The sequence below is a fragment of the Cyanistes caeruleus genome, chromosome 33 (genome assembly GCF_971803275.1).
Source record: "Cyanistes caeruleus chromosome 33, bCyaCae1.hap1.1, whole genome shotgun sequence".
Lineage (NCBI taxonomy): Eukaryota > Metazoa > Chordata > Aves > Passeriformes > Paridae > Cyanistes > Cyanistes caeruleus.
Window position 1 is genome coordinate 401,601 of NC_141734.1, and position 138,815 is coordinate 540,415.

General features: G+C 40.9%; 5 protein-coding genes across 16 annotated transcripts in view; 4 read left to right on the plus strand and 1 right to left on the minus strand.

Moving 5' to 3' along the window:
* The first annotated feature begins 2,265 nt into the window (after nt 1-2,265).
* On the plus strand, nt 2,266-49,794 carry LOC111922321 (large neutral amino acids transporter small subunit 2-like). 2 transcript variants are annotated; one of them, XM_086870665.1, is made up of 11 exons: nt 2,266-3,682; nt 9,131-9,335; nt 14,146-14,297; nt 23,720-23,845; nt 34,654-34,807; nt 36,483-36,606; nt 38,011-38,114; nt 40,777-40,873; nt 44,860-45,009; nt 47,863-48,058; nt 49,304-49,794. In XM_086870665.1, exons 1-11 carry the CDS (start codon nt 3,583-3,585, stop codon nt 49,429-49,431), a joined length of 1,536 nt encoding a protein of 511 aa, XP_086726791.1. In that variant the 5' UTR covers nt 2,266-3,582; the 3' UTR covers nt 49,432-49,794. The 2 variants fall into 2 exon arrangements, with proteins under 2 accessions (XP_086726791.1, XP_086726792.1); XM_086870666.1 differs by lacking the exons at nt 38,011-38,114; nt 40,777-40,873.
* Nucleotides 49,795-49,848: 54 nt separating this feature from the next.
* Nucleotides 49,849-85,404, plus strand: ACIN1 (apoptotic chromatin condensation inducer 1). Its single transcript, XM_086870664.1, has 17 exons — nt 49,849-50,785; nt 52,483-52,548; nt 54,329-54,425; nt 56,911-56,984; nt 58,422-59,039; nt 60,468-60,508; nt 64,806-64,857; nt 70,414-70,453; nt 72,737-72,858; nt 73,431-73,676; nt 74,321-74,546; nt 75,435-75,586; nt 77,482-77,589; nt 79,555-79,662; nt 81,551-81,944; nt 83,555-83,655; nt 85,075-85,404. Exons 1-17 carry the CDS (start codon nt 50,648-50,650, stop codon nt 85,339-85,341), a joined length of 2,850 nt encoding a protein of 949 aa, XP_086726790.1. The 5' UTR covers nt 49,849-50,647; the 3' UTR covers nt 85,342-85,404.
* Nucleotides 85,405-87,474: 2,070 nt separating this feature from the next.
* NGDN (neuroguidin) lies at nt 87,475-98,439 on the plus strand. Of its 5 annotated transcripts, none has more exons than XR_015281358.1 (10): nt 87,475-88,224; nt 88,304-88,375; nt 89,410-89,577; nt 91,397-91,481; nt 91,592-91,644; nt 92,299-92,413; nt 93,995-94,656; nt 96,097-96,226; nt 97,722-97,788; nt 98,382-98,439. XR_015281358.1 is itself a non-coding variant. In XM_086870828.1 (10 exons), the coding sequence occupies exons 1-10, from the start codon at nt 88,177-88,179 to the stop codon at nt 98,399-98,401; spliced, it is 912 nt and encodes a 303-aa protein (XP_086726954.1). In that variant the 5' UTR covers nt 87,984-88,176; the 3' UTR covers nt 98,402-98,439. The 5 variants fall into 5 exon arrangements, 2 of the variants coding, with proteins under 2 accessions (XP_086726954.1, XP_086726955.1); XR_015281359.1 differs by having other exon boundaries at nt 87,479-88,224; nt 89,437-89,577; XM_086870828.1 differs by having other exon boundaries at nt 87,984-88,224; nt 94,503-94,656.
* Nucleotides 98,440-107,146: 8,707 nt separating this feature from the next.
* On the minus strand, nt 107,147-124,484 carry PSMB5 (proteasome 20S subunit beta 5). 3 transcript variants are annotated; one of them, XM_086870835.1, is made up of 4 exons: nt 124,204-124,484; nt 120,455-120,761; nt 116,453-116,685; nt 107,147-107,254 (listed from the first exon to the last, which is right to left on the minus strand). In XM_086870835.1, the coding sequence occupies exons 1-4, from the start codon at nt 124,423-124,425 to the stop codon at nt 107,165-107,167; spliced, it is 852 nt and encodes a 283-aa protein (XP_086726961.1). In that variant the 5' UTR covers nt 124,426-124,484; the 3' UTR covers nt 107,147-107,164. The 3 variants fall into 3 exon arrangements, with proteins under 3 accessions (XP_086726961.1, XP_086726964.1, XP_086726963.1); XM_086870838.1 differs by lacking the exon at nt 107,147-107,254 and adding an exon at nt 113,296-113,403 and having other exon boundaries at nt 124,204-124,467; XM_086870837.1 differs by lacking the exon at nt 107,147-107,254 and having other exon boundaries at nt 116,356-116,685; nt 124,204-124,467.
* A 422-nt stretch (nt 124,485-124,906) lies between these two features.
* Nucleotides 124,907-138,815, plus strand: part of LOC147647809 (dehydrogenase/reductase SDR family member 4-like) — a 15,939-nt gene continuing 2,030 nt past the window's right edge. Inside the window, exons 1-9 of one of the 5 annotated variants that reach the window (XM_086870842.1) lie at nt 126,105-126,302; nt 126,418-126,601; nt 127,287-127,504; nt 130,067-130,184; nt 131,213-131,272; nt 132,692-132,793; nt 134,672-134,742; nt 135,694-135,745; nt 136,491-136,625. In XM_086870842.1, coding sequence (XP_086726968.1) covers nt 127,383-127,504; nt 130,067-130,184; nt 131,213-131,272; nt 132,692-132,793; nt 134,672-134,742; nt 135,694-135,745; nt 136,491-136,625 — 660 coding nt within the window. In that variant the 5' untranslated portion in view covers nt 126,105-126,302; nt 126,418-126,601; nt 127,287-127,382. Of the gene's footprint in view, nt 125,041-126,104; nt 126,694-126,843; nt 127,098-127,286; nt 127,505-130,066; nt 130,185-131,212; nt 131,273-132,691; nt 132,794-134,671; nt 134,743-135,693; nt 135,746-136,490; nt 136,626-138,815 lie in introns of those variants that run through there. The other 4 variants (XM_086870843.1, XM_086870841.1, XM_086870840.1 and 1 more) reach the window with 4 other exon arrangements.

Genomic DNA, 138,815 nt, shown 5'->3' on the forward strand with positions numbered 1-138,815 from the left:
TTGCGGTGGGGGAAGGGAGAGGGGGAAGCGTGAGGGGAGAGGGGGCGTGGCCTAAAAGGGGGCGGGGTTGGGGGAGAGGGAGTGGTTTAATCCCTTTTATGGGCATTGAGAGGCGTGGCCTCGCCTTTTAAGGAAGAAAGGGGCGTGGTTTATGTGTGGGCGGGGTTTGAGGAAAGCGGTGGTCAAGGGAGGGGGCGTGGCTAGAGGTTGATTGACGGGGGAAACGGCGTCGCGAGCGGAGGGGGCGGAGACTGCGCTGAGGGGGAGAAAAAAGGCGGGAAAGCGACGAGGCGGGAAAACGTGAGGGGGGCGGAAAAAAAAAATGGGGATTTGGGTGAAAAAATGGGAATTTCGGTTAAAAAACCGGGGATTTGTGGGGAAAAATGGGAAATTCTGAGGGGAAAAATGGGAATTTGGGTGGAAAAATGGGAATTCGGGTAAAAAACCGGGGAATTTTGAGGGGAAAAATGGGAAATTCTGAGGGGAAAAAGGGGAGGATTTCGGTGAAAATGAGGGAATTTTGGTTAAAAACGGGGAATTTGGGTTAAAAACGGGGAATTTTGAGGGGAAAAAAGGGAAATTTGGGTGAAAAACCGGCGAGTTTTGAGGGGAAAAATGGGAATTTTGAGGGGGGGGAAAAAGGGAAATTTGGGTTAAAAATGGAATTTTGGCGAACAAAAGGGAATTTTGAGAAGAAAAAGGGGGAATTTGGGTTTAAAAAAAAAGTGAAATTTGGGTGAAAAAAGCGGGAATTGGAGGCTCCGGGAGGGATTTTGGGGGAATTTTGGGAGATTTGAGGAATCCGTGAGGGAATTTTGGGGTTTTTTTGAGGAAAATTCGGGATTTCCTGAGGGGATTTTTGATTTTTCTGAGGGAAATTTGGGAGATTTTGGGGTTTTCTGAGGGATTTTGGAAATTTAGGGGGAGTTTTGAGCATTTTTGGGCACTTTTAGGGAATTTCAGGTGGTTTTGGAAAGTTTCTTTATTTTCTTTTTGTTCCCTTTCTTTTTCTTCTTTTTTTTGGGCCCTTTTCCCTTTTCTTCTGATTTTTCTCTTTTTCACTCTTTTTTGCTTTTTTCTCCTTTTTTCCCCTCAAAAAATCCCTTTTTTAAAACTCTTTTTTTTTCCCTTTTTCCCCTCATTTCCCCCCCTTTTCCCCCATTTTTTCCCCAATTTTTCCCATTTTTTATTCCCATTTTTTCCCCCTTTTTTTTCTTATTCTTTCCCCCATTTTTTCCCCAATTTTCCCCCTTTTAATTCCCATTTTTATTCCCATTTTCCCCTCAATTTTCCCCCCTTTTATTCCCATTTTTCTCCCTTTTTATTCCCATTTTCCCCCCAATTTTCCCCCATTTTTTCCCCATTTTCCCCATTATTTTTTCCATTATTTTTCCCCTTTTTATTCCCATTTTTTCCCCATTTTTCCCCTCATTTTTCCCCCTTTTTATTCCCATTTTTCCCCCTTTTTTCCCCATTTTCCCCTCAATTTTTCCCCATTTTCCCCAATTTTTCCCATTTTTTTCCCCTTTTTTTCCCCATTTTTCTCCTCATTTTCTTCCAATTTTTCCTCATTTTTCCCCAATTTTCCCCCATTTTTCCCCCCAATTATTCCTCAATTTTTCCCCATTTTTTCCCCAATTTTCCCCGATTTTCCCCCCTTTTATTCCCATTTTCCCCCAATTTTTCCCCAATTTTTTCCCATTTTTCCCCCATTTTTCCCCTCATTTTTCCCCCTTTTTATTCCCAATTTTCCCCCTTTTTTCCCCATTTTCCCCTCAATTTTTCCCATTTTTTCCCCATTTTTTTCCCATTTTCTTCCCAATTTTTCCTCAATTTTTCCCCTTTTTTTTCCCATTTTTTCCCCCATTTTCCCCGATTTTCCCCCCTTTTATTCCCATTTTTTCCCCCGTTTTTTCTTCATTTTCCCCCTCTTTATTTCAAATTTTTCCCCATTTTTTTCCCCATTTTTTCCCCAATTTTTTCCCCATTTTTCCCCTCATTTTTCCCTCTTTTTTCCCCATTTTTCCCCATTTTTTCCCCATTATTTTTAACATTTTCCCCCTATTTTTTTCCCCTTTTTTCCCCCTTTTTATTCCAATTTTTCCCCATTTTTTCCCCAATTTCCCCCCAATTTTTCCCCAATTTTTCCCCCATTTTTTTTTCCCATTTTCCCCTCATTTTCCCCCATTTTTTTCCCCATTTTCCCCTCATTTTCCCCATTTTCCCCCCTCCCCCTCCCCTCCCCTCCCCCTTCCTCCTCCTCCTCCTCCCGGCCCCGCCCCCCGAGGCCGAAGGTCACCCCCAAGGATCCCGGGATCAATTCCCGCCTCCTTTGCCCCGAAAATCCCCCTTTTCCACCCAAAAAATTCCCCTTTTTCCACCCTTTTGGCCCCAAAAAAATTCCATTTTTTTAACCCTTTCTTTCCCTTTTTCCTCCCTTTTTTTTCCCATTTTTTTCCCGGTTTTTTCTCTTTTTTTTCCCCTTTTTTTCCCATTTTTTTCTCCTTTTTTTCCCCATTTTTTATCCTTTTTTTCTCCTTTTTTTCCCTCATAAAAATTCCCTTTTTTTAACTTTTTCTTTCCCTTTTTTCCCCTTTTTTTTCCCATTTTTTTTTCCCATTTTTTTCCCTTTTTTTTCCCGTTTTTTCCCGTTTTTTTCCCATTTTTTTCTCCTTTTTTTCCCCATTTTTTTCTCCTTTTTTCTCCTTTTTTCCTCAAAAAAATTCCCTTTTTTTAACCCTTTCTTTCCCTTTTTTCCCATTTTTTTTCCCGTTTTTTTTCCCCTTTTTTTCCCATTTTTTTCCCCGTTTTTTTCTCTTTTTTTCCCATTTTTTTCTCCTTTTTTTCCCCAATTTTTCTCCTTTTTTCTCCTTTTCTCCCTCAAAAAAAATCCCTTTTTTTAACCCTTTCTTTCCCCATTTTCCCCGTTTTTTTTCCCGTTTTTTTCTCTTTTTTTTCCCGTTTTTTCCCCATTTTCCCCCCATTTTTTTCCCGTTTTTTTCTCCTTTTTTCTCCTTTTTTCCCTCAAAAAAATCCCCTTTTTTTAACCCTTTCTTTCCCTTTTTTCCCAATTTTTTCCCCAATTTTTTCCCCTTTTTTCCCCATTTTTTCCCCATTTTTCCCCCTTTTTTCCCTCTAAAAAACCCAAATTTTTCCCTTTTTTTTCCCCTTTTTTTTCCCCTTTTTCCCAATTTTTTCCCATTTTTTTCTCTTTTTTCCCTCTAAAAAAATACAAATTTTTCCCATTTTTTTCCCCTTTTTTCCCCATTTTTTCCCAATTTTTTCCCCATTTTTCCCCATTTTTTCTCTCAAAAAAATCCAATTTTTTCCCCCTTTTTTCCCCTTTTTTCCCCTCTAAAAACCCCAAATTTCCCCCTTTTTTTTTTCCCCTTTTTTTTCCCCTTTTTCCCCCATTTTTCCCCAATTTTTTCCCTCTAAAAAATCCAATTTTTTCCCCATTTTTTCCTCTTTCTTCTCTCAAAAAAATCCAATTTTTTCCCCATTTTTCCCCATTTTTTTCCCTCTAAAAAACCCAAATTTCCCCCTTTTTTTTTCCCCTTTTTTCCCCATTTTTCCCCAAAAATGAAACCCCGCCCCCAAGCCTCGGAAAACGCGGGAAAAGAGGAAGGAGTCGCCCTAAAAAAGGAGATCGGGCTCCTCAGCGCATGCGCCATCATCGTGGGTGAGTCCGAGCCCCAAAAACCCCCAAAAACCCCAAAATCCCCGAATTTCCCATCCCCAAAAACCCCCAAAAACAAAAAAACTCCCGCCAAAAATTCCCGCCAAAAACTCCCGCCAAAAATTCCCGCCAAAAATCCGGGTTTTAAAGGGATTTTTTTCAACTTTTTTTTCCTTTCTTGTCGTCCCTCGGGAACCCCCCAAATGCGGGATTTTGGGGTTTTTACCTTAAAAAAAATGGGAAAAATAAATTTGGGGTGAAAAAATGGAATTTTGGGATTTTTGGGAATTTTTTTGGATTTTTTTGGGATTTTTTTGGGATTTTTTTGGGATTTTTTTGGGGTCAAGAAATGAAAAAATTCCCAAATTTTTCGTCCCTCGGGAACCCCCCAAATGCGGGATTTTGGGGTTTTTACCTTAAAAAAAAATGGGAAAAATAAATTTGGGGTGAAAAAATCAAATTTTGGGATTTTTGGGATTTTTTTGGGATTTTTTTGGGATTTTTTTGGGGTCAGAAAATGAAAAAATTCCCAAATTTTTCGTCCCTCGGGACCCCCCCAAATGCGGGATTTTGGGGTTTTTACCCTAAAAAAAAATGGGGAAAATAAATTTGGGGTGAAAAAATGGAATTTTGGGATTTTTGGGAATTTTTTGGAATTTTTTTGGGATTTTTTTGGGATTTTTTTGGGGTAAAAAAATGAAAAAATTCCCAAAATTTTCGTCCCTTGGGAACCCCCAAATGTGGAATTTTGGGCTTTTTACCTTAAAAAAAAATGGGAAAAATAAATTTGGGGTGAAAAATTGGAATTTTGGGATTTTTGGGAATTTTTTTGGATTTTTTTGGGATTTTTTTGGGGTTAAAAAATGAAAAAATTTCCAAATTTTCGTCCCTCGGGAACCCCCCAAATGCGGGATTTTGGGGTTTTTACCCCCCAAAAAATAAGAAAAATAAATTTGGGTTGAAAAATTGGAATTTTGGGATTTTTGGGAATTTTTTGGGATTTTTTTGGGATTTTTTTGGGATTTTTTGGGGTGAAAAAATGAAAAAAATCCCAAATTTTCGTCCCTCGGGAACCCCCCAAATGTGGAATTTTGGGGTTTTTACCCCCAAAAAAATAAGAAAAATAAATTTGGGTTGAAAAATTGGAATTTTGGGATTTTTGGGAATTTTTTGGGAATTTTTGGGATTTTTTTGGGGTAAAAAAATGAAAAAAATCCCAAATTTTTCGTCCCTCGGGAACCCCCCAAATGCGGGATTTTGGGGTTTTTACCTTAAAAAAAAATTGGGAAAAATAAATTTGGGGTGAAAAAATCAAATTTTGGGATTTTTGGGATTTTTTGGGATTTTTTTGGGGTAAAAAAATGAAAAAAATCCCAAATTTTTCGACCCTTGGGATCCCCCCAAATGTGGAATTTTGGGGTTTTTACCCTAAAAAAAAATGGGAAAAATAAATTTGGGGTGAAAAAATCAAATTTTGGGATTTTTGGGATTTTTTGGGATTTTTTTGGGATTATTTTGGGATTTTTTTTAAATTTTTTTGGGATTTTTTTGGGGTCAGAAAATGAAAAAATCCCAAATTTTTCGTCCCTCGGGATCCCCCTCCCCTCCCCCACCCTCCCAAAATTCCCGGATTTTGCCCCAAATTCCAGCCAGGATTAATTCGGATTTTTTTTAACCCCAAAAACCCCAAAATTTTCCTCAAAAATCCCGATTTTTTCCCCAAAAACTCCCCTAAAAATTCCCAATTTTTTCTCCCAAAAATCCCCAATTTTTTCCCAAAAAATTCCCAAAAAACCCCAAAATTTTCCCTAAAAAATCCCAAATTTTCTCCTAAAAATCCCCATTTTTTCCCTAAAAAATCCGAAATTTTCTTCTAAAAAAATCCAAATTTTTTCCCTAAAAATCCCCAAAAACCCCCAAAATTTTCCCTAAAAAATCCCCAAATTTTCTCCTTAAAAATCCCAATTTTTTCCCTAAAAATTCCCATTTTATTTCTCCTAAAAATCCCACTTTTTTTCCCCAAAAATCCCAATTTTTTTTCAGAAAAATCTCAAAAAAATCCCAATTTTTCCCCAAAAAATCCCCTAAAAATCCCCAATTTTTTCCCTAAAAAATCCCCAATTTTCTCCTAAAAACCCCAATTTTTTTCCCCAAAAATCTCCAAAAATCCCCGTTTTTTTTTCCCAAAAATCCCAAATTTTCTCCTAAAAAAATTCCAAATTTTCTCCTAAAAAATCCCAATTTTTTCCCTAAAAACCCCAAATTTTTTTCCTCAAAAGCCCAAAAAATCCAAATTTTCTCCTAAAAAATCCCATTTTTTTTCTCCTAAAAAATCCCAAATTTTCTCAAAAAAAATCCCAATTTTTTCCCTAAAAAACCCCATTTTTTTCCTCAAAAATCTCCAAAAATCCCCAATTTTTTTCCTAAAAAATCCCCAATTTTCTCCTAAAAAAACCAATTTTTTTCCCCAAAAACTTCCCTAAAAATTCCCAATTTTTTCCCAAAAAATCTCCAAAAATCCCCAATTTTTTTCCCTAAAAAATCCCCATTTTTTTCTCCTAAAAATCCCATTTTTTTTCCCCAAAAATCCCCAAAAATCCCAAATTTTCTCCTAAAAATTCCCAATTTTTTTCTCCTAAAAATCCCCAATTTTTTCACAAAAAATCCCCCAAAAATCCCCAATTTTTTCCCTAAAAATCCCAAATTTTCTCCTAAAAATCCCCAATTTTCTCCTAAAAAATCCAAATTTTCTCCTAAAAAATCTCCATTTTTTTCCTCCTAAAAATCCCAATTTTTTTCCAAAAAAATCCCCAAAAAACCCCAAAATTTTCCCTAAAAAATCCCAAATTTTTTCCAAAAAAATCCCCAAAAATCCCCAATTTTTTTTCCCAAAAATCCCAAATTTTCTCCTAAAAATCCTCAATTTTTTCCCAAAAAAATCCCCAAAAATCCCATTTTTTCCCCCAAAACCCCCAAACCTGCTGATTTTTCCCCTTTCCCCCCCGTTTCCCCTCAGGTAACATCATCGGCTCGGGCCCCGCGGCCAAAACCCCCAAAAATCCCCAATTTCAACCCAAAACCCCCAAAAATCCCCAATTTCCTCCTAAAAAATCTCATTTTTTCTCCAAAAAATCTCAAAAAAATCCCCATTTTTTCCCCAAAAAATCCCCAAAAATCCCCAATTTTTTTTCCTAAAAATCCCAAATTTTTTCCAAAAAAATCCCCAAAAATCCCCAAATTTCCTCCTAAAAATCCCAATTTTTTCCCCAAAAATCCCAAAATTTCTACGTAAAAAATCCTAAATTTTCTCCTAAAAATCCCCAAATTTTTTTCCCTAAAAATCCCCAAAAATCCCCAAATTTTCTCCTAAAAATCCCCATTTTTTTCCTCCTAAAAATCAAAATTTTCCCCTAAAAATCCCCAAATTTTTTCCCCAAAAGCACCTAAAAATCCCAAATTTTCTCCTAAAAAATCCAAATTTTCTCCTAAAAAATCTCCATTTTTTTCTCCTAAAAATCCCCAATTTTTTTCCTCCTAAAAATCCCAAATTTTTTCCAAAAAAATCCCCAAAAATCCCCAATTTTTTTTCCCAAAAATCCCAAATTTTCTCTTAAAAATCCTCAATTTTTTCCCTAAAAATCCCCAATTTTTACCCAAAAAATCTCCAAAAATCCCCATTTTTTTCCTCCTAAAAATCCCAAATTTTTTCCAAAAAAATCCCAAATTTTCTACGTAAAAAATCCTAAATTTTCTCCTAAAAATCCCCAAATTTTTTCCAAAAAAATCCCCAAATTTCCTCCAAAAAATCCCAAATTTTTTCCTAAAAATCCCCAATTTTTCCCCAAAAAAATCCCCAAAAATCCGATTTTTCTCCTAAAAAATCCCAATTTTTTCCCCTAAAAATCCCAATTCTTTCCCCAAAAAATCTCCAAAAATCCCCGTTTTTTTTCTCCTAAAAATCCCAAATTTTCTCCTAAAAATCCTCAATTTTTTCCCTAAAAATCCCCAAAAATCCCAAATTTATTCCTAAAAAATCGAAATTTTCTCCTAAAAAATCCAAATTTCCTCCTAAAAAAACCCCAAGTTTTCCCCTAAAAATCCCCAATTTTTTCCCCAAAAAATCTCCAAAAATCCCCAATTTTTTTTCCCAAAAATCCCAAATTTTCTCCTAAAAATCCTCAATTTTTTCCCTAAAAATCCCCAATTTTTACCCAAAAAATCTCCAAAAATCCCCAAATTTCCTCCTAAAAATCCCAAATTTTCTGCTAAAAAATCCCATTTTTTTCTCCTAAAAATTCCCAATTTTTTTCCCTAAAAAATCCCAAATTTCCTCCTAAAAAATCCAAATTTTCTCCTAAAAATCCCCAATTTTTCTCCCTAAAATCCCATTTTTTTCCCCAAAAACTCCCCTAAAAATCCCCATTTTTTTCACTAAAAATCCCCAATTTTTTCCAAAAAAATCCCCAAAAATCCAATTTTTCTCCTAAAAAATCCCAATTTTTTCCCAAAAATCCCAATTTTTTCCCAAAAATCCCATTTTTTCCCCCAAAACCCCCAAACCTGCTGATTTTTCCCGTTTCCCCCCCGTTTCCCCTCAGGTAACATCATCGGCTCGGGCATTTTCGTGGCTCCCCGCGGCCAAAACCCCCAAAATTCCCAATTTCCTCCTAAAAATCCCAAATTTTCTCCTAAAAAATCCAATTTTTTTCCCTAAAATCCCATTTTTTTTCCCCAAAAACTCCCCTAAAAGTCCCCAATTTTTTTCCCTAAAAAATCCCGAATTTTCTCCTAAAAATCCCAAATTTTTCCCCAAAAAATCCCCAAAAATCCAATTTTTCTCCTAAAAAATCCCAATTTTTTCCCAAACCTGCTGATTTTTCCCCTTTCCCCCCCGTTTCCCCGCAGGTAACATCATCGGCTCGGGCCCCGCGGCCAAAACCCCCAAAAATCCCAAATTTCCTCCTAAAAAATCCCATTTTTTTCCCCAAAAAATCTCAAAAAAATCCCCAATTTTTTTCCCACAAAATCCCCATTTTTTTCTCCTAAAAATCCCCAAATTTTTTCCAAAAAAATACCCAAAAATCCCCAATTTTTTTTCCCAAAAATCCCAAATTTTCTCCTTAAAAATCCCAAATTTTTTCCTAAAAAATCCCAAATTTTTTCCTAAAAAATCTCAAATTTTCTCCTAAAAATCCCCAATTTTTACCAAAAAAATCCCCAAAAATCCCCAAATTTCCTCCTAAAAATCCCAAATTTTCTACGTAAAAAATCCTAAATTTTCTCCTAAAAATCCCCGATTTTTTCCCCAAAAAATCCCCAAAAATCGAAATTTTCTCCTAAAAAATCCCAAATTTTTTCCAAAAAAATCCCCCAAAATCCAATTTTTCTCTTAAAAAATCCCAATTTTTCCCCAAACTCCTAAAATCCCCTTTCCCCCCCGTTTCCCCTCAGGTAACATCATCGGCTCGGGCATTTTCGTGGCTCCCCGCGGCGTCCTGGCGCACGCCGGCGCCGTGGGGCCGTCGCTGATGGTCTGGGCGCTGTCGGGGGCGGTGACGGCGGCCGGGGCTCTCTGCTACGCCGAGCTGGGCGTGGCCCTGCCCCGCCCCGGCGGCGACTACGCCTACGTCAGCCACGCCTTCGGGCCCCTGCTGGGGTGAGTGGGGAGACCCCGGGGGGCCTGGGATGGGGGGGGTTTCCCGCCGTTTTTTTGAGGTTCCCCGCCGTTTTCTGGAGGTTTCCCGCCATCTTCTGTTCGTTTCCCGCCAATTTTTGGAGGTTTCCCGCCATTTTTGGAGGTTTCCCGCCACTTTTGGAGGTTTCCCGCCACTTTAGGGAGGTTTCCCGCCAATTTTTTGCTGTTTTCCCGCCATTTTTGGAGGTTTCCCCCCGTTTTCTGTTCGTTTCCCGCCGCTTTAGGGAAGTTTCCCGCCAATTTTTGGAGGTTTCCCGCCACTTTAGGGAGGTTTCCCGCCAACTTTTTGCTGTTTTCCCGCCATTTTTGGAGGTTCCCCGCCGTTTTTGGTGGTTTCCCGCCGTTTTCTGTTCGTTTCCCGCCACTTTAGGGAAGTTTCCCGCCAATTTTTGCTGGTTTCCCGCCATTTTTGGAGGTTTCCCGCCGCTTTCTGTTCGTTTCCTGCCACTTTAGGGAGGTTTCCCGCCATTTTTGGAGGTTTCCCGCCATTTTCTGTTTGTTTCCCGCCATTTTTGGAGGTTTCCCGCCGTTTTCTGTTCGTTTCCCGCCACTTCAGGGAGGTTGCTTCCCCGCTTCTGTGGGTTTCCCGCCATTTTTGGAGCTTTCCCGCCATTTTCAGGTGGCTTCCCGCCGCCTTGCGTCAGGTTCCCGCCATTTTCTGGTTGTTTCCCGCCATTTTTAGTCGTTTCTCGCCGTTTTTGGAAGGTTTTCGCCCTTTTCTGGGGGTTTCCCGCCACTTTAGGGAGGTTTCCCGCCATTTTCTGTTTGTTTCCCGCCATTTCGAGCGGTTTTCTGCCACTTTGGGGAGGTTTCCCGCCATTTTTAGAGGTTTGCCGCCATTTTGTGTCGGTTTCCCGCCAGTTTGTGTCAGGTTCCCGCCATTTTGAGGGTCTTCCCGCCATTTTTGGGCTGTTTCCCAACACTTGTGTCGGGTTCCCGCCATTTTCCTGTGGTTTCCCGCCATTTTCTCTCAGTTTCCCGCCATTTTGTGTCAGTTTCCCGCCATTTTCTGTTGGTTTCCCGCCATTTTGTGGAACTTTCCCGCCATTAATTTAATTTAATTTAATAATTCACCCACATTTTTTAATGGTTTTTTTTTTTATAATAATTTTTTTTAAATAATTTTTTTTAATTGAATTTTTAATTGAATTCTAATTGAATTTAAATTGAATTTAAATTGGGATTTTAAATTGAATTTAAATTGAATATAAATTGGGATTTTAAATTGGAATTATAAATTGATTTTAAATTGAATTTAAATCGAATTTAAACTGAATTTTAAATTGAATATAAATTGAATTTAAATTGATTTAAAATCGAATATAAACTGAATTTTAATTGGGATTTTAATTAGGATTTTAAATTGAATTTAAATTGAATATAAATTGAATTTTAATTGAATATAAATTGAATTTTAATTCAAATTTAAATTGAATTTTAATTCGAATTTAAATTGAATTTTAATTGGGATTTTTAAATGAATTCAAATTCAATATAAATTGAATATAAATTGAATTTAAACTGAATTTTAAATTGAATATAAAATGAATTTTAATTTGAATTTAAATTGAATATAAATTGAATTTTAATCCAATTTTTAATGCAATTTAAATTGGAATTTCCCCCAAAATTCCCATTTTTCCCCCGTTTTTTTCCCCCATCCCCTCCCCCACCCCCGGAACCTCCCGGAACCTTCCGGAATTCCGTTTTTTTTCCCGTTTTTTCCCGTTTTCTCCCCAGTTTCCTGCGCCTCTGGATCTCGGTGCTGGTGATTTACCCGACCCCTCTTAATCTAATCTAATCTAATTTAATTTATCAAAATAATCTTATTTAATTTAATTTAATCTAATTTATTAATTTAATTTAATTTAATTTAATTTAATAATTCACCCATATTTTTTACTGGATTTTTTTTTCTAATAATTTTTTTAAATAATTTTTTTTAATTGAATTTTTAATTGAATTCTAATTGAATTTAAATTGAATTTAAATTGAATTTAAATTGGGATTTTAAATTGGGATTTTAAATTGAATATAAATTGGATTTTAATTGGAATTTAAATTGAATTTAAATTGGGATTTTAAAATGAATTTAAATTGAATTTAAACTGAATTTAAATTGAATATAAATTGAATATTAATTGAATTTAAATTGAATTTAAATTGAATTTTAAATTGAATATAAATTGAATTTAAATTGATTTTAAATCGAATATAAATTGAATTTTAATTGGGATTTTAATTAGGATTTTAAATTGAATTTAAATTGAATATAAATTGAATATAAATTGAATTTTAATTGGGATTTTAATTAGGATTTTAAATTGAATTTAAATTGAATATAAATCGAATTTTAATTGAATATAAATTGAATCTTAATTCGAATTTAGTTTGAATTTTAATTGGGATTTTAAATTGAATTTTAATTGAATATAAATTGAATTTTAATTCGAATTTAAATCGAATTTTAATCGGAATTTTCCCTATAATTTCCCCCAAAATTCCCATTTTTTTCCCCCCGTTCCAGAACCTTCCGGAACCTCCCGGAACCTTCCGGAATTCCGGTTTTTTCCCGTTTTTTCCCGTTTTCTCCCCAGTTTCCTGCGCCTCTGGATCTCGGTGCTGGTGATTTACCCGACCCCTCTTAATCTGATTTAATTTAATTTAATTTAATTTAATTTAATTTAATTTAATTTAATTTAATTTATTAATATAATTTAATTTAATTTAATTCAATTTAATTTAATTTAATTTAATTTAATTTAATTTAATTTAATTTAATCTAATTCAGTGTAATTTAATTTATTTGAATTTAATAATAAACCCTTATTTTTTAATGTTTTTTAATAATAATTTTAAATAATATTTTAAATAATAATTTTTAACAATAATCTTTAATAATAATTTTTAATAACAATTTTTAATAATAATTTTTTAATGGGATTTTTTTTAATAATAATTTTTTTTAATATTTTTTTTAATGGGAATTTTTTTTTCCCCCTGGATCTTTAAAATGGAATTTTAAATTGAATTAAAATTGAATTTAAATTGGGATTTTTAAATGAATATAAATTGAATATAAATTGAATTTTTATTGAATATAAATTGAATTATAATTCGAATTTAAATTGAATTTTAATTGGGATTTTAAAATGAATTTTAAATTGAATATAAATTGAATTTTAATTGAATATAAATTGAATTTTAAATTGAATTTTAATGCAATTTTAAATGGAATTTTCCCTATAATTTCCCCCAAAATTCCCATTTTTTTTCCCCCCGTTCCAGAACCTTCCGGAACCTCCCGGAACCTTCCGGAATTCCGTTTTTTTCCCGTTTTCTCCCGTTTTTTCCCGTTTTCTCCCCAGTTTCCTGCGCCTCTGGATCTCGGTGCTGGTGATTTACCCGACCCCTCTGAATCTGATTTAATTTAATCTAATTTATTAATATAATCTTATTTAATTTAATTTAATCTAATTTATTAATTTAATTTAATTTAATTTAATTTAATTTAATAATTCACCCATATTTTTTACTGGATTTTTTTTTTTAATAATTTTTTTAAATAATTTTTTTTAATTGAATTTTTAATTGAATTTTAAATATAAATTGAATTTTAATTCGAATATAAATTCGAATTTAAATTGAATTTTAATTGGGATTTTAAATAGAATATAAATTGAATATAAATTGAATTTTTATTGAATATAAATTGAATTATAATTCGAATTTAAATTGAATTTTAATTGGGATTTTAAAATGAATTTTAAATTGAATATAAATTGAATTTTAATTGAATATAAATTGAATTTTAAATTGAATTTTAATGCAATTTTAATTAGAATTTTCCCTATAATTTCCCCCAAAATTCCCATTTTTTTCCCCCCGTTCCAGAACCTTCCGGAACCTCCCGGAACCTTCCGGAATTCCGGTTTTTTCCCGTTTTTTCCCGTTTTCTCCCCAGTTTCCTGCGCCTCTGGATCTCGGTGCTGGTGATTTACCCGACCCCTCTGAATCTCATTTAATTTAATCTAATTTATTAATATAATCTTATTTAATTTAATTTAATCTAATTTATTAATTTAATTTAATTTAATTTAATAATTCACCCATATTTTTTACTGGATTTTTTTTTTAATAATTTTTTTTGAATAATTTTTTTAAATTGAATTTTTAATTGAATTCTAATTGAATTTAAATTGAATTTAAATTGGGATTTTAAATTGAATATAAATTGGATTTTAATTGGAATTTAAATTGAATTTAAATTGAATTTAAATTGGGATTTTAAATTGGGATTTTAAATTGAATATAAATTGGATTTTAATTGGAATTTAAATTGAATTTAAATTGGGATTTTAAAATGAATTTAAATTGAATTTAAACTGAATTTAAATTGAATATAAATTGAATATTAATTGAATTTAAATTGAATTTAAATTGAATTTTAAATTGAATATAAATTGAATTTAAATTGATTTAAAATCAAATATAAATTGAATTTTAATTGGGATTTTAATTAGGATTTTAAATTGAATTTAAATTGAATATAAATTGAATTTTAATTGAATATAAATTGAATTTTAATTGAATTTTAATTCGAATTTAAATCGAATTTTAATCGGAATTTTCCCTATAATTTCCCCAAAATTCCCATTTTTCCCCCGTTTTTTCCCCCGTTTTTTTCCCCCTTCCCCTCCCCCACCCCCGGAACCTCCCGGAACCTTCCGGAATTCCGTTTTTTTCCCGTTTTTTCCCGTTTTCTCCCCAGTTTCCTGCGCCTCTGGATCTCGGTGCTGGTGATTTACCCGACCAACCAGGCCGTCATCGCCCTCACCTTCGCCAGCTACGTCCTGCAGCCGCTCTTCCCCTCCTGCCGCCCTCCCGACAGCGCCCAGAGGCTGCTGGCCGCCGCCTGCCTGCGTGAGTCACAGGGAATTCCCGAAAATTCCCAAAATTCCCGGAATTCCCGAAAAAAATCCGGGGAAAAACGGTGAAAAAATGGCGAAAAACGGGCAAAAAATGGCGAAAATGGACCAAAATTGACCAAATTTGACTCAAATGGACCCAAATTGACCCGAATTTAAGTGGGATTCAGCTGAGATCCCAACATTCCCAAAATTCCCAGAATTCCTGAAAAAAATTGGGAAAAAATGGGGAAAAAATGGTGAAATACGGGCAAAAAATGGCAAAACGGTAAAAAAATGACAAAAATGGACCAAAATGACCCAAAATTGACCCAAATTGACCCAAATTTGAGTGGGATTCAGCTGAGATCCCAGAATTCCCAAAATTCCCAAAATTCCAGAAAAAAATTGGGAGAAAATGGGAAAAATTGTGAAAAAATAGTGAAAAATGAGCAAAATTGACCAAAATTGACCCAAAATGGATCCAAAATGACCCAAAATGGATCCAAATTTGGTCTAAATTTAAGTGGGATTCAGCTGAGATCCCAGAATTCCCAAAAATCCCAGAATTCCCAAAAAAAATTGGGTGGAAATGGGAAAAATGGTGAAAAAATGGTGAAAAATGAGCGAAATTGACCAAAATTGACCCAAAATGGATCCAGAATGACCCAAAATGACCCAAAATGGACCCAAATTTAAGTGGGATTCAGCTGAGATCCCAGAATTCCCAAAAATCCGAAAATTCCAGGAAAAATTTGGGAGAAAATGGGGAAAATGGTGAAAAAATGGTGAAAATTGATCAAAATTGACCCAAAACGACCCAAAACGGCCCCAAACCGGCTCCTCTTCCCCTCCTGCCGCCCTCCCGACAGCGCCCAGAGGCTGCTGGCCGCCGCCTGCCTGCGTGAGTCACAGGGAATTCCCGGAATTCCCAAAATTCCCGAAAAAATTTGGGGAAAAACGGGGAAAAAACGGCGAAAAACGGGCAAAAAATGGCAAAAAACGGGGAAAAAATGGGGAAATTTGACTCAAAATGACCCAAAATGGATCCAAATTTGGTCTAAATTTAAGTGGGATTCAGCTGAGATCCCAGAATTCCAAAAATTCCTGGAATTCCCGAAAAAAATTGGGAGAAAATGGGAAAATGGTGAAAAATGGTCAAAAAATGAGCGAAATTGACCAAAATTGACCCAAAATTGATCCAGAATGACCCAAAATGATCCAAAATTGACCCAAATTTGACTGGGATTCAGCTGAGATCCCAACATTCCCAAAATTCCTGGAATTCCCCCCAAAAAATTGGGAAAAAATGGGAAAAATGGTGAAAATTGATCAAAATTGACCCAAAACGACCCAAAACGGCCCCAAATCGGCTCCTCTGCCCCTCCTGCCGCCCTCCCGACAGCGCCCAGAGGCTGCTGGCCGCCGCCTGCCTGCGTGAGTCACAGGGAATTCCCGAAATTCCCGGAATTCCCGAAAAAATTTGGGGAAAAACGGGGAAAAAACGGCGAAAAACGGGCAAAAAATGGCAAAAAACGGGGAAAAAATGAGAGAAATTGACCCAAAGTTGACTCAAATGGACCCAAATTTGGTCCAAATTTGAGGGGAATTCATCTGAGTTCCAAGAATTCCCAAAATTCCCAAAATTCCCAAAAAAAATTGGGAGAAAATGGGAAAAATTGTGAAAAAATGGTGAAAAATGGGCAAAATTGACCAAAATTGACCAAAATTGACCCAAAATGACCCGAAATTGACCAAAATGGACCCAAATTTGACTGGGATTCATCTCAGATCCCAGAATTCCCAAAATTCCCAAAATTCCCAAAAAAAATTGGGTGGAAATGGGAAAAACGGTGAAAATATGGCGAAAAACGGTAAAAAAATGAGCGAAATTGACCAAAATTGACCCAAAATGGATCCAAAATGACCCAAAATGGACCCAAATTTAAGTGGGATTCATCTGAGATCCCAACATTCCCAAAATTCCCAAAATTCCCCAAAGAAATTGGGAAAAAATGGGAAAAATGGTGAAAAAATGGTGAAAAACTGTAAAAAAATGGCGAAAATGGACCAAAATTGACCCAAAATGATCCAAAATGACACAAATTGACCCAAATGGACCCAAAATTGACCCAAATTTAAGTGGGATTCAGCTGAGATCCCAGAATTCCCAAAAATCCCAGAATTCCCAAAAAAATCTGGAAAAAAATGGGGAAAATGGTGAAAATTGATCAAAATTGACCCAAAACGACCCAAAACGGCCCCAAATCGGCTCCTCTTCCCCTCCTGCCGCCCTCCCGACAGCGCCCAGAGGCTGCTGGCCGCCGCCTGCCTGCGTGAGTCACAGGGAATTCCCGAAATTCCCAAAATTCCCGGAATTCCCGAAAAAATTTGGGGAAAAACGGGGAAAAAACGGCGAAAAACGGGCAAAAAATGGCAAAAAACGGGGAAAAAATGGGGAAATTTGACTCAAAATGACCCAAAATGGATCCAAATTTGGTCTAAATTTAAGTGGGATTCAGCTGAGATCCCAACATTCCCAGAATTCCCAAAATTCCCGAAAAAAATTGGGAAAAAATTGGGAAAATGGTGAAAAAATGGTGAAATACGGGCAAAAAATGGCAAAAATGGACCAAAATTGACCCAAATGGACCCAAATTTGGTCCAAATTTGAGGGGAATTCATCTCAGTTCCCAGAATTCCCAAAATTCCCAAAATTCCCAAAATTCCCCAAAAAAATTGTGTGGAAATGGGAAAAATTGTGAAAAAATTGTGAAAAACGGTAAAAAAATGGCGAAAAACGGGGAAAAAATGAGAAAAATTGACCAAAATTGACCTAAAATGATGCAAAATTGACCCAAAATGCACCCAAATTTAAGTGGGATTCATCTGAGATCCCAGAATTCCCAAAATTCCCAAAATTCCCCCCAAAAAATTGGGTGGAAATGGGAAAATGGTGAAAAAATGGCAAAAAATGGGCAAAAAATTGTGAAAATTGACCAAAATTGACCAAATTTGACCCAAAATTGACCCAAAATGGACCCAAATTTAAGTGGGATTCAGCTGAGATCCCAGAATTCCCAAAAATCTGAAAATTCCTGGAAAAATTTGGGAGAAAATGGGAAAAATTGTGAAAAAACGGTGAAAAACGGTAAAAGAATGACGAAAATGGACCCAAAATTGACCAAATTTGACTCAAAATGACCCCAAATGGACCCAAATTTAAGTGGGATTCAGCTGAGATCCCAACATTCCCAAAATTCCCAAAATTCCCGGAACTCCCGAAAAAATCCGGGGAGAAACAGTGAAAAAATGGTGAAAAATGGTAAAAAAATGAGCAAAAATGACCAAAATTGACCTAAAATGATGCAAAATTGACCCAAATTGACCCAAATTTGAGTGGGATTCAGCTGAGATCCCAACATTCCCAAAATTCCCAAAATTCCCCCAAAAAATTGGGAGAAAATGGGAAAAACGGGGAAAAAATGGTGAAAAATGGTCAAAAAATGAGCAAAATTGACCAAATTTGACCCAAAATGACCCAAAATGACCCAAAATTGACCCAAAATTGACCCAAATTTGACTGGGATTCATCTGAGATCCCAACATTCCCAAAATTCCTGGAATTCCCAAAAAAATCTGGAAAAAAATGGGGAAAATGGTGAAAATTGATCAAAATTGACCCAAAACGACCCAAAACGGCCCCAAATCGGCTCCTCTTCCCCTCCTGCCGCCCTCCCGACAGCGCCCAGAGGCTGCTGGCCGCCGCCTGCCTGCGTGAGTCACAGGGAATTCCCAAAAATTCCCAAAATTCCCGGAATTCCCAAAAAAATCCGGGGAAAAACGGTGAAAAAACGGCGAAAAACGGGCAAAAAATGGCGAAAAACGGGGAAAAAATGAGAGAAATTGACCCAAAGTTGACTCAAATGGACCCAAATTTGGTCCAAATTTGAGGGGAATTCATCTCAGTTCCCAGAATTCCCAAAATTCCCAAAATTCCCAAAATTCCCAAAAAAAATTGGGTGGAAATGGGAAAAATGGTGAAAAAATGGTGAGAAATGGTAAAAAAATGATAAAAATGGACCAAAAATGACTCAAAATTGACCCAAAATGGACCCAAAATTGACCCAAATTTAAGTGGGATTCAGCTGAGATCCCAGAATTCCCAAAAATCCCAGAATTCCCGAAAAAATTTGGGGAAAAACGGTGAAAAAACGGCGAAAAACGGGCAAAAAATGGCAAAAACGGTGGAAAATGGACCAAATTTGACTCAAAATGACCCAAAATGGATCCAGATTTGGTCTAAATTTAAGTGGGATTCAGCTGAGATCCCAGAATTCCCAAAAATCCCGGAATTCCTGAAAAAAATTGGGAAAAAATTGGAAAAATGGTGAAAAAATGGCAAAAAATGGGCAAAAAATGGTGAAAATGGACCAAAATTGACCCAAAATGGATCCAGAATGACCCAAATTGACCCAAAATGGACCCAAATTTGACTGGGATTCATCTGAGATCCCAGAATTCCCAAAATTCCAGGAATTCCCAAAAAAATCCAGGGAAAAATGGGAAAAACGGTGAAAAAATGATTAAAAATGACCAAAATTGACCAAATTTGACCCAAATTGACCCAAAATGACCCAAAATTGATCCAAAATGGACCCAAATTTAAGTGGGATTCATCTGAGATCCCAACGTTCCCAAAATTCCAGGAATTCCCCAAAAAAATTGGGAGAAAATGGGGAAAACGGTGAAAAAATGGCAAAAAATGACCAAAATTGACCAAAATTGAACAAAATTGACCAAAAATTGACCCAAATTGACCCAAAATTGACCCAAATTTGACTGGGATTCACCTCATTTCCAAGAATTCCCAAAATTCCCAAAATTCCTGGAAAATCCAGAAAAAAAAATGAGGAAAAAATGACCCAAAATGGCTCCGAATTGACCCAAAAATAACTCCAAAAATTCCCTTTTTTTGCCCTAAAAATTCCATTTTTTCACCTAAAAATCCCAAATTTTTTTCCCAAAATCCCCAATTTTTTCCCCAATTTTTTGAGTCCATTTTCCCCCTAAAATTCCCATTTTTTTTCCAAAAAAAACCCTAAAAGAATTCATTTTTTGCCCTAAAAACTTCATTTTTTTTGCTAAAAATCCCATTTTTTCACCTAAAAATCCCATTTTTTTCCCCAAAAATCCCAGTTTTTTTTTTCCCAAAATCTTCATTTTTTCCCCAATTTTTTAATCCATTTTTCCCTAAAAAATCCCAATTTTTTGCTCTAAAAATCCCATTTTTAACCCTAAAAATTCCATTTTTTCACCTAAAAATCCCATTTTTTCACCTAAAAATCCCCAATTTTTTCCCCAAAATCCCAAATTTTTTTTCCCAAAATCCCCAAATTTTCCCCCAATTTTTTGAGTCCATCTTCCCCTTAAAAATCCCATTTTTCCCCCAAAAAAATGCCATAAAAAATCCATTTTTTGCTCTAAAAACTTCATTTTTTCACCTAAAAACTTCATTTTTTTTGCTAAAAACTCCATTTTTTTTCCCGAATTTTCCCAAAATCCGGGTTTTTCACCCCAGTTTTGCTGACGTGGGTGAACTGCGGCAGCGCCCGCTGGGCCCCTCCCAAACCTCATTTCCACCCCCAAAAAAATCCCGTTTTTCACCCCAAAAATGCTCCAAAAATTCCATTTTTTTAACCCTAAAAATCCCAAATTTTCCCCCAAAAATCCCAAATTTTTTTTCCCAAAAATCCTCAAATTTTTCCCCAATTTTTTGAGTCCATTTTCCCCCAAAATCCCATTTTTTCTCCCAAAAAATCCCTTAAAAATGCCATTTTTTATTCTAAAAATTCCATTTTTTGCCCTAAAATCTCCATTTTTTCACCTAAAAATCCCATTTTTTCACCTAAAAATCCCCAATTTTTTCCCAAAATCCTCAAATTTTTCCCCAATTTTTTGAGTCCATTTTCCCCCCAAAATTCCCATTTTTTCCCAAAAAAATGCCATAAAAAATCCATTTTTTGCCCTAAAAACTCCATTTTTTCACCTAAAAACTTCATTTTTTTTGCTAAAAACTCCATTTTTTTTCCCCAATTTTCCCAAAATCCGGGTTTTTCGCCCCAGTTTTGCTGACGTGGGTGAACTGCGGCAGCGCCCGCTGGGCCCCTCCCAAACCTCATTTCCATCCCCAAAAAAATCCCATTTTTCACCCCAAAAATGCTCCAAAAATTCCATTTTTTCACCTAAAAATCCCAAATTTTTTCCCAAAAATCCCAGATTTTTTCCCAAAAATCCTCAAATTTTTCCCCAAATTTTTGAGTCCATTTTCCCCCCAAAATTCCCTTTTTTCTCCAAAATAATCCCTGAAAAATGCCATTTTTTATTCTAAAAATTCCATTTTTTCACCTAAAAACTCCATTTTTTCACCTAAAAATCCCATTTTTTTTGCTAAAAATCCCCAATTTTTTCCCAAAATCCTCAAATTTTTACCCAATTTTTTGAGTCCATTTTCCCCCCAAAATTCCCATTTTTTCCCAAAAAAATGCCATAAAAAATCCATTTTTTCACCTAAAAACTTCATTTTTTTTGCTAAAAATTTCATTTTTTTTCCCCAATTTTCCCAAAATCCGGGTTTTTCACCCCAGTTTTGCTGACGTGGGTGAACTGCGGCAGCGCCCGCTGGGCCCCTCCCAAACCTCATTTCCACCCCCAAAAAAATCCCGTTTTTCACCCCAAAAATGCTCCAAAAATTCCATTTTTTAACCCTAAAAATCCCAAATTTTTTCCCAAAAATCCCAAATTTTTTTCCCAAAATCTTCATTTTATTCCCCAATTTTTTAATCCATTTTTCCCCTAAAAAATCCCAATTTCTTGCTCTAAAAATCCCATTTTTTGCCCTAAAAATTCCATTTTTTCACCTAAAAATCTCATTTTTTCACCTAAAAATCCCAAATTTTTTCCCAAAAATCCCAGATTTTTTTCCCAAAATCCTCAAATTTTTCCCCAATTTTTTGAGTCCATTTTCCCCCTAAAAAATCAAATTATTCCCCCAAAAAAAGCCGTAAAAAATCCATTTTTTCACCTAAAAACTTCATTTTTTTTGCTAAAAACTCCATTTTTTTTCCCGAATTTTCCCAAAATCCGGGTTTTTCACCCCAGTTTTGCTGACGTGGGTGAACTGCGGCAGCGCCCGCTGGGCCCCTCCCAAACCTCATTTCCACCCCCAAAAAAATCCCGTTTTTCACCCCAAAAATGCTCCAAAAATTCCATTTTTTAACCCTAAAAATCCCATTTTTTGTGCTAAAAATCCCAGATTTTTTTTCCCAAAATCCCCAATTTTTTCCCCAATTTTTTAATCCATTTTTCCCCTAAAAAATCCCAATTTTTTGCTCTAAAAATCCCATTTTTTGCCCTAAAAATTCCATTTTTTCACCTAAAAATTTCATTTTTTCACCTAAAAATCCCATTTTTTCACCTAAAAATCCCAAATTTTTTCCCAAAAATCCCCAATTTTTTCCCAAAATCCCCAAATTTTTCCCCAATTTTTTGAGTCCATTTTCCCCTTAAAAATCCCATTTTTTCCCCAAAAAAACCCTTAAAAATCCCAATTTTTGCTCTAAAAAATCCATTTTTTCACCTAAAAATCTCATTTTTTTTGCTAAAAATCCCAAATTTTTTTTCCCAAAATCCCCAAATTTTCCCCCAATTTTTTGAGTCCATCTTCCCCTTAAAAATCCCATTTTTCCCCCCAAAAAAGCAGTAAAAAATCCATTTTTTGCCCTAAAAACTCCATTTTTTCACCTAAAAACTTCATTTTTTTTGCTAAAAACTCCATTTTTTTTCCCGAATTTTCCCAAAATTTGGGTTTTTCACCCCAGTTTTGCTGACGTGGGTGAACTGCGGCAGCGCCCGCTGGGCCCCTCCCAAACCTCATTTCCACCCCCCAAAAAAATCCCGTTTTTCACCCCAAAAATGCTCCAAAAATTCCATTTTTTAACCCTAAAAATCCCAAATTTTTTCCCCAAAAATCCCCAATTTTTTCCCAAAATCCTCAAATTTTTCCCCAATTTTTTGAGTCCATTTTCCCCTAAAAATCCCATTTTTTCTCCCAAAAAATCCCTTAAAAATGCCATTTTTTATTCTAAAAATTCCATTTTTTGCCCTAAAAATTCCATTTTTTCACCTAAAAATCCCAATTTTTTTCCCAAAATCCCCAATTTTTTTCCCAAAAATCCCAAATTTTTACCCAATTTTTTGAGTCCATTTTCCCCTTAAAAATCCCATTTTTTCCCAAAAAAATGCCATAAAAAATCCATTTTTTGCCCTAAAAACTCCATTTTTTCACCTAAAAATCCCCAATTTTTTCCCAAAATCCCAGATTTTTTTCCCAAAAATCCTCAAATTTTTCCCCATTTTTTTGAGTCCATTTTCCCCTTAAAAATCCCATTTTTTCCCCAAAAAACCCCTTAAAAATCCCAATTTTTGCCCTAAAAAATCCATTTTTTCACCTAAAAACTTCATTTTTTCACCTAAAAACTTCATTTTTTTTGCTAAAAATCCCAAATTTTTTTCCCAAAATCCCCATTTTTTCCCCAATTTTTAGAGTCCATTTTCCCCCTAAAAAATCAAATTATTCCCCCAAAAAAAGCCGTAAAAAATCCATTTTTTGCCCTAAAAACTTCATTTTTTTTGCTAAAAACTCCATTTTTTTTCCCGAATTTTCCCAAAATTTGGGTTTTTGGCCCCAGTTTTGCTGACGTGGGTGAACTGCGGCAGCGCCCGCTGGGCCCCTCCCAAACCTCATTTCCACCCCCAAAAAAATCCCGTTTTTCACCCCAAAAATGCTCCAAAAATTCCATTTTTTAACCCTAAAAATCCCATTTTTTGTGCTAAAAATCCCAAATTTTTTTCCCAAAATCCCCAAATTTTTCCCCAATTTTTTGAGTCCATTTTCCCCCCAAAATTCCCTTTTTTCTCCAAAATAATCTTTGAAAAATGCCATTTTTTATTCTAAAAATTCCATTTTTTCACCTAAAAACTCCATTTTTTCACCTAAAAATCCCCAAATTTTTTCCCCAAAATCCCCAATTTTTTCCCCAATTTTTCGAGTCCATTTTCCCCCTAAAAAATCCAATTATTTCCCAAAAAATGCCTTAAAAACTACATTTTTTGCCCCAAAAACTCCATTTTTTCACCTAAAAATCCCCAATTTTTTCCCAAAATCCCAGATTTTTTCCCCAAAATCCCCAAATTTTTCCCCAATTTTTTCCCTTTTCTCCCCTCCCACTTTAGGACCTTTTTCCCCCTAAAAAATCAAATTATTCCCCAAAAAAAAGCCGTAAAAAATCCATTTTTTCACCTAAAAACTTCATTTTTTTTGCTAAAAACTCCATTTTTTTTCCCCAATTTTCCCAAAATCCGGGTTTTTCACCCCAGTTTTGCTGACGTGGGTGAACTGCGGCAGCGCCCGCTGGGCCACGCGGGTGCAGGACGCCTTCACCGCGGGGAAGCTGCTGGCGCTGGCGCTGATCGTGGGCGCCGGGGCCGTGCTGATGGGCAGAGGTGAGAAATGGGCCGGAAAAACGGGAATTTGGGCAAAAACGGGGAAAATGGGGGGAAAACGGGGATTTTGGGGGGAAAAACGGGGATTTTGGGGAAAAAAACCCGGGGGAAAAGGGGGGAGGAATGGGGAGGAATGGGGAGGAAAGGGTTAAAAATGGGGAAAAAATTGGGGGAAAAATGGGAAAAAATTGGAACAAAAATTGGGGAAAAATCAGAAAAAATTGAGAAAAAATGGGAAAAAAATGGGAAAAAATGGGGAAAAAATTGGAGAAAAATTGGGGAAAAAATGGGGAAAAAATGGAATAAAAATGGGATAAAAATGGGGAAAAATTGGGGAAAAAATGGGAAAAAATGGCGAAAAAAATGGGGAAAAATGGGAAAAAAATGGGGAAAAAATGGGGAAAAAATTGGGGAAAAAATGGAAAAAATTGGAGAAAAATTGGAGAAAAATTGGGGAAAAAATGGGAAAAATGGGGAAAAAAATGGAATAAAAATGGGGAAAAAAATGGGGAAAAAATGGGAAAAAATGGGAAAAATTGGGGAAAAAATGGGGAAAAAATGGTAAAAAATGGTAAAAAAATGGGGAAAAATGGGAAAAAAATGGGGAAAAAATGGGGAAAAATGGATTAAAAATGGGAAAAAAATTGGAGAAAAATTGGGGAAAAAATGGGAAAAATTGGGGAAAAATGGAGAAAAAATTGGGGAAAAAATTGGGGAAAAATGGGAAAAAATGAGGGAAAAAATTGGGGAAAAAATGGAAAAAAATGGAAAAAAATTGGGAAAAAATTGGAAGAAAAATGGGGAAAAAATGGGTAAAAAATTGGGGAAAAATGGGAAAAAATGGGGAAAAATTGGGGAAAAAGTGAGGAAAAAATGGAATAAAAATGGGAAAAAAATTGGGGAAAAAATGGTAAAAAAATGATAAAAAATGGTAAAAAATGGTAAAAAATGGGAAAAAAATGGGGAAAAAATGGGGCAAAATTGTGATAAAAAGTGTGAATTTGGGGATTTGTGGATTTTGGGGATTTTGGGGGATTTGGGGGATTTTGGGGATTTGGGGCCACGCGGGTGCAGGACGCCTTCACCGCGGGGAAGCTGCTGGCGCTGGCGCTGATCGTGGGCGCCGGGGCCGTGCTGATGGGCAGAGGTGAGAAATGGGCCGGAAAAACGGGAATTTGGGCAAAAACGGGGAAAATGGGGGAAAAACGGGGATTTTGGGGGGAAAAACGGGGATTTTGGGGAAAAAAAGCCGGGGAAAAAGGGGGGAGGAATGGGGGAGAAATGGGGAGGAAAGGGTTAAAAATGGGGAAAAAAAATTGGGGGAAAAATGGGGAAAAAAGGGGAAAAAATTGGGGGAAAAATGGGGGAAAATGGGGAAAAAATGGAATAAAAATGGGGAAAAAATGGAAAAAAAAAGATAAAAAATGGTAAAAAAATGGAACAAAAATGGGGAAAAAATAGGTAAAAAAGTGATAAAAAATGGTAAAAAATGGTAAAAAAATGGGAAAAAAAATGGGGACAAAATTGGGGAAAAAATGGGGAAAAAAAATGGAAAAAAATGATAAAATCCGAAAAAAACCTGAAAAAAATCCGAAAAAATTCGAAAAAAATTCAAAAAAAATCCAAAAAAAATCCAAAAAAAATCCCAAAAAAATCAGAAAAAAATCCGAAAAAAATCCAATAAAAAAGGGAAAAATTCCCCAAATTTTCCCAAAATTTCCTGATTTTTCCCCGATGCAGGTGAGCACTTCTGGCTCCGCCCCTCGCAGGCCTTCACCTTCTGGGCGGGGCCGGGGGCGGGGCCTCTGTTCCTGGCTTGGGAAAATCCCCAAAATAAATCCCAAAAAATCCCCAAAAAATCCCAAAAAATCCCAAAAAAATCCCCAAAAAATCTCCAAAAAATCTGAAAAAAATTCAGAAAAAAATCCCCCAAAAATCTGAAAAAAATCCAAAAAAATTCGGAAAAAAAATCCCAAAAAAGTCCCCAAAAAAATCAGAAAAAAATCTAAAAAAAGGTGAAAAATTCCCCCAAAAATGTGGAAAAAAATCCGAAAAAAATCAGAAAAAAATTCGAAAAAAATCCGAAAAAAATCAGAAAAAATTTGAGAAAAATTCGAAAAAAATCCAAAAAAAATCCAAAGAATTCCCAAAAAAATCCCCCAAAAATTTCCAAAAAATCCAAAAAAATATCCGAAAAAATTCGAAAAAAATCAGAAAAAAATCAGAAAAAAATCAGAAAAAAATTTAAAAAAAATCAAAAAAAATATTAAAAAAATCCAAAAAATTACCAAAAAAATCCCCAAAAATTCCCCAAAAAATCCCCAAAAATCTGGAAAAAAAACCTGAAAAAAACCCCAAAAAATCCCCAAAAAATCCCCAAAAAATCTCCAAAAAATCAAAAAAAAATCCGAAAAAAATCCGAAAAAAATTCGAAAAAAATCCAAAAAAAATCCAAAAAAAATCAGAAAAAATTCCCCAAAATTCCCCAAAATTCCCGAATTTTTCCCCAAATTTCCCTTTCCAGGTGAGCACTTTTGGCTCCGCCCCTCGCAGGCCTTCACCTTCTGGGCGGGGCCGGGGGCGGGGCCTCTGTTCCTGGCCTGGGAAAATACACAAAATAAATCCCAAAAAATCCCCAAAAAATCCCCAAAAAATCCCCAAAAAATCTGAAAAAATTCCAAAAAAATCGGAAAAAAATCAGAAAAAAATCCCGGAAAAATCAGAAAAAATTCCCAAAAATTTCCAAAAAATTCCCCCAAAAATCCCCAAAAAATCCCCAAAAAATCTGAAAAAAACCCCGAAAAAATTCAGAAAAAAACCCGAAAAAAATCTAAAAAAAATAAAAAAAAAAAGTGAAAAAAATTAAAAAAAAAATCAGAAAAAATCCGAAAAAAATCAGAAAAAAACCGAAAAAAAATCAAAAAAAATTCCAAAAAAATTCCCAAAAAATCCGAAAAAAATTCGAAAAAAATCCCAAAAATTCCCCAAAAAATCCCCAAAAAATCTCAAAAAACCCCCAAAAATTTCCCAAAAAATTCCTCAAAAAATCACAAAAAATCCCCAAAAAATCTCAAAAACCCCCAAAAATTTCCCAAAAAATTCCTCAAAAAATCACAAAAAATCCCCAAAAAATCTCGAAAAAATCCGAAAAAACCCCGAAAAAAATCCAAAAAAAATCTAAAAAAAATCCAAAAAAAATCAGAAAAAATTCCCCAAATTTTCCCAAAATTTCCTGATTTTTCCCCAATCCAGGTGAGCACTTTTGGCTCCGCCCCTCGCAGGCCTTCACCTTCTGGGCGGGGCCGGGGGCGGGGCCTCTGTTCCTGGCCTGGGAAAATCCCCAAAATAAATCCCCAAAAAATCCCAAAAAAATCCCAAAAAAATCTGGAAAAATTCCAAAAAAATCCCAAAAAATCCCCAAAAAAATCCCAAAAAATCTGAAAAAAAATCCCAAAAAATCCCCAAAATAAATCCCAAAAAATCACGAAAAATCAAAAAAAAAATCCCAAAATAAATCCCAAAAAATCCCCAAAAAAAAAATCAAAAAAAAATCCGAAAAAAATCCGAAAAAAATCAGAAAAAAACCGAAAAAAAACCAAAAAAAATTCCAAAAAATCCCCCAAAAATCCCCAAAAAATCTCAAAAAAATCTCAAAAAATTCCCAAAAAATTCCTCAAAAAATCCCAAAAAATTCCCAAAAATTCCCCCCAAAATCTGGGAAAAAACCCGAAAAAAATCCGAAAAAATTCGAAAAAAATCCCAAAAAAATCCGAAAAAAAATCCAAAAAAATCCCCCAAAAATCAGAAAAAAATCCGAAAAAAATCCGAAAAAAATCCCAAAAATTCCCCAAATTTTCCCAAAATTCCCTGATTTTTCCCCGATGCAGGTGAGCACTTTTGGCTCCGCCCCTCGCAGGCCTTCACCTTCTGGGCGGGGCCGGGGGCGGGGCCTCTGTTCCTGGCTTGGGAAAATCCCCAAAATAAATCCCAAAAAATCCCCAAAAAATCCCAAAAAATCCCAAAATAAATCCCAAAAAATCTCCAAAAAATCTGAAAAAAATTCAGAAAAAAATCCCCCAAAAATCCGAAAAAAATCCAAAAAAATTCGGAAAAAAAATCCCAAAAAAGTCCCCAAAAAAATCAGAAAAAAATCTAAAAAAAGGTGAAAAATTCCCCCAAAAATGTGGAAAAAAATCCGAAAAAAATCCGAAAAAATTTGAGAAAAATTTGAAAAAAATCCAAAAAAAATCCAAAGAATTCCCAAAAAAATCCCCCAAAAATTTCCAAAAAATCCAAAAAAATATCCGAAAAAATTCGAAAAAAATCAGAAAAAAATCAGAAAAAAATCAGAAAAAAATTTAAAAAAAATCGAAAAAAAATATTAAAAAAATCCAAAAAATTACCAAAAAAATCCCAAAAAATTCCCCAAAAAATCCCCAAAAATCTGGAAAAAAAACCTGAAAAAAGTCCCAAAAAAATCCCAAAAAAACCCCAAAAAATCACAAAAAATCTGGAAAAAAACCCGAAAAAAATCCAAAAAAATTCGAAAAAAATAAAAAAAAAAATCTAAAAAAAATCCGAAAAAAATCCCAAAAATTCCCCAAATTTTCCCAAAATTCCCTGATTTTTCCCCGATGCAGGTGAGCACTTTTGGCTCCGCCCCTCGCAGGCCTTCACCTTCTGGGCGGGGCCGGGGGCGGGGCCTCTGTTCCTGGCCTGGGAAAATCCCCAAAATAAATCCCAAAATAAATCCAAAAAAATCCCAAAAAATCCCAAAAAATCTGAAAAAAATTCCAAAAAAATCCCAAAAAATCCCCAAAAAAATCCCAAAAAATCTGAAAAAAAATCCCAAAAAATCCCCAAAATAAATCCCAAAAAATCACGAAAAATCAAAAAAAATCCCAAAATAAATCCCAAAAAATCCCCAAAAAAATCCCCAAAAAATCCGAAAAAAATCCGAAAAAAATCAGAAAAAAACCGAAAAAAAACCAAAAAAAATTCCAAAAAATCCCCCCAAAATCCCCAAAAAATCTCAAAAAAATCTCAAAAAATTCCCAAAAAATTCCTCAAAAAATCCCAAAAAAACCCCAAAAATTCCCAAAAATTCCCCCCAAAATCTGGAAAAAAACCCGAAAAAAATCCGAAAAAAATTCGAAAAAAATCCCAAAAAAATCCGAAAAAAAATCCAAAAAAATCCCCAAAAAATCAGAAAAAAATCAGAAAAAAATCCAAAAAAAATGGGAAAAATTCCCCAAATTTTCCCAAAATTTCCTGATTTTTCCCCGATGCAGGTGAGCACTTTTGGCTCCGCCCCTCGCAGGCCTTCACCTTCTGGGCGGGGCCGGGGGCGGGGCCTCTGTTCCTGGCGTGGGAAAATCCCCAAAATAAATCCCAAAAAATCCCCAAAAAATCCCAAAAAATCCCAAAAAATCCCAAAAAGTCCCCAAAAATCTCAAAAAAAATCTAAAAAAAATCCTAAAAAAATTCTGAAAAAAATCCCAAAAAATGCCAAAAAATCTTAAAAAAATCCCCAAAAAATTCCCAAAAAACCTGAAAAAAACCCCTTAAAAAACCCTAAAAAAATCCAAAAAAAATCCAAAAAAATCGGAAAAAAATCAGAAAAAAATCCCGGAAAAATCAGAAAAAAATCCCCAAAATTCACAAAAATTTTCCCAAAAAATCCCCAAAAAATCCCAAAAAAATCTGAAAAAACCCCGAAAAAAACCCAAAAAAAATCCAAAAAAATCTTAAAAAACCCGAAAAAAAATCAAAAAAAATTCCAAAAAAATTCCCAAAAAATCCCCCAAAAATTCGAAAAAATTCCCAAAAATTCCTCAAAAAATCCCCAAAAAATCCCCCAAAAATCCCAAAAAATTCCCAAAAAATTCCTCAAAAAATCACAAAAAAATCCCCAAAAAATCTCGAAAAAAATCCGAAAAAACCCCGAAAAAAATCCAAAAAAATTCGAAAAAAATCCAAAAACAATCTAAAAAAAATCCGAAAAAAATCCCAAAAATTCCCCAAATTTTCCCAAAATTCCCTGATTTTTCCCCGATGCAGGTGAGCACTTTTGGCTCCGCCCCTCGCAGGCCTTCACCTTCTGGGCGGGGCCGGGGGCGGGGCCTCTGTTCCTGGCGTGGGAAAATCCCCAAAATAAATCCCAAAAAATCCCAAAAAATCCCCAAAATAAATCCGCAAAATAAATCCCAAAAAATCCCAAAAAAATTGCCAAAAAAAGTGAAAAAAACCCCTAAAAAATCCTAAAAAAATCTGAAAAAAATCCGAAAAAATTCCAAAAAAATGGGGAAAAAAATCAGAAAAAAATCCCGGAAAAATCAGAAAAAAATCCCCAAAATTCCCAAAAAACTTCCCAAAAAATCCCCAAAAAATCTGAAAAAAAACCCGAAAAAAATCCGAAAAAAACCGCAAAAAAATCCTAAAAAAATAGAAAAAAAAATCGAAAACAATCAAAAAAAAATAGGAAAAAATCCGAAAAAAATCCGAAAAAACCCGAAAAAAACCCCCAAAAAATTCCAAAAAAAATCCCAAAAAATCCCCAAAAAATTCGAAAAAAATCCCAAAAATTCCCCAAAAATCCCCCCAAAATTCCCGAAAAATCCGAAAAAAACCCCGAAAAAAATCCGAAGAAAATTTGAAAAAAATCCAAAAAAAATCAGAAAAAAATCCAAAAAAAATCAGAAAAAATTCCCAAAAATTCCCCAAAATTCCCGAATTTTTCCCCAAATTTCCCTTTCCAGGTGAGCACTTTTGGCTCCGCCCCTCGCAGGCCTTCACCTTCTGGGCGGGGCCGGGGGCGGGGCCTCTGTTCCTGGCCTGGGAAAATCCCCAAAATAAATCCCAAAAAAATCCCAAAAAATCCCAAAAAATCTGAAAAAAATTCCAAAAAAATCCCAAAAAATCCCCCAAAAAATCCCAAAAAATCTGAAAAAAAATCCCAAAAAATCCCCAAAATAAATCCCAAAAAATCCCGAAAAATCAAAAAAAATCCCAAAATAAATCCCAAAAAATCCCCAAAAAAATCCCCAAAAAATCCGAAAAAAATCCGAAAAAAATCAGAAAAAAACCGAAAAAAAACCAAAAAAAATTCCAAAAAATCCCCCAAAAATTCCTCAAAAAATCTCAAAAAAATCTCAAAAAATTCCCAAAAAATTCCTCAAAAAATCCCAAAAAAACCCCAAAAATTCCCAAAAATTCCCCCCAAAATCTGGAAAAAAACCCGAAAAAAATCCGAAAAAATTCGAAAAAAATCCCAAAAAAATCCGAAAAAAAATCCAAAAAAATCCCCAAAAAATCAGAAAAAAATCAGAAAAAAATCCGAAAAAAATCCCAAAAATTCCCCAAATTTTCCCAAAATTCCCTGATTTTTCCCCGATGCAGGTGAGCACTTTTGGCTCCGCCCCTCGCAGGCCTTCACCTTCTGGGCGGGGCCGGGGGCGGGGCCTCTGTTCCTGGCCTGGGAAAATCCCCAAAATAAATCCCAAAAAATCCCCAAAAAATCCCAAAAAAATCCCCAAAAAATCCCCAAAAAATCTGAAAAAAACCCCAAAAAAATCCGAAAAAAATCCGAAAAAAAAATCGAAAAAAATCCTAAAAAAATCGGAAAAAATCTGAAAAAAACCCAAAAAAAATTAAAAAAAAAATCCCAAAAAATCCGAAAAAAATTCGGAAAAAATCCCAAAAATTCCCCCAAAAATCCCCAAAAAATTCCCAAAAAATCCCCAAAAAATCCCTGAAAAATCCCCAAAAAATCAAAAAAAAATCCGAAAAAAATCTGAAAAAATTCGAAAAAAATCCCCCCAAAAATCCGAAAAAAATCCAAAAAAAATCTGAAAAAAATCCCAAAAATTCCCCCAAAAATCCCCCAAAAAATCCCAAAAAATTCCCCTGAAATTTCCAAAAAATCCCCAAAAAATCCCCCAAAAATCCCAAAAAATTCCTCAAAAAATCCCAAAAAATCCCCCAAAAATCTGGAAAAAAACCCGAAAAAAATCCGAAAAAATTCGAAAAAAATTCGAAAAAAATCCAAAATAAATCCAATAAAAATCCAAAGAAAATGGGAAAAATTCCCCAAAATTTCCCAAAATTTCCTGATTTTTCCCCAATCCAGGTGAGCACTTTTGGCTCCGCCCCTCGCAGGCCTTCACCTTCTGGGCGGGGCCGGGGGCGGGGCCTCTGTTCCTGGCTTGGGAAAATCCCCAAAATAAATCCCAAAAAATCCCAAAAAAATCCCCAAAAAATCCCAAAAAATCCCGAAAAATCTGAAAAAAATTCCAAAAAAATCCCAAAAAATCCCCCAAAAAATCCCAAAAAATCTGAAAAAAAATCCCAAAAAATCCCCAAAATAAATCCCAAAAAATCCCGAAAAATCAAAAAAAATCCCAAAATAAATCCCAAAAAATCCCCAAAAAAATCCCCAAAAAATCCGAAAAAAATCAGAAAAAAATCAGAAAAAACCCGAAAAAAACCCCAAAAAAATTCCAAAAAATCCCCCCAAAATCCCCAAAAAATCTCAAAAAAATCTCAAAAAATTCCCAAAAAATTCCTCAAAAAATCCCAAAAAAACCCCAAAAATTCCCAAAAATTCCCCCCAAAATCTGGAAAAAAACCCGAAAAAAATCCGAAAAAATTCGAAAAAAATCCCCAAAAAATCCGAAAAAAAATCCAAAAAAATCCCCAAAAAATCAGAAAAAAATCAGAAAAAAATCCAAAAAAAATCCCAAAAATTCCCCAAAATTTCCCAAAATTTCCTGATTTTTCCCCGATGCAGGTGAGCACTTTTGGCTCCGCCCCTCGCAGGCCTTCACCTTCTGGGCGGGGCCGGGGGCGGGGCCTCTGTTCCTGGCTTGGGAAAATCCCCAAAATAAATCCCAAAAAAATCCCAAAAAAATCCCAAAAAAATCTGGAAAAAACCCCAAAAAATCCCCAAAAAATCAGAAAAAAAAATCGAAAAAAATCCTAAAAAAATCGGAAAAAATCTGAAAAAAACCCAAAAAAAATTCAAAAAAAAATCCCAAAAAATCCGAAAAAAATTCGGAAAAAATCCCAAAAATTCCCCCAAAAATCCCCAAAAAATTCCCAAAAAATCCCCAAAAAATCCCTGAAAAATCCCCAAAAAATCAAAAAAAAATCCGAAAAAAATCTGAAAAAATTCGAAAAAAATCCCCCCAAAAATCCGAAAAAAATCCAAAAAAAATCTGAAAAAAATCCCAAAAATTCCCCCAAAAATCCCCCAAAAAATCCCAAAAAATTCCCCTGAAATTTCCAAAAAATCCCCAAAAAATCCCCCAAAAATCCCAAAAAATTCCTCAAAAAATCCCAAAAAATCCCCCAAAAATCTGGAAAAAAACCCGAAAAAAATCCGAAAAAATTCGAAAAAAATTCGAAAAAAATCCAAAATAAATCCAATAAAAATCCAAAGAAAATGGGAAAAATTCCCCAAAATTTCCCAAAATTTCCTGATTTTTCCCCAATCCAGGTGAGCACTTTTGGCTCCGCCCCTCGCAGGCCTTCACCTTCTGGGCGGGGCCGGGGGCGGGGCCTCTGTTCCTGGCTTGGGAAAATCCCCAAAATAAATCCCAAAAAATCCCAAAAAAATCCCCAAAAAATCCCAAAAAATCCCGAAAAATCTGAAAAAAATTCCAAAAAAATCCCAAAAAATCCCCCAAAAAATCCCAAAAAATCTGAAAAAAAATCCCAAAAAATCCCCAAAATAAATCCCAAAAAATCCCGAAAAATCAAAAAAAATCCCAAAATAAATCCCAAAAAATCCCCAAAAAAATCCCCAAAAAATCCGAAAAAAATCAGAAAAAAATCAGAAAAAACCCGAAAAAAACCCCAAAAAAATTCCAAAAAATCCCCCCAAAATCCCCAAAAAATCTCAAAAAAATCTCAAAAAATTCCCAAAAAATTCCTCAAAAAATCCCAAAAAAACCCCAAAAATTCCCAAAAATTCCCCCCAAAATCTGGAAAAAAACCCGAAAAAAATCCGAAAAAATTCGAAAAAAATCCCCAAAAAATCCGAAAAAAAATCCAAAAAAATCCCCAAAAAATCAGAAAAAAATCAGAAAAAAATCCAAAAAAAATCCCAAAAATTCCCCAAAATTTCCCAAAATTTCCTGATTTTTCCCCGATGCAGGTGAGCACTTTTGGCTCCGCCCCTCGCAGGCCTTCACCTTCTGGGCGGGGCCGGGGGCGGGGCCTCTGTTCCTGGCTTGGGAAAATCCCCAAAATAAATCCCAAAAAAATCCCAAAAAAATCCCAAAAAAATCTGGAAAAAACCCCAAAAAATCCCCAAAAAATCAGAAAAAAAAATCGAAAAAAATCCTAAAAAAATCGGAAAAAATCTGAAAAAAACCCAAAAAAAATTCAAAAAAAAATCCCAAAAAATCCGAAAAAAATTCGGAAAAAATCCCCAAAATTCCCCCAAAAATCCCCAAAAAATCCCCAAAAATTCCCAAAAAATTCCCAAAAAATCCCCAAAAAATCCCTGAAAAATCCCCAAAAAATAAAAAAAAAATCCCCAAAAAATCCCAAAAAAATCCCAAAAAATTCCCCTGAAATTTCCAAAAAATCCCCAAAAAATCCCCCAAAAATCCCCCAAAATTCCCAAAAAATTCCTCAAAAAATCCCAAAAAATCCCCAAAAAATCTGGAAAAAAACCCGAAAAAAATCCGAAAAAATTCGAAAAAAATTCGAAAAAAATCCAAAAAAAATCCAATAAAAATTCAAAAAAAATGGGAAAAATTCCCCAAATTTTCCCAAAATTCCGGAATTTTTCCCCAATCCAGGTGAGCACTTTTGGCTCCGCCCCTCGCAGGCCTTCACCTTCTGGGCGGGGCCGGGGGCGGGGCCTCTGTTCCTGGCGTGTCTCCAGGGCTCCTTCGCCTACGGGGGCTGGAATTTCCTCAATTACGTCACCGAGGAGCTGCGGGAGCCCCAGAGGTGAGAAATGGGGCGAAAAACGGGGATTTTGGGAAAAATGGGGAAAATGGGGGAAAATGGGGAAAAAATGGGGATTTTTGGATTAAAAATGGAGATTTTGGGGAAAAATGGGGGAAAAATGGGGAAAAATGGAATAAAAATGAGGAAAAAATGAGGAAAAAATGGAATAAAAATGGGAAAAAAATAGGGAAAAAATGGGGGAAAAATGGGGGAAAAATGGGGGAAAAATGGGGGAAAAATGGGGGAAAAATGGGAAAAATTGGGGAAAATGGGGGAAAAAATGGGAAAAATGGGGGAAAATTGGGGAAAAATTGGGGAAAAAATGGAGAAAAAATGAAGAAAAAAATGGAGAAAAAATGAGGAAAAAATTGAATAAAAATGAGGAAAAAATGGGGGAAAAATGGAATAAAAATGGGAAAAAATTGGGAAAAATGGGAAAAAAATAGGGAAAAAATGGGGGGAAAATGGGGAAAAATTGGGGAAAAATTGGGGAAAAAATGGTAAAAAATGAGGAAAAAATGGAATAAAAATGGGGAAAAAACTGGGGGAAAAATGGGGAAAAAATGGGGAAAAATGGGGGAAAATGGGGAATAAATGGGGATTTTTGATATAAAAATAGGGATTTTTGGGTTAAAAATGGAGATTTTTGGGATGAAATTTGGAGTTTGGGGCGAAAAACGGGGATTTTGGGAAAAAACGGGGGAAAATGTGGAAAAATGGGGGAAAAATGGGGAAAAAAATGGGGATTTTTGATATAAAAATGGAGATTTTGGTTAAAAATAGGGAAAACTGGGAAAAAATGGGGAAAAAAGGGTTAAAAACGGGGATTATTAGGAATTTTGGGGTTAAAAATGGGAATTTTGGGTGATTTTGGTGGATTTTGGGTCACCTGGGCTGGTTTTGGGTGGATTTTGGGGTTTTTTGGGTCGATTTTTTTGCTTTTTGGGTGAATTTTGGGTTATTTTGGGTCAATTTTGGGGGTTTTTGGGTCGTTTTTCCTGAGTTTTGGGTCATTTTGGGTCATTTTAAGTGGATTTAGGGGCTTTTTGGGTCGATTTTTTTGCTTTTTGGGTCAATTTTGGGGTTTTTGGGGTCATTTTTCCTAAATCTTGGGTCATTTTGGGTCGATTTTGGGTCATTTTGGGTCATTTTGGGTCATTTTGGGTAATTTTGGGTGATTTTGGGTCACCTGGGCTGGTTTTGGGGTGAATTCCTGGGGATTTTGGGGTGGATTTTTCACATTTTTGGGTCAATTTTGGGGCTTTTTGTGTCCATTTTGGGGTTTTTTGGGTCATTTTTCCCAAATTTTGGGTCATTTTTGGTGGATTTTGGGTCACCTGGGCTGGTTTTGGGTGGATTTTGGGGTTTTTTGGGTCCATTTTGGTGATTTTTGGGTCGATTTTGGTGCTTTTTGGGTCATTTTTCCTGAATTTTGGGTCATTTTGGGTCAGTTTGGGTGGATTTTGGGGCTTTTTGGGTCGAATTTTTTGCTTTTTGGGTCAATTTTGGGGCTTTTTGTGTCAATTTTGGGGTTTTTAGGTCGATTTTGGTGCTTTTTGGGTGCATTCTAGCCATTTTTGGGTCGATTTTGGTGCTTTTTGTGTCGTTTCTGGGGTTCCCGGGGTGGTTCTCCCCGATTTTGGGTCGATTTTGGGTCGATTTGGGTGGATTTCAGGAATTTGCCGCTGGCCATCTCCATCTCGCTGCCGCTGGTCACCTTCCTGTACGTGGCGGCCAACGTGGCGTACCTGGCGGCCATGAGCCCGCAGGAGATCCTGCAGAGCGACGCCGTGGCCGTGGTGAGCCCGCCCGGGGCCGGGATTTGGGGCGAAAAGCAAAAAATTTGGGAAAAAACGGTGAAAAAATGGTGAAAATCGGTGAAAAAATGACCAAAATAGGGCAAAAAATGTGGATTTTGGAGGGAAATGGGGATTTTGGGGTTAAAAATGGGGATTTTGGGTGTTTTGGGGTTTCCTGGATTGGAAATTGGGGTGAAAAGGCAAAAATTTGGGAAAAAACGGTGAAAAAATGGTGAAAATCGGTGGAAAAATGAGGAAAATAGGGCAAAAAATGTGGATTTTGGCGGGAAAATGGGGATTTTGGGGTTAAAAATGGGGATTTTGGGCACACCAGAGGGAGAAAATGGGGAAAAATGGGGGAAAATGGTGAAAATTTGGGAAAAAACGGTGAAAAAATGGTGAAAATCGGAGAAAAAATGAGGAAAATAGGGCAAAAAATGGGGAAATTAGAGCTAAAAATGTGGATTTTTGAAGGAAATGGGGATTTTGGGGTTAAAAATGAGGATTTTGGGGTGAAATTTGGGGATTTGGGGTGAAAATGGGGGATTTTGGTTAAAAATGGTGAAAATTTGGGAAAAAACGGTGAAAATTTGGTGAAAATCGGTGGAAAAATGAGGAAAATAGGGCAAAAAATGTGAATTTTGGAGGGAAATGGGGATTTTGGGGTTAAAAATGGGGATTTTGGGAAAATTCTGGGGAAAATTCGGGAATTTGGGAAAAACTCTTAAAATTTGGGAAAAAAATAGGGAAAAATGATAAAAATTGAGGGAAAAATTGAAATATTTGTGCTAAAAAAGTGAATTTTTTGAGTAAAAAAAGCCAAATTTTGGGGTTAAAAATGGGAATTTTGGGTAAAAAAATTGGGATTTTGGGAAAATTTTGGGAAATCTCGGAAATTTGGGAAAAAAAAGGGAAAAAAATGATAAAAATCAAGGGAAAAATTCAAATATTTGTGATAAAAATGTGAATTTTTAGGGAAAAAAGCCAAATTTTGGGGTAAAAAACTGGGAATTTTGGGTAAAAAAATTGGGATTTTGGGAAAACTTTGGGAAATCCCAGAAATTTGGGAAAAAATGATAAAAATCGAGGGAAAAATTGAAATATTTGTGCTAAAAAAGTGAATTTTTGGGGAAAAAAGCCAAATTTTGGGGTAAAAAATGGGAATTTTGGGTAAAAAAATTGGGAATTTGGGAAAACTCTGGGAATTCTTGGAAATTTGGGGAAGAAAAGGGAAAAAATGATAAAAATTGAGGGAAAAATCCAAATATTTGTGCTAAAAAAGTGAATTTTAGGGGAAAAAAAGCCAAATTTTGGGTTAAAAACCGGGGATTTGGGTAAAAACTCCCGGAATTTCTCGTTCCCGCCGGGAATTCCGGGATTTTTCCCCGTTTTTCCCCTCTCCAGACGTTCGGGGAGAAGGTTCTGGGCCCCATGGCCTGGGTGATGCCGTTCGCCGTCGCCCTCTCCACCTTCGGCGGCGTCAACGGTTCCCTCTTCACCTGCTCCAGGTAAAACCCAAAAATCCCCAAAATTCCCCAAAATTCCCCAAAAATCCCCAAAATTCCCCAAAATCCCCAAAATCCCCAATTTTTTCCCCATTTTTTTCTGATTTTTCCCCAATTTTTTCCATTTTTTCCCAATTTTTTACCATTTTTTCCCATTTTTTCCGATTTTTTCCCCATTTTTTCCCCATTTTTTTCCCATTTTTCCCCATTTTTTCCCATTTTTTCCAATTTTTCCCCGATTTTTTCCCATTTTTTTCTGATTTTTCCCCATTTTTTCCCCAATTTTTTTTCCCATTTTTTACCCATTTTTTACCCATTTTTTCTCATTTTTTCCCTATTTTTTCTGATTTTTCCCCAATTTTTCCCCATTTTTTCCCCAATTTTTCCCAATTTTTTCTGATTTTTCCCCATTTTTCTCCCCATTTTTTTCTGATTTTTTCCCATTTTTTTCCCATTTTTTTCCCAATTTTCCCCATTTTTCCCCCTAATTTTTTTCCTATTTTTATTCCATTTTTTCCCCCATTTTCCCCCATTTTTTCCCCAGTTTTTTTCCCGTTTTTTTTCCCAATTTTTTCCCATTTTTCCCAATTTTTTGTCGTTTTTATTCCAATTTTTTCCCCTCCCCCACCCCCTCTTCACCTGCTCCAGGTAAAACCCAAAATCCCCAAAATTCCCCAAAATCCCCAAATTTTTCACATTTTTTTCCCGATTTTTTATGATTTTTTCTTATTTTTTCCCCAATTTTTCCCCAGTTTTTTCCCATTTTTTCCGATTTTTTCCCATTTTTTCCCCATTTTTTCCCCATTTCCCCAAAATCCCCCATATCCCCCCAAAAATCCCAAAATTTCCCAATTTTCCCCCCAAAATCCCAAAATCTTTCAATTTTACCCTAAAATTCCCCAATTTTACCCCAAAATTCCCACCAAAATCCCAAAAATCTCCCCCAAAACCCCAAAATTCACCAATTTTACCCCAAAATTCCCCTCAAAATTCCCCCAAAATCCCAAAAATCCCAAAATTCCCCAATTTTACCCCAAATTTCCCCCAAAATTCCCAATTTTACCCCAAAATTCCCCCTAAAATCCCAATTTTCCCCAAAAACCCCAAAATCCCCCAATTTCACCCCAAAATCCCCCAATTTCACCCCAAAATCCCCCAATTTTACCCCAAAATCCCCCAATTTTCCCCCAAAATTCCCCAATTTTCCCCCAAAATCCCCCAATTTTACCCCAAAATTCGCCAATTTTATCAAAAAGCCCCAAAATTCCCCAATTCTCCCCTAAAAATTCCCCAAAATTCCCCCCAAAATCCCAATTTTACCCCAAAAAACCCCAAAATCCCCCAATTTTACCCCAAAATTCCCCAATTTTACCCCAAAATCCCCCAATTTTACCCCAAAAACCCCAAAATCCCCCAATTTCACCCCAAAATCCCCAATTTTACCCCAAAAATTCCCTATTTTACCCCAAAATCCCCAAAACCCCAAAATTCCCAATTTTACTCCAAAATTACCTCAAAAATCCCAATTTTTCCCCAAAAAACCCCAAAATCCCCCAATTTTACCCCAAAAATTCCCAATTTTACCCCAAAATTCCCCCAGAATTCCCCAAAATTCCTGAAAAATTCCCAATTTTCCCCAAAAACCCCAAAATCCCCCAATTTCACCCCAAAATCCCCAATTTTACCCCAAAAATTCCCTATTTTACCCCAAAATCCCCAAAACCCCAAAATTCCAAATTTTACTCCAAAATTACCTCAAAAATCCCAATTTTTCCCCAAAAAACCCCAAAATCCCCCAATTTTACCCCAAAAATTCCCAATTTTACCCCAAAATTCCCCCAGAATTCCCCAAAATTCCTGAAAAATTCCCAATTTTACCCCAAAAACCCCAAAATTCCCAATTTTACCCCAAAATTCCTGAAAAATCCCAATTTTCCCCCCCAAAAACCCGAAAATTCCCAATTTTCCCCCAAAATTCCCAATTTTACCCCAAAATTCCCCCTAAAATCCCAATTTTCCCCAAAAAACCCCAAAATCCCCCAATTTCACCCCAAAATCCCCCAATTTTCCCCCAAAATTCCCCAATTTTCCCCCAAAATCCCCCAATTTTACCCCAAAAATCCCCAATTTTACCCCAAAATCCCCCAATTTTTCCCCAAAATTCCCCCTAAAATCCCAATTTTTCCCCCAAAAACCCCAAAATCCCCCAATTTCACCCCAAAATTCCCCAAATTTTTCCCCAAAATTCCCCCTAAAATTCCCAATTTTTCCCCAAAATTTCTTCAAAAATCCCAATTTTACCCCAAAAACCCCCAATTTTACCCCAAAATCCCCCAATTTTCCCCCAAAATCCCCCAATTTTTCCCCAAAATTCCCCCTAAAATCCAAATTTTTCCCCAAAAACCCCAAAATCCCCCAATTTCACCCCAAAATTCCCCAAATTTTTCCCCAAAATTCCCCCTAAAATCCGAATTTTTCCCCAAAAACCCCAAAATCCCCCAATTTCACCCCAAATTTCCCCGTTTCCCCCCCTCACTTTCCCGCCCTTCCCTTTTCTTTTTCCCACGACGTCACCCGATGACGTCACCGCGGCGATGACGTCACCCGGCCACGCCCCCCGGCGATGACGTCACCCGGCCACGCCCCCCGGCGATGACGTCACCAGGCTGTTCTACGCCGGCGCCAGGGAGGGGCAGCTGCCGGCGCTGCTGGCCATGATCCACCTGCGGCGCCGCACGCCCGTCCCCGCCCTGCTGCTGACGGTGGGGCCGAAACGGGGTGAAAAAACGGGATTTTGGGAAAAAAGGGGAAAAAAAAATGGGGAAAATCGGTGAAAATTTGGGGAAAAACGGTGAAAAAATGGGGAAAATAGAGCGAAAAATGGGGAAAATAGAGCGAAAAATGGGTTAAGAAAGGGTTAAAAATGGGGAGGAAAGGGTTAAAAATGAAGAAAAATGGGGATTTGAGGTGAAAAACGGGATTTTGGGAAAAAAATGGGATTTGGGAAAAAATTTGGGGAAAAACGGTGAAAAAATGGGGAAAATTGGAGGAAAAATGGGGAAAATAGAGCGAAAAATGGGGAAAAAATGGGATAAAAGGGGTTAAAAATGGGGAGGAAAGGGTTAAAAATGGGGGTTTGGGGTGAGAAACGGGGATTTGGGGTGAAAAACCGGGATTTTGGGACAAAAAAATGGGATTTGGGGAAAAAAAAATGGGGAAAATCGGTGAAAAAATGGGGAAAATAGAGCGAAAAATGGGAGAGTTATGGCGAAAAATGGGAGAGAAAGGGGTTAGGAAAGGGTTAAAAATGGGGAGGAAAGGGTTAAAAATGGAAATTTGGGGGAAAACCCGGGATTTTGGGAAAAAGGGGGAAAAATGGGGAAAAACGGTGAAAAAATGGGGAAAATAGAGCGAAAAATGGGGAAAAACGGGGTTAAGAAAGGGTTAAAAATGGGGAGGAAAGGGTTAAAAATGGGGAGGAAAGGGTTAAAAATGGGGAGGAAAGGGTTAAAAATGGGGGTTTGGGGTGAGAAACGGGGATTTTGGGAAAAATGGAGAAAATTTGGGGAAAATCGGTGAAAAAATGGGGAAAATAGAGCGAAAAATGGGGAAAAATGGGGTTAAAATCGGGGAGGAAAGGGTTAAAAATGGGGGTTTGGGGTGAGAAACGGGGATTTTGGGACAAAAAAATGGGATTTTGGGAAAAAAAATGGGGAAAAACGGTGAAAATTTGGGGAAAATCGGATAAAAAATGGGGGAGAAATGGGGAAAAATGGGTTAAAAATGGGGGTTTGGGGTGAGAAACGGGGATTTTGGGAAAAAAGGGGATTTGGGGAAAAAAGGGTGAAAATTTGGGGAAAAACGGCGGAAATTTGGGGAAAAACGGCGGAAAAATGGGGAAAATTGAGCCAAAAATGGGGAAAAACGGGGTTAGGAAAGGGTTAAAAATGGGGATTTTGGGGTGAAAAACGGGGATTTTGGGACGAAAATTGGGATTTGGGGAAAAAACGGTGAAAATTTGGGGAAAATCGGTGAAAAAATGGGGAAAATCGAGCGAAAAATGGGGGGAAAAGAAAGGGTTAAAAATGGCGGGAGAAAGGGCGGTGACGTCACTGGGCCACGCCCCCCCAGCCGGTCACGTGACGATGACGTCACCCTCCTCCCCGGGCTGATCCACCTGCGGCGCCGCACGCCCGTCCCCGCCCTGCTGCTGACGGTGGGAGAGGGGGTTTGGGGTGAAAAAACGGGATTTTGGGAAAAAGGGGAAAAAAAATGGGGAAAAACGGTGAAAAAATGGGGGAGAAATGGGGTTAAAAACGGGGAGGAAAGGGTTAAAAATGAGAAAGAAAGGGTTAAAAATGGGGAGGAAAGGGTTAAAAATGGGGAGGAAAGGGTTAAAAATGGGGATTTGGGGTGAAAAACGGGATTTTGGGAAAAAAAATGGGATTTGGGAAAAAATTTGGGGAAAAACGGTGAAAAAATGGGGAAAATTGGAGGAAAAATGGGGAAAATAGAGCGAAAAATGGGGAAAAATGGGGTTAAAATCGGGGAGGAAAGGGTTAAAAATGCGGGTTTGGGGTGAAAAACCGGGATTTTGGGACAAAAAAATGGGATTTTGGGAAAAATTTGGGGAAAAACGGTGAAAAAATGGGGAAAATCGGAGGAAAAATGGGGAAAATAGAGCGAAAAATGGGGAAAAAATGGGATAAAAGGGGTTAAAAATGGGGAGGAAAGGGTTAAAAATGGGGGTTTGGGGTGAAAAACGGGGATTTGGGGTGAAAAACGGGGATTTTGGGACAAAAAAATGGGATTTGGGGAAAAAAAAATGGGGAAAAACGGTGAAAAAATGGGGAAAATAGAGCAAAAAATGGGAGAGTTATGGCAAAAAATGGGAGAGAAAGGGGTTAGGAAAGGGTTAAAAATGGGGAGGAAAGGGTTAAAAATGGGGGTTTGGGGGGAAAAACCGGGATTTTGGGAAAAAAGGGGAAAAAGTGGGGAAAAACGGTGAAAAAATGGGGAAAATAGAGCAAAAAATGGGAGAGTTATGGCGAAAAATGGGGAAAAATGGGGTTAAAATCGGGGAGGAAAGGGTTAAAAATGGGGGTTTGGGGTGAAAAACCGGGATTTTGGGAAAAAGGGGGAAAAAAATGGGGAAAACCGGTGAAAATTTGGGGAAAATCGGCGAAAAAATGGGGAAAATCGAGCGAAAAAAGGGTTAAGAAAGGGTTAAAAATGGGGAGGAAAGGGTTAAAAATGGGGGTTTGGGGTGAAAAATGGGGATTTTGGGAAAAAATGGGATTTGGGGAAAAAACGGAAAAAATGGTGAAAAAATGGGGAAAATCGGTGGAAAAATGGGGAAAATAGAGCAAAAAATGGGGAAAAATGGGGAAAATGGGGAGGAAAGGGTTAAAAATGGGGATTTGAGGTGAAAAACCAGGATTTTGGGAAAAAGGGGAAAAAATGGGGAAAAACGGTGAAAATTTGGGGAAAATAGAGCGAAAAATGGGGAAAAATGGGGTTAAAAACGGGGAAGAAAGGGTTAAAAATGGGGGTTTGGGGTGAGAAACGGGGATTTTGGGAAAAAATGGGATTTGGGGAAAAAACGGTGAAAATTTGGGGAAAAACGGCGGAAATTTGGGGAAAAACGGTGGAAAAATGGGGAAAATTGAGCGAAAAATGGGGAAAAAGGGGTTAGGAAAGGGTTAAAAATGGGGATTTTGGGAGAAAAATTGGGATTTGGGGAAAAAACGGTGAAAATTTGGGGAAAATCGGTGAAAAAATGGGGAAAATCGAGCGAAAAATGGGGGGAAAGAAAGGGTTAAAAATGAGTTTAAAAAGGGGAATTTTGGGGTTAAATTTGGGAATTTTGGGGTGAAAAGGGAGAAATTGGGAGAAAAATGGAATTGGGGAAAATGGGAAAAATGGGAAAATAATGGGGAAAAAATGGGGAAAAAATTGGGGAAAAAATGGGGAAAAAATGGGGAAAAAATGGGAAAAATTTGGGGAAAAAATTGGAAAAAAATGGGAAAAATGGGAAAAAAATGGGGAAAATAGGGAAAAATGGGGAAAAAATGGGGAAAAATGGGGGAAAAATGGGAAAAATGGGGAAAAATGGGGGAAAAATGGGGAGAAATGGGAAGAAAGTGGTGAAAAAATGGGGAAAAAAGAAGAGAAAATGGGAAAAATGGGGAAAAATTGGGAAAAAAATGGGAAAAATGGGGAAAAATGGGGAAAAAATTGGGAAAAATGGGAAAAGTGGGGGAAAAATGGGGAAAAATGAGGAAAAATGGGGAAAAATGGGGAAAAAAGTGGGAAAAATGAGGAAAAAATGAGGAAAAATGGGGAAAAAAGTGGGAAAAATGAGGAAAAAATGAGGAAAAATGGGGAAAAAAGTGGGAAAAATAGGGAAAAAAAGGGAAAAATGGGGAGAAATGGGAAAAAATAGGGAAAAATGGGAAAAAATGGGAAAATTTGGAAAAAATGGGGAAAAATGGGAAAAAAATGGGAAAAATGGGGAGAAAAGTGGGGAAAAATGGGGAAAAATTGGGAAAAAAAGGGAAAAAACCCCGAAACGTGAAGAATCCCAAAAATCCGTGAAAAACCCCAAAAAAACCCCGCGAAAATCATACAAAAAATGGGGGGAAAAAAGAAAAAAACCCCAATTTTGGGCTTTGTTAGGGCGGGGGAGGGGCGTTTCCGGAAGTGGGCGTGGCCTGAGCGGAGGCCCCGCCCCCCCGGGTGTCCGCAGTGCGCGTCCACGCTGCTGATGCTGGTGACGGGCGATATTTACACGCTGATTAATTACGTGGGCTTCGTTAATTACACGTGGTACGGCGTCACCGTGGCCGGGCTGCTGGTGCTGCGGCGGCGGGAGCCGGAGCTGCCCCGCCCCATCAAGGTGAGACACGCCCACTTCCGGGCATAAACCACGCCCACTTCCGGTCACAAACCACACCCACTTCCGGTCATAAGCCACGCCCACTTCCGGGAAAGAAACCACACCCGCTTCCGGGGAGAAACGCCCACTTCCGGTCATAAACCACACCCACTTTCGGTGGAAAGCCACGCCCATTTCCGGACTGAACAGGCCCATTTCCGGTCTTAAACCACACCCACTTCCGGGGAGAAACGCCCACTTCCGGTCATAAACCACAACCACTTCCGGTGGGAAGCCACGCCCACTTCCGGTCATAAACCACACCCACTTCCGATGGGAAGCCACGCCCATTTCCTGTCTTAAACCACGCCCACTTCCGGGGAAAAACCCACTCACATCCGTTGGGAAGCCACGCCCACTCACGGTTTAAACGAACCCATTTCTGGTCATAAACCACGCCCACTTCCGGTCATAAAACACGCCCACTTCTTCTCTAAGCGCAGTTGCTTCCGGACATAAGCCACGCCCACTTCCGGTCACAAACCACGGCCATTTCCAGACCAAATGGACCCACTTTCGGTCATAAACCACGCCCACTTCTGGGCCAAACACGCCCACTTTCGGTCTTAAACCACGCCCATTTCCGGTCACAAACCACGCCCACTTCTGGTCTAAGCGCAGCCGTTTCCGGCCATAGACCACGCCCACTTCCGGTCATAAACCACGCCCACTTCTGGTCTAAGCGCAGCTGCTTCCGGCCGTAGACCACGCCCACTCCCGGTCATAAACCACGCCCACTTCCGGTCATAAACCACACCCACTTCTGGTCTAAGCGCAGCCGCTTCCGGCCATAGACCACGCCCACTCCCGGTCATAAACCACGCCCACTTCTGGGCCAAACACGCCCACTTTTGGTCTTAAGCCACGCTCACTTTTGGTGTAAATGGGTCCAACCCTGGTCATAAACCACGCCCACTTCCGGTCTTAAACCACGCCCACTTCCGGTCTAAAGGTGCTTATTTGTGGTCATGAACTCCGCCCACTTCCGGACATAAACCCCGCCCACTTCCGTGTGTAAACCACGCCCACTTCGGGTCGAAACGCATTTATTTCTGGTCATAAGCCACGCCCACTTCCGGTCATAACCCCCGCCCACTTCCGGTCACAAACCCCGCCCCCTTGTGGATTCCCATGCTCCAAAAACTTCAATTTTTGACCTCAAAACCTCAAGTTTTCACCTAAAAATCCCAAATTTTCACCCAAAAACCCCAAATTTTTCATGAATCGCCCCAAACTCATCCTAAAATCTAAATTTTTGAGCAAAAAACCCCAAATTTTGGTAAAAAACCCCAATTTTTTACTAAAAAATCACATTTTTTGCCTTAAAAATCGCATTTTTTTCCCTAAAAATCCCAATTTTTGCCCCAAAACCTCGGGATTTCCACCCAAAATTTGGGGAATTTTTTGAATTTTATCTTTTGGGAAAAAAACCCAAATTTTTCTGCAAAAAATCCCGAATTTTTGGGGTAAAAATCCTCAATTTTGGGTCTCCTGTAGGTGGCGCCTCCTTGTGGATTCCCACGCTCCAAAAACCTCAATTTTTGACCTAAAAACCTCAAATTTTCACCTAAAAATCCCTAATTTTTTGCAAAACTCTCCAGATCCCACCTAAAATCCCAATTTTTGGAGAAAAATCCCCACTTTTTTGGCAAAAAAATGGAATTTTTGGGGTAAAAATCGACAATTTTTGGTCTTCTGTCAGTGGTGCCTCCACACTCCAAAAACCTCAATTTTTGACCTAAAACCCCCAAATTTTCACCCAAAACCCCCAAATTTTTCAGGAATTGCCCCAAACTCATCCCAAAATCCCAATTTTTGGGGAAAAATCCCCAATTTTTTACTAAAAAATGTCATTTTTTGCCTTAAAAATCGCATTTTTCGCCTTAAAAATCCCATTTTTTGCCTTAAAAATGTCATTTTTTTCCCTAAAAATCCCAATTTTTGCCCCAAAACCTCGGGATTTTCACCCAAAATTTCAGGAATTTTTGGGAATTTTGTCTTTTGAGAAAAACCTCAATTTTTCCCAGAAAACCCTGAATTTTTGGGGTAAAAATCCTCAGTTTTGGGTCTCATGCAAGTGGCGTCTCCACGCTTAAAAAAACCTCAATTTTTGACCTAAAAACCTCAAATTTTCACCTAAAAACCCCAAATTTTCACCCAAAAACCCCAAATTTTTTATAAATCGCCCCAAACTCATCCCAAAATCCAAATTTTTGGGGAATAATCCCCAAATTTTGGTAAAAAACCCCAATTTTTTACTTAAAAAATATCAATTTTTGCCCTAAAAATCGCATTTTTTGCCTTAAAAACCCCAATTTTTTTCCTAAAAATCCCAATTTTTGCCCCAAAACCTCGGGATTTCCACCCAAAATTTGGGGAATTTTTTCAATTTTATTTTTTAGGAAAAAAACCCCAATTTTTCACAAAAAACCTTGAATTTTGGGCTAAAAATTGATGATTTTGGGGCTCATGCAGTTGGCGCCCCCTTGTGGATTCCCACGCTCCAAAAACCTCAATTTTTGACCTAAAAACTCCAAATTTTCACCCAAAATTCCCAAATTCTTTCCTAAACTCCTCAAACTCATCCCAAAATCCAAATTTTTGGGGAAAAATCCCAAATTTTTACTTAAAAGTCACATTTTTTGCCTTAAAATTGTCATTTATTTCCCCTAAAAATGGCAATTTTTGCCTTAAAAACCCCAATTTTTTTCCTAAAAATCCCAATTTTTGCCCCAAAACCTCGGGATTTCCACCCAAAACTTGGGAATTTTGGGGAAATTTTGGGGAATTTTGGGGAATTCCGTGTTTCCCCAGGTGCCCCTGGTGCTGCCGGCGCTGTTCCTGCTCTTCTGGGCGGGGCTCCTGCTCTTCTCCCTGTGGGCGGAGCCTGTGGTGTGCGGGGTGGGCGTGGCCATCACCGCCACCGGGGCGCCCGTCTATTGGCTGTGCCTGCGGAGGGGGCGGGGCCAGCGCGGGACACGCCCCCTGCAGGGGATGAGGAGGAGGATGGGTGAGGAGGGGGAGGGGTTAAAGAATGGGGGAGGGGTCGGGGGGAATTTGGGGAATTTTGGGGAAATTTGGGGATTTTGGGGAAAATTTGGGAATTTTGGGGATTCTTGGGAATTCTGGGGAAAATTTGGGAATTTTGGGGATTTTTGGGAATTTTTGGGGAAATTTGGGATTTTTGGGGATTTTCGGGAAAATTTGGGATTTTGGGGGGAAATTTTGGGATTTTGGGGATTTTTGGGAATTCTGGGGAAAATTTCGGAATTTTTTGGGGAAATTTGGGAAATTTTGGGGGAAAATTTGGGAATTTTGGGGTAAAAATTGAGAAATTTTGGGGATTTTGGGGGGAAATTTGGGATTTTTGGGGATTTTTGGGATTTTTGGGGAAAATTTGGGGATTTTTGGGGAAAAATTCAGAAATTTTGGGGATTTTTGGGAATTTTTGGGGGAAAATTTGGGAATTTTGGGGATTTTGGGGGAAATTTGGGGATTTTTGGGAATTTTGGGGATTTTGGGGAATTTTTGGAGTACAATTTGTGATTTTTGGGGGAAATTTGGGGATTTTGGGAAATTTTGGAGGAAATTTGGGAAGTTTTAGGGGAAAAATTGAGAAATTTGGGGGTTTTTGGGAGAAATTTGGGATTTTTGGGGGAAATGTGGGATTTTTGGGAAAATTCGGGAATTTTGGGGGAAATTTGGGAATTTTGGGGGGAAATTTTGGGAATTTTGGGGGAATTTGGAAAAAAATTGGGGGATTTTGGGGAATTTGGGATAATTTTGGGTTTATTTTGGGGTAATTTCAGGATTATTTTGGGGTAAATTTTGGGGTAAATTCGGGATCATTTGGGGTTTATTTTGGGATAATTTCGGGATAATTTTGGGGTAAATTTTGGATAATTTGGGGTTTATTTTGGGATAATTTTGGGGTTTTTTTGGGATAAATTCGGGATAATTTTGGGGTAAATTCGCGATAATTTTGGGTTTATTTTGGGTTAAATTTTGGGGTAAATTCGGGATCATTTGGGGTTTATTTTGGGATAATTTTGAGATAATTTTGGGGTAAATTCGGGATAATTTGGGGTTTATTTTGGGTTAAATTTTGGGGTAAATTCGGGATCATTTGGGGTTCATTTTGGGATAATTTTGAGATAATTTTGGGGTAAATTCAGGATAATTTGGGGTTTATTTTGGGATAATTTTGGGGTAAATTCGGGATAATTTGGGTGGTTTTTTTCCCCTCCCCCCGCAGCCTCCTGGAGCCGTTTCTGGCAGCGCCTGCTGCTCGTGGTGTACCCGGGTGGGGGAGGGGCCCCTCAGAGCCCCTCCCCCACCCCCGAACCCCCCCTCAAACCCCCCGAGCCCCTCCCCCAACCCTAAACCCCGCCCCCACCCGAAAAAACCCCGCCCAAAAAGGGGCGGGGCATCGGAAACACCGCCTTAATGGTTTTATGACGTCACAGGGGCAGAGCCGGCTCCGCCCCTTTTCCCCCTTAAGGAAAAAGGGGGCGCGGCCTCGGTGTGGGCGGGGCTTGCTGTCAATCAAACCCCGCTGGCCAATGAAAAAATTAAAAATAAAATAATAAAAAAAAAAATAAATGAAGCGTAAATTACAAATAAAAAATAAAATAAAAATTTTAATTTAAAAGAATGAACAGGAGCTAAATAAAAAATTAAATATAAAAAGTGTAAATAAAAAAAATTATAAATAAAAATGAAGAGAAATAAACGAGATAAAATTTTTCACGTGGCTTTTCCTTTTTTATTTCATTTTCAAACGTTTCGTTTTAATTTTTCCCGAAATCCCGAAGATTCTCCCTCTAATTTTCCGAGGTTTTGACGGAAAATCGCGAATTTTTTCCACCGAAAATCGCGAATTATTTATTTTTTCACGAAAAACTCCGATTTTTAACCCAAAACCGCGATTTTTTGGGGCTGTTTTCCCCGAAAACCGCCACTTTTCCCACAGAAAATCGCGATTTTTTCCCCACAGAAAACCAATTTTTTTCCCTTAAAAATCGCGATTTTTTCACTAAAAACCGCCAAATTTTCACTTTAAACTCCGATTTTTAACCCAAAACCGCGATTTTTTGGGCTGTTTTTCCTGAAAAACGCGACTTTCCCCACTGAAAATCCCGATTTTTTCCCCACAGAAAATCCCCATTTTCCCAACGAAAACCACCAATTTTTCCCCCCAAAACCTCGATTTTTCCCCAAAACCCGCGATTTTCCCCCAAAAAAACCTCACTTTTTCCCTTTCCCCCACAAACCCTCCCACTTTTACCTCAAGAACCGCGAGTTTTTAGCCCGAAATCCCCCAAATTTTCACTTTTTCCCCTCATTTTACCGGAGTTTTACCGGAAACCTCCGAACTCTCCACAGAAATTCCCGCCTTTGCCGCCCCCCCCACTCCGGAAACACCCGAAGAGCGCCGGAAACACCCGAAGAGCGCCAGAACCTCGCGAACGCCGCCGGAAACACCCGAAGAGCACCGGTAACAACCGAACGTTGCCGGAAATACCCGAAGCTCCCTTGCGGAAGTTGCCGAAGAGCCGGAAGCGTCCGAAAGGCGCAGCGCAAGCGGCGCCACACCAAGATGGCGGACGGGGAGGAGGTGACTCTGGACGGGCGGCCGCTCCATCTGCTGCGCGTCGCCGACCTCAAAGCGGCCCTGGAGCAGCGAGGCCTCGCCAAGAGCGGCCAGAAGAGCGCCCTGATCAAGCGGCTGCGAGGGGTGAGAGGAAGAAGGGGGGGAACGGGGTAGAAATGGCGGCGGCGCTGAGGGGGAGGCCGCCGTGAGGGGAAGGGAGGATGGAAAGGAGGGGTGGGGGGGGGCGGGAAAATGGCGGCGCATGCGCGGGATGGGTGAGGGGGGTTCTCCCCCTCAGGGTTTTCCCGCCAACGCGTGAGGGGGGGGAAAAAGGCGGGAAGGTAAACAGAGACCCCCCGACCCCCCCCTCCCCCCAGAAATCGAGCTGAGGTTTGGGGTGAAAAAAGGAGATTTTGGGTCGGTGGTGAAGGGAGGTTTGAGGTGAGAGGGGAGGGTTTGGAGCGGAGGGGGCTGTTGGGGTTAAAAGAAAAGGTTTTGTGCGGGGATTTGGGGTAAAAGTGGCGGTTTGGGAGGTTGAGGTAAAGCTTGAGGCGGTTCGGGTTTAAAAGTGCGGGTTTTGGGGTTTTTGTGAGGGGATTTGAGGTGAAAATCCCAGTTTTTGTGAGTTCGGGGGAAAGTGTGGCGCGATTTGGGTTTAAAGGTCCGGGATTGAGGTTTTTGTGAGGGGATTTGGGGTAAAAGTTGCAGTTTTTGTGAGTTTGAAGGGGATTCTGAGGTGATTTGGGTTTAAAACTCCGGTTTTGAGGTTTTTGTGAGGGGATTTGGGGTAAAAGTCGCTTTTTTGTGAGTTTGAAGGGGATTCTGAGGTGATTTGGGTTAAAAACTCCGGTTTTGAGGTTTTTGTGAGGGAATTTGAGGTAAAAGTTGCTGTTTTTGTGAGTTTGAAGGGGATTCTGAGGTGATTTGGGTTTAAAACTCCGGTTTTGAGGTTTTTGTGAGGGGATTTGAGGTAAAAGTTGCAGTTTTTGTGAGTTTGAAGGGAATCCTGAGGGGATTTGGGTTTAAAACTCCGGTTTTGAGGTTTTTGTGAGGGGATTTGAGGTAAAAGTCGCTGTTTTTGTGAGTTTGAAGGGGATTCTGAGGTGATTTGGGTTAAAAACTCCGGTTTTGAGGTTTTTGTGAGGGGTTTTGGGGTGAAAATCCCGATTTTTGTGAGTTTGAGGAGAAATCGGAGGGGATTTGAGGTAAAATCCGCGGGTTTTGTGACTTTGAAGGAAACTGAGGGGATTTGGGTTTAAAATCCCGATTTTGAGGAGTTTTTGAGGAGATTTGGGGTAAAAATCCGGGTTTTGATGACTTTGAGTAGAAATCAGAGGAAATTTGAGGCGAAAGTCGCGGTTTTGAAGTTTTTTTGAGGGGATTTGGGGTAAAAGTCTCGGTTTTTGTGACTTTCTAGGAAATTCTGAGGGGATTTGGGTTTAAAACTCCACTTTTGAGATTTTTGTGAGGTAATTTGGGGTAAAAATCGCGGTTTTGACCAATTCCGGTGAAATAAATTTTAAAATTCGAGTTTTAAATCCCAACTTTGTGAGTTTTTTGATGGTATTTGGGGCGAAAAAATTGGATTTTTGGGGCGAAAAAAATTGGATTTTTGGGGCGAAAAAATTGGATTTTTAGGGCGAAAAAATTGGATTTTTGGGGTGAAAAAATTTGTTTTTTGGGGCTTTTTTTGAGGGGTTTTGGGTCGGGAATTTTGGATTTTGGGGTGAATTCCGGGGATTTTGGGGCTGGAAATTGAGGGAAAAAGGAATCGATGGGATTTGGGATTGGAGATTTTTTGGTTTTTGACTGAAATTTGTGTGATTTGCCCCAAAATTCAGGCGCTGATGTTGGAGAACCTCCAGAAGCACTCGAGCCCCCACCCGACCTTTCAGCCCAATTCCCAGGTGAGAATTGCCCAAAATCGCCCGAATTTCACCCAAAACTCACCCATTTCACAAAAACCTTCATGGAATTGATCAAAATCCCCTCAAATCGCCTCAAAAAATCCCCAAAAATTCAAAATTCTCCCCAAAATTTCACCCAAATTCACACGAAATCTTCATGGAATTGACCAAAATCCCCTCGAATCGCCCCAAAAAATCCCCAAAATTCCAAAAAAATCACGAATTTTTCGGGAAAAATCCCAGGAATTTGGGAATTTGGGATTTTTGGGATCTGGGGGTGGAAAAGCTTCACCCAGAGCCCCCAAAATCCCTGAAAAATTCCCAAAAATCAGCAAGAAATGGGAAAAAAATGGGGAAAAAATTCCCAAAAATCAGCAAAAAATGGGAAAAAAAATGGGAAAAATAATTTCCAAAAATCTCCAAAAAAATGGAAAAAAATGGGAAAAAAAATTCACAAAAATCAGCAAAAAATGGGGAAAAATTCCCAAAAATCACCAAAAAAAGGGAAGAAAATGGGAAAAAAAATGGGGAAAAAATGGGAAAAAAAAGGGAAAAAAATTCCCAAAAATGATCAAAAAATGGGAAAAAATGGGAAAAAAAATTTGGAAAAATCAGCAAAAAATGGGAAAAATGTGGGAAAAAAATCCCCAAAAAAAAGGGAAAAAAATGGGAATAATAATTCCCAAAAAAGACCAAAAAAAAGGGGGAAAAAATCCCAAAAATCACCAAAAATAAGGGAAAAATGTGGGGAAAAGAATTCCCAAAAATCACCAAAAAATGGGAAAAAAAATGGGAAAAAAAAGGAAAAAATTCCCAAAAATCAAAAAAAAGGGAAAAAAAATGGGAAAAATGAATCCCAAAAAAAACCAAAAAGTGGGGAAAAATTTTTCCAAAAATCACCAAAAAATGGGAAAAATGTGGGGAAAATAATTCTCAAAAATCACCAAAAAAAGGGAAAAAAAAAGGGAAAAAATTCCCAAAAATCAGCAAAAAATGGGAAAAAAATGGGAAAAAATTCCCAAAAATTCGGAAACAATCCCAGATTTTTGGGAATTCCCAATTTTTGGGATCTGGGGGTGGAACAGCTTCAATTAATCCCTAAAAACCTTTAAAAAATCTCCAAAAAATCATAAAAAATCACAAAAAAATAGGAAAAAAATGGGGAAAAAAATGGAAAAAAAATGGGGAAAAAATTCCCAAAAATCCCAAAATGATCCCAAATTTTTGGGAATTCCCAATTTTTGGGATCTGGGGGTGGAACAGCTTCAATTAATCCCTAAAAAATCCCTAAAAAATCCCTAAAAAATCATCAAAAATCACCAAAAAAATCAGAAAAAAAATGGGAAAAAAATCGAAAAAAATGGGAAAAAATTCCCAAAAATTCGGAAACAGCCCCAGATTTTTGGGAATTCCCAATTTTTGGGATTTTGGGGTGGAACAGCTTCAAATAATCCCTAAAAACCTTTAAAAAATCTCTAAAAAATCATAAAAAATCACAAAAAAATGGGAAAAAAATGAAAAAAAATGGGGAAAAAATTCCCAAAAATCCCAAAATGATCCCAAATTTTTGGGAATTCCCAATTTTTGGGATTTGGGGGTGGAGCAGCTTCATTTAATCCCAAAAAACCTTTAAAAAATCCCTAAAAAATCATAAAAAATCACAAAAAAATCACAAAAAAATGGGAAAAAAATCGAAAAAAATGGGAAAAAAATGGGAAAAATTTCCCAAAATCCTGGATTGGATCCCAAATTTTTTGGGAATTGCTGGATTTTTTGGCAGATGGGCGAGGCCATGGGGCAGAACAGCATCATCAAGCAGTACCTGGAGAAGCAGCAGGAGCTGCTGCAGCAGGGCCGGGACCCTCCGGAGCCTCGAGGTGAGAAAAGCCCCAAAATTCCCAAAAATTCCCGGAAAAAACACGGAAAAAATTCCCAAAAATTCACAAAAATTCCCAAAAAAAACCCGGAAAAAATTCACAAAAATTCACAAAAATTCCCCAAAAAATTCCCAAAAATTCCCCAAAAAACCCCGGAAAAAATTCCCAAAAATTCCCAAAAAATTCCCCCCAAAAAACCCGGAAAAAATTCCCAAAAGTTCCCAAAAAAACCCGGGAAAAAATTCCCAAAATTTCCAAAAAAATTCCCCAAAAAAACCCGGAAAAAATTCCCAACAATTCCCCAAAATTCCCCAAAAAACCTGGAAAAAATTCCCAAAAATTCCCAAAAAATTCCCAAAAAAACATGGAAAAAATTCCCCAAAAAAACCCGGAAAAAAATCCCCAAAATTCCCCAAAAATCCCCCAAAAATCCCTGAAAAATTCCCTAAAAAAATCCCCCTAAAATTCCAAAAAAAACCCGGAAAAAATTCCCCAAAATTCCCCAAAAAACCCGGAAAAAATTCCCAAAAAATCCCCCCAAAAATTCCAAAAAATTCCAAAAAATTCCCCAAAAAAACCCCGGAAAAAAATCCCCAGAATTCCCCAAAATTCCCAAAAAAACCCCGGAAAAAATTCCCCAAAATTCCCCAAAAATTCCCAAAAATTCCCCCCAAAAAACCCGGAAAAAATTCCCAAAAATTCCCAAAAAAACTCAGAAAAAATTCCCAAAAATTCCCAAAAATCCCCCCAAAAAAACCCGGAAAAAATTCCCCAAAAATTCCCAAAAAATCCTTGAAAAATTCCCTAAAAAATCCCCCAAAAATCCCAAAAAAGGTCCCAAAAATTCCCAAAAAAACGCGGAAAAAATTCCCAAAAATTTACAAAAAAAACCTGGAAAAAATTCCCAAGAATTCCCAAAAAACCCCAGAAAAAATTCCCATAAATTTCTCAAAAATCCCCAAAAAATCCCTGAAAAATTCCGTAAAAAATCCCAAAAAAGTCCCCAAAAATCCCAGAAAATTCCCAAAAAATCCCCCAAAAATCCCCCAAAAAACCTGGAAAAAATTCCCAAAAATTCCCCAAAAATCCCTGAAAAATTCCCTAAAGATCCCTGAAAAATCCCGTAAAAAATCCCAAAAAATCCCCAAAAATTCCCAAAAACCCCCCGAAAAAATTCCTGAAAAATTCCCAAAAAGTCACTGAAAGATCCCCCAAAAATTCTGGGAAAATTCCTGAAAAATTTCCCAAAAAAGCCCCAAAAAATCCCTGAAGAATTCCCAAAAAAACCCCCAAAAATTCCCCCAAAAAAACCCCCCTAAAAATTCCCCAAAAAATTCCCCAAAAAATTCCCAAAAAAATCCCAAAAAAATCCCAAAAAATTCCCAAAAAAATCCCCCCAAAATTCCCAAAAAATCCAAAAAAATCCCAAAAACTTCCCCAAAAATCCTTAAAAAATTCCCAAAAAATCCCCCAAAAAATCTCAAAAAAAATCCCCCCAAAATTCCCAAAAATTCCCAAAAATTCCCAAAAAATCAAAAAAAAATCCCAAAAAATCCAAAAAAAATCCCCAAAAAATTCTCCAAAATTTCCCAAATTCCCCCCAAAAAATTCCCCCCAAAAATTCCCAAAAAATCCAAAAAAAATCCCTAAAATTTCCCAAAAGCCCCCCAAAAATCCCCAAAAATTTCCAAAAAAATCTCTAAAAAATCCCAAAAAAATCTCAAAAAAATCCCAAAAAATCCCCCCAAAAATTCCCAAAAAAAATCCCAAAAATTCCCCAAAAAATTCCTAAAAAATTTCCCGAAAAATCTCCAAAAAAATCCCAAAAAAATCTCCCCAAAATCACCTAAAAATCCCCCCAAAAAATTCACAAAAATCCAAAAAAAATCCCCAAAAAATTCCCAGAAAATTCCCAAAAAATTCCCAAAAAATTCCCAAAAATTCCCCAAAAAATCCCCCAAAAATTCCCAAAAATTCCCCAAAAAATCCCCAAAAAATTCCCAAAAATTCCCAAAAATTCCCCAAAAAATCCCCAAAAAATTCACAGAAATTCCCAAAAATTCCCCAAAAAATTCCCAAAAAATTCCCAAAAAATTCCCAAAAATTCCCCAAAAATTCCCCAAAAAATTCCCGAAAAATTCACAAAAATTCCCCAAAAATTCCCCAAAAAATTCCCAAAAATTCCCAAAAATTCCCTAAAAAATCCCCAAAAAATTCCCAGAAATTCCCAAAAATTCCCCAAAAAATTCCCAAAAAATTCCCAAAAAATTCCCAAAAATTCCCCAAAAATTCCCCAAAAAATCCCCAAAAAATCCCCAAAAATTCAAAAAAAATTCCTAAAAAAATTCCAAAAAAATTCCCAAAAAATCCCAAAAATTCTCAAAAATATTTCACAGAAAATCCCCAAAAATTCCATTAAAAATCCCCAAAAATCCCAAGAAATCCCCAAAATTCCCCTAAAATTCCCATTTTTTTTCCTTGGCAGCGTCGGAGCCGGGGGAGGAGGAGGAGGAGGAGGAAGAGGAGGAAGGAGCCGGGAGGAAGGAGCGGAGGAGGATGGTGAGAAAAATCCGGAATTCTGGGGGAAATTCGGGAATTCTGGGGAAAATTCTGGAATTTTGGGGAAAATTTGGGAATTTTGGGGGAAATTTGGGGAATTTTGGGAAAATTCTGGAATTTTTGGGGGAAATTCTGGAATTTTTAGGGAAAATTTGGGAATTTTTTGGGGAAATTTGGGGAATTTTAGGGAAAATTCTGGAATTTTTGGGGGAAATTTGGGAATTTTGGGGGAAATTTTGAGATTTTTTTCCTTTTTTGGGCCAAATTTCCCCATTTTTGGGTCAAAATTCTCCATTTTGGATCAAATTTCCTCAATTTTGGGTTAAAAATCTCCATTTTTGGGCCAATTTTTTTCGATTTTGGGTCCAAATTCTCCAGTTTTGGGCCAAATTTCTCCATTTTTAGTTCAAATTTGTCAGTTTTGGGTCAAGTTTCCCCATTTTTGGGCCAAATTTTCCCATTTTGGGCCAAATTTCCCCATTTTTGGGTCAAATTCTCCATTTTTGGCTCAAATTTCCCCATATTTGGGTCAAATTTCCCCATTTTGGATCAAATTCTCCATTTTTGGCTCAAAATTCTCCATTTTTGGGCCAAATTTCTTCATTTTTGGTCAAATTTTTCCATTTTTGGGCCAAATTTCCCCATTTTGGGCCAAATTTCCCCATTTTTGGCTCAAATTTCCCCATTTTTGGGTCAAATTTTCCATTTTTGGGCAAAACTTCCTCGATTTTGGTTCAAAATTCTCAATTTTGGGTCAAAAATCCCCAATTTTGGGTCAAAAGTCTCCATTTTTGGGATTGAATTTGCCAATTTTGGGTCAAATTTCCTCAATTTTGGGTCAAATTTCCCCATTTTTAAATCAAATTTCCTCAATTTTGGGTCAAATTTCTCCGTTTTTAGATCAAATCTTGTCAATTTTGGGTCAAAATTCCTCAATTTGGATCAAATTTCAATTTTGGGCCCAAATTCCTCAATTTTGGGTCAAATTTTCCCTTTTTCATTTCAAAATCCTCCTTTTTTATTCCAGTTTTTCCCGATTTTGGGGTAAATTTCTTCAATTTTGGGTCCAAATTCGCATTTTTGGCTGAAATTCTCCATTTTTGGTTCAAGGTTCTCCATTTTTAGATGAAATTTTCTCAGTTTTTGGGTCAAAATTCCCATTTTGGGTCAAATTTCCTGAATTTTGGGTTAAAAATCTCCATTTTTGGGTCAAATTTTTTCGATTTTGGGTTAAAATTCCCATTTTTGGGTCAAATTTGTCACTTTTGGGTCAAATTTCTCCATTTTTGGTCAAATTTCTCCATTTTTAGTTCAAATTTCTCCATTTTGGGTCAAATTTCTCCATTTTTGGGTCAAATTTCCCCATTTTTGGTTCAATCTCCCTCCTTTCCCGCCATTTTCTCATTTCCCGCCATTTTCTTGGTCTTTTCCCGCCAGACCCGCTCGGCCCCGCCCCCCGGCCCCGCCCCCGAGCCTGGCCCCGCCCCCCGGCGCCGCCGCCCCGCCCCCCAGGGGGGCGTGGCCGGGGAGGAAGAGGAGGAGGAGGAGGAAGAGGAAGACGAGGAGGAAGAGGAGGAGGAGGAAGAGGAAGAAGCCCCCAAACCCCCGCCGGAAAAACCGGAAGTCCCCTCCCCCAAACCGGAAGTCGCCTCGCCTAAACCGGAAGTCGCATCGGCAGAACCGGAAGTGACATCACCAACCCCGGAAGCGCCGCCGGAAGTCAATATGTCCGAACAGGAAGAGGCGGAGCCCAAACCGGAAGTGACGCCGGAAGCGGAACCGGCCAAACCGGAAGTGGAGGAATCCGGCCGGGGGAGCCCCTCCCCTCCCCCCCTGCAAGGGGCGGGGCTTCCGGAGAAAGGGGAGGGGCTTCCGGAAAAGGGGGAGGGGCTTGAGGAGGAGGAGGAGGAGGCGGAGGAAGGGGAGCCCCTCCCCCCTCTGCTCAGCGCCGAGGCCCCGCCCCCTCCCCGCCCCTCCCCCCCCTGCTCTTCCTCCTCCTCCTCTTCCTGCCCCTCCCCCCACCCCGGGCCGGCCTCACCTGCGGGGGGAGCTCAGGTGAGCGGGAAAAGGGGCGGGGCTTAAAAAGGGGGAGGGGCTTGGAGGGGGGAAAGGGGCGGGGCTTAAAAGGGGGAGGGGCCCGGGGGGGGATTTTTCCCGGAAAAAATCCCCAAATTTGTCCCCAAAATTCCTCAAATTCTCCCCAAAAGTTCCGGAAGTTTCCGGGGAATTTCCCAGAATTCCCAAAATTCCCCAAATTTCCCCCAAAATTCTCAAAATTTCCCCCAAAATTTCGTTAAAATCCCCCCAAAAATTCTGGAATTGCCCCAAAATCCCCGAAGTTTTCCCAGAATTACCCGAAATGTCCCAAAAATTCCAAAATTTCCCCAAAAGTCCCCCAAAAATTCCCCAAAAATTGCAAAATTTCCCCCCAAATCCCCAAAAACCTCTAAAGTTCCCCTCAAAATTCCTCAAAAATCCCCAAAATTTCCCCAAAAATTCCTTCAAAGTTCCCCAAAAAATTCCAAAAAAAGTCCCCCAAAATTCCCCCAAAATTCTCCAAAAAATCCCAAAAATTCCCCAAAAAATCCCCAAAAATTCCGAAAAAAATCCCCCAAAATTCCCCAAAAATTCCCCAAAAATTCCCCCAAAATACCTTAAAAATTCCGTAAAAATCCCCAAAATTCCCCAAAAAATTCCAAAAAAATTCCAAAAAAAATCCCAAAAATTCAAAAAAAAATCCCCAAATTTCCCCCCAAAATTTCCCAAAATTCCCCCAAAATTCTCCAAAAATTTCCCAAAAAATTCCCAACAATCCCCCCAAAATTCCTCCCAAAAATCCTAAAAATCCCCCAAAAAATCCCAAAAAATTCCCAAGAATTCCCCAAAAATTCCCCAAAAAATTCCCAAAAAATTCCGCAAAAAATTCCCCCAAAAAATCCCCAAAATTCCCCCCAAAATTCCCAAAAAAATCCTTAAAATTCCCCCAAATATCCCCAAAAATTCTCCGAAAAATTCCCAAAAAATTCCCCCAAAATTTCCAAAAAATTCCCAAAAATCCCCAAAAATTTCCCAAGAATTCAAAAAAAAATCCCAAAAATTCCCCCAAAATTTCCCAAAAATTCCGCATAAAATTCCCCCAAAATTCCAAAAATTCTCCCAAAAAATTCCCAAAAATTCCCCAAAAAATCCCCCAAAATTCCCAAAAAATTCCCAAAAATTCCCCAAATGTTCCGAAAAAATTCCCCCAAAAATCCCCAAAAATTCCCCAAAAAATTCCCAAAAAATCCCCCAAAATTCCAAAAAATTTCCCCAAATTTCCCCTCAAAATTTTCCCTCCCTCCCCCTCTAATCCTCACCTGGAGGGGGCGGGGCCTGGAGGGGGCGGGGCCTGGAGGGGGCGGGGCCTGGAGGGGGCGGGGTTTGAAGGGGGCGTGGCCAATCCCCTCCCCCCCCCCCATGACCGGTTTTTGGTTCATTCCGCAGGAGGGGGAGGGGCAGCGCCGGGGACCCCCCGAGGAGCCCAGGTGAGCGGGGGAGGGGCCAGGATGGAAAAAAAATGGCGGGAAAAAAAATACGGGAATTGCGGGAGGGGGGAAAAAATCCGGGAATTTCAAGGAGGGAATTTTGGGAAAATTTGGGGATTTTTTGGGGATTTTTTGGGGATTTTTGGGGATTTTTTGGGGGATTTTTTGGGATTTTTGGGGAATTTTTGGGGAAATTTTTAAGATTTTTTGGGGATTTTTTTGGAAACTTTTGGGGATTTTTTGGTGAATTTTTTGGGAATTTTTGGGGATTTTTTGGGGAATTTTTGGGGGATTTTTTGGGGAATTTTTGGGGATTTTTTGGGAATTTTTTTTTTGAATTTTTGGAATTTTTGGGGAATTTTTTGGGATTTTTGGGGGGATTTTTGGTGAATTTTTGGGGAATTTTTGGGGATTTTTTGGGGATTTTTTGGTAAATTTTTTGGGAATTTTTGGGATTTTTTTGGGATTTTTTGGGAATTTTTTGGGAACTTTTGGGGATTTTTTGGGGAATTTTTTTGGAATTTTTGGGGGTTTTTTTGGGAATTTTTTGGGGATTGTTTTGGGATTTTTTGGGGAATTTTTGGGATTTTTGGGGGGAATTTTTTGGGGGATTTTTTTGGAATTTTTGGGGAATTTTGGGGGGATTTCTTGGGGATTTTTTTGGGATTTTTTGGAATTTTTGGGGGATTTTTTGGGAATTTTTGGGAATTTTTTTTGGTTTTTTGGGTTTTTTTAATGGGAATTTTGGCGGAGTTTTTGGGGATTTTTATCGGGAATTTTTGGGGAATTTTGAGGGGTTTTGGGGGGAATTTTTGGGGAATTTTTTTTTGATTTTTTAACGGGAATTTCGGGGGATTTTGGGACTTTCTGGGGGTGGAATTTTTAGGGAATTTTCCGGTTTTTTATCGGGAATTGTCGGGGGTTGTTTTGGGATCTTTGGGGTGAAAGTTTGGGAATTTTTGGGGCATTTTTAAGGAATTTTTTTGGGTATTTTTATGGGAATTTTTGGGGATTTTTTTGGATTTTTTTGGGAATTTTTGGGTGAATTTTGGGACTTTTTGGGGCATTTTTTGGAGTTTTTTTTGGGAATTTTTCAGCTGAATTTTTGGGGTTTTTGGGGGGATTTGATGGAATTTTGGGGCAATTTTGGGATTTTTGGGGGTTTTGGGATCCCTAAATTAAACCCTGGGCTGGAATTTGGGGGAATTTGGGGAATTTTGGGAATTTTTGGGATTTTTTGGGGATTTTTTGGGGATTTTTGGGGGGTCCCAAAAGGCCTCCCCTCCCCCCGCTTTGGGCGTGGCCTCCCCATCAATCAAACCCCCCTCATTAGCATAAACCCCGCCCCCTTCCTCGCCTTATATGGGCGCGACCCCGCCTTCTCTCATTGCTTGCAACGGGGGGTTTGGCCACGCCCCTCCTCGGCGCTGATTGGCCGCGAGGTTTTGGCGCCACTCCCCCACGGGCGTCTCTGATTGGTGGGGAGGGGAGGCCACGCCCAGTCGGCGGCGCGGGGCATGCTGGGATCGCGGCAAGATGGCGGCCCCGCCCGGCAGCGGCCGCCCCGCACAATAGCGGGGGGGGGAGGGGGCGCGGGGTGAGGCGGGAAAAATCGGGATAAATCCCCCCCAAAAAATCGGGAAAAGCGGGAAAAGGGAAAAAAAACCGGGAAGAGGGGAAAAAAATCGGGAAAAGGCGGGAAGCGGGAGGGAAAAGGGGGAGGGGGAGGCGGGAAATGGGGGGGGGTTTGGGGTGGGGGGGGAGGGGGAGCGGGATTTGTGAGGGGAAAATGGGGAGTTTTGTGGGGAAAAACGGGGATTTTTGTGGGAAAAGTGGGAATTGTGAGGGGAAAAGTGGGATTTGTGAGGGGGAATTTGGGATTTGTGAGGGGAAAAAAAGGAGTTTTGTGGGGAAAAACGGGGATTTTTGTGGGAAAAGTGGGAATTGTGAGGGGAAAATGGGGAATTGTGAGGGGAAAATTGGGAATTTTGGTGGGAAAATGTGGATTTTTGAGGGAAAAATGGGGATTCGTGAGGGGAAAATTGGGATTTGTGAGGGGGAAATTGGGAATTTTGTGGGGAAAATGGGGATTTTTGTGGGAAAAGTGGGAATTGTGAGGGGAAAAGTGGGAATTGTGAGGGGGAAATGTGGATTTGTTAGGGGAAAATGGAATTGTGAGGGGAAAAGTGGGAATTTTGGGGGTAAAATGTGGATTTTTGTGGGAAAAATGGGAATTTTGAGGATAAAATTGGGATTTGTGGCGGGAAAATTGCGATTTGTGAGGGAAAAATGTGGAATTGTGAGGGGAAAATTGGGATTTTTTGTGTAAAAATGTGGATTTTTGAGGGACAAATGGGGATTTGTGAGGGGAAAATTGGGAATTTTGGTGGGAAAATGGGGATTTTTGTGGGAAAAGTGGGAATTGTGAGGGGAAATTTGGGATTTGTGAGGGGAAAAGTGGGAATTTTTGTGTGAAAATGTGGATTTATGAGGGAAAAATGGGGATTTGTGAGGGGAAAGTTGGGGTTTTTGAGGGGTAAACGGGGATTTTTGTGGGAAAAGTGGGATTTGTGAGGGGGAAATGGGGAATTGTGAGGGGGAAATTGGGATTTGTGTGGGGAAAATGTGGATTTGTGAGGGGAAAATGTGGAATTTCGGGGGAAAAACTGGGATTTTTGTGGGAAAAGTGGGAATTGTGAGGGGAAGAGTGGGAATTGTGAGGGGAAAATGGGGATTTGTGAGGGAAAATTTGGAATTTTGGGGGAAAAATGGGGATTTTTTGTGTGAAAATGTGGGTTTTTGAGGGACAAATGGGGATTTGTGAGGGGAAAATCGGGAATTTTGGTGGGAAAATGGGGATTTTTGTGGGAAAAGTGGGAATTGTGAGGGGAAAATGTGGAATTTTGGGGGGAAAATTGGGATTTGTGAGGGGGAAATTGGGATTTGTGAGCGGAAAATGGGGAATTTTGTGTGAAAATTGGAGATTTTGGGGTGAAATTTGGGAATTGTGAGGGGAAAATGGGGATTTTTGTGGGAAAATTGTGAGTTTTGTGGGAAAAAAATCGGATTTTGGAGGAGAAATTTGTGGTTTGTGAGGGAAAAAAGGGAATTTTGAAGGGAAAATGGGGTTTGTGTGAAAATGGGGATTTTTGAGGGAAAAAATGGGATTTTGGGGAAAAAATGGGATTTTTGGGGAAAAAATGGGATTTTGGGGGAAAAAAATGGGAATTTTGGGAAAAAAATGGGGATTTTTGGGGGAAAAAAAAGGGATTTTTGGGGAAAAAATGGGATTTTTGGGTGAAAAAAAGGATTTTTTGGGGAAAAAATGGGGATTTTGGGGAAAAACAAGGGATTTTGGGGAAAAAAATGGGATTTTGGGGAAAAAATGTGATTTTTGGGGAAAAAAAATGGGAATTTTGGGTGAAAAAAAGGGATTTTTGGAGAAAAATTTCGATTTTTGCTGGAAAAAAATGGGGATTTTGGGGAAAAAATGGGATTTTGGGGGAAAAAAAAGGGATTTTTGGGGAAAAAGGGATTTTTTGGGGAAAAAATTGGATTTTTGGGAAAAAAATGGGGATTTTGGGGGAAAAACAGGGATTTTGGGGAAAAAATGGGTCTTTTGGGGAAAAAAAAGGATTTTTGGGGAAAAAATGGGGATTTTGGGGAAAAAAAACGGGGATTTTGGGGAAAAAATGGGGATTTTGGAGAAAAAAATGGGATTTTGGGGGGTGAAAAAATGGGATTTTTTTGGGGAAAAAAAAAGAGATTTTGGGGGGAAAAATGGGAATTTTGGGTTAAAAAAATGGGGATTTTGGGAGAAAAATGGGTATTTTTTGTGGAAAAATGGGATTTTTGGGGGAAAAACGGGATTTTGGGGGGAAAAAATGGGATTTTTGGGGGAAAAAATGGGAATTTTAGGAAAAAAATGGGAATTTTGGGGGGAAAAATGTGATTTTTGGGGAAAAAAAATGGGAATTTTGGGTGAAAAAAAAGGGATTTTTGGAGAAAAATTTCGATTTTTGCTGGAAAATTTTGGGATTTTGGGGAAAAAATGGGATTTTTGGGGAAAAAATGGGATTTTTGGGGAAAAATGGGAATTTTGGGGTGAAAAACCCGTGATTTTTGGGGTAAAATTGGGATTTTTGCGGGAAAATTTTGGGATTTTGGTTTTTTTTTCCTAAAAAATCCCAAAATTCCCCCAAAACTCCCCCCTCCCCCCCCCCCCCCAAAAAAAAAAAAAAAATTCCCGTTTTTTTTTTTCTCCTCCCCTCCCCCACCCTTCCGGAATTTTCCCCAGCCCGGATTTGGCCCCGCCCATGGAGCCCGGACCCAGCCCCGCCCCCCCCGAGGTAACGCCCACAAAGGGTGGGGGAGGGGCGGGGCCACCCCGGGGGTGGGGGAGGGGCTAAAAGGGGGGGGGGGTGGGGGAGGGGAAACCCCCCCGGGGATGGGGGAGGGGAGGGGGGAGGGGAAAAGCCCCAAAATCCCGGGGTTTGTGCCCAAAAATGGGGGGAAGGAGGCAAAAATGGGGGGTTTTGATTAAAAATTGGGGGTTTTAACCCGAAAATTGGGGGTTTTGAACCAAAAATTGGGGTTTTTAACCCAGAAATTGGGGTTTTTGAACCAAAAATTGGGGTTTTTGACCCAGAAATTGGGGTTTTTGACCCAAAAATTGGGGTTTTTAACCCAAAAATTGGGGTTTTTTGACCCAGAAATTGGGGTTTTTGACCCAAAAATTGGGGTTTTTTTGATCAAAATTTGGGGTTTTTGAACCAAAACTTGGGGGTTTTTAACATAAAATTCGGGGTTTTTGGTCAAAAAATTGGGATTTTCAACCCAAAATATGGGATTTTTAACCCAAAAATTGGGATTTTTGACCCAAAAGGTGGGGTTTTAACCCGAAATTTGGGGTTTTTGATCAAAGTTTGGGATTTTTAACCCAGAAATTGGGATTTTTGACCCAAAAATTGGGGTTTTTTGACCCAGAAATTGGGGTTTTCGGTCAAAAAATTGGGATTTTTAACCCAAATATTGGGGTTTTGATTAAAAATTGGGGTTTTTGACCCAAAAATTGGTGGTTTTGACCCAAAAATTGGGGTTTTGAACCAGAAATTGGGGTTTTTAACCCAAAATTTGGGGTTTTTAACCCAAAAGTTGGGGTTTTTGATCAAAATTGGGGAGTTTTGACCCAAAAATTGGGATTTTTAACCCAGAAATTGGGGGTTTTGATCAAAATTGGGGTTTTTGACCCCAAAATTGGGGGTTTTGATGAAAATTTGGGGTTTTTGACCCAAAATTGGGGGTTTTTGGTCAAAAAATTGGGATTTTTAACCCTGAAATTGGGTTTCTTTTGATGAAAAATCGGGGATTTTGACCCAAAAATTGGGATTTTTAACCCATAAATTGGGGTTTTTTGATCAAAATTTGGAATTTTTGACCCAAGTTTGGGTTTTTTTGGCCCAAAATTGGGGTTTTTTTACCCAAAATTGGGGTTTTTGACCCAAACCCCATTTGTGGGGCTGCCCCACAGATCTGGGACCCCCAAAAATCCGAATTTTCACCCCAAAAAATTGGGATTTTCACCCCAAAATTGGGATTTTTTGACCCAAAATTTGGGATTTTCACCCCAAGAATTGGAATTTTTGCCCAAAATTGGGAATTTTTTGACCCAAAATCGGGGTTTTTTGACCCAAACCCCACTTGTGGGGCAGCCCCACAGATCTGGGACCCCCAAAAATCCAAATTTTCACCCCAAATTTGGGAATTTTATTCCCAAAATTTGGGATTTTCACCCCAAAAATTGGAATTTTTACCCAAATTTGGGTTTTTTTGACCCAAAATTGGGATTTTTTGACCCAAAATTGGGTTTTTTTGACCCAAACCCCACTTGTGGGGCAGCCCCACAGATCTGGGACCCCCAAAAATCTGAATTTTTACCCCAAATTTGGGCATTTTCCACCCAAAAATTGCGATTTTCACCCCAAATCTTGGGAGATTTTATCCAAAAATTGGAATTTTTACCCAAATTTGGGGTTTTTTGACCCAAAATCGGGGTTTTTTGACCCAAACCCCACTTGTGGGGCAGCCCCACAGATCTGGAACCCCCAAAAATCCGAATTTTTACCCCAAAACTGGGGTTTTTTTGACCCAAAATTGGGATTTTTTGCCCAAAACCGGGCATTTTTAACCCAAAAAATTGGAATTTTTACCCAAAATCGGGGATTTTTAACCCAAAATTGGGGTTTTTTGACCCAAACCCCACTTGTGGGGCAGCCCCACAGATCTGGGACCCCTCCCCAGCCCCCCCGGACCCCCCACACGTTTTTTTTTTGGGCACCCAGCGCCGCCCCACGGAAGCTTCCGGAACCTCCCCCCCACGGATCAGCCCCACCCCAAATTCACTTGTGGGGCAGAGACGGAGCCCGAGACCCCCAAGTTCCACTTGTGGGGCACCTGGAGACCCCCAAGTTCCACTTGTGGGGCACCTGGAGACCCCCAAGTTCCACTTGTGGGGCACCTGGAGACCCCCAAGTTCCACTTGTGGGGCACCTGGAGACCCCCAAGTTCCACTTGTGGGGCAGAGAATGGAACCTGAGACCCCCAAGTTTCACTTATGGGGCAGGAAATGGACTTGGACCCCCCAAAATTCACTTGTGGGGCACCTGGAGACCCCCAAGTTCCACTTGTGGGGCAGGAAATGGACCTTGAGACCCCCAAAATTCACTTGTGGGGCAGAGACGGAGCCTGGGACCCCCAAATTTCACTTGTGGGGCAGAGAATGGAACCTGAGACCCCCAAGTTCCACTTGTGGGGCAGAGACGGAGCTTGGACCCCCCAAAAATTCCATCTATGGGGCAGAAACGGATTCCAGTGACCCCCAAGTTTCACTTGTGGGGCAGAGACGGAGCCCGAGACCCCCAAGTTCCACTTGTGGGGCAGAAATGGACCTTGAGACCCCCAAGTTCCACTTGTGGGGCAGAGACGGAGCCTGAGACCCCCAAGTTCCACTTGTGGGGCAGGAAATGGACTTGGACCCCCCAAATTCCATCTATGGGGCAGAGAATGGACTTGGAGACCCCCAAAATTCACTTGTGGGGCACCTGGAGACCCCCAAGTTCCACTTGTGGGGCAGAGAATGGATTTGGACCCCCCAAAATTCCATCTATGGGGCAGAAACGGAGGCTGAGACCCCCAAGTTCCACTTGTGGGGCAGAGAATGGAACCTGAGACCCCCAAGTTCCACTTGTGGGGCAGGAAATGGAACCTGAGACCCCCAAAATTCACTTGTGGGGCACCTGGAGACCCCCAAGTTCCACTTGTGGGGCAGAGAATGGACTTGGACCCCCAAGTTTTCACTTGTGGGGCAGAGAATGGAACCTGAGACCCCCAAGTTCCACTTGTGGGGCAGGAAATGGACTTGGACCCCCCAAATTCCATCTATGGGGCAGAAATGGATTCCAGTGACCCCCAAGTTTCACTTGTGGGGCAGAAACGGAGCTTGGACCCCCCAAAATTCCATCTATGGGGCAGAGACGGATTCCAGTGACCCCCAAGTTCCACTTATGGGGCAGAAACGAAGCCTGAGACCCCCAAGTTCCACTTGTGGGGCAGAAATCGACTTCAGTGACCCCCAAGTTTCACTTATGGGGCAGAGAACGAGATTTGGACCCCCAAAATTTCACTTGTGGGGCAGAGACGGAGCCTGAGACCCCCAAGTTCCACTTGTGGGGCAGAGAATGGACTTGGACCCCCCAAAATTTCATCTATGGGGCAGAAACGGAGGCTGAGACCCCCAAGTTCCACTTGTGGGGCACCTGGAGACCCCCAAGTTCCACTTGTGGGGCAGGAAATGGACCTTGAGACCCCCATAATTCCATCTATGGGGCAGAGAATGGACTTGGAGACCCCCAAAATTCACTTGTGGGGCAGAGAATGGATTCCAGTGACCCCCAAGTTCCACTTATGGGGCAGAAACGGAGCCTGAGAACCCAAAGTTCACTTGTGGGGCAGAGAACGAGACTTGGACCCCCAAGTTCCACTTGTGGGGCAGAGAATGGACTCAGAGACCCCAAAAATTCATCTATGGGGCAGGAAATGGACTTGGAGACCCCCAAGTTTCACTTGTGGGGCAGAAACGGAGACTGAGACCCCAAATTTCCACTTGTGGGGCTGGAACGGATTCCAGCGACCCCCAAGTTCACTTGTGGGGCAGAAAAGGAACTTTGAGACCCCAAACTCCACTTATGGGGCAGGAAATCGACTCCAGCGACCCCCAAATTTCACTTGTGGGGCAGAAAAATGAATTTTAAGACCCCGAATTTCACTTATGGGGCAGAAAAATCAACTTCAAGACGCCAAACTTCACTTGTGGGGCAGAGATCGGATTTTAAGACCCCAAATCTCAACTTGTGGGGCAGAACCGGATTCCTGCGACCCCCAAGTTCACTTATGGGGCAGAAAATCAACTCTAACACCCCAAACTTCACTTGTGGGGCAGAAAAATCAACTCTAAGACCCCAAATCTCAACTTGTGGGGCAGAACCGGATTCCAGCGACCCCCAAGTTCACTTGTGGGGCAGGAAAGGGACTTTAAGACCCCAAACTTCACTTGTGGGGCAGAAACGGATTCGAGCGACCCCCAAGTTCACTTGTGGGGCAGAAAAATGAACTTTGGGACCCCAAACTCCACTTATGGGGCAGAAACGGATTCCAGCGACCCCCAAGTTCACTTATGGGGCAGGAAATCAACTCTAAGACCCCAAACTCAACTTGTGGGGCAGAGATCGGATTCCAGCGACCCCCAAGTTCACTTGTGGGGCAGAAAAAGGAACTTCGGGACCCCAAACTCCACTTGTGGGGCAGGAAATCAACTCTAAGACCCCAAACTTCACTTATGGGGCAGAAACAGATTTCAGCGACCCCCAACTTCACATGTGGGGCAGAAAAATCGACTTCAAGGCCCCAAACTCCACTTGTGGGGCAGGAAATCGACTCCAGTGACCCCAAACTTCACTTATGGGGCAGAAACGGAATCCAGTGACCCCCAAGTTCCACTTGTGGGGCAGAAAAATCGACTCCAGTGACCCCAAACTCCACTTGTGGGGCAGAAATGGATTCCAGCGACCCCCAAGTTCCACTTGTGGGGCAGGAAAGGGACTTTAAGACCCCAAACTTCACTTGTGGGGCAGGAAATCGACTCCAGCGACCCCCAAGTTCACTTGTGGGGCAGAGATCGGATTTTAAGACCCCAAATCTCAACTTGTGGGGCAGAACCGGATTCCAGCGACCCCCAAGTTCACTTATGGGGCAGAAAATCAACTCTAAGACCCCAAAATTTCACTTATGGGGCAGAAAAATCAACTTTAAGACCCCAAATCTCAACTTATGGGGCAGAAAAAGCAACTTTAAAACCCCAAAATTTCACTTATGGGGCAGAAAAAGCAACTTTAAAACCCCAAACTCCACTTATGGGGCAGAAAAATCGACTTTAAAACCCCAAAATTTCGACTTTTTTGGGGCAAAAAAAAACGAACTTTGAGTTTCCCCCCCCCTCGAGTTTCATTTTGGGGCAGAAAAAGGAACTTTTAAAGACCCCAAAATTGGGATTTTTGGGGCAGAAAACGGAACTTTGAAACCCCTCCCCCCTCCCCAAGAGCTTCACTTGTGGGGCAGCCGCCGGACACGCCCCCTCCCCGGAAGTCTCCGCCCCCTAAACGCCAAATATGGAAGTGTGGGAGGGGTTTTGTGAAGCGGGGGCGGGGCGGGGGGTTGGGCGTGGCTTGGAAAAGGCGGGGAAAAAACCTGGGGGGGGGGGCGGAGCTTGAAGCTCCGCCCCTTTTTTGCTGACGTCACGCCCTTTCCCCTCCCCTCCCCCCCGCTTTGGCCCCGCCCCCGTCTCTCGCCAGGCCACGCCCAGGGGATTCAAGAGGAAGATTGCGGTGCTGTGTGAGTGGGCGTGGCCTCGGGGAGGGGGCGGGGCTTAATTCGGGAGGGGGTTGGGGAGAGTGGGAGGGGCTTGGGTATGCAAATGAGGGGGTGGGGCTTGAGTTGGAACAGGTTTGAGGCGCTGGGAGGGGTTTGGGTATGCAAATGAGGGGGCGGGGCTTCAGTTGCAATAGGTTTGAGGCGCTGGGAGGGGTTTGGGTATGCAAATGAGGGGGCGGGGCTTTAGTTAAGGCAAATAACTCGCAGTGGGAGGGAATCTAATATGCAAATTAGGAGGTAAGAGGGGTCTGCGTATGCAAATGAGGGGCCAGGACTTAACTTGGGAGGGGTTGGGGAGAGTGGGAGGGGTTTGGGTATGCAAATGAGGGGGTGGGGATTGAGTTGGAATGGGTTATTGGGAGAGGGAGTGGTTTGGGTATGCAAATGAGAAGGTGGAGCTGAAATTAAGGTGAGTTATAGCAAGTAAAAGGTATTCTGATATGCAAATTAGGATATGGGAGGGGTTTGGATATGCAAATGAGGGGGCAGGACTTCAGTTGGGAGGGGTTTAAGGCACTGGGAGGGGTTTTGGTATGCAAATGAGGGGCGGGGCTTTAGTTACAGCAGGAGATTGGGAGTGGGAGGGAATCCGGTATGCAAATTAGCAGGTAAGAGAGGTTTGGGTATGCAAATGAGGGGGCGGGAATTGATTTGGGGTGAGTTATCGGGTGTGGGAGGGATCTGGTATGCAAATTAGGTGTTAGGAGGACTTTGGGTATGCAAATGAGAGGGTGGGGCCTAACTTCAGGTGGGTTATTGGGAGTGGGAGGGGTTTGGGTATGCAAATGAGAGGGTTCGGCTTGAATGGGGGTTGGTTATAGGAAAGGGGAGGAGTCCCGGTATGCAAATGAGGGGGTGGGGCTGGATTTGAGGTGGGTTATTGGGAGGGGGAGGGGTCTCGGTATGCAAATGAGGGGGTGGGGTTTGAGTTAAGGTGGGTTATTGGAAGTGGGTGGGATTGCAGTATGGAAATTAGGATGTGGGGGGGATTCTGACATGCAAATGAGGGGGTGGGGCTGGATTTGGGGTGAATTATTGGGAGTGGGAGGGGTTTTGGTATGCAAATGAGGGACAGGGATTTAATTGAGGTGGGTTCTATAAAATGGGAGGGGTTTGGGTATGCAAATGAGGGGGCGGGGTTGAAATTGAGGGGTTGTGTATGCAAATGAGGGGGTTGGGCCTGAATCTGTGTGGGTTATTGAAATTGGGAGGGATTGTGGTATGCAAATGAAGGGGCGGGGCTGGAACCGGGTTATCGGGAGCGGGACAGGGTCGCAGATGCAAATTAGATGCAAATTAGCCTCAGGGCTTGATCGGGAGGGGTTTTACATATGCTAATTAGAGGCGTGGCTTCCATTTTAATGTGCTTCGGGAGTGGGCGGGGTTTGGATATGCAAATTCGAGGGGGCGGGGCTAAACCCTTATTAATTGTAATTAATAGGAAAATTAAAAATGGTAATTTATGCAAATTTATGCAAATCAGCGGCCAGAAGCAGCCTGGAGCTCAAGGGGGGCTGGGCTTAATTTTAATTAATGAATAATAAGTCACTAATAATTAATGCTAATAATATTAGGATAATGGACGAATAAAGGGTTAATTAACGGTTCTAATTTATGCAAATTTATGCAAATCAGCGGCCAGAAGCAGCCTGGAGCTCAAGGAGGGCTGGGCTTAGCCGTAATTATTAATTAATAAAGGGTTAATAATTAGTGCTAATAAAATGATAATAATTGATGAATAGAGGGCAAATTAACGATTCTAATTTATGCAAATTTATGCAAATCAGCGGCCAGGGGCAGCCTGGAGCCCGGGGGGGGGCTGGGCTTAATTTTAATTAATAAATAATAAGTCACTAATAATTAATGCTAATAACATTAGGATAATAGACGAATAAAGGGTAAATTAAGGGTTCTAATTTATGCAAATTTATGCAAATCAGCGGCTAGGGGCAGCCTGGAGCCCGAGGGGTACAGGGCTTAGCCATAATTATTAACTAATGAAGAGCTAATAATTAGTGCTAATAAAACGATAATAATTGACGAATAAAGAGCAAATTAACGATTCTAATTTATGCAAATTTATGCAAATCAGCGGCCAGGGGTGGCCTGAAGCCCGGGGGGGGTTGGGCTTAGCTTTTATTAATAAATAATAAATCACTAATAATTAATGCTAATAAAATCAGGATAACGAATGAACTAAGGGTAAATTAACGATGCTAATTTATGCAAATTTATGCAAATCAGCGGCCAGGGGCAGCCTGGAGCCCGAGGGGGGCGGGGCCGGCTCGGGGGGGCCCCGGAAGCGTCGCTGGGGGGCCACGACCCCCAAGAAACCCTCGATCAACATCAGCACCGATTCCCTCAAGGTGAGCCCCCAAAAATTCCCAAAAAATTCCAAAAAAATTCCCAAAAATTCCCAAAATTCCGGGAAAACCTCGGGAAGAAATTCCCCATTTTTTTTAGAACTTTTTTCGGGTGAAAATCCGGCGTTTTCGGGTCAAAAAACTGATTTTTTACGGGAAAAATTTGATTTTTTCCTTCGGTTTTCTCGGGTTTTTTTTTCTCCGGAATTTTTTTACAAAGTTTTTTTTTTTCCAAGTTTTCCCCAAAATCCCCGAATTTTTCCCCAAATTTTGAACAAAATTCCCGAATTTTTTCCCGGATTTTCCCAAAATTTCTGGATTTTCCCCCGAAATTTTCAGGTTTTTCCCAAAATTCCCAAATTTTTCCCCAAAATTCCAATTTTTTTCCCAAATTTTCCCAAAATCCCCGAATTTTCCCCAAAATCCCCAAATTTTTTCTCCAAAATCCCCACATTTCAACCAAAATTCCCAAATTTTTTCCCGAATTTTCCCAAAATTCCCGGATTTTCCCGCAAAATTCCGGAATTTTCCCAAAATTCCCGGATTTTCCCTCAATTCTTCTCCCCTCCCCCCAGGGGCTGATCCCGGACATCCGGGGCGGGGCGGGGGCGGAGCCTCCGGATCCTCCCCCGGAACCCTCGGTGGGCGTGGCCGGAAGCGGGGGGGAGGGGCCGGAACCGGAAGTGGGGGAGTCGGGGGGCGTGGCCTCCTCCTCCGCTTCCCCTTCCGGCCCCGCCCCCCTGCCCCACCCCCCGCTGCTGCTCCCCTCCCCCCACCACCACGGGGGGGCGGGGCTGAAGATCTGCAGGACGGTCACTCAGGTCAGGCCACGCCCACAAACCCCAGACCCCGCCCACAACCCGGTAAACCCTGCCCACAACCCTTTAAACCCCGCCCACAATCCTGAAACCCCGCCCACAGCCCTTTAAACCCCGCCCACACTCCTGAAACCCCGCCCACAATCCTGAAACCCCGCCCACAGCCTTCAAACCCCGCCCACAACCCCTTAAACCCCGCCCACAGCCCTTTAAACCCCGCCCACTACCCTTTAAACCCTGCCCACACTCCTGAAACCCCGCCCACAATCCTTAAACCACGCCCCTTCCTCAAGCCCCACCCACAACCCCATAAACCACGCCCCCTTATCGAGCCCCGCCCACAACTCTCAAGCTTTGCCCACTTCATTAAGCCCCGCCCCCCTTTTTAAGCCCCGCCCCACCCTTAAATAGATAATTGGCTCCTCCCCCTCTAAGCTCCTCCCCTTTTAAAGCCACCCCTTTAGCCCCGCCCCTTTTTCCAAGCCCCTCCCCCTTTAAGCCCCACCCCCCACTCCTTGTCCCTCTCCTTTCTCTAAGCCCCGCCCCCTCTCTCCGAGCCCCTCCCTCTGCCTCTGGCCCCGCCCCCTCTGGCTCTAAGCCCCGCCCCCTCTGGCTCTAAGCCCCGCCCCCTCTGGCCCCGCCCCCAGGTGGTTCCCGGCGAGAACGGCCGGGGGGAGGGGCAGGAGGAGGAGGAGGAAGAGGAGGGGGAGGAGAGCGACGAAGGGGGCGGGGCCGGGGGGCGGGGCCCGGACCAGCACAAGCCCCGCCCCTCCCTCCCCGCCCCGGTGACGTCATCGGCGGGGGGAGGGGCGGCCCCTCCCCCGCCTTCGGCGGCGGCCACGCCCTCCTCGGGAGAGGGGGAGGGGCGAGGGGGTGAGTGAGGGGGAGGGGCTTAGAGGGAAGGGGAGGGGCTTAAAGGGTGGGGGAGGGGCTTTGAAAATTAAGGGAGGGGCTTAAAAGGGTGGGACAAAGAGGGGGAGGGGCTTAAAAATTGGGGGTGGGGCTTCAAAGGGTGGGGGAGGGGCTTAAAGGACTGGGATAAAAAGGGGAGGGGCTTGAAGGGGTGTGGGGAATGAGGGGGCGGGGCTTAAAGGGGTGGGGGAAATGGGGGCGGGGCTTAAAATTTGGGGGAGGGGCTAAAAGGACTGGGATAAAAAGGGGAGGGGCTTAAAGGGGTGTGGGGAATGAGGGGGCGGGGCTTAAAGGGGTGGGGAAAGAATGGGGAGGGGCTTAAAGATGGGGAGGGGCTTTAAAAATTGGGGGAGGGGCTTAAAAGGGTGGGACAGAGAGGGGGAGGGGCTAAAAGGACTGGGATAAAAAGGGGAGGGGCTTAAAGGGGTGTGGGGAATGAGGGGGCGGGGCTTAAAGGGATGGGGAGGGGCTTAAAATTTGGGGGAGGGGCTTAAAGGACTGGGATAAAAAGGGGAGGGGCTTAAAGGGGTGTGGGGAATGAGGGGGCGGGGCTTAAAGGGGTGGGGGGAAATGGGGGCGGGGCTTAAAGATGGGCTTTAAAATTGGGGGGAGGGGCTTAAAAGGGTGGGACAGAGAGGGGGAGGGGCTTAAAGGACTGGGATAAAAAGGGGAGGGGCTTAAAGGGGTGTGGGGAATGAGGGGGAGGGGCTTAAAGGTTGGGGGAGGGGCTAAAAACGCCTTAAAAAACCCTTAAAAAATCGTAAAAAATCATAAAAATTAATTAAAAAATCGGGGTTTTTTTTAAATTTTAATTGATGACGTCATTCCGTTGGCCACGCCCCTTATTAGGCGAGGCCCCGCCCCCTGCCCGGCGGTCTCAGGGCCCCCCCTGGCGGCCGGGGGCGCTGCTGCTGCTGCCCGTGGACGAACCGGTGAGGGCGGCGCCCCGCCCCTCCCCCCCCCGGCACCGCCCCTCCCCCATCGTGCACCTCTGCAACCTGGTGAGAGCTGGGGGAGGGGCGGGGGGGGTTGGGGGATTTTTGGGGAATTTTTGGGAATTTTTGGGGATTTTTTGGGGATTTTTTGGGGATTTTTTGGGGATTTTTGGGGGGATTTTTTTGGGAATTTTGGGGGATTTTTGGGGAATTTTTTTGGGATTTTTTTGGGGATTTTTTTTGGAATTTTTGGGGATTTTTTGGGAATTTTTGGGGGATTTTTTTGGGAATTTTTGGGGATTTTTTTCGGATTTTTTTGGGGAATTTTGGGAATTTTTTGGGGATTTTTTGGGGGATTTTTTGGGGGATTTTTTTGGGAATTTTTGGGATTTTTTGGGGATTTTTCAGGGATTTTTTGGGGATTTTTTGGGGAATTTTTAGGGAATTTTTGGGAAATTTTGGGGGATTTTTTGGGGGATTTTTCAGGGATTTTTTGGGATTTTTCAGGGATTTTTTGGGAATTTTTGGGGATTTTTTGGGATTTTTGGGGGATTTTTTGGGGATTTTTTGGGGATTTTTTGGGGATTTTTTTGGGGATTTTTGGGAATTTTTTGGGGAATTTTTAGGGAATTTTTTGGGGTTTTTTTTTTGGAAATTTTTGGGAATTTTTAGGTAAATATTAAGAGGATTTTGGGGGAATTTTTTGGGATTTTTTTGGGATTTTTTTTGGATTTTTGGGGACTTTTTGGGGAATTTTTAGGTAAATTTTAAGAGATCTTTTTTGGATTTTTGGGGATTTTTGTGGTATTTTTTTGGGAAATTTTAGGGACTTTTGGGGATTTTTTTGGGAATTTTGGGGGATTTTTTGGGGGATTTTTTTGGGAAATTTTGGTGGATTTGGGGGAATTTTTGGGAATTTTTTGGACCATTTTTGCGTCGTTTTAGATCAATTTTGGGTCAGTTTTGGGCAAAATTTTGTGTCGTTTTGGGTCAATTTTAGGTCAATTTTGGGTCAATTCTCGGTCATTTTTTGGTCATTTTGCGTCATTTTCGGTCATTTTTTGGATCAAATTTTGGGTCATTTTTGGGTCAATTTTGTGTCATTTTGGGTCAATTTTGGGTCAATTTTGGCTCATTTCTTGGATCATTTTTGAGTCATTTTTGGGTCATTTTGGTTCATTTTTGGCTGATTTTTAGTTCTCTTTGGGTCAGATTTGGGTCAATTTTGGATCATTTTTGGGTCATTTTTGGGTCATTTTTAGATTATTTTTCTGTCAATTTTGGGTCATTTTTGGGTCAATTTTGGATCATATTGAGTCATTTTTGGTCATTTTTGGGTCATTTTGAGTCATTTTTGATCAATTTTGGGTCAATTTTAGGTCAATTTTGGGTCATGTTCTGGATCATTTTTGGGTCATTTTAGATCAATTTTGGGTCATTTTTGGGTCAATTTTGGTTCATTTTTGGGTCAATTTTTGGACAATTTTGTTTAAATTTTGGGTCAGTTTTGGGTCATTTTTGGGTCATTTTGGGTCATTTTGAGTCATTTTTGGGTCATTTTTGGGTCAATTTTGAGTCATTTTAGGGTCATTTTTGGGTCATTTTTAGATTATTTTTCTGTCAATTTTGGGTCATTTTTGAGTCATTTTTTGCATCATTTTTGAGTCATTTTGGGTCAGTTTTGGGCCAAATTTTGGGTCATTTTTGGATCAATTTTGGGTCAATTTTAGATCAATTTTGGGTCATTTTTGGTCAATTTTGTGTCATTTTGAGTCATTTTTGGTCATTTTTGGTTCAATTTTTGGACAATTTTGTTTAAATTTTGAGTCATTTTGTGTCATTTTTGGGTCATTTTTGGGTCAATTTTGGTCATTTTTCTTCGTTTTTCCCCATTTTTTCCCCATTTTTTCCCCGTTTTTCCCCCTTTTTCCCATTTTCCCCCTTTTTTTCCCCGTTTCCAGGTGCGTCCCTTCACCCTGGGGCAGCTCAAGGAGCTCCTGGGCCGCACCGGGCGCCTCAAGGACGACGGATTCTGGATCGACCGCATCAAATCCCACTGCTTCGTCACGGTGAGGAAACGGGGCGAAAAACCCCGAATTCGGGAAAAAAACGGGGCTCAGCCAAAAAAACGGGGGCGGAAACGGGGAATTCGGGGAAAAAACGGCATTTTTTGGGTAAAAATCGGGATTTTTGTAGGGAAAAATGGGAATTTTTGAGGGGAAAATGCGAATTTTTAAGAGAAAAAATTCGAATTTTTAAGGGAAAAAATGTGAATTTTTAAGGGAAAAATGTGAATTTTTAGAGATAAATGTGAATTTTTAAGAGAAAAAATGAGAATTTTTAAGGGGAAAATTAATTTATAGGAAAAATGCGAATTTTTAAGGGAAAAAATGGGAATTTTTAAGGGAAAAAATGTGAATTTTTGAGAGAAAAAATGGGAATTTTTAAGGGAAAAAATGTGAATTTTTAAGGGAAAAAATAAGAATTTTTAAGGGAAAAAATGGGAATTTTTAAGAGAAAAACTGTGAATTTTTAGGGATAAAATTTGATTTTTTTGAGAGTGAAAAAATGTGAATTTTTGAGAGAAAAAAAACCCGAATTTTTTATGGAGAAAAATGTGAATTTTTAAGGAAAAAAAAATAATTTTTAGGAGAAAAAATGTAAATTTTTAGAGATAAGATTTGGTTTTTTTGAGAGTGAAAAAATGTGAATTTTTTATGGAGAAAAATGTGAATTTTTAAGGGAAAAAATGGGGATTTTTAAGAGAAAAAATGGGAATTTTTTAAACAAAAAATGTGAATTTTTAGCGATAAAATTTGGTTTTTTTTGAGAGTGAAAAAATGTGAATTTTTGAGAGAAAAAACCCGAATTTTTTAGGGAGGAAAATGTGAATTTTTAAGGGAAAAATGGGAATATTTAAGGTTAAAAAGGGATTTTTTAAGGAAACAAAAAATGTGGATTTTTAGGGGAATATTCACTGAATTCTCCCCAAAATTTCCCTGAGAATTCCCAAAATGCCCCAAAATACACCCAAAAAAAACCCCAAAAATTCACTTTTTACCCCTAAAACTATCAAATTTCACCAAAATCCCCCAAAATCTTTTCCCAAAAATCCTTAAATTTTCCCAAAATTCCCAAAATCCCCAAAATTCCCCAAAATTCCCCCCAAAAAACCCCAAAAAAAACCCCAAAAATTCGCTTTTTACCCCAAAAAAACCCCAAATTTCGCCAAAATCGCCCAAAATTTTCTCCCAAAAATCCTTTAAATTTTCCAAAATTCCCAAAATTTCCCCAAAATTCCCAAAAATCCCCAAAATTCCCCAAAATTCCCCAAAATTCCCCCAAAAAAACCCCAAAAACACCTCAAAAAAATCCCAAAAATTCACTTTTTACCCCTAAAATCCCCAAATTTCTCCAAAAAACCCCAAAATTTTCTCCCAAAAATTCTTAAATTTTCCCAAAATTCCCCAAAATTTCCGTAAAATTCCCAAAATTCCCCCAAAATTTCCCAAAAAAACCCACAAAAAACCCCAAAAAATTCACTTTTTACCCCAAAAAAACCCCAAATTTCGCCAAAATCGCCCAAAATTTTCTCCCAAAAATCCTTTAAATTCTCCAAAATTTCCCAAATTTCCCCCAAATCCCCAAAATTCCCCAAAATCCCCAAAATTCCCCCAAAATTCCCCCAAAAAACCCCAAAAAAACCCCCAAAAATTCGATTTTTACCCCTAAAATCCCCAAATTTCTCCAAAAAACCCCAAAATCTTTACCCAAAAATTCTTAAATTTTCCCAGAATTCCCAAAAATCCCCAAAATCCCCAAAATTCCCCAAAATTCTTCCAAAAACACCCCAAAAAAACCCCAAAAAAACCCCAAAAATTCACTTTTCGCCCCCAAAATCTCCCCAAAAACCCCAAATTTCTGGGGATTTTCGCGGGGTTTTTTCCCCTCCCGCCCTCGGGGGAGCCCCGGGGGATTCCGGGAAGGGCCGGAACCTTCCGGAACCTTCCGGAATTCCGGGATTTTCCCCCCAGTACTGCTCGGTGGAGGAGGCGGTGGCCACGCGCGAGGCCCTGCACGGCGTCAAGTGGCCCCAGTCCAACCCCAAGGTGCTCGCGGCCGACTTCGCCCAGCAGGAGGAGGTGAGACGGAAACTTCCGGAAGCTTGGGAATTCTCTGGGAATTTTGGGAATTTTCGGGGATTTTTCGGGATTTTTTGGGATTTTTTGGGGTTTTTTTGGGATTTTTTGGGATTTTTTTGGGGATTTTTTGGGAATTTTTGGGGAATTTTTTAGGGATTTTTTGGGATTTTTTGGGATTTTTTTCGGATTTTTGGGGGATTTTTCTGGGATTATTTTGGGATTTTTTGGGAATTTTTTAGGGATTTTTTGGGGATTTTCTGGGGATTTTTTTGGGATTTTTTTTGCATTTTTTAGGATTTTTTTGGGGATTTTTTTCAAATTTTTTACGAATTTTTTGGGATTTTTTGGGGATTTTTTGGGATTTTTTTGGGATTTTTTGGGGATTTTTTTGGGATTTTTTGGGGATTTTTTGGGGATTTTCGGGATTTTTTGGGATTTTTTTGGGATTTTTTTGGGATTTTTTTTTTGTTTTTTTTGGATTTTTTGGGGATTTTTTGGGGATTTTTTTGAAATTTTTTGGGATTTTTTGGGGATTTTTTGGGGATTTTTTTGGAATTTTTTTGGGATTTTTTAGGGATTTTTTTGGGATTTTTTTGGGATTTTTTTGGGGATTTTCTGGGGATTTTTTGGGATTTTTTTGGGAATTTTTTGGGATTTTTTGGGGATTTTTTGGGATTTTTTGGGATTTTTTGGGGATTTTTTTGGGAATTTTTTGGGGATTTTTTGGAAATTTTTGGGAATTTTTTAGGATTTTTTTTAGGATTTTTTTCGAATTTTTTATGAATTTTTTGGGATTTTTTGGGGATTTTTAAAGGAATTTTTTTGGGATTTTTTTGGGATTTTTTTTTGATTTTTTGGGATTTTTTTTGGCACTTTTTAGGATTTCTTTTAGGATTTTTTTGTAAATTTTTGGGATTTTTTGGGGATTTTTTGGGATTTTTTGGGATTTTTTGGGGACTTTTTGGGATTTTTTTGGGATTTTTTAGGGATTTTTTTGGGGATTTTTTGGGAATTCTCTGGGATTTTTTAGGGATTTTTGGGGGATTTTTTTTGATTTTTTTTGGGTTTTTTCACGAATTTTTTGGGATTTTTGGGGGGATTTATTTTGAGGATTTTTGGGAATTTTTGGGGAATTTTTGGGGATTTTTTTGGGAATTTTTTGGAATTTTTTCAGATTTTTTTGGGATTTTTTTGGGATTTTTTTTGGATTTTTTTTTATTTTTTAAGGGTTTTTTTTGTGGATTTTTGAAGAATTTTTGGGATTTTTCAGGGGGGATTTTGGGGGAGTTTTCTTGGGATTTGGGAATTTTCCGGGAATTTGGGAATTTTGGGAATTTTTGGGGATTTTTTGGGGAATTTTTTTGGATTTTTTGGGGAATTTTTGGGGATTTTTTTGGGGGAATTTTGGGCGATTTTGGGAAAATTTGGGGGGGGAATTTCCGGGAATTTTGGGGAATTTTTTGGCGGGAATTTCTGGGAATTTTTCCCGGGAAACTCCCGGAATTTTTCCCGCCAAATTCCCAACGTAAACCCCTCCCCTTTTTTCTTTTCCCCCTCCCCCTTTTACCCCCCGTCCTTTTGACTCCTCCCCCTTGCCCTTGGCCCCTCCCCTTGGCTCCTCCCCTTTTCTTTTGGCCCCTCCTCCTTTCCCTTGGCTCCTCCCCCTTTTAACTCCTCCCTCTTTCTCTTGGCCCCTCCCCTTTTGGCTCCTCCCCCTTTTTCCTTTTCCTACTTTTGGCTCCTCCCCCTTTCTCTTGGCCCCTCCCCCTTTCCCCTTTCTCTTGGTCCCTCCCCCTTTCCCCTTGGCCCCTCCCCCTTTCCCCTTTGGCTCCTCCCCTTTTGGCCCCTTTCCCTTGGCCCCGCCCCCTTTTCCTGGCCCCGCCCCCAGCTGGATTTCCACCGCGGCCTCCTGGCCCCGCCCCCCGGCTCCTCCCCCTCCCCTTTAACGCCCCGCCCCTCCCCCCCTTTCCCCCCCGCCCCTCCCCCCGGCTCCTCCTCCTCGGGGGGCGTGTCCCCGCCCGGCCACGCCCCCCGGGGGGCGGAGCCCTGGCAGTGGGCGGAGCGCGAGCGCGAGCGTTCCCGCCGGGAGCGCGCCCGCGAGCAGCGCGAGTGGGACCGGGGCAAGAGCCCCGCCCCTTCCGGGACACGCCCACTTCCGGCGGGGGGCGGGGCCACCCCGGGACACGCCCCCCGCGACGCCCGCGGCAGCCGGGGGCGGCTGCAAGGGGGCGGGGACAAGGAGAAGGGGCGGGGCCAGCGGGAGGCGCGGCCCGAGAGGAAAGGTGAGGCCTTATATGGTAAAAAAAAGGGGGCGGGGCTTGGTGGTGGGAGGGGCTTGGTGACCGTATATGGGCATTGGAGGAGTGGGAGGGGCTTTATAAGGGAGTGGGAGTGGCTTAAATAGGGGTGGGAGGGGTTTAATGGCCGTATTTGGGCATTGGGAGAAGTGGGAGGGGCCTAAAGTGGAGTGGGAGGGGCTTAATGACCATATATGGGCATTGGGAAAAGTGGGAGGGGTTTAGAAGGGAGTAGGAGGAGCTTTAAGGGCAGTGGGAGGGGCTTAGAAGTGTCTGGGAGGGGCTTAATAACCATATATGGGCTTTATGGGGGAGTGGGAGTGGCTTAAATGAGGGTGGGAGGGGCTTAATGGCCATATTTGGGCATTGGGAAAAGTGGGAGGGGTTTAGAAGGGAGTAGGAGGGGCTTTAAGGGCAGTGGGAGGGGCTTAGAAGTGTCTGGGAGGGGCTTAATGGCCATATATGGGCATTACGGGTAGTGGGCGGGGCTTTATGGGGGAGTGGGAGTGGCTTAAATAGGGGTGGGAGGGGTTTAATTGCCATATTTGGACATTGGGAGAAGTGGGAGGGGCCTAAAGTGTAGTGGGAGGGGCTTGGTGGCCATATAAGGGCATTGGGAGGAGTGGGTGGGGTTTAGAATGAAATGGGAGGGGCTTTAAGGGCAGTGGGAGTGGCTTAAATAAGGGTGGGAGGGGCTTAATGGCCATATATGGGCATTGGAGGAGTGGGAGGGGCTTAAATAGGGGTGGGAGGGGCTTAATGGCCATATTTGGGCATTGAGAGAAGTGGGAGGGGCCTAAAGTGGAGTGGGAGGGGCTTCGGTGACCATATATGGGCATTAATTGGTAGTGGGAGGGGTTTGAAGTGGGTGGGCGTGGCCTATGTGGGAGTGGGAGGAGCTTTGTGACCATATATGGGCGTTTGTCAAAAGTGGGAGGGGCTTGAATGGGTGGGAGGGGCTTAAGGACCATGTATGGGCCTAGAACGGTGGAGGGAGGAGCTTCAAGGTCGTGGGCGTGGCCCAAAGAGGGCGGGGCAAACTCAGTGCCCTTTTATGGGCATTGACAGTTGGTGGGAGGGGCTTAAACGCGGTGGGCGTGGCCTAAAGGTATTCAATGACCTTATATGGGTATGAAGTGAGAGTTGGAGGAGCTTGACTGGGTGGGCGTGGCCTAAATAAGAAATGGGCGTGGTTTAATGACCATATATGGGCATGAAGTATGAGTGGGAGGAGCTTGAGTGGGTGGGCGTGGCCTAAATAAGAAATGGGCGTGGCTTATTGACCATTACAGACATGAAGTAAAAGGGGGAGGAGCTTAAGCGGGTGGGCGTGGCCTAAATAAGAAATGGGCGTGGCTTAATGACCAGATATGGACATGAAGTAGAGTGGGAGGAGCTTAAGTGGGTGGGCGTGTCCTAAAGAGGAAATGGGCGTGGCTTAACGACCATATATGGGACTTTAACAAAAGTGGGCGTGGCCAAATTCAATCAACGAGGAAGGGGCGTGTCCGAACGGGGTATCGGCGCGGGGTGGGCGTGGCCTGTGACGTCACAGGGGGCGTGTCCCTCACCTCGTTTTGGCCCCGCCCCCTCAGAGAAGCCCCCGGAAGAGCCCCCGGCCAAACTATTGGACGATTTGTTCCGGAAGACCAAAGCGGCGCCCTGCATCTATTGGCTGCCGCTGACCGACTCCCAGGTGCTCATTTGCATACATTTGCATGCGGCGTGGGGGGGGGAGGGGAACGGAGAGAAGGGAAAAAATTCGGGGTTAAAAGGTGAAAATTTGGGGTTTTTTGGGTGGAAATTCGGATTTTTGGGAGGATTTTGGGGATGTTTGGGATCTGATTTGTTTCTAATTTGCATAAATTTGCATAACCGTCTACTGAATCTCCTGCCAAAAACGGGAATTCTTTCCAAAAATGTGAACTTTAACCCCAAAATCTCCATTTTTTTCCCCAAAAAATTCTTAACTTCTCTTCTTGTTAATTTGCTTGCAATATTGTATCTAATTTGCATAAATTTGCATAACCAGGTACATTTTTCTCCAAAATCTCTTTGATTTTCATTAGAAATTACTAAAAAAACGTGAATTTATTGACTAAAAACCCGATTTTTTCCCCCAAAAAAACCCCTTATGGTTTTGTTAATTTAAATTGGAAACGCTTTCTAATTTGCATAAATTTGCATAACCATCTACTGAATTTCCTGCCAAAAACGAGAATTCTTTGCAAAAACGTGAATTTTATCCCCAAAATCTCCGTTTTTTTCCCAAAAAAAATCCCTTAACCCTAAATTTTGTTAAGACCCAATTGATTTCTAATTTGCATAAATTTGCATAACCATCTACTGAATCTCCTGCCAAAAACGAGAATTCTTTCCAAAAACATGAACTTTAACCCCAAAATCTCCATTTTTCTCCCCAAAAAAACCCCTTAACCTAAGATTTTGTTAATTTGGGATCCGATTTGTTCCTAATTTGCATAAATTTGCATAACCAGCTGCTGAATCTCCTGCCAAAAACGAGAATTCTTTCCAAAAATGTGAATTTTAACCCCAAAATCTCCATTTTTTTCCCCAAAAAATTCTTAATCTCTCTTTTTGGTAATTTGCATACAATATTGCATCTAATTTGCATAAATTTGCATAACCATCTACTGAATCTCCTGCCAAAAACGAGAATTCTTTCCAAAAATGTGAACTTTAACCCCAAAATCTCCATTTTTTTCCCCAAAAAATTCTTAACTTCTCTTCTTGTTAATTTGCTTGCAATATTGTATCTAATTTGCATAAATTTGCATAACCATCTACTGAATCTTTTGCCAAAAACGAGAATTTTTTCCAAAAACGTGAATTTTAATCTCAAAATCTCCGGTTTTTTCCCCTCAAAAAATTCCTTAACGTAAGATTTTGTTAATTTAAATTAAAAACGCTTTCTAATTTGCATAAATTTGCATAACCATCTACTGAACCTCCTGCCAAAAACGAGAATTCTTTCCAAAAACGTGAATTTTAACCTCAAAATCTCCGTTTTTTTCCCCAAAAAAACCTTTTAACCTAAGATTTTGTTAGTTTGGGATCCGATTCGCTCCTAATTTGCATAAATTTGCATAACCAGCTGCTGCAGAAGCAGGCGGAGCGAGCGGCGCGGGCGCGGGAACGGGAGCGGCGCCGGAAGGAACAGGAAGAGGAGGAGCTCCGGCAACGCCAGATGGGCGGGGCCGCCGGAGGGGGCGTGGCCGGAGGGGGCGGGGCTTCCTCCGCTTCCGGCCCCGCCCACTCGCGCGCTTCCGGCGGGGGCGGGGCTTCGCAGAGGGGGGGTGGGGGGGGTTCCCGGAAGAGGCGGAGCCGGAGTCGGAGCCCGCCCAGCAGGGGGCGGCGCTAAAGGGCGGGGAGGGGGAGGGGCGGAAGCTTCCGGAAGCCGAAGGGGGGGGAGGGGAAAAAATGGGGAATAAAAAATGGGGGAAAAAAAGAGGAAAAAAGAAAAAATTCGTGCGGGTTTTTTTGGGGGGGAAAAATGGGGATTTTGGGGGGAAAAAAATGAGGATTTTTTGGGTGGAAAAATGGGATTTTTTTGGGGGAAAAATTGAGGATTTTTGGGGGTAAAAAAATGAGGATTTTTTGGGGGAAAATGGGATTTTTTTGGAGTTTTTTTTGGTGTAAAAATTGGGGATTTTTGGGGAAAAAAATGAACATTTTTTGGGGGGGAAAATTGGGAATTTGGGGGGGAAAATTGGGTTTTTTGGAGATTTTTTTGGGTGGAAAAATTGGGGCTTTTGGGTGGAAAAAAGTGGATTTTTTGGGGGGAAAATTATGAACATTTTTTAGGGTAAAAATGGGATTTTTTTTGGGTGGAAAAATTGGGGATTTTGGGGGGGAAAAATGAACATTTTTTGGGGAGAAAATGGGATTTTTTTGGGGATTTTTTGGTGGAAAAATTGGGGATTTTTGGGGGAAAAATTGGGAATTTTTGGGGGGGAAATTGGGGATTTTTGGGGGGAAAAATTGGGAATTTTGGGGGAAAAATTGGGGTTTTTGGGTGGAAAAAAGTGGATTTTTTTGGGGGAAAAAAATGAACATTTTTTGGGGGGAAAATGGGATTTTTTGGGGGATTTTTTGGTGGAAAAATTGGGGATTTTTAGGGGGAAAATGGGATTTTTTTGGGAATTTTTTTTGAGATTTTTTGGGTGGAAAAATTGGGGATTTTGGGGGGGAAAAATGAGGATTTTTTGGGGGGAAAATGGGATTTTTTTTGGAGTTTTTTTGGGTGGAAAAATTGGGGATTTTGGGTGGAAAAATTGGGAATTTTTGGGGGAAAAATTGGGGCTTTTGGGTGGAAAAAAGTGGATTTTTTTGGGGGAAAATTATGAACATTTTTTAGGGTAAAAATGGGATTTTTTTGGGGTGGAAAAATTGGGGATTTTCGGAAAAAATGAGGGGGTTTTTGGGGGGAAAATGGGATTTTTTGGGGAATTTTTTGGTGGAAGAATTGTGGATTTTTGGGGGGAAAAATGGGGATTTGGGGGGGTTTTTTTGGGGGGGAAAAATTGGGGATTTTGGGGGAAAAAAAGAGGATTTTTTTAGGGGAAAAAATGGGATTTTTTGGGTGGAAAAATTGGGGATTTTGGGGGGGAAAAATGGGGATTTTTGGGGGGAAAAATGGGATTTTTTGGGGATTTTTTGGTGGAAAAATTGGGGATTTTGGGGGGGAAAATGGGATTTTTTTGGGATTTTTTTTGTATTTTTTGGGTGGAAAAATTGGGGATTTTGGGGAAAAAATTGAGGATTTTGGGGGAAAAATGAGGGTTTTTTTGGGGGGAAAATGGGATTTTTTTGGGAATTTTTTTTATATTTTTTGGGGGGAAAAATTGAGAATTTTGGGGAAAAAATGAAAATTTTTTAAGGGGTAAAAATGGGATTTTTTTGCGAGATTTTTGGTGGGAAAATTGGGGAGAAAATTGGGGATTTTGGGGGGAAAAAATGGGATTTTTTGGGGTGGAAAAACTGGGGATTTTGGGGGAAAAAATGGGGATTTTTTAGGAGAAAAAATGGGATTTTGGGGGGATTTTTTTGGAGAAAAATTGGGGATTTTTGGGGAGAAAAAATAAGATTTTTTTAGGGGGAAAATGGGATTTTTTTTGGTCGGAAAACTTAGGAAAAAATTGAGAATTTTGGGATAAAAATGAGGATTTTTTTAGGAGAAAAAATGGGATTTTTTGGGTGAAAAAAATGGGGATTTTGGGGTAAAAAATGAGAATTTTTTTAAAGGGAAAATGGGATTTTTTGGGGGATTTTTTGGTGGGAAAAATTGGCGAAAATTTAAGAGTTTTTGAGGAAAAAAATCAAGATTTTTTAGGTGGAAAATGGGATTTTTTTCGAGGGAAAAATTGGGGATTTTGAGGAAAAAATTTAGGATTTTTTTAGGGGAGAAAATGGGGTTTTGGCGGGGATTTTTTTGGCGGGAAAATTGGGGAAAAAAGCGGAAATTTTGGGGGAAAAATCAGAATTTTTTGTGGAATTAGAGATTTAATTTTGTGGGTTTTTAATGGGTTTTATTGGGCATTTTTTGAGGTAAAATTGGGGAATTTGGGGTTAAAAAATGGGAATTTTGGGTTAAAAAAACCGCGGAAAATCGGATTAAAGACGGGAAAGTTCGGAGGGGAAAGATTTTGGGTGGAAATCGGGAGGAAAATGCGGGAATTTGGGTCAAAATCGGGAAAATTCCGAGTTAAAAATTGGAAAAAAAAATAGAAACCGGGAGGAAAAAATCGGAATTTGAAGGATATTAAGTGAAAAAATTGAACTTTTGTAATCCTGGAGATAATTTAGAGGGTCCTGACTGGGTTTGGGGGGTGAAAAGGGAATTTTTTGGGTGGAAAAAATGAAATTTTGGTGGAAAAAATGGAATTTTCGCGGTTTTAAAGCGTTAGAGCCCCTTCGGGGTAAATTCTGGCTTCTCATTGGCTGATGGGCCTGTCAATCATCGCGTAGCGCGTTGCCATTGGCTGATCATAGGGCGGGACGCGCGGTTTCCCGCCTTTCTCATCCCATTGGTCAGCGTTCTGCGATTCCGCGCGTTGATTGGCTCTTGAGCCCGTCAATCATTTCCCCCGCCCTATGGGCGGGCATATGTACGCGCTTCTCGCGCTCTGATTGGTCGAGGCTTCGCGCGCCTCGCTCCCATTGGCTGCCGAGTCCTCCCCTCACGCTCATTTCCATCATGGCGGCGGGCGAGGCGGTCGCGTTGCTGGAGGCGCTGCGGGCTCAGGTGAGACCCCAAAATCTCAACAAAAAAACCCCAAAATTGGACGAAATTGCCCCAAAATGACGCTCCGGGGTCTCCGCAGGCGGCGGAAGTGGCGGCGCACGGGCGGGAAATGCTGCGGAGAGTGAGGGGAGGACGGCTCGACACCAAGGAGGTACCGGAGGGGCGGGAATTTGGGAAAATCCTGAGGGGAAATTGGGGAATTTTGGGGGGAATTTTGGGATCTCTGAGGGAATTTGGGGTCCCTGAGGGGAATTTTGGGGATCCCGAGGATATTTTTGGGGATTTTGAGGGGATTTAAGGGAATTTTGACGGGATTTTGGGATTCCTGAGGGAAATTTGAGGGAATTTTGGGATTCCTGAGGGAATTTTGGGCGGAATTTTGAAATCCTGAGGGAATTTTGGGGTCCCTGAGGGGAATTTTGGGGATTTTGAGGGAATTTAAGGGAATTTTAAGGGGGAATTTGGGGGATCCTGAGGGAAATTTGGGGATTCCTGAGGGAAATTTGGGATCCCTGAGGGGATTTGGGTGATCCTGAGGGAATTTCGGGGTCCCTGAGGGAAATTTGGGATCTCTGAGGGGAATTCGTGGGATTTTGGGGGGAATTTTGGGATTCCTGAGGGGAATTTTGGGTTCTTTAAGGGGTTTTGGAGATCCCTGAGGAGATTTGAGGGATCCCGAGGGGATTTTGAGGGGATTTAAGGGAATTTTTAGGGGAAATTTGGGAGATCCGGAGGGAAACTTGGGATCTCTGAGGGAATTTTGGGGGATCCTGAGGGGAATTTTGGAATCTTGAGGGGATTTAAGGGAATTTTAAAGGGATTTGGGGGATCCCTGAGGGAATTTTGAGGGAATTTTGGGATTTTTGAGGGGATTTTGAAATCCTGAGGGAATTTTGAAATCCTGAGGGAATTTTGGGATCCCTGAGGGGATTTGGGGGATCCCGAGGAGGATTTGGGAGAATTTTTTGGGTTTTTGGGGATATTTCGGGGGCGATTTTTGGGGCGATTTCTGGGGATTTTGGAGTCAAATTTTGAGGATTTTTTTGGGGCAATTCCTGGGTATTTTGGGTATTTTTTTGGGGCAATTTCGGGCATTTTTTGGGGGCGATTTCCGGCTATTTGTGGTGATTTTTCCGGGGTAACTCTGTGCTACTCCCTGGATATTTTTGGGGTGAAACTGGGCAGTTTTGGGGTTCCCTTTCCCCCTTGCAGGGCCTGTCCCTGCTGGAGCTGCGCTCGGGGTCCCTCCTGAGCTACCTGCAGGACCTGGCCCTGCTCGTCTGCGCCAAGGCCCGGGGGGGGTCCCTGGGGGCCGCGGGGGGAGCCCGGGAGCGGCTGCTGGAGACGCGAGTGGTGAGGATTTGGGGGCAAAAACGGGGGGTTCGGGAAAATCCCGGGGTGGGGGGGGGGAAGTGGGGATTTTTGGGGATTTTTTGGGGATTTTTTGGGATTTTTAGGGGAATTTTTGGGATTTTTTTCGGGATTTTTAGGGGAATTTTTGGGATTTTTTTCGGGGATTTTTAGGGGAATTTTTGGGATTTTTTTGGGGATTTTTGGGGAATTTTTTGGGATTTTTTTTGGATTTTTTGGGGGATTTTTTTGGGAATTTTGGGGATTTTTTGGGAATTTATTTGGGAATTTTGGGGATTTTTTGGGAATTTGGGATTTTTTGGGGGGATTTTTGGGGATTTTTAGGGGAATTTTTGGGGGATTTTTAGGGGAATTTTTGGGGATTTTTTGGGATTTTTTGGGGATTTTTTGGGGGATTTTTAGGGGAATTTTTGGGATTTTTTTCGGGGATTTTTGGGGAATTTTGGGGATTTTTTTTGGATTTTTTGGGGGATTTTTTTGGGAATTTTGGGGATTTTTTGGGAATTTATTTGGGATTTTTTGGGGGGATTTTTGGGGAATTTTTTGGGAATTTTTGGGATTTTTTTGGGGATTTTTTGGGGGAATTTTTAGGAGAATTTTTGGGATTTTTTTCGGGGAATTTTTTGGGATTTTTTTTTTGATTTTTTGTGGATTTTTTGGGGAATTTCGGGGATTTCTTTTTGAGGAATTTTAAGGGGATTTTTAGGAATTTTTAGGGAAACTTTGGGGATTTTTGGGAATTTTGGGGATTTTTGGGGGATTTTTGGGGTATTTTTTGGGAATTTTTTGGGGATTTTTGGGATTTTTAGGGGAATTTTTGGGATTTTTTTGGGGGATTTTTAGGGAATTTTTGGGGGATTTTTGGGGATTTTTTTGAGATTTTTTGGGGATTTTTTGGGGAATTTCGGGGATTTTTTTTTGAGGAATTTTAAGGGGATTTTTAGGAATTTTTATGGGGACTTTGGGGGATTTTTGGGGATTTTTTGGGGGGATTTTTTGGGAATTTTTGGGGAATTTATTTGTGATTTTTGGGGAATTTATTTGTGATTTTTTTCGGGAATTTTTGGGGGATTTTTGGGGATTTTTTTGGGGATTTTTAGGGGAATTTTTGGGATTTTTTTCGGGGATTTTTGGGGAATATTTTGGGATTTTTTTTGGATTTTTTGGGGGATTTTTGGGGATTTTTTTGAGATTTTTGGGGGATTTTTTTGGGAATTTTTGGGGATTTTTGGGGATTTTGGGGGGATTTTTGGAGATTTTTTTGAGATTTTTGGGGATTTTTTGGGGATTTTTTTGGGATTTTTAGGGGAATTTTTGGGATTTTTTTCAGGGATTTTTGGGGAATTTTTTGGGATTTTTTTTGGATTTTTAGGGGGATTTTTTGGGGGATTTATTTGTGATTTTTTTTTGGGAATTTTTGGGGAAATTTGGGGATTTTTTCGAGAATTTTTTGGGACTTTTTGGGGCAATTTTTGGGAAATTTTTTGGGATTTTTTTCAGGAATTTTTTGGGATTTTTTCAGGAATTTTTGGGGATTTTTTGGGGATTTTTGGGATTTTTTTGGGATTCTTTTGGATTTTATTTTTCATTTTTTGGGAATTTTTTGGGAATTTTTTGGGGAGTTTTTTTGGGGATTTTTGGGGACTTTTTGGGAATTTTTTCTGGAATTTTTGGGGTTTTTTTTGAGATTTTTTGGGGAATTTGTTGGGATTTTTGGGTGGAATTTTGTGAATTTTTCTTTTTGGGGCGGATTCCGGCGTTTTCGGGGTTGATCCCACAAGCCCCGCCCCCTTTTCCGCAGGTGCTGGAGAAGCTCCGCCCCCTGGAGCAGCGCCTCAAGTATCACCTGGAGAAACTCCTCAGGGCGGCGGCCTCGGGGGGGCGTGGTCAGTGCTGGCCCCGCCCCCTTTTCCCCATGACCACGCCCCCTTTCCCCCCTCCCCCCCCCCCACACCCGTTTTCAGTTTGATTGACAGCTGTCAATCAATCCCCGCAGGCGCCGAGGATCCCCTGAGCTTCCGCCCCGCCCCTTCCAACATGGCGGCGCAGGTGAGGGCGGGGCTTAGAGCGGGGTGGGCGGGGCCAAATGGGTTATGTGGGCGTGGCCTAAACCAGGCAGGGTTTAAGGGGTTAAATGGGGGTCAAATGGGCGTGGCTTAAGGGGGAAATGGGCGGGGTTTAAGGGGTTAAATGGGCGGGGCTTCAGCTGGGAGTGGGTGGGGTTTAAGGGGTCAAATGGGCGTGGCTTAAAGGGGAAATGGGTGGGGTTTAAGGTGTTAAATGGGCGTGGCTTTAAGGGAAAATGGGCGGGGTTAAGGGGTCAAATGGGCGGGGCTTAAGGAAAAGTGGGTGGGGCTTAAGGGCTTAAATGGGCTGTGTTGAAATGTATAAGTGGGCGTGGCCTAAGGGCAAAGTGGGCGGGGTTTAAGGCGTTAAATGGGCGTGGCTTAAAAAGAAATGGGTGGGGTTTAAGGGGTTAAATGGGCGTGGCTTAAGATATGAGTGGGCGGGGTTTAAGGGGTTAAGTGGGCGGGGTTTAAAGGGAAAAGGAACTTGAGCGGTGAAGTGGGCGTGGCTTAAGCAGCAAGGGGGTGGAGTTTAAAGCAGAAATGGGCGTGGCTTGTGGGTAAAATGGGCGTGGTTTGTGGGATTTGTGGGCGTGGTTTGCTCGGTGGGCGTGGCCTGAGTGGGCGTGTCCCGCAGGAGGAAGAGGAGGAGGAGGAAGAGGAGGAGCGAGGCCAAGGGGGCGGAGCCAAAGCCCCGGGGTTGGGGGGAGGGCGGCGCTACGTCCCGCCCCGGCTGGTGCCCGTCAGCTGCGGTGAGACCCCCGAAAAACAGCCAAAAACGCCCAAAATGAACCACAATCAACCCAAAAACACCCAAAATGAACCGAAATCGGCAGAATTCAACCCAAAATCTGAAAAATTCCACCCAAAATTACCCAAAAACAGCCAAAATGAACCAAAATCCACCCAAAAACGCCCAAAATGAACCGAAATCGGCAAAATTCCACCCAAAATCTGAAAAATTCCACCGAAAATTACCCAAAATGAACCAAAATCCACCCAAAACTAACCAAAATGAAACAAAACCCACCCAAAATGAACCAAAATCGGCAGAATTCAACCCAAAATTACCCCAAAACACCCAAAAACACCGAAAATGAACCAAAATCCACCCAAAAACAGCCAAAATGAACCAAAATTGGCAGAATTCAACCCAAAATCTGAAAAATTCCACCCAAAATCTGAAAAATTCCACCCAAAACCGCCCAAAATCGGCTCAAAATTACCCAAAATCCACCCAAATCCACCCAAAATGAACCAAAATCGGCCAAATTCGACCCAAAATCTCCAGAAATCGACCCAAAATCACCCAAAAACACCCAAAAATACCCAAAATGGGCCAAAATCCACCCAAAAACAACCAAAATGAACCAAAATCGGCCAAATTTGACACAAAATCTGAAAAATTCCACCCAAAAACAGCCAAAATGAACCAAAATTGGCAGAATTCAACCCAAAATCTGAAAAATTCCACCCAAAATTACCCAAAATCGACCCAAATCCACCCAAAATGAACCAAAATCTGCCAAATTCGAACCAAAATTACTCAAAATCGACTTAAAATCACCCAAAAGCTGCAAAATTTGACCCAAAATGAACCAAAATCAGCAAAATTCGACCCAAAATCTCCAGAAATCGACCCAAAATCACCCAAAAACACCCAAAAATACCCAAAATGAACCAAAATCACCCAAAATCCACCCAAAATTGGCCAAAATCTCCAGAAATTGACCCAAAATCAGCCCAAGATCTGTAAAAATTGACCCAAAATTACCCAAAATTGACCCAAAATCACCCAAAATCGTCAGAATTTGACCCAAAATCCCAAATTTTCACCCAAAACTCCCTAAAAATTCACATTTTATCCCCAAAAATTCACATTTTATCCCAAAAGATCCCAATTTTTTCCCAAAAAATCCCAAATTTATCCCAAAATCCCAAATTTTATCCCCAAAATTCCCAATTTTAATCCCAAAAATTCCAATTTTCCACCCAAAACTCCCCAAAAAATTCACATTTTAACCCCAAAAATCCCAAATTTTACCCAAAAAAATCCCAATTTTATCCCAAAATTCCCAATTTTAATCCCCAAAAATCCCAATTTTTCACCCAAAACTCCCCAAAAATTCACATTTTTTCCCAAAAAATTCACATTTTATTACAAAAAATTCCAATTTTTTCCCAAAAATTCACATTTTTACCCCAAAAATCCCCAATTTATCCCGAAAAAATCCCAATTTTTTCCCAAAATTCCACATTTTACCCCCAAAAATCCCCATTTTTTCCCCAAATCCCCGTTTTTCACCCCAATTTTTAACCCTTTCCCGTTCCAGATCCGGCTCCGGATCCCGAATCCCGATCCCGATCCCGGCTCCGGCTCCGGGCTTTGAGCTCGGCAATCCCAAAATGCCCAATTTTAACCCCAAAAATCCCAAATTTATCCCCAAAAATCCCAAATTTTCACCCAAAATTCCACATTTTCCACCCAAAAATCCCAAAAATCCCAATTTTAATCCCAAAAATCCCAAATTTTATCCCAAAAAACCCCAGATTTTCACCCAAAACTCCACATTTTCCACCCAAAACTCCCAAATTTATCCCAAAATCCAAATTTTCACCCAAAACTCCCCAAAAATTCACATTTTATCCCCAAAAATTCACATTTTTTCCCAATTTTTTTCTAAAAATACCAAATTTTTTCCCCAAAAATCCCAATTTTACCCCAAAATTCCACATTTTAACCCCAAAACTCCCAAATTTTATCCCAAAACTCCCCAAAAATCCCCATTTTTTCCCAAAATCCCCGTTTTTCACCCCAATTTTTAACCCTTTCCGTTCCAGATCCGGCTCCGGATCCCGAATCCCGATCCCGCTCCCGGCTCCGGCTCCGGGCTTTGAGCTCGGCCGCGCTCCGGGAGCTGCGCCAGGAGTTGGGGGAGGGGCCCCTGGAGGAGGGGGCGGGGCTGCAGCCCCCGCAGCGCCAGGAGATCCAGAGGTGCGGAAAATTCCGGAAAACTCCGGGGAAAATGCGGGAAAATGCGGGAAAAATGCGGGAAAAATGCGGGGGAAATTTGGGGGAAATTTGGGAATTTTTGGGGAATTTTTGGGATTTTTTTGGGAATTTTTTGAAATTTTTTGGGAATTTTTTGGGATTTTTTTTGGAATTTTTGGGGGAATTTTGGGGAAATTTTTGGGAATTTTTGGGGGATTTTTTTTGAAATTTTTTGGGAGTTTTTTGGGAATTTTTTGGGATTTTTTGGGGAACTTTTGGGAATTTTTTACGATTTTTGGGGATTTTTTGGGGAATTTTTTGGGAATTTTTGGGATTTTTTGGGGGATTTTTTTTGAAATTTTTTTGGGTTTTTTGGGAATTTTTGGGGGATTTTTTGGGAATTTATAGGGAATTTTTGGGATTTTTTTTTGAAATTTTTTGGGGAAATTTTGGGATTTTTTTGGGGTTTTTTTTGAAATTTTTTTGGGATTTTTTTGGGAATTTTTGGGGAATTTGGGGGAATTTTTTGGGGATTTTGGGGAATTTTTTTGGGGAATTTTTGGGAATGTTTTGGGATTTTTTGGGGAATTTTTGGGATTTTTTTTTTAAATTTTTTGGGGAATTTTGGGGGAATTTTTGGGGATTTTTTTTGAGATTTTTTTGGGATTTTTTTGGGACTTTTTGGGGAAATTTTGGGATTTTTTGGGGATTTTTTTTTAAATTTTTCTGGGGATTTTTTGGGGAATTTTTTGGGAATTTTTGGGAATTTTTTGGGAATTTTTGGGATTTTTTGGGGGGTTTTTTTTGAAATTTTTTGGGATTTTTGAGGGTTTTTTTGGGAATTTTTTTGGGATTTTTTGGGAATTTTCTGGGAATTTTGGGGGAAATTTTGGGATTTTTGGGAGATTTTTTTTGAAATTTTTTGGGGTTTTTTTGGGAATTTTTTTGGGGAATTTTTGGGGGATTTTTTTTGGGAACTTTTGGGAATTTTTGGGAATTTTTTACAATTTTTTGGGATTTTTTTGGGAATTTTTGAGGAATTTTTGGGAATTTTTTTGGATTTTTTTTGAAATTTTTTTGGGATTTTTTGCGAATTTTTTGGGGATTTTTGGGTCAATTTTGATCCAAATTTGGTCAATTTTGGGTCAATTTTTACGGAATTTGGGTCATTTCGGGTCAATTCGACCCTCCCGGATCAGAATTTGGGGGTTTCGAGGTGGATTTTGGGTGAAATTCGGGCGATTTTGGGTCAATTTCTGCCATTTTTAACAAAACCTGAGCAATTTTTGGGTCAATTTTGGGCTGAATTTGGTCAATTTTGGGTCAATTTTTACCGAATTTGGGTCATTTTGGGTCAATTCGACCCTCCCGGATCAGAATTTGGGGGTTTGGAGTCGGATTTTGGGTGAAATCCGGGCGATTTTGGGGTTTTTTCGGGCGCAGGCGGCGCTGGGAGGAGTCGATGCTGCAGCGCCTCAGCGCCCCCTGCCGGCGGCGCCGGGGGGCGGGGCCTGGCCTGGATGACGTCACCAACTTCGGGGCTTTTCCCGCCCTTTTGGGAGCGGCCAATCAGGTGAGAGGGGGGCGGGGCTTGGGGGGGGAAATGGCGGGAAATGGGGAAAAATGGGGGAAAAATGGGAAAAATTGGGGAAAAATTGGGAAAAATGGGAAAAAATGGGGAAAAAATGGGGGAAATTGGGAAAAAAAGGGTTAAAAATTGGAAAAATTAGGAAAAAATGGGGAAAAATTGGGAAAAATTGGGAAAAAATGGGGAAAAATTGGGAAAAAATGGGAAAAAATGATGGAAAAAATGGAAAAAGTTGGGAAAAAATGGGGAAAAAATGGGAAAAAAAGGGAAAAATTGGGAAAAAATCAGAAAAAATTGGGAAAAAATGGGGGAAAATGGGAAAAAATGGGGAAAAAATGAAGAAAAAAATCAGAAAAAAAATTGGAGGGAATTTTGGGGGGAAAATTAAAAAAAAAATTGGGAAAAGTGGGGGGAAAAAATGGGAAAAAATTGAAGGAAAAAAATGAGGAAAATCGAGGGGAAAATGGGAAAAATGAAGGGAAGGGGAATTTTGGGGAATTTTGGGTGGAAAAATGGGAATTTTGGGGGATTTTGGGTTAAAATTTGGGAATTTTGGGGAATTTGGGGTGAAATTGGGGAATTTTGGGGTGAAATTGGGGAATTTTGGGACAAAAATTTGGGGATTTTGGGAATTTTGGGGTGAAATTTGTGAGTTTTGGGGGATTTTGGGTGAAATTGGGGATTTTTGGGTTAAAAATTGGGGATTTTGGGGTGAAATGTGGGAATTTTGGGGTGAAATTGATGAATTTTGGGGTTAAATGTGGGAATTTTGGAGTGAAATTTGGGAACTTTGGGGAATTTTGAGGTGAAATTGGGGAATTTTGGGGTTGAAATTGGGGAATTTTGGGGTTAAATGTGGGAATTTTGGGGGATTTTGGGGCGAAATTTGGGGATTTTGGGTTGAAATGTGGGAATTTTGGGGTTAAATTTGGGAATTTTGGGGAATTTTGGTCTGAAATTTGGGAATTTTGGGGTTGAAATTTGGGATTTTTTGGGTAAAATTTGGGAATTTTTGAGATAAAAACGGGAATTTTGAGGTGAAATTGGGGGATTTTGGGGAATTTTGGGCTGAAATTGATGAATTTTGGGGTTAAATGTGGGAATTTTTGGGAATTTTGAGGTAAAATTTGTGAATTTTGGGGTGAAATTGGGGAATTTGGGGGTGAAATTTGGGAATTTTGGGGAATTTTGGGCTGAAATTGAGGAATTTTGGGGTTAAATCTGGGAATTTTGGGGGATTTTGAAGTGAAATTTGGGAATTTTGGGGTGAAATTGGGGAATTTTGGGGTGAGAAATAAGAATTTTGGGGAATTTTGGGTTGAAATTTGAGAATTTTGGGGGATTTGGGGCTGAAATTTGGGAATTTTGAGGTGAAATTGGGGAATTTTGGGGAATTTTGGGCTGAAATTGGGGAATTTTGGGCTGAAATTGGGGAATTTTGGGGCGAATTTGGGGAATTTTGTGAATTTCCCCCCCTCAGGAATCGTCGGAGCCGCCGCGGAAAAAGAGAAAAAAACCCAAAATGGGGAAAAGAAAAGGGAGAAAAGGTGAGAGGGGAAAAACCAGAAAAAACCAGTTTGGACCAGTAAAAACCAGTTTAAACCAGTATAAACCAGTCTAAACCAGTATAAACCAGTTTAAACCAGTATAAACCAGTATAAACCAGTTTGAACCAGTTTAAACCAGTCCAAACCAGTAAAAACCAGTTTAGACCAGTTTGAACCAGTTTAAACCAGTTTGGACCAGTAAAAACCAGTTTAAACCAGTTCAAACCAGTCCAAACCAGTCCAAACCAGTATAAACCAGTTCAAACCAGTCCAAACCAGTTCAAACCAGTCCAAACCAGTCCAAACCAGTACAAACCAGTCCAAACCAGTCCAAACCAGTCCAAACCAGTCCAAACCAGTATAAACCAGTATAAACCAGTATAAACCAGTTCAGACCAGTTCAAACCAGTATAAACCAGTTTAAACCAGTATAAACCAGTCCAAACCAGTATAAACCAGTTTAATCCGGTTTAATCCGGTTTAAACCAGTAAAAACCAGTTCAAACCAGTATAAACCAGTCCAAACCAGTCCAAACCAGTCCAAACCAGTCCAAACCAGTCCAAACCAGTCACTCCCAGTTTCCCCCCCCCAGGTTTCCGCCGTCGCCGCTGAATTCGCCAATAAAACGTCGTGGCCTCGTTTGCATCTCATTTGCATCTCGTTTGCATCTCGTTTGCATCTCGTTTGCATCTCGTTTGCATCCGTGTGACGTCATTTCCGCGCCGGGGGAGGGGGGAAAGGTCCGGGAAGACCCAAAATTCCGGGGTTTGGGCCCGAAATTCCCAGGGTTTTTCCTCAAAAAAAATTCCCAAAAATTCCCCCCCAAAAAAATCCCAAAAATTCCCAAAAAATTCCCAAAAAATCTCAAAAAATCACGAAAAAATCACAAAAAATCCCCCAAAAAAATCCCCAAAAAATCCCCAAAAAAATACAAAAAAAATCAAAAAAAAATCCACAAAAAATTCCCAGAAATTCCCAAAAAATCCCCAAAAAAATAAAAAAAAAAAATCACAAAAAATCCCCAAAAATCGCCAAAAATTCCCCAAAAAAATCACAAAAAATCCCCAAAAAATCCCCAAAAAAATACAAAAAAAATCGAAAAAAAATCCCCCAAAAATTCCCAAAAATTCCCAAAATATCCCCAAAAAAATAAAAAAAAAATCACAAAAAATCCCCAAAAATCGCCAAAAATTCTCAAAAAAATCACAAAAAATCCCCAAAAAATCCCCAAAAAAATACAAAAAAAATTGAAAAAAAATCCCCAAAAAATTCCCAAAAAATTCCCAAAATATCCCCAAAAAAATAAAAAAAAAAATCACAAAAAATCCCCAAAAATCGCCAAAAATTCCCAAAAAAAATCACAAAAAAAATCCCGAAAATTCCCCCAAAAAAATTCCCAAAAAATCCCCAAAAAATCCAAAAATATCCAAAAAAAAACCCCCCAAAAATCGCCAAAAATTCACAAAAAAATCACAAAAAAAATCACAAAAATTCACAAAAAGAATCCCAAAAATTCCACAAAAATCCCCCAAAAATTCCCCCAAAAAATCACAAAATTTCCCCAAAAAATTCTCAAAATTTCGTTTTTTATTTCCTAAAGAAAACCAATTATTCTTCAAAAAAATTCCCAAAAATAACCATAAAGATAATAAAAAAATATGAGTAAATTCAAATTTTGTTCACCAAAAACCCCAATTTTTCCCCCCAAAAAAATTCCCCAAAAATCTGAATAAATTCCGGTTTTTTCCCTCAAAAAATCCCAAAAAAGTCATAAAAAAATCACAAAAAAACCCCCAAAAAATAAAAAAAAATCCCCAAAAATCCCCAAAAAATCAAAAAAAAAATCCAAAAAAGTCATAAAAAAACAAAAAAAAATCCCCAAAAAAATCCCCAAAAAAATCCCCAAAAAATTCCATTTTTACCCCCCAATTTTTCCCAAAAAAATCCCACAAAAAATCCAAAAAAAATCATAAAATACCAAAAAAAAAAATCCCAAAAAAAATCCCCAAAAAATCGACAAAAAATCCCAGAAAAGTCATAAAAAAGTTCTTAAAAAATGCCCAAAAAATCCGAAAAAATCCCCAAGAAATCACAAAAAAATCTCAACAAAATCTCTAAAAAATCCCAAATAATCACCAAAAAATCCCCAAAAAATCAAAAAAAATCTCAAAAAATTCCCCAAAAATTCCATTTTTACCCCCCAATTTTTCCCCAAAAATCCCCTGAAAAATCAAAAAAAAATCCAAAAAAATCACAAAAAAATCACAAAAAAATAACAAAAAAATAACAAAAAATTCCCCAAAAAACCACAAAAAATCCCAAAAAATCCCCCAAAAAATAAAAAAAAATCCCAAAAAAATCCACCAAAAAATCACAAAAAAATCTCAAAAAATCCCCCAAAAAATCCCCAAAAAATCTCAAAAAATTCCCAAAAAAATCTCAAAAAATCCCCCAAAAAATCACAAAAAATCCAAAAAAAATCACAAAAAATCCCAAAAAAAATCACAAAAAAATCACAAAAAATCACAAAAAAATCAGAAAAAAATCCCAAAAATGCCCCAAAAATCCCCAAAAAATCCCGAAAAATCATAAAAAAATCCCTAAAAAATTCCAAAAAAAATCAGAAAAAAGTGACAAAAAATCCCCAAAAAATCCCCCAAAAAATCCCAAAAAAAATCCCCAAAAAATCACAAAAAAATCACAAAAAATCCCTAAAAAAACCTCAAAAAATCCCTTAAAAATCAAAAAAAAATCCCTAAAAAATCCCCAAAAAATCCCAAAAAAATACCCAAAAAATCCCAAAAAAATACCCAAAAAATCCCAAAAAATCCCAAAAAATTCCCCAAAAATTCCATTTTTACCCCCCAATTTTTCCCCAAAAATCCCCAAAAAATCCCAAAAAAATTCCAAAAAAATCCGAAAAAAACCACAGAAAATTCCAGATGAATTCCACTTTATTTTTGCCCAAATTCCCGTGTTTTTGCCCCAAATCCCCGCTCCCTTCCCGTAGCGCTCCTGCAGCTGCGCCACGCAGTCGCAGCTCACCTGTCTCCAGCCCTGGGGTCCCACCTGCAGCACGCGCTCGCTGCCCCCCGACTCTCGCCCCAAAAATGGCAATTTTACACCAAAAGAAATCCCCGTTTTTTACACCAAAACGTCCCCGGAAAATCCCTAAAAGATTACAGAAAAATCTCAAAAAAATCACCAAAAAATCATAAAAAAATTACAGAAAAATCTCAAAAAAATCCCAAAAAAAATCAGAAAAAAATCACAAAAAATCCCAAAAAAATCACAAAAAAATCACAAAAATAATCCCCAAAAAATCACAAAAAATCACAAAAAAATCAGAAAAAAATCCCCAAAAATGCCCCAAAAATCCCCAAAAAATCCCAAAAAATCATAAAAAAATCCCAAAAAATCATAAAAAAATCATAAAAAAAATCCCAAAAATGCCCCAAAAATCCCCAAAAAAATCCCAAAAAAATCATAAAAAACCAAAAAAAAATCCCCAAAAAATCATAAAAAAATCCCAAAAAATCCCCAAAAAAACCTCAAAAAATCCCTTAAAAATCAAAAAAAAATCCCCAAAAAATCCCAAAAAATCCCAAAAAATCCCAAAAAATTCCCCAAAAAATCCCCAAAAAAATCCCAAAAAAACCCCAAAAAAACCACAAAAATTCACAGAAAATTCCCGATCAATTCCACTTTATTTTTGCCCAAAATCCCGTTTTTTGCCCTCACTTCCCGTGGCGCTCGTGCAGCTGCGCCACGCAGTCGCAGCTCACCTGTCTCCAGCCCTGGGGTCCCACCTGCAGCACGCGCTCGCTGCCCCCCGACTCTCGCCCCAAAAATGGCAATTTTACACCAAAAGAAATCCCCGTTTTTTACACCAAAACGTCCCCGGAAAATCCCTAAAAAATTACAGAAAAATCGCAAAAAAAATCACAAAAAAATCATAAAAAAATCACAAAAAAATCCAAAAAAAACTCAAAAAAATCCCAAAAAAATCCCCAAAAAATCAGAAAAAAATCACAAAAAATCCCAAAAAAATCACAAAAAAATCACAAAAAAATCCCAAAAAAACCTCAAAAAATCCCCCAAAAAATCACAAAAAAATCACAAAAAATCACAAAAAAATCAGAAAAAAATACCTAAAAAATTCCAAAAAAAATCAGAAAAAAATGACAAAAAATCATAAAAAAATCCCAAAAACTCCCCAAAAAAATCCCAAAAAAATCTCAAAAAATCACAAAAAAATCACAAAAAAATCACAAAAAAATCACCAAAAAATCCCAAAAAATCCCAAAAAATCCCCAAAAAATTCCCCAAAAAGTCCAAAAAAATTTTCTAAAAATCCCCAAAAATCCCACTTTTATTTCCCCAAAACCCCCAATTTTTTCTCCAAAAAATCCCAAAAAAAACCCCAAAAAAAACCCCAAAAAATCCCAAAAAAACCACAAAAAATCACAAAAAATTCCAGATGAATTCCACTTTATTTTTGCCCAAATTCCCGTGTTTTTGCCCCAAATCCCCGCTCCCTTCCCGTAGCGCTCGTGCAGCTGCGCCACGCAGTCGCAGCTCACCTGTCTCCAGCCCTGGGGTCCCACCTGCAGCACGCGCTCGCTGCCCCCCGACTCTCGCCCCAAAAATGGCAATTTTACACCAAAAGAAATCCCCGTTTTTTACACCAAAACGTCCCCGGAAAATCCCTAAAAAATTACAGAAAAATCTCAAAAAAATCACAAAAAAATCACAAAAAAATCCCAAAAAATCCCAAAAAAATCACAATAAAATTCCCCAAAAAATCATAAAAAAACGAAAAAAAATCCCAAAAAAATCAGAAAAAAATCACAAAAAATCCCAAAAAAATCACAAAAAAATCACAAAAAAATCCCAAAAAAACCTCAAAAAATCCCCAAAAAATCACAAAAAAATCACAAAAAAATCAGAAAAAAATCCCCAAAAATGCCCCAAAAATCCCCAAAAAATCCCAAAAAATCATAAAAAAATCCCTAAAAAATTCCAAAAAAAATCAGAAAAAAATGACAAAAAATCCCCAAAAAATCCCCCAAAAAATCACAAAAAATCCCAAAAAAATCACCAAAAAATCCCAAAAAATCCCAAAAAATCCCCAAAAAATTCCCCAAGAAGTCCAAAAATATTTTCTAAAAATCCCCAAAAATCCCACTTTTATTTCCCCAAAACCCCCAATTTTTTCTCCAAAAAATCCCCAAAAAAACCCCAAAAAAAACCCCAAAAAATCCAAAAAAAACCACAAAAAATCACAAAAAATTCCAGATGAATTCCACTTTATTTTTGCCCAAATTCCCGTGTTTTTGCCCCAAATCCCCGCTCCCTTCCCGTAGCGCTCGTGCAGCTGCGCCACGCAGTCGCAGCTCACCTGTCTCCAGCCCTGGGGTCCCACCTGCAGCACGCGCTCGCTGCCCCCCGACTCTCGCCCCAAAAATGGCAATTTTACACCAAAAGAAATCCCCGTTTTTTACACCAAAACGTCCCCGGAAAATCCCTAAAAAATTACAGAAAAATCGCAAAAAAATCATAAAAAAATCACAAAAAAATCGCAAAAAAATCTCAAAAAATCACAAAAAAATCACAAAAAAATCACAAAAAATCCCAAAAAAATCACAATAAAATTCCCCAAAAAATCATAAAAAAACGAAAAAAAATCCCCAAAAAATCTCAAAAAAATCACAAAAAATCCCATAAAAAATCACAAAAAAATCACAAAAAATCCCAAAAAAATCCCAAAAAAATCTCAAAAAATCACAAAAAATCATAAAAAAATACCTAAAAAATCCTCAAAAAAAATCAGAAAAAATGACAAAAAATCCCCAAAAAATCCCCAAAAAATCCCCAAAAATCCCAAAAAAATCCTTAAAAAATCCCCAAAAAATCCCCAAAAAAATCCCCAAAAATTCCATTTTTAACCCCCAATTTTTCCCCAAAAATCCCCAAAAAATCCCAAAAAAATCCCAAAAAAACCACAAAAAACCACAGAAAATTCCCGATCAATTCCACTTTATTTTTGCCCAAATTCCCGTGTTTTTGCCCCAAATCCCCGCTCCCTTCCCGTAGCGCTCGTGCAGCTGCGCCACGCAGTCGCAGCTCACCTGTCTCCAGCCCTGGGGTCCCACCTGCAGCACGCGCTCGCTGCCCCCCGACTCTCGCCCCAAAAATGGCAATTTTACACCAAAAGAAATCCCCGTTTTTTACACCAAAACGTCCCCGGAAAATCCCTAAAAAATTACAGAAAAATCTCAAAAAAATCACAAAAAAATCATAAAAAAATTGCAAAAAAATCACAAAAAAAATCCCCAAAAAATCACCAAAAAATCACAAAAAATCCCCAAAAAAATCCCCAAAAAATCACAAAAAATCTCAAAAAAAATCCCCAAAAAATCCCAAAAAATTCCCAAAAAAATCTCAAAAAATCCCCAAAAAATCCCCAAAAAATCACAAAAAATCCCCAAAAAAATCCCCAAAAAATCACAAAAAAATCTCAAAAAATCACAAAAAAATCAGAAAAAAATCCCCAAAAATGCCCCAAAAATCCCCAAAAAAATCCCAAAAAAATCATAAAAAAATCACCAAAAAATCACCAAAAAATCACAAAAAAAATCTCAAAAAATCCCAAAAAAATCCTTAAAAAATCCCCAAAAAATCCCAAAAAATTCCCCAAAAATTCCATTTTTACCCCCCAATTTTTCCCCAAAAAATCCCCAAAAAAATCCCAAAAAATCCCAAAAAATCCCAAAAAAACCCACAAAAAACCACAAAAAATTCCAGATGAATTCCACTTTATTTTTGCCCAAATTCCCGTGTTTTTGCCCCGTTTTCCCCTCACTTCCCGTAGCGCTCGTGCAGCTGCGCCACGCAGTCGCAGCTCACCTGTCTCCAGCCCTGGGGTCCCACCTGCAGCACGCGCTCGCTGCCCCCCGACTCTCGCCCCAAAAATGGCAATTTTACACCAAAAGAAATCCCCGTTTTTTACACCAAAACGTCCCCGGAAAATCCCTAAAAAATTACAGAAAAATCTCAAAAAAATCACAAAAAAATCAGAAAAAAATTACAGAAAAATCTCAAAAAAATCACCAAAAAATCACAAAAAATCCCAAAAAAAATCCCCAAAAAATCCCAAAAAATTCCCAAAAAAATCACAAAAAATCCCCAAAAATTCCCAAAAAAATCTCCAAAAATCCCCAAAAAAATCACAAAAAATCCCCAAAAAATCCCCAAAAAATCCCAAAAAAATCACCAAAAAATCACAAAAAAATCTCAAAAAATCACAAAAAAATCAGAAAAAAATCCCCAAAAATGCCCCAAAAATCCCCAAAAAATCCCGAAAAATCATAAAAAAATCCCTAAAAAATTCCAAAAAAAATCAGAAAAAAATGACAAAAAAACCACAAAAAATCCCCAAAAAATCCCAAAAAAATTACCAAAAAATCCATAAAAATCCCAAAAAATCCCCAAAAAATTCCCCAAAAAGTCCAAAAAAATTTTCTAAAAATCCCCAAAAATCCCACTTTTATTTCCCCAAAACCCCCAATTTTTTTTCCAAAAAATCCCCAAAAAAATCCCCAAAAAATCCCAAAAAAAACCACAAAAAACCACAAAAAATTCCAGATGAATTCCACTTTATTTTTGCCCAAATTCCCGTGTTTTTGCCCCAAATCCCCGCTCCCTTCCCGTAGCGCTCGTGCAGCTGCGCCACGCAGTCGCAGCTCACCTGTCTCCAGCCCTGGGGTCCCACCTGCAGCACGCGCTCGCTGCCCCCCGACTCTCGCCCCAAAAATGGCAATTTTACACCAAAAGAAATCCCCGTTTTTTACACCAAAACGTCCCCGGAAAATCCCTAAAAAATTACAGAAAAATCATAAAAAAATCACAAAAAATCACAAAAAAATTACAGAAAAATCTCAAAAAAATCACCAAAAAATCACAAAAAATCCCAAAAAAAATCCCCAAAAAATCCCAAAAAATTCCCAAAAAAATCACAAAAAATCCCAAAAAATTCCCAAAAAAATCTCCAAAAATCCCCAAAAAAATCACAAAAAATCCCCAAAAAATCCCCAAAAAATCCCAAAAAAATCACCAAAAAATCACAAAAAAATCTCAAAAAATCACAAAAAAATCAGAAAAAAATCCCCAAAAATGCCCCCAAAATCCCCAAAAAATCCCAAAAAATCATAAAAAAATCCCTAAAAAATTCCAAAAAAAAATCAGAAAAAAATGACAAAAAATCCCCAAAAAATCCCCCAAAAAATCACAAAAAATCCCAAAAAAATCACCAAAAAATCCCAAAAAATCCCAAAAAATCCCCAAAAAATTCCCCAAGAAGTCCAAAAAAATTTTCTAAAAATCCCCAAAAATCCCACTTTTATTTCCCCAAAACCCCCAATTTTTTCTCCAAAAAATCCCCAAAAAAATCCCCAAAAAATCCCCAAAAAATCCCCAAAAAACCCCAAAAAATCCCAAAAAAACCACAAAAATTCACAGAAAATTCCCGATCAATTCCACTTTATTTTTGCCCAAATTCCCGTGTTTTTGCCCCAAATCCCCGCTCCCTTCCCGTAGCGCTCCTGCAGCTGCGCCACGCAGTCGCAGCTCACCTGTCTCCAGCCCTGGGGTCCCACCTGCAGCACGCGCTCGCTGCCCCCCGACTCTCGCCCCAAAAATGGCAATTTTACACCAAAAGAAATCCCCGTTTTTTACACCAAAACGTCCCCCAAAAATCCCTAAAAAATTACAGAAAAATCTCAAAAAAATCACAAAAAAATCAGAAAAAATCTCAAAAATATCACCAAAAAAATCATAAAAAAATCCAAAAAAAATCACAAAAAATCCCAAAAAAAATCCCCAAAAAAATCAGAAAAAAATCACAAAAAATCCCAAAAAAATCCCAAAAAAATCTCAAAAAAATCACAAAAAAATCCCCAAAAATCCCAAAAAAATCATAAAAAAATCCCTAAAAAATTACAAAAAAATACCAACAAAATCAGAAAAATATGACAAAAAAACCCCCAAAAAATCAGAAAAAAATCCTCAAAAAAATCATAAAAAAATCAAAAAAATCACCAAAAAATCCCAAATAAATCCCAAAAAAATCCCCAAAAAATCACAAAAAAATCAGAAAAAAATCCCTAAAAATGCCCCAAAAAATCCCCAAAAAATCCCCAAAAAATCCCAAAAAATCCCAAAAAAATCCTTAAAAAATCCCCAAAAAATCTCAAAAAATTCCCCAAAAAATTCCATTTTTACCCCCCAATTTTTCCCCAAAAATCCCCAAAAAATCCCCAAAAAATCCCAAAAAAACCCCAAAAAAACCACAAAAAATTCCCGATCAATTCCACTTTATTTTTGCCCAAATTCCCGTGTTTTTGCCCCGTTTTCCCCTCCCTTCCCGTAGCGCTCGTGCAGCTGCGCCACGCAGTCGCAGCTCACCTGTCTCCAGCCCTGGGGTCCCACCTGCAGCACGCGCTCGCTGCCCCCCGACTCTCGCCCCAAAAATGGCAATTTTACACCAAAAGAAATCCCCGTTTTTTACACCAAAACGTCCCCGGAAAATCCCTAAAAAATTACAGAAAAATCTCAAAAAAATCATAAAAATATCAGAAAAAAATTACAAAAAATCACAAAAAAAATCACAAAAAAATCACGAAAAAATCCCTAAAAAATTCCAAAAAATTCTCAAAAAATCACCAAAAAATCACAAAAAAAATCACAAAAAATCTCAAAAAAAATCCCCAAAAAATCCCAAAAAATTCCCCAAAAAATCTCCAAAAATCCCCAAAAAAATCACAAAAAATCCCCAAAAAATCCCCCAAAAAATCACAAAAAAATCTCAAAAAAATCACAAAAAAATCTCAAAAAATCACAAAAAAATCAGAAAAAAATCCCCAAAAATGCCCCAAAAATCCCCAAAAAATCCCAAGAAATCATAAAAAAATCCCTAAAAAATTCCAAAAAAAATCAGAAAAAAATGACAAAAAATCCCCAAAAAATCCTCCAAAAAACCCCAAAAAATCCCCAAAAAAACCCCAAAAAATCCAAAAAAATCCACAAAAAATCACAAAAAATTCCAGATGAATTCCACTTTATTTTTGCCCAAATTCCCGTGTTTTTGCCCCAAATCCCCGCTCCCTTCCCGTAGCGCTCGTGCAGCTGCGCCACGCAGTCGCAGCTCACCTGTCTCCAGCCCTGGGGTCCCACCTGCAGCACGCGCTCGCTGCCCCCCGACTCTCGCCCCAAAAATGGCAATTTTACACCAAAAGAAATCCCCGTTTTTTACACCAAAACGTGCCCCAAAAATCCTTAAAAAATTACAGAAAAATCTCAAAAAAAATCCAAAAAAAATCACAAAAAAATCACAAAAAAATCTCAAAAAAAAAATCACAAAAAAAATCACCAAAAATCCCAAAAAAAATCTCAAAAAAATCCTTAAAAAATCCCAAAAAAATCACAAAAAATCCCCAAAAAAATCTCAAAAAAATCCTTAAAAAATCACAAAAAAATCACAAAAAAATCTCAAAAAATCACAAAAAGATCAGAAAAAAATCCCCAAAAATGCCTCAAAAATCCCCAAAAAATCCCAAAAAAATCATAAAAAAATACCTAAAAAATTCCAAAAAAAATCAGAAAAAAATGACAAAAAATCCCCAAAAATCCCCCAAAAAATCACAAAAAATCCCCAAAAAATCACAAAAAATCCCAAAAAAATCCCAAAAAAATCACAAAAAAATCCCAAAAAAATCACCAAAAAAACCCCAAAAAATCCCCAAAAAATCTCAAAAAAATCACAAAAAATCCCATAAAAAATCACAAAAAAATCACAAAAAATCCCAAAAAAATCCCAAAAAAATCTCAAAAAATCACAAAAAATCATAAAAAAATCCCTAAAAAATTCCAAAAAAAATCAGAAAAAAATGACAAAAAATCCCCAAAAAATCCCCCAAAAAATCCCAAAAAATCCCAAAAAAATCCTTAAAAAATCCCAAAAAAATCCCAAAAAATTCCCCAAAAATTCCATTTTTACCCCCCCATTTTTCCCCAAAAATCCCCAAAAAAAATCCCAAAAAATCCCAAAAAAACCACAAAAAAATCACAAAAAATTCCAGACAAATTCCACTTTATTCCCCAAAAATCCCAATTTATTTTTGCCCAAATTCCCGTGTTTTTGCCCCGTTTTCCCCTCACTTCCCGTAGCGCTCGTGCAGCTGCGCCACGCAGTCGCAGCTCACCTGTCTCCAGCCCTGGGGTCCCACCTGCAGCACGCGCTCGCTGCCCCCCGACTCTCGCCCCAAAAATGGCAATTTTACACCAAAAGAAATCCCCGTTTTTTACACCAAAACGTCCCCGGAAAATCCCTAAAAAATTACAGAAAAATCTCAAAAAAATCATAAAAAAATCACAAAAAAATTACAGAAAAATCTCAAAAAAAAATCACAAAAAAAATCACAAAAAAATCACAAAAAAATCTCAAAAAAAAATCACCAAAAAAATCACCAAAAATCCCCAAAAAAACTCAAAAAAATCCTTAAAAAATCCCAAAAAAATCACAAAAAAATCACAAAAAATCCCAAAAAAATCAGAAAAAAATCCCCAAAAATGCCCCAAAAATCCCCAAAAAATCCCAAAAAATCATAAAAAAATCCCTAAAAAATTCCAAAAAAAATCAGAAAAAAATGACAAAAAATCACCAAAAAATCCCAAAAAATCCCAAAAAATCCCCAAAAAATCACAAAAAAATCACAAAAAATCCCCAAAAAAATCCCCAAAAAAATCCCCAAAAAATCACAAAAAAACCACAAAAAAATCCCAAAAAACCCCAAAAAAATCCCCAAAAAATCCAAAAAAAACCACAAAAAACCACAAAAAATTCCAGATGAATTCCACTTTATTTTTGCCCAAATTCCCGTGTTTTTGCCCCAAATCCCCGCTCCCTTCCCGTGGCGCTCGTGCAGCTGCGCCACGCAGTCGCAGCTCACCTGTCTCCAGCCCTGGGGTCCCACCTGCAGCACGCGCTCGCTGCCCCCCGACTCTCGCCCCAAAAATGGCAATTTTACACCAAAAGAAATCCCCGTTTTTTACACCAAAACGTCCCCGGAAAATCCCTAAAAAATTACAGAAAAATCGCAAAAAATGACAAAAAAAATCAGAAAAAAATTACAAAAAAAATCTCAAAAAAATCACAAAAAAATCACAAAAAATCACCAAAAAATCACAAAAAATCCCCAAAAAAATCCCCAAAAAATCACAAAAAATCTCAAAAAAAATCCCCAAAAAATCCCAAAAAATTCCCAAAAAAATCTCCAAAAATCCCCAAAAAAATCACAAAAAAATCCCCAAAAAATCCCCAAAAAATCACAAAAAAATCCCCAAAAAATCCCCAAAAAATCACAAAAAAATCACAAAAAATCACAAAAAAATCACAAAAAAATCCCCAAAAAATCCCCAAAAAATCATAAAAAATCCCCAAAAAAATCAGAAAAAAATCCCCCAAAAAATCATAAAAAAACGAAAAAAAATCCCCCAAAAAATCCCAAAAAAATCTCAAAAAATCACAAAAAATCCCAAAAAAATCCCCAAAAAAATCACAAAAAATCCCCCAAAAAATCACAAAAAAATCCCTAAAAAATCCAAAAAAATCCCCAAAAAAACCTCAAAAAATCCCTTAAAAATCAAAAAAAATCCCCAAAAAAATCCTTAAAAAATCCCAAAAATATCATAAAAAAACTCCAGAAAAATCAGAAAAAAATGACAAAAAACCCAAAAAAAATCCCAAAAAAATCCCAAAAAATTCCCCCAAAATTCCATTTTTACCCCCCAATTTTTCCCTAAAAATCCCCAAAAAAATCCCAAAAAAACCACAAAAATTCACAGAAAATTCCCGATCAATTCCACTTTATTTTTGCCCAAATTCCCGTGTTTTTGCCCCAAATCCCCGCTCCCTTCCCGTGGCGCTCCTGCAGCTGCGCCACGCAGTCGCAGCTCACCTGTCTCCAGCCCTGGGGTCCCACCTGCAGCACGCGCTCGCTGCCCCCCGACTCTCGCCCCAAAAATGGCAATTTTACACCAAAAGAAATCCCCGTTTTTTACACCAAAACGTCCCCGGAAAATCCCTAAAAAATTACAGAAAAATCTCAAAAAAATCACAGAAAAATCACCAAAAAATTACAAAAAATCCCCAAAAAAATCCCCAAAAATCACAAAAAATCCAAAAAAAATCCCAAAAAAATCACAAAAAAATCACAAAAAATTCCCAAAATAATCCAAAAAAATCACAAAAAATCCCCAAAAAAATCCCCCAAAAATCCCCAAAAAATCTAAAAAAATCCCCAATAAATCACAAAAAATCACAAAAAAATCACAAAAAAATTCCCCAAAAAATCATAAAAAAACGAAAAAAAATCCCCAAAAAAACCACAAAAAAATCACAAAAAATCCCCAAAAAATCCCAAAAAAATCTCAAAAAATCACAAAAAATCATAAAAAAATCCCTAAAAAATTCCAAAAAAAATCAGAAAAAAATGACAAAAAATCCCCAAAAAATCCCCCAAAAATCCAAAAAAATCCCAAAAAAATAAAAAAAAATCACCAAAAAAATCCCAAAAAATCCCAAAAAAATTCCATTTTTACCCCCCAATTTTTCCCCAAAAATCCCCAAAAAAATCCCAAAAAAAACCCCAAAAAATCCCAAAAAAACCACAAAAATTCACAGAAAATTCCCGATCAATTCCACTTTATTTTTGCCCAAATTCCCGTGTTTTTGCCCCAAATCCCCGCTCCCTTCCCGTGGCGCTCGTGCAGCTGCGCCACGCAGTCGCAGCTCACCTGTCTCCAGCCCTGGGGTCCCACCTGCAGCACGCGCTCGCTGCCCCCCGACTCTCGCCCCAAAAATGGCAATTTTACACCAAAAGAAATCCCCGTTTTTTACACCAAAACGTCCCCGGAAAATCCCTAAAAAATTACAGAAAAATCTCAAAAAAATCATAAAAATATCAGAAAAAAATTACAAAAAATCACAAAAAAAATCACAAAAAAATCACGAAAAAATCCCTAAAAAATTCCAAAAAATTCTCAAAAAATCACCAAAAAATCACAAAAAAAATCACAAAAAATCTCAAAAAAAATCCCCAAAAAATCCCAAAAAATTCCCCAAAAAATCTCCAAAAATCCCCAAAAAAATCACAAAAAATCCCCAAAAAATCCCCCAAAAAATCACAAAAAAATCTCAAAAAAATCACAAAAAAATCTCAAAAAATCACAAAAAAATCAGAAAAAAATCCCCAAAAATGCCCCAAAAATCCCCAAAAAATCCCAAAAAATCATAAAAAAATCCCTAAAAAATTCCAAAAAAAATCAGAAAAAAATGACAAAAAATCCCCAAAAATCCCCCAAAAAATCCCAAAAAATCCCAAAAAAATCCTTAAAAAATCCCCAAAAAATCCCAAAAAATTCCCCAAAAATTCCATTTTTAACCCCCAATTTTTCCCCAAAAATCCCAAAAAAATCCCAAAAAAATTCCAAAAAAATCCCAAAAAAACCACAAAAAATCACAAAAAATTCCAGATGAATTCCACTTTATTTTTGCCCAAATTCCCGTGTTTTTGCCCCAAATCCCCGCTCCCTTCCCGTAGCGCTCGTGCAGCTGCGCCACGCAGTCGCAGCTCACCTGTCTCCAGCCCTGGGGTCCCACCTGCAGCACGCGCTCGCTGCCCCCCGACTCTCGCCCCAAAAATGGCAATTTTACACCAAAAGAAATCCCCGTTTTTTACACCAAAACGTCCCCCAAAAATCCCTGAAAAATTACAGAAAAATCTCAAAAAAATCACAAAAAAATCAGAAAAAATCTCAAAAATATCACCAAAAAAATCATAAAAAAATCCAAAAAAAATCACAAAAAATCCCAAAAAAAATCCCCAAAAAAATCAGAAAAAATCTCAAAAATATCACCAAAAAAATCATAAAAAAATCCAAAAAAAATCACAAAAAATCCCAAAAAAAATCCCCAAAAAAATCAGAAAAAAATCACAAAAAATCCCAAAAAAATCCCAAAAAAATCTCAAAAAAATCACAAAAAAATCCCCAAAAATCCCAAAAAAATCATAAAAAAAACCCTAAAAAATTACAAAAAAATACCAACAAAATCAGAAAAATATGACAAAAAAACCCCCAAAAAATCAGAAAAAAATCCTCAAAAAAATCATAAAAAAATCAAAAAAATCACCAAAAAATCCCAAATAAATCCCAAAAAAATCCCCAAAAAATCACAAAAAAATCAGAAAAAAATCCCTAAAAATGCCCCAAAAAATCCCCAAAAAATCCCCAAAAAATCCCAAAAAATCCCAAAAAAATCCTTAAAAAATCCCCAAAAAATCCCAAAAAATTCCCCAAAAATTCCATTTTTAACCCCCAATTTTTCCCCAAAAATCCCCAAAAAATCCCAAAAAAATCCGAAAAAAACCACAAAAATTCACAGAAAATTCCAGATGAATTCCACTTTATTTTTGCCCAAATTCCCGTGTTTTTGCCCCGTTTTCCCCTCACTTCCCGTAGCGCTCGTGCAGCTGCGCCACGCAGTCGCAGCTCACCTGTCTCCAGCCCTGGGGTCCCACCTGCAGCACGCGCTCGCTGCCCCCCGACTCTCGCCCCAAAAATGGCAATTTTACACCAAAAGAAATCCCCGTTTTTTACACCAAAACGTCCCCGGAAAATCCCTAAAAAATTACAGAAAAATCGCAAAAAAAATCACAAAAAAATCACCAAAAAATCACAAAAAAATCACAAAAAATCACAAAAAAATCTCAAAAAAATCACAAAAAAATCACAAAAAAATCACAAAAAAATCATAAAAAAATCACAAAAAAATCACAAAAAAATCACAAAAAAATCACAAAAAAATCATAAAAAAATCACAAAAAAATCTCAAAAAATCACAAAAAAATCTCGAAAAAAATCAAAAAAATCACAAAAAAATCTCAAAAAAATCTCAAAAAAATCCCAAAAAAATCCCAAAAAATCCCCCAAAAAATCACAAAAAAATCCCAAAAAAATCACCAAAAAATCCCAAAAAATCCCAAAAAATCCCCCAAAAATTCCCCAAAAAGTCCAAAAAAATTTTCTAAAAATCCCCAAAAATCCCACTTTTATTTCCCCAAAACCCCCAATTTTTTCTCCAAAAAATCCCCAAAAAAATCCCCAAAAAAACCCCAAAAAATCCCAAAAAAATCACAAAAAATCCCCAAAAAAACCACAAAAATTCACAAAAAATTCCAGATGAATTCCACTTTATTTTTGCCCAAATTCCCGTGTTTTTGCCCCAAATCCCCGCTCCCTTCCCGTAGCGCTCGTGCAGCTGCGCCACGCAGTCGCAGCTCACCTGTCTCCAGCCCTGGGGTCCCACCTGCAGCACGCGCTCGCTGCCCCCCGACTCTCGCCCCAAAAATGGCAATTTTACACCAAAAGAAATCCCCGTTTTTTACACCAAAACGTCCCCGGAAAATCCCTAAAAAATTACAGAAAAATCTCAAAAAAAATCACAAAAAAAATCATAAAAAAATTACAGAAAAATCTCAAAAAAATCACCAAAAAAATCACCAAAAAAATCACCAAAAAAATCACCAAAAAAATCACCAAAAAATCACAAAAAAATCTAAAAAAAAATCTAAAAAAAATCCCCAAAAAATCACAAAAAAATCCCTCAAAAAATCCAAAAAAAATCACAAAAAATCACAAAAAAATCAGAAAAAAATCCCAAAAAAATCATAAAAACCCAAAAAAAAATCCCCAAAAAAACCTCAAAAATCCCAAAAAAATCCTTAAAAAATCACAAAAATATCCCCAAAAATCCCCAAAAAATCAGAAAAAAATTCCAAAAAAATCAGAAAAAAATGACAAAAAACCCCCAAAAAATCCCAAAAAAATCCCAAAAAATTCCCCAAAAATTCCATTTTTACCCCCCAATTTTCCCCCTAAATTCCCCTGAAAAATCTCAAAAAATCCCAAAAAAATCCCAAAAAAATCCCAAAAAAACCACAAAAAAACCACAAAAAATTCCAGACAAATTCCACTTTATTCCCCAAAAAACCCCAATTTATTTTTGCCCAAATTCCCGTGTTTTTGCCCCAAATCCCCGCTCCCTTCCCGTAGCGCTCGTGCAGCTGCGCCACGCAGTCGCAGCTCACCTGTCTCCAGCCCTGGGGTCCCACCTGCAGCACGCGCTCGCTGCCCCCCGACTCTCGCCCCAAAAATGGCAATTTTACACCAAAAGAAATCCCCGTTTTTTACACCAAAATGTCCCCGGAAAATCCCTAAAAAATTACAGAAAAATCTCAAAAAAAATCCAAAAAAAATCACAAAAAAATCACAAAAAAATCTCAAAAAAAAATCACAAAAAAAATCACCAAAAATCCCAAAAAAAATCTCAAAAAAATCCTTAAAAAATCCCAAAAAAATCACAAAAAATCCCCAAAAAAATCTCAAAAAAATCCTTAAAAAATCCCAAAAAAATCACAAAAAAATCACAAAAAATCCCAAAAAAATCAGAAAAAAATCCCCAAAAATGCCCCAAAAATCCCCAAAAAATCCCAAAAAATCATAAAAAAATCCCTAAAAAATTCCAAAAAAAATCAGAAAAAAATGACAAAAAATCACCAAAAAATCCCAAAAAATCCCAAAAAATCCCCAAAAAATCACAAAAAAATCACAAAAAATCCCCAAAAAAACCTCAAAAAATCCCTTAAAAATCAAAAAAAAATCCCAAAAAAATCCCCCAAAAAATCCCTTAAAAATCAAAAAAAAATCCCTAAAAAATCCCAAAAAAATCCCAAAAAAATACCCAAAAAATCCCAAAAAATCCCAAAAAATTCCCCAAAAATTCCATTTTTACCCCCCAATTTTTCCCCAAAATTCCCCCAAAAAATCCCAAAAAAACCCCGAGAAAAATCCGAAAAAAACCACAAAAAACCCACAAAAAATTCCAGACAAATTCCACTTTATTCCCCAAAAATCCCAATTTATTTTTGCCCAAATTCCCGTGTTTTTGCCCCAAATCCCCGCTCCCTTCCCGTAGCGCTCGTGCAGCTGCGCCACGCAGTCGCAGCTCACCTGTCTCCAGCCCTGGGGTCCCACCTGCAGCACGCGCTCGCTGCCCCCCGACTCTCGCCCCAAAAATGGCAATTTTACACCAAAAGAAATCCCCGTTTTTTACACCAAAACGTCCCCGGAAAATCCCTAAAAAATTACAGGAAAATCTCAAAAAAAATCACAAAAAAATCAGAAAAAAATTACAGAAAAATCTCAAAAAAATCATAAAAAAATCACAAAAAATCACAAAAAAATCATAAAAAATCCCAAAAAAATCTCCAAAAATCCCCCAAAAAATCTCGAAAAAATCACAAAAAATCCCAAAAAAATCACAAAAAATCCCCAAAAAAATCACAAAAAAATCACAAAAAAATCTCAAAAAATCCCCCAAAAAATCCCGAAAAACCCCAAAAAAATCCCCAAAAAATCCCAAAAAAACCACAAAAATTCACAGAAAATTCCCGATCAATTCCACTTTATTTTTGCCCAAAATCCCGTTTTTTGCCCTCACTTCCCGTAGCGCTCGTGCAGCTGCGCCACGCAGTCGCAGCTCACCTGTCTCCAGCCCTGGGGTCCCACCTGCAGCACGCGCACGCTGCCCCCCGAGTAGGCGTCGCGCGTGGCCGCCTGGAAGATGGCGCGGCGAGCCAGGGCCAGCGCCTCCTCCTCGCTGGCCACCGGCTCCGCCAGCCCCCGGTCCAGCACGCCGTAGGCGTACGAGGAGCCCGAGCCCACGGCGAACGCCGAGCCGGCCACGCGCTGGCCCTCGCTGTCCACGTAGTATAAACCTGGGGGGAAAGGAAGGGGCGTGGCTAGTGGGTTTGGGGGGCGTGGCTACCGAGTTTGGGGTCATTAGGAACGGGTTTGGAGTCATTAGGATCGATTTTCAGGATGTGGCTGGTGAGTTTGGGGGTATGGCTACCGACTTTGGGGGTGTGGCTACCAACTTCGGGGGTGTGGCTACCGACTTTGGGGGTGTGGCCAGTGAGTTTGGGTCATTAGGAACGAGTTTGGAGTCATTACGATCAATTTTCAGGATGTGGCTAGTGAGTTTGGGGGTGTGGCTACCAACTTTGGGGGCGTGGCTAGTGAGTTTGGGTCATTAGGAACCACTTTGGGGTCATTAGGAACAAGTTTGGAGTCATTAGAATCGATTTTCAGGATGTGGCTAGTGAGTTTGGGGGTGTGGCTACCAAATTTGGGGGCGTGGCTACCAAGTTTGGGGTCATTAGGAACCAGTTTGGGCCATTAGGAGTCAGTTTGGGGTCATCAGAAGCAATTCTGGGGGTGTGGCTACCAGTTTTGGAGGCGTGGCTAGTGAGTTTGCGTCATTAGGAACCACTTTGGGGTCATTAGGAACAAGTTTGGAGTCATTAGGATCGATTTTCAGGATGTGGCTAGCGAGTTTGGGGGTGTGGCTACCAAGTTTGGGGTCATTAGGAACCAGTTTGGGCCATTAGGAGTCAGTCTAGGGTCATTAGAAGCCGTTTTGGGGTCATTTGGATCGGTTTCGGGGGTGTGGCTAGTGAGTTTGGGGGTGTGGCTACCAACTTTGGGGGCCTGGCGAGTGAGATTAGGTTGTTAGGAAGGAGTTTGGGCCATTAGGAGTCAGTTTGGGGTCATCAGAAGCAATTCTGGGGGTGTGGCTACCAGTTTGTGGGGTGTGGCTACCAACTTTGGGGGCGTGGCGAGTGAGTTGGGGCCATTAGAATTGAGCTTGGGCTCATTAGGAGATAATTTGGGCTCATTAGGAGTGATTATGGAGGCGTGGCTACCAACTTCGGGGGCGTGGCTACCAAGTTAGGGGCGTGGCTACCGACTTTGGGGGCGTGGCTACCAACTTTGGGGGCGTGGCTACCAAGTTCCGACCTGTGGCGAGCGACTCTGAGTCACTGCGAGTCCATTCCAGGCCATTAAGAGCAACTTTGGGGGCGTGGCCACTGAATTAGGGGGCGTGGCCACAATTTAATACCAGGGTGTTCAGCTGGGGGGCGTGGCCAGCGCCTTTGGGGGCGTGGCTAAGGGTCTGGGGGGCATGGGTTGCTCTTTTGGGGCGTGGCTTAGTGGCTTGGGGGCGTGATTTGCTTTTGGGGGCGTGGCTAAGGGCTTGGGGGTGTGGTTTCCCGTCTGTGGGCATGGCTAATGCATTTAGGGGCGTGGCTTGCTCTTTTGGGGGTGTGGCTTCTAGGTTTGGATGTGTTGCTTGTCCTTTTGGGGGCGTGGCTTCTCTTTTGGAGGCGTGGTTTGCCTTTGGGGGCGTGGCTAAGGCATTGGGGGCGTGGCTAAAGCGTTTTCCCGCCCTTTTTTAACCCTTTCCCTGCCGTTTTTCACCCATTTTTAACGCGATTTCCACCCAATTTTCACTCCCAGTCCAAACCAGTTCAAACCAGTCCAAACCAGTAACCCCAGCCCCCATTTCCCGCCATTTTTAACCCTTTCACACCCATTTTTAACCCTTTATTTACCATTTTTAACCCTTTACTTACCATTTTTAACCCTTTTTTTCCCATTTTTAACCATTTTCAACCCATTATTAACCCAATTTTCCCCGTTTTTAACCCAATTATCAGTCCCAGTACAAACCAGTACAAACCAGTAACCCCAGACCCCATTTTCCCCATTTTTAACCCATTTTTAACCCTTTTTAACCCTTTTTAACCCTTTTTAACCCTTTTTTCCCCATTTTTCACCCAATTTTCACCCAATTTTCCCCGTTTTTCCCCCAATTTTCCCTCTCAGTCCCTCCCAGTTCATCCCAGTATAAACCAGTATAAACCAGTACAAACCAGTAACCCCAGACCCCATTTTAACCATTTTTAACCCTTTTTTCCCCATTTCTCACCCAATTTTCCCCATTTTTCACCCAATTTTCCCTCCCAGTCCCTCCCAGTCCCTCCCAGTATAAACCAGTAACCCCAGATCCCATTTCCCCCATTTTTAACCCATTTTTAACCCATTTTTTCCCATTTTTCACCAATTTTTTACCCATTTTTAACCCTTTTTTTCCCAATTTTCACCCAATTTTCCCCCATTTTTAACCCATTTTTTACCCATTTTTAACCCATTTTTTCCCCAATTTACCCCCATTTTTAACCTTTTTTTTCCCAATTTTAACCCTTTTTTTCCCAATTTTCCCCCAATTTTCCCCCATTTTTCCCCCAATTTTCACCCAATTTTTCCCCAATTTTCCCCATTTTTCCCCCAATTTTCCCCCATTTTTCACCCAATTTCCCCCAATTTTCACCCAATTTTCCCCCATTTTTCCCCCATTTTTAACCCATTTTTAACCCATTTTTAACCCATTTTTAACCCAATTTTCCCCCATTTTTCCCCCAATTTTCCCCCAATTTTCCCCCAATTTTTCCCCAATTTCCCCCAATTTTCCCCCAATTTTCCCCCAATTTTCACCCAATTTTCCCCCATTTTTCACCCATTTTTTCCCATTTTTAACCCATTTTTCCCCATTTTTAACCCATTTTTCCCCCTTTTTTTCACCCATTTTTTCCCCATTTTTAACCCAATTTTCCCCCGATTTTCCCCCAATTTTCCCCCATTTTTCCCCCATTTTTCCCCCAATTTCCCCCCAATTTTCCCCCAATTTCCCCCCAATTTCCCCCAATTTTCCCCGTTCCCCCCAGTTTCCCCTCCCAGTCCAAACCAGTATAAACCAGTCCCTGGCCCGCGCTTGTCCCAGCCGCACACCATGGTGCCCAGGCTCAGCCCCGTGCCCTTGTACTGGTAGACCAGGTTGGCCAGCAGCTTGGAGGCGGCGGCCACCGACACGGGCTGCTCATCCCAGTCCAAACCAGTTCATCCCAGTTCAGACCACTTCAGAGCAGGAACCCCACACCCCCTTTCAAACATTTTTAACACATTTTTAACCCATTTTTAACCCATTTTTAACCCTTTTTTACCCATTTTTAACCCATTTTTAACCCAATTTATCCCCATTTTTTCCCCATTTTTAACCCATTTTTAACCTATTTTTAACTTGTTTTTTCCCCAATTTTTTCCCATTTTTAAACCTTTTTTTCCCATTTTTAACCCTTTTTTTCCCATTTTTCACCCATTTTTAACCCATTTTTTCCCCATTTTTAACCCATTTTTTACCCATTTTTTCCCCATTTTTAACCCATTTTTTCCCAATTTTTCCCCTTTTTTTCCCCATTTTTAACCCATTTTTTCCCAATTTTTTCCCCAATTTACCCCCATTTTTAACCCTTTTTTTCCCCATTTTTTCCCCATTTTTAACCCATTTTTTCCCAATTTTTTCCCCAATTTACCCCCATTTTTCCCCCAATTTCCCCCCATTTTTCCCCCATTTTTCCCCCATTTTTCCCCCATTTTTCCCCCAATTTTCCCCCAATTTCCCCCCATTTTTCCCCCAATTTCCCCCCAATTTTCCCCATTTTTCCCCCATTTTTCCCCCAATTTCCCCCCATTTTTCCCCCATTTTTCCCCCAATTTTCCCCCAATTTTCCCCCAATTTTCCCCCGATTTTCCCCCGATTTCCCCCCAATTTTCCCCAATTTTCCCCCCAGTTTCCCCTCCCGGTACCTGGCCCGCGCTTGTCCCAGCCGCACACCATGGTGCCCAGGCTCAGCCCCGTGCCCTTGTACTGGTAGACCAGGTTGGCCAGCAGCTTGGAGGCGGCGGCCACCGACACGGGCTCCTTGTTGCGCAGCTCCTGCACGCGGCTCTGCCGGGCCACCAGCCGCTGCCAGAAGCTGCAGTCGGCGGCGCCGCCCGCCAGCGTGCCCAGGATGTGCCGGGTGATGCCCAGCGCCTTCCGCACCGACTGCGAGGCGATGTACGAGCCCGCCGTGGCGCGCGAGTCCACGGCCACCGTCACCCCGAAGGGGGTCTGTGCCAAACAAAAAATCACAATTTTTTACCATTTTTTAGGATTTTTCACCATTTTTTTAGCATTTTTTACCATTTTTTTAGGATTTTTTACCATTTTTTTAGGATTTTTTACCAATTTTTTCTGATTTTTACCATTTTTTTAGGATTTTTTACCATTTTTTTAGGATTTTTTACCAATTTTTTCTGATTTTTTACCATTTTTTACCATTTTTTTCTGATTTTTTTACCATTTTTTTTCCATTTTTTACCATTTTTTTCCCATTTTTTTCCCCTTTTTTCCCCTTTTTTTCCCCTTTTTTCCCCTTTTTTCCCCATTTTTTTCCCCTTTTTTCCCCATTTTTTCCCAACTTTTTACCATTTTTTACCAATTTTTTCCCAATTTTTTCCCAATTTTTTCCCCATTTTTTCCCATTTTTTCACTATTTTTTCCCTTATTTTTTCCCATTTTTTCCCCTATTTTATACCATTTTTTGTATCATTTTTTCCCCATTTTTCCCCATTTTTTCCCATTTTTTCCCCATTTTTTCCCATTTTTTCCCCATTTTCCCCGTTAGTTTCCCCATTTCATTCTCCCCCGGCGCGTTCCGCACCGACTGCGAGGCGATGGACGAGCGGCCGTGGCGCCAGAGTCCACGGCCACCGTCACCCCGAAGGGGGTCTGTGCCAAACAAAAAATCACAATTTTTTACCATTTTTTTAGGATTTTTCACCATTTTTTTAGGATTTTTTACCATTTTTTTAGGATTTTTTACCAATTTTTTCTGATTTTTACCATTTTTTTAGGATTTTTTACCATTTTTTTAGGATTTTTTACCATTTTTTTAGGATTTTTTACCAATTTTTACCATTTTTTTAGGATTTTTTTACCATTTTTTTTCCATTTTTTACCATTTTTTTCTGATTTTTTTACCATTTTTTTTCCATTTTTTACCATTTTTTTCCCATTTTTTTCCCATTTTTTTCCCAATTTTTTCCCATTTTTTCCCCATTTTTTCCCATTTTTTCCCCTTTTTTCCCCATTTTTTCCCATTTTTTTACCATTTTTTTTAGGATTTTTTCCATTTTTTTCTGATTTTTTACCATTTTTTTCTGATTTTTTACCATTTTTTCCCCCATTTTTTCCCATTTTTTCCCAATTTTTTCCCATTTTTTCCCAATTTTTTCCCATTTTTTCCCCATTTTTTCCCATTTTTTCCCCATTTTTTCCCAATTTTTCCCAATTTTTCCCCATTTTTTCCCATTTTTTCCCAATTTTTTCCCATTTTTTCCCCATTTTTTCCCATTTTTTCCCCATTTTTTCCCATTTTTACCCAATTTTTTCCCATTTTTTCCTAAGTTTTTCCTCATTTTTTCCCCATTTTTTCCTGATTTTTTCCCCATTTTTTCCCATTATTTTCCCCATTTTCCCCATTTTTTACCCATTTTTCCCCATTTTCCCCATTTTCCCCGTTTTCCCCCATTTCATTCTCCCCCGGCGCGTTCCGCACCGACTGCGAGGCGATGGACGAGCGGCCGTGGCGCGCGAGTCCACGGCCACCGTCACCCCGAAGGGGGTCTGGGGAAACAGGAACAGAATCACAATTTATACCAATTTTTTCTGATTTTTTACCAATTTTTTAGGATTTTTTACCAATTTTTTCTGATTTTTTTACCAATTTTTTCTGATTTTTTACCATTTTTTTCGGATTTTTTACCAATTTTTTAGGATTTTTTACCATTTTTTTACCATTTTTTCCCATTTTTTCCCATTTTTTTTCCATTTTTTTCGGAATTTTTTCCCCAGTTTTTACCATTTTTTTCGCATTTTTTACCATTTTTTTAGGATTTTTTACCCTTTTTTTAGCATTTTTTACCATTTTTCCCCATTTTTTCCCCATTTTTTCCCATTTTTTACCACTTTTTTACCATTTCTTCCCAATTTTTTACCCATTTTTAACCCATTTTTCCCCATTTTTCCCCATTTTTTCCCAATTTTTCCCATTTTTCCCATTTTTTCCCCATTTTCCCAGCATTTTTTTACTGGATTTTTTGGGTCCAAAAATCAAATTTTGAGGGATTTTTAGGTCCCAAAGTCGATTTTTGGGTCAAAAAAGCCAATTTTTAGGTCCCAAAGTCGATTTTTGGGTCAAAAAAGCCAATTTTGAGGTGCCCAAAGGGGATTTTTGGGTCAAAAAAGCCAATTTTGAGGTGCCCAAGGGGATTTTTTGGGTCAAAAAAGCCAATTTTGAGGTGCCCAAAGGGATTTTTTGGGTCAAAAAAGCCAATTTTTAGGTCCCAAAGTCGATTTTTGGGTCAAAAAAGACAAATTTGAGGTGCCCAAAGGGATTTTTTGGGTCAAAAAAGGCAATTTTGAGGTGCCCAAAAGAATTTTTTGGGTCAAAAAAGGGAATTTTTAGGTCCCAAAAGGATTTTTTGGGTCAAAAAAGCCAATTTTGAGGTGCCCAAAGTCGATTTTTGGGTCAAAAAAAGCCAATTTTGAGGCGCCCAAAGGCATTTTTTGGGTCAAAAAAGCCAATTTTTGGTCCCAAAGTCGATTTTTGGGTCAAAAAAGCCAATTTTGAGGTCCCAAAGGGATTTTTGGGTCAAAAAAAGCCAATTTTGAGGTGCCCAAAGTCGATTTTTGGGTCAAAAAAGCCAATTTTGAGGTGCCCAAAGTCGATTTTTGGGTCAAAAAAGCCAATTTTGAGGTGCCCAAAAGAATTTTTTGGGTCAAAAAAGGGAATTTTGAGGTGCCCAAAGGGGATTTTTGGGTCGAAAAACCCAATTTTTGGGTCCAAAAACCAAATTTTGAGGGATTTTTAGGTCCCAAAGTCGATTTTTGGGTCAAAAAAGGGAATTTTTAGGTCCCAAAGTCAATTTTTGGGTCAAAAAAGGGAATTTTGAGGTGCCCAGACGGGATTTTTAGGTCCCAAAGTCGATTTTTGGGTCAAAAAAGCCAAATTTGAGGTGCCCAAAGGGATTTTTTGGGTCAAAAAAGGGAATTTTGAGGCGCCTGGATGGAATTTTTTGGTCCCAAATACAATTTTGAGGTCCGGAAACCAAATTTTGAGGCGCCCAGACGGGATTTTTAGGTCGAAAAACCCAATTTTTGGGTCAAAAAAGCCAATTTTGAGGTGCCCAAAAGGATTTTTTGGGTCAAAAAAGCCAATTTTGGGGTCCGGAAACCAAATTCTGAGGCGCCCAGACGGGATTTTTAGGTCCCAAAGTCGATTTTTGGGTCAAAAAAGGGAATTTTTAGGTCCCAAAGTTGATTTTTGGGTCAAAAAAGCCAAATTTGAGGCGCCTGGATGGAATCTTTTGGTCCCAAGTACAATTTTGGGGTCCGGAAACCAAATTTTGAGGCGCCCAGACGGGATTTTTAGGTCCCAAAGTCGATTTTCGCCTCAAAAAAACCGATTTTCGCCTCAAAAACTCCGATTTTTCAGCCTTTTCCCCCTCACCTTAAAGGCCAGAGTTGTCGTTCCGTGCAGCATCTCGAAGCCGGGCCCATCCAACACCGCCTGAACCCCGCACGGCGGAGCCGCCAAAGCCCGCGGAGGACCGGGAGGATCCCTCAGGATTTCCGGGATAGCTTCGGAATCTTCTGGAAAACCTTTGGAATATCCCGGGAAACATTTGGAAAACTCCGGCAGCTCCGAGCGGAGGACGCTGGCCAGCGCCATCTTGGATGAGGGCGGCTGAGGGGAAGGCGGGGGGGGGGGGGAGAGGTGACGCCTACAAAATGGCGGCGGTGAGGGCGGCCGGCCGCCATTTTGGTTAAGGGCAAAGCGAAGCTGAGGCGCGAAATGGCGGGCGCGCATGCGCAGAAAGCGCTGAGGGGAGGCGTGAAGGAGACGGCGCCATTTTGGTTGAGGGCGGAGCGAGGAGGAAAAGGGCGCGAAATGGCGGCGGCGCATGCGCAGAGCGGGAGGGGGAAAAGGGCGGGAAGGCGCCGGCGCCATTTTGGCTGAGGGCATGACTCGGAGGGAGGGGAAAAAAATTGGAATTAAAGGCGGAAAATGAGGCGGAAAAATGGGATTTTCGGTAAATATAAATTGTCCCGGTTCTTCCCAGTCCCTCCCAGTAACTCCCAGTTGTCCCCAAGGCTCCCCTTGTCGCCAAAGGTCCCCTCAGTCCCGGCATCGTCCCTCACGGTCCCCCCAGCCCCTCACGGTGACCCCAAATCCCCTCCCAGTTCCTCCCAGTAACCTCAAATCCCCTCCCAGTTCCTCCCAGTGACCTCAAATCCCCTCCCAGTGACCTCAAATCCTCTCCGGGTCCCTCCCAGTTTCCTCCCGGTAACTCCCAGTCCTTCCCAGTAACCCCCAAATCCCCTCCCAGTAACCTCAAAACCTTTCCCAGTAACCCCAAATCCCTTCCCAGTCTCTCCCAGTTCCTCACGGTGACCCCAAATCCCTTCCCAGTCTCTCCCAGTTCCTTACAGTGACCCCAAACCCCCTCACACTTTTCCCCCAGTTTATCCCAGTGACCCCAAACCCCCTCCCAGTTCCTCCCAGTCCCTCCCAGTTTGTCCCAGTCCCTCCTGGTGACCCCAAACCCCCTCCCAGTTCCTCCCAGTTCCCTCCCAGTCTCTCCCAGTGACCCCAAACCCCCTCACAGTGACCCCAAATCCCCTCCCAGTGACCCCAAATCCTCTCCCAGTCTCTCCCAGTTCCTCCCAGTAATCCCAAACCCCCTCACAGTGACCCCAAATCCCCTCCCAGTGACCCCAAATCCTCTCCCAGTCTCTCCCAGTTCCTCCCAGTGACCCCAAACCCCCTCACACTTTTCCCCCAGTTTACCCTAATCCCCTCCCAGTCCCTCCCGGTGACCCCAAACCCCCTCCCAGTGACCCCAAATCCCCTCCCAGTCCCTCCCAGTTCCTCCCAGTAACCCCAAATCCCTTCCCAGTGACCCCAAACCCACTCCCAGTGACCCCAAATCCCCTCCCAGTCCCTCCCAGTCCATCCCAGTTCATCCCAGTGACCCCAAATCCCCTCCCAGTAACCCCAAAACCCCTCCCAGTGACCCCAAAACCCCTCCCAGTTCCTCCCAGTGACCCCAAACCCCCTCCCAGTCCCTCCCAGTCCCTCCCAGTTTGTCCCAGTTCCCTCCCAGTTTGTCCCAGTTCCTCCCAGTAACCCCAAACCCCCTCCCAGTAACCCCAAATCCCCTCCCAGTCCATCCCAGTCCCTCCCAGTTCCCTCCCAGTTCATCCCAGTGACCCCAAACCCCCTCCCAGTTTGTCCCAGTTCCCTCCCAGTCCCTCCCAGTTCTCTCCCAGTTCCTCCCAGTAACCCCAAACCCCCTCCCAGTCCCTCCCAGTCCAGCCCAGTTTGTCCCAGTTCCTCCCAGTTCCTCCCAGTCCTTCCCAGTGACCCCAAACCCCCTCACAGTGACCCCAAATCCCCTCACAGTGACCCCAAATCCCCTCCCAGTTCCTCCCAGTTCCTCCCAGTTCCCTCCCAGTTCCTCCCAGTTCCCTCCCAGTAACTTCCAGTTCCTCCCAGTGACCCCAAATCCCCTCCCAGTCCCTCCCAGTTCCTCCCAGTCCCTCCCAGTGACCCCAAACCCCCTCCCAGTGACCCCAAATCCCCTTCCAGTCCCTCCCAGTTTGTCCCAGTAACCCTAAATCCCCTCCCAGTTCCTCCCAGTGACCCCAAAACCCCTCCCAGTCCCTCCCAGTGACCCCAAATCCCCTCCCAGTCCCTCCCAGTTTGTCCCAGTAACCCTAAATCCCCTCCCAGTTCCTCCCAGTGACCCCAAAACCCCTCCCAGTTTGTCCCAGTTCCTCCCAGTTTGTCCCAGTTCCTCCCAGTAACCCCAGATCCCCTCCCAGTGACCCCAAAACCCCTCCCGGTGACCCCAAATCCCCTCCCAGTCCGTCCCAGTTTGTCCCAGTTCCTCCCAGTTTGTCCCAGTTCCTCCCAGTAACCCCAGATCCCCTCCCAGTGACCCCAAAACCCCTCCCAGTCCCTCCCAGTTCATCCCAGTCCCTCCCAGTTCCTCCCAGTCCCTCCCAGTCCCTCCCAGTGACCCCAAAACTCCTCCCAGTCCATCCCAGTTTGTCCCAGTAACCCTAAATCCCCTCCCAGTTTGTCCCAGTGACCCCAAAACCCCTCCCAGTACCTTCCAGTTCCTCCCAGTCCCTCCCAGTGACCCCAAATCTCCTCCCAGTGACCCCAAATCCCCTCCCAGTCCATCCCAGTCCCTCCCAGTTCCCTCCCAGTTCCCTCCCAGTAACCCCAAACCCCCTCCCAGTTTGTCCCAGTTCCTCCCAGTAACCCCAAAACCCCTCCCGGTGACCCCAAAACCCCTCCCAGTTCCTCCCAGTGACCCCAAATCCCCTCCCAGTGTGTCCCAGTTTGTCCCAGTGTGTCCCAGTTTGTCCCAGTTTGTCCCAGTCCCTCCCAGTTTGTCCCGCTTTGTCCCAGTTTGTCCCAGTTTATCCCAGTTTATCCCAGTTTATCCCGGTTTATCCCAGTTTGTCCCGGTGTGTCCCAGTTTATCCCAGTTTATCCCAGTTTGTCCCGGTTTGTCCCAGTCCCTCCCAGTTTGTCCCAGTTTGTCCCGGTTTGTCCCGGTTTATCCCAGTTTATCCCGGTTTATCCCAGTTTGTCCCGGTCCGTCCCAGTCCGGGATGTGGCGCGGGGGCAGCCCCGGGAGGCTCCGGGCGGTTTTTGGGGGGTCCCGGCCGAGCTCGGGGGGGTCCCCGCGAGCCCTGGAGGGGAAAGTGGCGCTGGTGACGGCGGGGACCGACGGGTGAGTGACACCCCCGAAACCGCGGGGATTCACCCCAAAAATCAGCCCGGAAATCGCCGGGATTCACCCCAAAAATCAGCCCCGAAACCGCGGGGATTCACCCCAAAATCCGGACCGGAAATCGCCGGGATTCACCCCAAAAATCAGCCCGGAAATACCCAAAATTCACCCCAAAAATCACCGGGATTCACCCCAAAAATCACCGGGATTCACCCCAAAAATCACCCCCGAAACCGCGGGGATTCACCCCAAAATTCACCGGGATTCACCCCAAAAATCACCGGGATTCACCCCCGAAACCGCGGGGATTCACCCCAAAAATCAGCCCCGAAACCGCGGGGATTCACCCCAAAAATCGCCGGGATTCACCCCAAAAATCACCGGGATTCACCCCAAAATCCAGCCCGGAAATCGCCGGGATTCACCCCAAAAATCAGCCCCGAAACCGCCGGGATTCACCCCAAAATCCAGCCCCGAAATCGCCGGGATTCACCCCAAAAATCACCCCCGAAACCGCGGGGATTCACCCCAAAAATCACCGGGATTCACCCCAAAATCACCGGGATTCACCCCAAAATCCAGCCCTGAAATCACCGGGATTCACCCCAAAATTCACCCCAAAATCCGGACCGGAAATCGCCGGGATTCACCCCAAAATCCAGCCCGGAAATACACAAAATTCACCCCAAAAATCACCCCCGAAACCGCGGGGATTCACCCCAAAAATCACCGGGATTCACCCCAAAAATCCCCGGGATTCACCCCCGAAACCGCGGGGATTCACCCCAAAAATCAGCCCGGAAATGCCCCAAAATCCAGCCCGGAAATACCCAAAATCCAGCCCTGAAATACCCAAAATTCACCCCAAAATCCAGCCCCGAAACCGCCGGGATTCACCCCAAAAATCACCGGGATTCACCCCAAAATCCAGCCCGGAAATGCCCGAAATTCACCCCAAAATCCAGCCCCAAAAATCACCGGGATTTACCCCAAAATTCACCCCAAAATTCACCCCAAAATCCCCAAAATTTACCCCAAAAATTCACCACAAAATTCACAAAATTCACCCCAAAATTCACCCCAAAATTCACAAAATTTATTTCAAAATTCACCCGGAAATTCACAGAATTCACCCCAAAATTCGCCCCAAAATCCCCGGAATTCAGCCCAAAATTCACCCCAAAATTAACCCCAAAATCCCCAAAATTCACCCCAAAAATTCACCAAAAAATTTACAAAATTCAGCCCCAAAATCCCCGGGATTCACCCCAAAATCCAGCCCAATTCACCTCAGGTGACCCCAGGTGTCCCCAAAACCCCTCCAGGTGTGTCCCAGGTGACCCCAGGTGTCCCCTCACCTGTCCAGGTGTGGCCCCTCCCCCCCAGGTGTCCCCAGGTGTCCCCAAAACCCCCCCAGGTGTCCCCAGGTGTGTCCCAGGTGAGCTCAGGTGTCCCCAAAACCTGTCCCAGGTGTGGCCCCTCCCCCCCTCAGGTGTCCCCAGGTGAGCTCAGGTGACCCCAAAACCCCCCAGGTGTCCCCAGGTGTGTCCAGGTGTGTCCCAAACCCCCCCAGGTGTGTCCCAGGTGTCCCCTCACCTGTCCAGGTGTGTCCCAGGTGTGTCCCAGGTGACCCCAAACCTGTCCCAGGTGACCCCAGGTGTCCCCTCACCTGTCCAGGTGTGTCCCAGGTGACCCCAGGTGTGTCCCAAACCCCTCCAGGTGTGTCCCAGGTGACCTCAGGTGTCCCCAGGTGTCCCCAAACCTGTCCCAGGTGTGCCCCAGGTGTCCCCTCACCTGTCCAGGTGTGTCCCAGGTGACCCCAAATCCCCCCCAGGTGTGTCCAGGTGTGTCCAGGTGTGTCCCAGGTGACCCCAAACCTGTCCCAGGTGACCCCAGGTGTCTCTCAAGTGTCCCCCAGGTAACCCCCAGACCCCCTCAGGTGTCCCCAGGTGAGCTCAGGTGACCCCAGGTGTGGCCCAGGTGACCCCAAACCTGTCCAGGTGAGCTCAGGTGACCCCAAAACCCCTCCAGGTGTGTCCCAGGTGTCCCCAGGTGTCCCCAGGTGTCCCCAGGTGAGCTCAGGTGACCCCAAAACCCCCCCAGGTGACCCCAGACCTGTCCCAGGTGTGCCCCAGGTGTCCCCTCACCTGTCCAGGTGTGGCCCCGCCCCTCCAGGTGTGACCCCAGGTGTCCCCAAACCCCCCCAGGTGTCCCCAGGTGTGTCCCAGGTGTGGCCCCGCCCCCCCAGGTGTGTCCCAGGTGTGGCCCCGCCCCTCCAGGTGTGTCCCAGGTGTGGCCCCTCCCCCCCAGGTGTGTCCCAGGTGTGGCCCCGCCCCCCCAGGTGTGTCCCAGGTGACCCCAGGTGTCCCCAAACCCCCCCAGGTGACCCCAGACCTGTCCAGGTGTGGCCCCTCCCCCCCAGGTGTGGCCCCTCCCCCCCAGGTGTGGCCCCTCCCCCCAGGTGTGGCCCCGCCCCCCCAGGTGTGGCCCCTCCCCCCCAGGTGCATCCCCTCCCCCCCCAGGTGTGGCCCCGCCCCCCCGGTGACGTCACCTGTGTTCCAGGATCGGATTGGCCGTGGCCGAGGCTCTGGGCGTGGCCGGGGCTCAGGTGTTCGTCAGCTCCCGCCACGCCCACAACGTCCAGAGAGCCCTGCAGCACCTGAGGGGGCGGGGCCTGCAGGTGAGGGGGCGGGGCTTGTATAGGAAATCACCTGAGGGGGCGGGGCCTGCAGGTGAGGGGGCGGGGCTTCAATGGGAGAGCACCTGAGGGGGCGGGGCCTGCATGGAAATCACCTGAGGGGGCGGGGCCTGCAGGTGAGGGGCGGGGCTTGCATAGGAAATCACCTGGGGGGGCGGGGCTTTCATGGGAATCACCTGAGGGGGCGTGGCCTGCAGGTGAGGGGGCGGGGCTTGTATAGGAAATCACCTGAGGGGGCGGGGCCTGCAGGTAAGGGGCGGGGCTTCAATGGGAGAACACCTGAGGGGGCGGGGCCTGCATGGAAATCACCTGAGGGGGCGGGGCCTGCAGGTGAGGGGGCGGGGCTTCAATGGGAGAGCACATGAGGGGGCGGGGCCTGCATGGGAAATCACCTCAGGGGGCGGGGCCTGCCGGTGAGGGGGCGGGGCTTGCATAGCCAATCACCTGAGTGGGCGTGGCATGCATAGGAAATGAGCTTAGGGGCGGGGCTAGCATAGCAAATCACCTGAGGGGGCGTGGCTTGCATATTAAATGAGCTGAGGGGGTGGGGCTTCTCAAAGGAAAACAGCTGGGGGCGGGGCTTGCATAGTAAATAGGACAAGGGGGCGGGGCTTGCATAGGAGATCAGCTGGGGGTGGGGCTTGCATAAGAAATGAGCTCGGGGTGGGTCTTGCATATGAAATTAGCTATGGGCGTGGCTTGCATAGGAAATGATCTGTGGGCGTGGCTTGCATAGGAAATTAGATATGGGCGGGGCTTGCATATGAAATTAGCTATGGGCGGGGCTTGCATAGGAAATGATCTGTGGGCGTGGCTTGCATATGAAATTAGCTATGGGCGGGGCTTGCATAGTAAATAACCCGAGGGGCGGGGCTTGTGTAACCACACGAGGGGCGTGGCTTGAATAGTAAATAGACCGGGGGGCGTGGCTTGCATACAAAATGAGCCGAGTGGGCGGGGTTTTTTGGGGGGGGTGGTGTCACGTGACTGAGAGTGGGCGTGGCCGGCAGGTGAGCGGCGTCACGTGTCACGTGGGCGTGGCCGAGGAGCGGGAGCGGATGGTGCAGGAGGTGAGAGAAACTTCCGGAAACTTCCGGGAACTTCCGGGAACTTCCGGCCAGGGTTTTGGGGCAAATTCCGCCGGTTTTGGGCAATTTCCGTGGTTTTTGGTTCATTTTGGTCATTTTGGGGTCGGTTTTTGTCATTTTGGGTCAATTTCGGCCATTTTGGGTCGATTTTGATCATTTTTGGGTCGATTTTGGGTCAATTTCCTCCATTTTTGGGTCGATTTTGATCATTTTTGGGTCAATTTTGGCCATTTTTGGGTCAATTTTTGTTCAATTTCCTCCACTTTGGGTCAATTTTGGCCGTTTTTGGGTCAATTTGCTCCATTTTTGGGTCATTTTTGTCATTTTTGGATCAATTTTCTCCATTTCGTGTCATTTTTGCCCATTTTTGGGTCAATTTTCTCCGTTTTCGGCCAATTTTGGCCATTTTTGAGTCAATTTTCTCCATTTTGGGTTGATCTTGGTCAGTTTTGGGTCAATTTTCTCCATTTTGGGTCAATTTTGATCATTTTTGGGTCAATTTTCTCCATTTTGGGTCGATTTTCTCCGGTTTTGGGCCAAATTCCTCCATTTTTGGGTCAATTTTGGTCATTTTGGGTCATTTTGGCCATTTTACGTCAATTTTCTCCATTTTGGGTCAATTTTGGCCATTTTTGGGTCAATTTTGGGAATTATTTTGGCCATTTTTGGGTGAATTTTCTCCATTTTGGGTCCATTTTGGTCATTTTGGGCCAAATTCCTCCATTTTTGGGTCAATTTTGGTCATTTTGGGTCAATTCCTCCATTTTTGGGTCAATTTTGGCCATTTTTGGGTCATTTTGGCCATTTTTGGGTCATTTTGGCCATTTTACGTCAATTTTCTCCATTTTGGGTCAATTTTGGCCATTTTTGGGTCAATTTTGGGAATTATTTTGGCCATTTTTGGGTCAATTTTGGTCATTTTGGGTCAATTTCTTCATTTTTGGGTCATTTTGGCCATTTTTGGGTCAATTTTCTCCATTTTGGGTCGATTTTCTCCGTTTTTGGGCCAAATTCCTCCATTTTTGGGTCAATTTTGGTCATTTTGGGCCAAATTCCTCCATTTTTGGGTCAATTTTGGTCATTTTGGGCAAAATTCCTCCATTTTTGGGTCAATTTTGGTCATTTTGGGCCAAATTCCTCCATTTTTAGGTCAATTTTGCTCATTTTTGGGTCAATTTTGGCCATTTTACGTCAATTTTCTCCATTTTTCGGTCCCATTTTCTCCATTTTTGGGTCAAATTTCTCCATTTTTGGGTCAATTTTGGTCATTTCTTGCCCAATTCCTCCATTTCTGGGTCGATTTTTCCCGTTTTTTCCCGTTTTTTCCCGTTTTTTCCCGTTTTTTCCCCGTTTTTCCCGGGAATCCCCCCTCACCTGCCTCACCTGAGCTCACCTGGGCAGGCCCTGAACACCTTTGGCGCCATCGACATCCTCGTCTCCAACGCCGCCGTCAATCCTCACCTGGGCCCCGCCCTCGACGCCGACGAGCGCACCTGGGACAAGGTCAGGCCACGCCCACCCGGCCACGCCCGCCTTTTTCCCGCCAAAACCCAAAAAACCCCCGATTTTTCCCCAATTTTTTTCCCCAAATTAATTCAATTTTTTCCCCAATTTTTTCCCCAAATTAATTTAATTTTTTCCCCAATTTTTTTCCCAAATTAATTTAATTTTTTCCCAATTTTTTCCCCAATTTTTCCCCAATTTTTCCCCAATTTTGTCCAAATTTTTCCCCAATTTTTCCCCAATTTTTCCTCAAATTAATTTAATTTTTCCCTATTTTTTCCCCATTTTTTCCCCAATTTTTCCCCAATTTTTCCCCAATTTTTCCCCAAATTAATTTAATTTTTCCCAATTTTTTCCCCAATTTTTCCCCCAAATTAATTTAATTTTTTCCCAATTTTTTCCCCAATTTTTTTCCCAAATTAATTTAATTTTTCCCAATTTTTTCCCCAATTTTTTCCCCAAATTAATTTAATTTTTTCCCCAATTTTTTTCCCAAATTAATTTAATTTTTCCCCAATTTTTTCCCCAATTTTTCCCCAATTTTTCCCCAATTTTGTCCAAATTTTTCCCCAATTTTTCCCCAATTTTTCCCCAAATTAATTTAATTTTTTCCCCATTTTTTCCCCAATTTTTCCCCAATTTTTCCCCAATTTTGTCCAAATTTTTCCCCAAATTAATTTAATTTTTTCCCAATTTTTTCCCCAATTTTTTTCCCAAATTAATTTAATTTTTCCCCATTTTTTCCCCATTTTTTCCCCAATTTTTCCCCAATTTTTCCCCAATTTTTCCCCAAATTAATTTAATTTTTTCCCAATTTTTTCCCCAATTTTTCCCCAAATTAATTTAATTTTTTCCTTAATTTTTTCCCCATTTTTTCCCCAATTTTTCCCCAATTTTTCCCCAAATTAATTTAATTTTTCCCCAATTTTTTCCCCAATTTTTCCCCAATTTTGTCCAAATTTTTCCCCAATTTTTCCCCAATTTTTCCCCAAATTAATTTAATTTTTTCCCAATTTTTCCCCAATTTTTCCCCAATTTTTCCCCCAAATTAATTTAATTTTTTCCCCATTTTTTCCCCATTTTTTCCCCAATTTTGTCCAAATTTTTCCCCAATTTTCCCCCATTTTTTCCCCCAAATTCCCCCAATTTTTCCCCAATTTTTTCCCCAAATTAATTTAATTTTTCCCCAATTTTCCCCCAAATTCCCCCAATTTTTCCCCAATTTTTTCCCCCAAATTAATTTAATTTTTTACCCATTTTTCCCCCAATTTTGTCCAAATTTTTCCCCAATTTTCCCCCAATTTTCCCCCCAAAATTTCCCCCATTTTCTTCCCAAATTTTCCCATTTTTTCCCCATTTTTCCCAATTTTTTTCCCTTTTTTTTTCCCCAATTTTTTGATGATGTCACCCCCTCACAAACCCCGCCCCCTTTCACAAACCCCACCCCCAAAGATGTCAGTCATTTACAAACCCCGCCCCCTTTTACAAACCCCACCCCCCCATGACGTCACTCTTTCACAAACCCCACCCCTTTTCACAATCCCCGCCCTATTTTAGAAACCCCGCCCCCAATGACATCACCCCTTTCACAAACCCCGCCCACAGTGACGTCACTCATTCACAAACCCCGCCCCTTTCACAAATTCCACCCCCAATGACATCACTCTTTCCCCAAACCCCGCCCCCTTTCCCAAACCCCGCCCCCTTCCCAAACCCCGCCCCCAATGACATCACTCTTTCCCCGAACCCCGCCCCCTTTCCCAACCCCCGCCCCTTTCTCAAGCCCCGCCCCCAATGACATCACTCTTTCCCCGAACCCCACCCCCTTTCGCAAGCCCCGCCCCTCCTCTGACGTCACGTCCGGCCCCGCCCCCTCAGGTGTTCCAGGTGAACGTGACGGCGGCGGCCATGTTGGTGCGGCTGGTGGTGCCACACATGGAGAGACGCGGGTGACTGGGGGGGACTGGGTTATACTGGTTTGAACTGGTTTGGACTGGGAGGGACTGGGAGGGACTGGGAGGGGAGAAATGGGGGAAAAACGGGGGAAAACGGGGAAAAAATGGTGAAAATAGGAGAAAAAATGGGGAAAATAGGGGGAAAAATGGGGGAAAAATGGTAAATAAAGGGTTAAAAATGGCGGGAAATGGGGGTTGGGGTTACTGGTTTGAACTGGTTTATACTGGTTTGGACTGGGAGGGACTGGGAGGGACTGGGAGGGGAGAAATGGGGGAAAAACGGGGGAAATCGGTGAAAAAATGGGGAAAATTGGGGGAAAAATGGGGAAAATAGGGGGAAAAATGGGGGAAAAATGGTAAATAAAGGGTTAAAAATGGGGAGGAAAGGGTTAAAAATGGGGGGAAATGGGGGTTGGGGTTACTGGTTTATACTGGGAGGGACTGGGAGGGACTGGGAGGGGGAGAAATGGGGGAAAAACGGGGAAAAAATGGTGAAAATAGGAGAAAAAATGGGGAAAATAGGGGGAAAAATGGGGAAAAATGGGGAGGAAAGGGTTAAAAATGGCGGGAAATGGGGGCTGGGGTCACTGGTCTATACTGGTTTATACTGGTTTGAACTGGGAGGGAACTGGGAGGGACTGGGAGGGGTAAAAATGGTAAATAAAGGGTTAAAAATGGGAAAAAATGGGGAAAAATGGGGAAAAATGGGGAAAAACGTGGGTTTGGGGTTACTGGTTTATACTGGTTTATACTGGGAGGGGGAAAAATGGGGTAAAAATGGTAAATAAAGGGTTAAAAATGGGGAATAAAGGGTTAAAAATGGCGGGAAATGTGGTCTGGGGTTACTGGTTTGTACTGGTTTATACTGGGAGGGACTGGGAGCTCCCCCCATGCTTCCGGCTGTGGGGGGCGTGGCTTCCCTTGACTGACAGCTCCCTCCTTTAGGGGCGGGGCCATCGTGCTGATGTCATCGATCGCCGGCTACCAGCCAATGGCGGTGAGACTGGTTTATACTGGTTTATACTGGTTTATACTGGGTTATACTGGTTTAGACTGGTTTGAACTGGTTTAGACTGGTTTATACTGGTTTATACTGGTTTATACTGGTTTATACTGGTTTAGACTGGTTTATACTGGTTTATACTGGTTTATACTGGTTTAGACTGGTTTATACTGGTTTAGACTGGTTTAGACTGGTTTAGACTGGTTTATACTGGGTTATACTGGTTTATACTGGTTTGAACTGGTTTATACTGGTTTGTACTGGTTCGAACTGGTTTATACTGGTTCATACTGGTCCATACTGGTTTATACTGGTCCATACTGGTCCATACTGGTTTATACTGGTCCATACTGGTCCATACTGGTTTATACTGGTCCATACTGGTTTATACTGGTTTATACTGGTTTAGACTGGTTTGAACTGGGTTATACTGGTTTAGACTGGTTTGAACTGGGTTATACTGGTTTGGACTGGTTTATACTGGGAGGGACTGGTTTATACTGGTTTAAACTGGTTTAAACTGGTTTATACTGGTTTAGACTGGTCCATACCGGTTTATACTGGTCCATACTGGTCCATACTGGTCCATACTGGTCCATACTGGTTTATACTGGTCCATACTGGTTTCACCCATTCCCTCCCTGTTTAACCCCGGGGTGGGTGGGCGGGGCGGGGCTGTGGGCGTGTCCGCCGGCCATGCTAACGAGGTGGGCGTGTCCCGGCGGCGGTGACGTCACAGGGGCTGGGCCCGTACGGCGTCAGCAAGGCGGCGCTGCTGGGGCTGGTGGCGGCGCTGAGCCCGGAGCTGCTGCCCCGGGGGATCCGCGTCAACGGCGTCGCCCCCGGGCTGGTCCGGACACGATTCAGCGCCGCCGTGAGCTGGGCGGGGGACTGGGAGGGACTGGGTTATACTGGGTTATACTGGGAGGGACTGGGAGGGACTGGGAGGGGAAAAATGGGGAGAAATGGGGAAAAAAACGGGGAAAATTGGTGAAAAAATGGGGAAAATATGGGAAAGAAAGGGTTAAAAATGGGAAAGAAAGGGTTAAAAATGGGGAGGAAAGGGTTAAAAATGGGGGAAATGGGGGTTGGGGTTACTGGTTTGTACTGGTTTGTACTGGTTTGTACTGGGAGGGACTGGGAGGGACTGGGAGGGGGAGAAATGGGGGAAAAACGGGGGAAATCGGTGAAAAAATGGGGAAAAAGGGGTTAAAAATGGGGAAGAAAGAGTTAAAAATGGGGAGGAAAGGGTTAAAAATGGCGGGAAATGGGGGTTGGGGTTACTGGTTTGTACTGGTTTATACTGGTTTATACTGGGAGGGGGAAAAATGGGGAAAATCGGTGAAAAAATGGCGAAAATAGGGGGAAAAATGGGGAAAAATGGTGAAAAAGGGGTTAAAAATGGGGAATAAAGGGTTAAAAATGGGGGGAAATGGGGTTGGGGTTACTGGTTTCTACTGGTTTGTACTGGGAGGGACTGGTTTATACTGGTTTATACTGGTTTATACTGGGAGGGGAAAAACGGGGGAAAAACGGGGGAAAACGTGGAAAATCGGTGAAAAAATGGGGAAAATAGGGGGGAAAATGGTAAATAAAGGGTTAAAAATGGGGAAGAAAGGGTTAAAAATGGCGGGAAATGGGGTTTGGGGTTACTGGTTTATACTGGTTTATACTGGTTTGTACTGGGAGGGACTGGGAGGGGAAAAATGGGAGGAAAATGGGGAAAAATGGGGAAAAATGGGGAAAAATGGGGAAAATCGGTGAAAAAATGGGGAAAAAATGGGGGAAAAATGGGGAAAAATGGGTTAAAAATGGGGAGGAAAGGGTTAAAAATGGGGGGAAATGGGGGCTGGGGTTACTGGTTTGTACTGGTTTGTACTGGGAGGGACTGGGAGGGGAGAAATGGGGAGAAATGGGGAAAAAAACGGGGAAAATTGGTGAAAAAATGGGGAAAATAGGGGAAAAAATGGGGAAGAAAGAGTTAAAAATGGGGAGGAAAGGGTTAAAAATGGCGGGAAATGGGGTCTGGGGTTACTGGTTTGTACTGGTTTATACTGGTTTATACTGGGAGGGGGAAAAATGGGGAAAATCGGTGAAAAAATGGGGAAAATATGGGAAAGAAAGGGTTAAAAATGGGGAAGAAAGGGTTAAAAATGGGGGAAATGGGGGTTGGGGTTACTGGTTTGTACTGGGAGGGACTGGGTTATACTGGGTTATACTGGGAGGGGCTGGGAGGGGAAAAATGGGGAGAAATGGGGAAAAAAACGGGGAAAATTGGTGAAAAAATGGGGAAAATATGGGAAAGAAAGGGTTAAAAATGGGGAAGAAAGGGTTAAAAATGGGGAGGAAAGGGTTAAAAATGGGGGAAATGGGGGTTGGGGTTACTGGTTTGTACTGGGAGGGACTGGGTTATACTGGGTTATACTGGGAGGGACTGGGAGGGGAAAAATGGGGAGAAATGGGGAAAAAATGGGGAAAAATGGGTTAAAAATGGCGGGAAATGGGGTTTGGGGTTACTGGTTTGGACTGGTTTGTACTGGTTTGTACTGGGAGGGGAAAAACGGGGGAAAAATGGGGAAAAATGGGGAAAAATGGGGAAAATAGGGGGAAAAATGGGGAAAATAGGGGGAAAAATGGTAAATAAAGGGTTAAAAATGGGGAATAAAGGGTTAAAAATGGGGGGAAATGGGGGTTGGGGTTACTGGTTTATACTGGGTTATACTGGGAGGGACTGGGAGGGGAAGAAATGGGGAAAAAATGGGGAAAACGGGAAAAAATGGGGAAAATAGGGTTAAAAATGGGGAAGAAAGGGTTAAAAATGGGGAGGAAAGGGTTAAAAATGGGGGAAATGGGGTTGGGGTTACTGGTTTATACTGGGAGGGACTGGGTTATACTGGGTTATACTGGGTTATACTGGGAGGGACTGGGAGGGGGAGAAATGGGGGAAAAACGGGGAAAATCGGTGAAAATAGGGGGAAAAATGGGGAAAATATGGGGAAGAAAGGGTTAAAAATGGTGGGGAATGGGGTCTGGGGTTACTGGTTTGAACTGGTTTGTACTGGGA

Bases quoted from the DNA above. Each gene is read 5' to 3' on its own strand.
- ACIN1 (XM_086870664.1), top strand. From the start codon at position 50,648: ATGGCGGACGGGGAGGAGGTGACTCTGGACGGGCGGCCGCTCCATCTG. The intron at 52,549-54,328 runs GTGAGAATTGCC...ATTTTTTGGCAG, and splicing joins CCTTTCAGCCCAATTCCCAG to ATGGGCGAGGCCATGGGGCA. The intron at 77,590-79,554 runs GTGAGGAAACGG...TTTTCCCCCCAG, and splicing joins AATCCCACTGCTTCGTCACG to TACTGCTCGGTGGAGGAGGC.
- PSMB5 (XM_086870835.1), bottom strand. From the start codon at position 124,425: ATGGCGCTGGCCAGCGTCCTCCGCTCGGAGCTGCCGGAGTTTTCCAAA. The intron at 116,686-120,454 runs GTACCGGGAGGG...CTTTCCCCCCAG, and splicing joins CTGGGACAAGCGCGGGCCAG to GTTTATACTACGTGGACAGC. The intron at 107,255-116,452 runs GTGAGCTGCGAC...GGCTGGAGACAG, and splicing joins GACCCCAGGGCTGGAGACAG to GTGAGCTGCGACTGCGTGGC.
- LOC111922321 (XM_086870665.1), top strand. From the start codon at position 3,583: ATGAAACCCCGCCCCCAAGCCTCGGAAAACGCGGGAAAAGAGGAAGGA. The intron at 3,683-9,130 runs GTGAGTCCGAGC...GTTTCCCCTCAG, and splicing joins CGCATGCGCCATCATCGTGG to GTAACATCATCGGCTCGGGC. The intron at 23,846-34,653 runs GTGAGAAATGGG...TCCCCAATCCAG, and splicing joins GGCCGTGCTGATGGGCAGAG to GTGAGCACTTTTGGCTCCGC.
- NGDN (XM_086870828.1), top strand. From the start codon at position 88,177: ATGGCGGCGGGCGAGGCGGTCGCGTTGCTGGAGGCGCTGCGGGCTCAG. The intron at 91,645-92,298 runs GTGAGGGCGGGG...CGTGTCCCGCAG, and splicing joins CTTCCAACATGGCGGCGCAG to GAGGAAGAGGAGGAGGAGGA. The intron at 97,789-98,381 runs GTGAGAGGGGAA...TCCCCCCCCCAG, and splicing joins GAAAAGAAAAGGGAGAAAAG to GTTTCCGCCGTCGCCGCTGA.